Source organism: Chenopodium album, chromosome 22, assembly GCF_948465745.1.
Source record: "Chenopodium album chromosome 22, dcCheAlbu1.1, whole genome shotgun sequence".
Taxonomy (NCBI): Eukaryota; Viridiplantae; Streptophyta; class Magnoliopsida; order Caryophyllales; family Amaranthaceae; genus Chenopodium; species Chenopodium album.
Window position 1 is genome coordinate 5,856,087 of NC_137855.1, and position 104,987 is coordinate 5,961,073.

Genomic DNA, 104,987 nt, shown 5'->3' on the forward strand with positions numbered 1-104,987 from the left:
ACAGGGAGTGTCGAGGTTTTTCAGCGGCGCTAGGGTTTTCTGGGCTAAGGAGGTTTTTGGGGGAGGGACAACCTCCGCTGGGGGTCGACGAGGGACGGGGGAAGGTTGGCCAATGGCGGCAAATAATGGTGGGGAGGTGCGGTGAGTATTTTGGTGGCTGAAAAGGTGGAAAGCAATTTGACTTAGGTGGTTGTGTGGTGGTGGGACTAGTGGGATTGTTTCCCTTTGTGTTAAAACAAACAACATGACAAATTTTAGGTATTTTCATTCCATTCTTCTCCTTTCCCTTTGTTCATTCCATTTCGATTCCCTCGTGCGAACCAAACGGCCCCTAAGTACTTCCTCTATTTTTTTTTAATACTCGCAACAGTAGTTTGACTTTTACACTATTCATGTGTTTCATTTTGACAATTTCTATATAAATAAAATAGTCATGTGAGATGTTGTTAGATTCGTCTCGATTAATACAATTTTAATATCTAAAATTTATAATTTTTACATATTGGTATCAAATATATTAACGATTCAAAACATGCATAGGCAAGTGTGAAAAGAAAAGTGTTGCAACTATTAAAAAATAGCGGAAGTACGAAGTTTGTGAATTAGTTGATGTGTGAAGGGAAAGCGTTAAAGAATAGAGTCAAAGGGGATGAAGTTAGGTTAACTTAGTATCCTCACTACCCGTCCCTGGCCCCTTCAACAACTACAATGGCACAATGCTTTCCCGGTATTTAGTGTACACCACCAGGCCGGGCTGTGGAAGCCAATGTGTCACGTCAAGATTTAGGCCAAAATTCATCGTGTTGTATCAATTAGCTTGTAAACCTCAATGTTTGGGGCGAGCCACTAGTATTATGAAAAGATCCTTTTTTTTTTCTTATACTGTAATATTTAGAAAAATTTCACATTTGCTACCCCTTTAAAATTTTATTTTATTTTACTACCACCGAAACACACTAACTTTCATAATCACTACCACTTAACGGAATTTCCGTTAAGTTTATTTAAAAAAAATTAAAAAATTAAAAAAAAATTTAAATAATAAATAAATAAATAAATATAAAATGAAAAAACCACCCAAAAAACCCTAGCCCTCCCCGTCATCCACCCTCCCCCCTCCCCCTGCCGGCGGCCAGCGCCCAAACCTGCGGCCGGCGCCGGCGATTCGGGTCGGAATCGGACCCCTCCCCTTCCCCACCCAAAACCGACAATCCTAACCCTAATCCCCCTGCCCGAAACCACCCTAATCCCCCTGCCCGAAACCACCCTAATCCCCCTTCCCCACCGTCGCTTAGGGTGGTTTTTGTTGGCAGGGAAATCCTTCATCGCGGCCAGAAAAGGGAACGGGGGACGAGGAACGACTGGATTGGGTTTCGAGGGGAGATGGGCTGGGATCGACGGGGGTTTCGAGGGGAGAGGGGCTGAGATCGACGGTGGTTTCGAGGGGTGAGAGGGGCTGGGATCGACGAGGGTAGGGGAGAGAGGGGCCGGGATCGACGGAGGTTTTCGAGGGGAGAGGGGCTGAGATTGAGGTGGGTTTCGAGGGGAGAGAGGGGCTGATCGGGTTTTCGAGGGGCTGGGAATGCGACGCCGGCGCCGACAATCAGGGTGGTTGGAGTCGCGGGCAGCAGGTTATTGGGCTCAGGCGACTATGGCAGTGGCTTGGTGGCTGGGCTGGACGGTAAGTGGTGGTTGCGGCGGATTGGTAGCTGGTGGGTGGGAAGGAGTGGTGGCTGGACGGTGGTTGGGTGGTGGTAACGGAAATACTAACGGTGTAAGTCAAGTGGTAGTGATTATAACAGTTAGTGTGTTTGGGTGGTAGTAATATAAAATAAAAAATTAAAGGGGTAGCAAATGTGAAAAAGGATTTTTTTGCTGGTAGCAAATATGAAATTTTCCTAATATTTATTTGGTGTGTTTTATATCATCTCACATATTTTTTTCTCAATGTAGCTTTATAAAAACAAGAGTTTGACATAAACATGAATTTATACGCACAATTCATATGGTCCACTATCTATAAACTCATATCAATTCATATGCATCGATCCTTATTAATGAGTCATGCATTTTCATGCCACATTGCTTGCAAAAATTCATTTCTCTAATCTCTTTAACTTCTTTCACATGAAACGTCTTGATATGCATGTGATTCACAATTCCACTTTCATGCATGTATATACAATTATGTAGCACTTTAACTAATTATATTCCTTAATTCCTCACGTTCACTACCTAATCTTCACTGCATGCATAATTTAGATCTAGAAATTGAGCTTTTCAATCAATAAAAAAATTGCAATCATAAAACTAGAAATTTACCAACCAAGGGTTAAGCGGCTTAAGCCCAATAGTCCATAGTTCCATACAATAATGATACAAATGAAACGAACTATGAAAGGTTAATATCTTTTTTTTTATTGAAAATAATAACTTAATTAAGGACTACCTATGCTCAATTAGACAATTACGGCTAAATATAAATTTTAATTTAGTGAAATCAAATGAATAAAATACACCCTTAATCTACTATCCAAATGGGTAGGTACATCAATTATTCTTTTTTTGACATAAGGTACATCAATTATTCTTGAACTAACTTACGTAGTATGTGTTATAGAGTATGTGAATAGTATATAGTAGTTTAAGTCTTTAAAACACTATTTTGTTTATCTTTTTTTCATTCATTTCAGAATAAATAAGTTCAAACAAGACTTACTACCTCTGTCCTAATTTAATTTACACATCTTATAGAACCGTCCCTATTTAGTTCACATAGTTTGATGATTGACACGTAGTGTTAGATATATTCTTTTATTATGTTATGGGTCCCTTTCAACTTCTGTGAAAATAATTAAAAATTCAACGCCCTACTTTCACCAACAAAAGTAATTGTCCTCAGATCAAACCCCACTAACTACAATAAAAACTTAATCTACCCCCAACTTTTATATAAGTACTCCATAATACTCCTTCCGTCCCCCAATGATAGTCTCTTATGGGCAAATTTTAGTCCCAAAATGTTTATCCCATTTGCCTTTTCCAACAACCATTAATATTAATTTTTTTTACCAAAATTCCCTCCAATTTGCAACAATATTTGTACAAATTTACTTTCCCATGTACTATTATTACTTTTCTCTCTACTATTTTGCATACTCAATGTCAATTTACTTTTTCAATGTACTATTACTATTCTTATTTGTGTTTATTAATTCCCGTGAAAAATACCTATAAGAGATCATTAAAAGGGGACGGAGGGAGTAGAATACTTTGTATAATACAAAGTACTAAAGTTAATATAAATATCTTTCAAATTAGATAAATTCATAAGTTAATTAGTTGTGTAGATTCTCATCACAGTAACTGTAAGTACTAATAAGTAGGTAATTAAATCAAGGAAACGTAAGCATCTCGACTGTTGAGTATATTTCGTGGAAAAAGGCAAGGCATATTATGTACACATCCTTTTTCCATGAATTATGATCACAACCATTAACAATGCTTTCAAAGTATGTATATTGATCCATACTTAGCCTCTGGATTTGTCTGTCATGGCCCACAACTTTCATCCTTTTATTCATGATAATTATGCTTGAAGTTTACTTGCTAGGAGAATAACATGATTTTTCGTTACCAAACAAAACAAGTTGGTGTGATACCCTTAGCTTACATTTTGTTAATTTTGAGCATAGTCATGTGTTTGGAATTGAAAAAGTTAAGTTATGTGAGCTCCTAGTTGTATAGTCACAAGTAAAAAAATTTCTTACAATTTATGGAGTACAAGGTAACACAATATTAAAATTGAGACTATTTAAATTTAATACGAGTAAATTAATTCAATTCTATGTAAGCACATTAATTTAAATTTATGATTCAAATAGTACTCCGTATGTGTTTTCTTATATTAATCTCAACTTTGAATTGAGTAAAGTAATTCTCCAAAATAATCTAATGCTAATATTTCTATGAGAAGTATTAAGAATTTTTATTTACATTAACAATCATTTGTCACAAATAAAATAAAATACGAGATTATCTCAGTCGTACAGTTGTACTATGAAGATGAATTATTGCATAATTAAGTTTATTTCAACATAAATATGTTTTCTAAAAAAAATAGAAAAAAAAAAAAATTACGTAGGCTTTACCTCCATTACCCAAGCCTAGAAGTCATACTAAAAGGGAAATGAAAAGGAAAAACCATGCATAAAAATATGGCATCAAAGAGGAAATTTGGGAATAAAGGCCACAAGTTAACAAACTTTGCAAACAAATTGTGCATCTAAACTAAGTAACTAACGCGTATATGCTTTCTTACAACATTTTACGTAGGCTTTATATACTTCTTCGTAGATCGTATACCTTAACAAGTAACAAAAATAAAGAACCAAAAATATACCTTAACATTATATTATCATGAAGAATTTATGCTTGACGAGAATACTCAAGAGATTGAGAATTATTAATCTTATAGTTCTAATATATGCATTCTTACATGCTAGATTGGCATCAAGTGCTCAACAATTTACAGCAATGTACGTCTTTGGAGATTCACTTGTTGACAATGGAAACAACAACTACTTGAACGCCCAAGCTAAAGCAAACTTCTACCCTTACGGAGTTGATTTTTATCAAGGCCCTACCGGAAGATTTACCAACGGGAAAACCATAATCGACTTCCTCTGTAAATTCATTAATCTCTTTTCTATTTATGAATTTATTTTTTTTACTTTAATTTGTAATGCGTGAATGAGTTTGAATTAGATTTTTTTTAAGAAAAACAAGACATAAAATGAGTTATAACAAATGTAGATTGATTTGGTTTTTAAGGTAGCATGGCACAACGTGTGGCCTATTCCCTAGGATGGTTGGCACACAGCCATGCTAATATAGGGATTTTTTTTTTTTTTTTAAAGTAATTTTGAGATCGTTTCTCATCACTCATCCTTGCGGCTCTCTAAACACCATTTTTTTAATTTTTTTTTTATGATAGGGATTGGTTTGACCCTATTAATTTATATACACCCATCCATACTAGAAAATAATTTTTTTTTTCTTTTAATTTTTTTTAACATGTCATAAATTCATAATTTATGAACTAATTTGTGTATGCTGAAATTAATTTTTATTTTTTATTTTTTATTTTTTATTTATAACAAGAACTAATTTGTGTATGCAGCTGAATCGCTAGGACTTCCCTATTTACCACCCTTTGCAAATCCTTTCTCCACTGATAGAGATATCATGTATGGTGTAAATTACGCCTCAGCTGCTGGGGGAATTCTTGAAGAAAGTGGACAAGCCTTGGTAAATTTTCTCCTCTTAATCTTTAGAATCTCAAGCATAAGAATTTCAAATATCGTCCTTTAATAATTTTTTTTTTTTTTTTTTTTTTTTTTTTTTTTTTTTTTTTTTTTTTGAGGTATCTCGTCCTTTAATATATTGATTTAAGTTTAGGCCGCTCTGAAAAAACAAATTAAAGACGGTCATTATTAATAAAAAAAAAAAATACATTTTCTATTAAAATTATTTTAGACGCGTAATATCATTTGATCACTATCATTTTTGACATGTTTTCCCTCTAATTTGGTCTTATTTCCTTTGTAAAGTCTCATGATAAGTGTAAATTGTGACAGGGAGAAAGGTTTAGCTTCAGTCTACAGGCTCGGAATTTCGGAATAACCAAAACACAGTTGCAAAATCATATGAATGAGACGGAGTTGCAACAATACCTTACAAAGGCTTTGGCAGTGGTTATACTAGGAAGCAATGACTATGTAAACAATTACCTCAATCCAACTTACCCAAGTCAATCTAAATTCAAGCCTGAAAATTATGCTGATATTGTCATCAACCAATACACAAAGCAAATTCAGGTAAGACAAATTGTAAAATATCCGTTATACACTCGGGTACTATCATAATCATCCATGCCTTCTAAGGTTACACCAAAATTACCTATCAACACAAATTCCTAAAATATCACAAAGATATGAAATAGGGTGCTAATGGATCCTCGAGTGTGAACTATGAGTTACTCATTATAGTAGTTGAAGTATTAATGTGTTTGTTTTGCATAATGTAACTCAAACCTTTCTTAGACAGCAGGACTACTTGAGTTGCTTCACAATGTAATTCTAAGAAATAAGGGTACATGTGAACATTGCCATTAACACCGTCTCACCTTCTACACAGGCACTATACGATCAAGGTCTAAGGCTGTTCTTCTTAGCTGGAGTAGGGCCAATTGGCTGCACCCCTTCTCAGAAAACAGCGGCTCAACTGCCTGCTGATAAATGTGTTACCTTCAGCAATGATGTGGTTCAAATGTTCAATACAAGGCTAAGAACCTTGGTTGATCAATTTAATGTCACCCACCCAAATGCAACTTTTATTTTTGGGGATACTTTCCAGGCTCTGACGGATATACTTGATCATCCTGCCCAATTTGGTAAGAAATGTTAATTGGAAGCAAATCCTAGAATGCCTGCAAATCCCCTTTCTTTGAAACTGGTCTTAGATGGTTCCCAACGCTGACATTATAAGTTACGGAGAACAAAATTGGAGTAATATATCCTAAAAATAATCCGACCTCAGTTCACATTCGTCTCATGTATACTCAATTGTCTTAGGACTACTAATGGTGGTAATCGTATGTGGATTGCAGGGTTGACAGAATTGGAGAGAGCATGCTGTGGAGTGGGGCGAAATAATGCAGAAAAAATGTGTCTTCCTTTATTAATACCATGTTCAAACAGGAATCAATATGCTTTCTGGGATGCATTTCATCCAACAGAAGCTGTTCACAGGCTCCTAGCTTTAGCGGCTTTTAACGGCCCTAAATCTTATTCTCACCCCTTTAATCTCAAGGAGATAGTTGAGCTGACCAAAGTTCAGATCTGAATTCCCCTGTTCTGTAAACTAAAACTTGTGAACTTGTGTAAAAGTGCAGCTGTGATTGATATTTGATAATGAAAAAGTTAGTATGTATACTAATTCAATTTGTTGTGCTAATACAGTACATAAATGTAGCTTCTGCGTGTATTTCGCAGTAGTTGTGTTTAATATAGGCATCTATTGTTTTTAGTTTGGTTTACTATCCACTCCGTTTGATCACATTGTTTTTGTGGTACCCATTAGACTAAACAGAATAATACAGTATTATGTAATTTAGACTAAAGTTTCTTCAGCTAAATCATACTTCAATATACAGTAACAAGAGGATGTATAGGCTACAACAAACTTACTAAAATAACAGACCACAATACATACTAATATGGTGTATTTAATTTGAACAAAGTTACCCTAACAAATGATGAAGCAACTGAAGATTTCTTGTATTTGACATAAATCAGCCATGATATCTCAATAAAATTCGACTAAAATATGCAATTGCGATTTAACATTTTGCAATTTTAAGAAAGTAAATTGCATTTCTGGAAATTGTTATAATGCTATGACTAAAACCTTGTGGCCGGAAAAAATGGTGGAGTAGAGCAGCACATCTGTCGTCTGACGACCGACAACTGTCACACATCGTCCCATTAGAATCCAACCAAGTACTCCGTAAATCATCAACCTCAAATAGCTGTAGCAATTTCCACAACTTCCCTTAATAAAAAAAAAAATGAGAAAGTGTCTAAATCAACTCAAGTTATCATAAGAGAAACTTCTTAAGCAAGTCCTTGTTTGAGTCACTTAAGTTATCAGAAGACAAGAGGCCAACACACAATGAGAAAATGTGTGCATCAACTTCAAATCCTTTTCCAACCATAAGATCGCGATAGTGTAAAGCATTTGACAAGTCATTAGCGGATATATAACCTCTGATGACTGTATTATAGGTTAGATCATTAGGGGGGCAACCATCTTCCTCCATTATCCTCAACACTTGAGCAACTTCATTCATGAGCCCTTTCTTGCAGAAACCTTTGACCATTATATTGTATGTTTTAATATCAGGTTGCAGACCCTTTGATACGAGATCAGAGAAGAATTTTGCTGCATCTTCAAGCTGTCCAGTCTCACACAAGTTGTCTATTAGGATATTGTAGATAACAATATCTGGCATAACACCATTATTCTCCATATCTTCGAGTAATTTCACTGCCTCGTCAAGCCGTGCATTTTTGCAATGGCTGTCAAGCAAGGAGGCATAGGTGACAAGATCTGGAGTAACTCCGGCAGCAAACATTTCCTTGAACAGCTTGCGCGCATGTGGGAGTCTATTGGCTTTGCAGAGTCCATCGATAAGAGTGTTGTAGGTAACAACACTAGGGGTTATATCCTTCCGAGACATCTCTTGGAATATGTTTAGGGCCTTGCCAATGTTTTTAGCCTTGCAATATCCATTAATCATAGTATTTAGACTGACAATATCAGGATCCCAACCATTTTCGACCATGAGATTGAGTAGGTTCTCTGCATCTACCATCTGACCACGCAAACAATATCCATCCAGTAACGCATTATAAGTAATGATGTTAGGAGTCACACCTTTCTCAATCATGTGCCTTAGAATGGACTGAGCTTGATCAACACAACCATCTTTACAAAACATGTCAACCAGCATGTTGTAGGTCTTAACATCTGGTGCTATGTTGCTCTCTAACATCTCAGTCAACACACGATGAGCCTCATCCCCACAGCCAAAATTGTGGAGTCCTCGAATCAAAGTATTATAAGTGACAACATCGGGTTTAATGCCCTCAGATTTCATAGAGGAGAACAGATGTAGGGCCTGTTGTAACAACCTGTCCTTACAAAGACTATCAATAATAGTGTTGTATAAAACAATGTCAGGCTTAGAATGAGATCCAGATTGCATTTTCTTAAGCAAAGTGAGAGCAGATGCATTATCGCCAATCCTACAAAGCCCTTTGACAATAGTACTACACGTAATTACGTCGGGTTGGAAACCAAGGTTGACAATTTTATTCAAGAAAGAAGCAGCTTGGGGTAGCTTATCGCAGTGAATATAGCCATTAATCAAAGTGTTAAAAATGACACAATCAATAGGATACCCAAGCTTAAGCATTTTACCAAGGAGAGAAAACCCAAAATCAAGTCTGCCCAAATGACAGTAGCAATTAGCTAGAATACCAATAGAATGCTTATCGGGTTTAATACCATACAATTCAAGCTGCTTGAAGAGAGAGATAATGGTGGAATGAGGTTGAAGTCGTTTCAATTTGACAATAGCAGTAAATAATTGATTGAAATAGATAACAGAAGGAAGAGGGCGCAAATTAATCATTTGATTATATAAAAAAAGGGGGGATTTAAGATCCGAAAACCCTAATTCGGATTGTTCAGTAATTGAAGTTAAAAACAATTTACGATCTTGGGAAGAAGAGAAAAGTCGAAAATGGGAAAGAAAAGAAGGGAAAAGAGACTTACCGCCATTAAAGAAGAAGCTTTTGATACAGGACAATAGGAGAGCCACCCCAAAAGCTAGCTCAAAGCCTCAAAGGGAGGAGAGCCCATTGTCCTATATAAATCCTACATTAACCCCCCATATGACCGATGTGGGACTCAAGTCCCATACCTTGCAATGGATCATTAAATCCGCAGTCAAGAGCCACCTCTTATGGCCTCAACGAGAGGATCGTAACAGCTTTAGAGGAAATCATCATACTGAGGCCTGAGTTCTCGCAATCTTGGATCACTTTCTCCAGTTCTCAACTTTGGTGCTGATAGAGTACATATTCCTGGGCCTCAACCATCAGCTTAAGCTTTTGGTTGAGTTGGTCCACTAACATGGTATCAAGAGCCAGCGTGACACAAAGGTCACGGGTTCGAATCTCATCCACCCCTCCTTTAAAGTGGAATTAATTCGCAGCAGGTATTGGTGGGCCTGTGTTGCATCCACATTTCAAGCCCAAAGGGCCTTTCATGTGAGGGGCAGTGATAGAGTACATATTCCTGGGCCTCAACCATCAGCTTAAGCTTTTGGTTGAGTTGGTCCACTAACAGGTGCTGCTTTTAATTAAGTGTTGTAAAATAGGAAATGTGTTACCAGCCCTTTTTTCTTTTCTACGCTGTAATTTTAATTTTTTTTGGGCGAATTAAATAACTCGTAAATGATACGGGGCATAAACGAAAGATATAATGTAAATGTCATGTTAAGATGGTAGGCAATACAGTTCCTAGATGATTACATGGAAAATGCATTCATGCATGATACCACATTTCCCCAAAGTGTTACAAGTAACAATTTGTTCCAAACTCTAAGCAATTGAAAATCAGAGATAGCAGCTACCACAACTGGTTACAGAGAAGCGAAGGATTTTCGAAACTTGTACATGCACCTAACAAAGGGGATGAAAACACGTCATTGTCGCTGCCACTGCCACTGCCCACTGCTGCCTAACATTTCATGTTGATACTGCCGCTGCCACCATTACCAGCCAGGCAGCATCAACATTATACGTATTACTGTTGTTTTTTGTATATAAACACACGTGGCTCACACGAGAATCACTGTTTTTAGATTAGATTAGAGATAACATTAACCCAGAGTAATGTGGCCACGTTTCCCTCTAAGGCAGTACATCATTTCATTAACCAGAAAACACAGCCATTTCATATCATCATCAGAATAACAGAATTCAGAAATTTGATAACAAAATATGGATCAACATTCACTTGCACCACATGTACTAATCTTTCCATTTCCTGCACAAGGTCATGTAACCCCTATGCTAAATTTAGCTGAACTATTATGTCTTGCAAATATTAAGATAACCTTCCTAAATACAATCCATAACCAGCAATGCCTTACCAAGCACACTGACATCGAAGCTCGTTTTGCTCGCTATCCCGGGTTCAGGTTCAAGACAATATCCGATGGCCATCCCAATGACCATCCACGATTGGGTGGTGATTGGTTGAAAGAAATGCTACAAGCATTGCCATCATGTGCTAAACCCGAACTGAGGGAAATATTGGTTAATGCAACAGGAATAGATAAGGTTACTTGTTTTTTATTGGATGGGTGGATGGGCTTTGCTAGAGATTTAGCAAAGGAAGCAAAGGTACCAGTTATTGCAGTTAGGTTTGGAAGTGCATGCTTCACTTGGTCTATTAAATGTACTTCAGACCTCATTGAAGCAGGGGAAATACCCTTCAAAGGTAAGAAGCACTACCTTTTGCCATTCAGATTCACAAAAATCAGATCCAAAAAACTTGAATATGCTATTTTTAAAAAACTGGATATCTTGGATATTCGAAAATATTAAAAGGCTATCCGGAATTTTCTATATCCAATCCGGAACATAAAAAGCTAATCGGATATCCTAAATTTTGGATCGGATTTATGCCCATCCATAATTTGCATAACCCCACATCTATGTGGGTGCATAAATGTTAAGTATATTTGTGTTAATAGCAAATTAAGGAAATGGGATAACTCTATAAGTCTTACCTGTTTGAAATTAAATATGCTGAAACTAAATCTAATAAATAAAATTTGTCATTGGAAAAAGCAAAGGCCATATAAAAATTAAACACCTAAAACCTCTACCCTCACCCGTAATCCACCGAAGTAAGTTAACCACCAAATTAAAGATTGTTTAGATCTAATAAGAAAGTATTGTAGTTACATGTGAAATTGTGAATTGTTACAGAATTTTCAGCATTATATAAGTATTTTTACAATAGTCTAAAAATTCTAGTTCTTAGATGAACCCTCATTAGTCTCAATATTAGGCTAGGCTATGTAACATCCTCATTAGTTCTTCACCTTCACCTCATGTACTCATAATTTCACTGCCTATTAATAGGCCATATAAACCCAATGCTACACTACACTAAGCTGAACTTCTTTGTCTTGCAGACTATAAGATAACACTATTAAACACAACCCACATACACCAACCTCTATTACGATACACATATATCAAAGCCCATTTTGCCTGTACCGAGGACTCGGGTTCAGGACAATGCCAGACAGATTGCCCAATGAACACCCTAAGCTTGGAGAGATCAAAGACGGGCTGCTAATTAAAGGATTTGGTACTTTTTGAGAAAGATTTTGGTTGGATCAGCAGAAACAGCTAAATTCATTAAAGCAGGGGAAATACTCAAATACCCTTCAGTGGCACACACTGGATGCATCTCTATGCATAATTTTTCAGGGTCATTAAGTAATAGAGGCTCAATGACAGAGCTGATCACAGGCAGGATGGGATCGAGCGAGCAATAGACTACTATAATATAACATCTGTATTCATGAGGGTGAGTTTGAGATACACTACTTAGCAATGTGCAGAAAGCTAGTTTCTACAATTACTATCCTTACCTAGCTCTCTAGATATATTAACCAACAAGTAGTTGTTTGGTTGACGTAAATATATACACAGGAAGTGTAAAAAGTGAAGGATGTTGCAGTAATCATCCATTTTTATGTCTACTTAGGCAAATGTTGCAGCCACATAAACCTAGCTAGATAATTAAAATATGTTCTAGGAACATCACTCTAAGAACATCTAAAAAGCATTATCCTCATTTTTTATTATTTTGGTGGCATTTTGATTTTATCATGTAACTTTCTGATAATCTTTATTTTCATTCTATCAGATGATAAAATGGATCAGCTAGTAAAGAATGCACCTGGGATTGGCAGCTTCTTTCGCTATCGTGACCTTCCTAGTTACTGCCGAAATCTAGACACATCTTCTTTACAATATATCCGAGACATGTCCACTAGTGAGGTACAGGGAATTGAGGAAGCACAGTCCGTCGTAATTAACACATTTGAGGAATTGGAAGGCCCGTTTCTTTCTCTCATTCGGTCGCATTGCTCAAGGGTCTACACCATAGGACCACTTCATGCTCACCTAAATTACAGACTCAGTCCAAAAGAAACAACATTGTCCAAGAACTCCTCTAGTAGCCTGTGGGAAGTTGATCGAAGTTGCATATCGTGGTTAGACCAAAAGCCGGACAAATCTGTTGTCTATGTAAGTTTTGGTAGCTCAACTATGCTCACAAAGGATCAGCTGATAGAACTTCGGGCTGGGCTAGTCCAGAGTAAGAAGTATTTCCTTTGGGTTGTAAGTCCCAATCTCATAAAAAAATGTGACATAAATAGTCCAATTCAAGATGACCTCTTAGAGGGGATCAAGGAAAGAGGATACATGGTAGGTTGGGCACCACAGGAGGAAGTTTTAGCTCATCGAGCCATTGGTGGATTCATGACACATAGTGGATGGAACTCGACACTAGAGAGCATTGTAGCTGGTGTGCCAATGCTTTGTTGGCCTTACTTTGGTGATCAACAAGTGAACAGCAGATTTGTAAGTGAAGTCTCGAGGATTGGCCTAGATATGAAGGATACATGTGATAGAACTATAGTAAAGAACACGATTAATGATCTTATGGAAAGGAAGAAGGACGAGCTACAAGGGTCAATGAGTACAATATCAAACTTAGCAAAGAAGAGCATCAGTGAAGGCGGATCATCTTATTCAAATCTTAACCATTTAATAGAAGAAATAAAAGGGATGACCAATAAAGAGGCACATTAATTAGATTTCATTCTTCTAATGATGGTAGAGAGTTTACTAGCTGTCAATTGTAATTTGGTCAAGACTCAAAACAAACCGTTTTTAGGGCGGGTGGTGAGAATCGATCCCACGAGAAATATGAAATGTTACATTCTTATCTTATGCTTCCCTCATTTTTAGTGTGACATAACTTTATCTTATATTATTGTTAGCCGTATAAAATGTATGTAATTAAATCTAAATTAATACTAATACTTTTTTTTTTTTGAAACATAAATTAATACTAATACTAATACTAATACATATAAAGAAGCATCTCTAAACAAGTTTAGGTGCCACATGACACTATCCTTTTACATATTTTACCCTATAAGTCACTCACATAGTCACATACAATTACAAAAATAGAACATAATTTGAACAAAATTTGATCTTGTGTAATTTCTAGTGTCAAGACTTCATATAGCAAAACTCTTTAAAAGGATAGTTTGTTTATATATGAAAGAAGTATAATCTCTACTTCTCTACTACTTCCTCCGTCCCCTTATATTTGCCTCGTAAATATATGTTCACTTTATTAATTTTTGATCGTGTAAAGTTAATACTACCTCCGTTACATATTAGTTGCAACTTTGGAATATTAGTTGCCCAAAGTTACAACTAATATGTAACGGAGGTAGTAAGAGAGAATAATAGTTGGTCCAAAATATCTTTAATAGGATAAAAGCGTTATATGTTATGGTCGTACAGAGTATGGAGCATAACAAAAAAGACACTCTAAGAAGAAAAGAGGAGCAAAAATTTAGGGCAAAAGGGAACGAGGCAACGAGGAACGCGCGCCTAAAAGACCAAGTTTGTTTGAATAAAATGTAATAAGTTTTCCATGTCACATTCGAATTCACTCAGATTCAGTACGAAGCAATATATAGACAAAAGTAACAACAAAATTGCATGATGTTCTTGGGATGCCGCGTTTCTCTCGAGGGAACAATACTCTTCTATGATTCTATCCAACTATATCCCTACCTAATAAAAAGTAGAAGATTGCGCTTATGAATAGTGCATGGACCTATATGCCCTTCAAAATGTTTATTTATGTTCTTACCCTCATATGTTATTTCTTACATTTATGTCCTATTTCTTACATTTATGTCCTTCCACATGTACAAATGTAATAATGAGTGTTGAGCTTTCTATCTCCTTACATTTATGCACTTTTTATTTATTTATTTATTTATGCTATAGGTAAATTTTAAAGTTCATCTCTTATGATTGAAATAAAAAAGATGACTCTACAAGATAGATGAGCTTGAAAAATCTTTCTACTTAATTAATTAAATTAATTAAAAGGTTAATGAAATCATGAAATTTAAAATTTTGATATTTAATGGAGGTTATAGTTTAATTGCATGACAACTTTACCAACCGCACAAGCAAAAAGTTATTTCTTTTTTTGTGATCGAAGGTCAAAATTAACGACATACACATAATTGTATATAAATGACATTGAGACCAATGATTTGATGATTTTGTCGAAGTAGATGTACTAAGAAGAAAGGGAATCTAACTAACTACGATGAAAAGGGAAAAAAGCAAGAACGAAGTCAAGGGAATTATCAAGGGTTTAAGGCTATAATTGGGACTGCATAAAATTTTTTCTACCGCATAACCAAATTCACGTTTTTGGAAGAAAGTTGCAAATGCAAGCTGATACTATATTTTCCCTGATTGCCTAAATGTTAATGTTTATGCGAGTTGGGTGTAACTGTTTCTCTTTTTTTAGTTTCATATAGGTAATCCTATATAATTTATATAGAGTAATTACTAGGTTGGGTGAGAGTATATACTTGCAAATAGTAAATGCTCCGAAAAACTTTTCCATTATTATATGCATATGCAATGTTAAATTACTTCTATTTGTATGTAATATGTGCTCTATGATTTTTTAATTATATTTAATCTATTCTTAATTAAGTTTGTAGATGTTTTTGCATTATTGCATTGTTGAATAACTGTATACTTCCTCTGTTCTTTTTTACTTGACCTGTTTCTTTTATCACGCTTGCCAATACAAAACTTTAACGATCAATAACTTGAATTCCCCATAAGTAAAAATTATAAAAATTATATATTATGATAGTATTTTTTAAGACGAATTCAAAAAGATCCCACATGAATATGTTTTTTCTTATATATTATTCACAAAAGACGGTCAAAGGAGGGGTGATGAATAGTGTAAAAGTCAAAGCGGGTCAAGTAAAAAAGAACGGAGGAAGTAAATGTTTTTAAGGAGAAGTTGTAAACAAGTGGAAAAGTTCTGCCGGAAAAACAAAAAGTTTAAACACAATCCAATATACTCATTCCATTAATTTATCAAATTATTCTCTAAAACCCCAATGTCGTGGAGAGTTTAAACACAACCTAATATAAACATTAAGAAAGGACAAGCCACTCCGCGCGCATCGCGCGCGTTAGCTGCCTTAGTATTTATAATATTATGCACTAGATATAGCAAATACATCAATCTAAATTTCAAGAGCAAAATTATTGTTAGTAGTACCAAAAATGGAACACAAATCATATCCTGTACCTCATGTATTAATCTTTCCAGTCCCATTTCAAGGCCATTTAACCCCAATGCTAGACTTGGCAGAAATTTTATGCCTAGCAAATCTCAAGGTAACCTTCCTAAACACAACCTACAACCAAAAACGACTTACCCAGTACACTGACATCGAAGCTCGTTTTGGCCGCTATCCCGGGTTTACCTTTAAGACGGTACCTGATGGGCTTCCCGATGACCACCCACGATCTGGTGATAAAACCTGGTTGAGAGAAATGTTTATGGGGTTAGCAACAAGTGCTAAGCCCCTTCTGAAGGACATTTTTGTAGGAAACGATGAAGTTACATGTTTAATATTAGATGGATGGATGGGCTTTGTTAATGATATAGCTAATGAGGTAAAGTTACCGGTGATTACATTTATGATTCCTGGTGCAAACTTCATTTGGACTCTTCAATGTTTACCAAAGCTAATTGAAGCAGGGGAATTACCCTTCAAAGGTAAAAATAACCTCTACATGCTCTTTTTTAAAGCAGTTTAGAGTCGTAAAATGTTGCAATTACATAATAGAATCCAAAAACATAAAGTATTGAGCTAAATTGATATACATTTAACAAATAATGCATAAAACATTGATTAAAAAATACTATACAGTCGACATAATTATAACATGTTTGAATGTTTATCAAGGAGATATAAAGAAGTTAGTTTGTTTCCGAGAAAGAATACTACCTCCATTAATTTTTCGTTGCAATGAAAGGGTATTATTTGTAAGACATAAAAAATTCCTTTGCTGCAACTAAAAACATACGAAAGTACTATATATTACAAAGAAGCTCAAGTTTGATTAAAATTAATTCTACGTATTAATTTCAAAAACATTACAAAGAAATAAACTAACTAACAATCTGTTAATATGTGAATTCAACAAAGTAATAACAGTTTCCCTAATAATCAACTCCCCAAAAATGAAACTCTTAGGAATCACAACACTGGAAGTGATACTATGTCCAACCAAGCACCATGAGATATGATATTCATACTAAAGTAACGCAGCCAAATGAAACTATAACATTAATATACTACCTCCGTTTCATATCATTTGCAACGATTAGACATTTTTCCTCTTTACTTTTTTATGTCAATCGTTGCAAATAATATGAAACGGAGGTAGTATATTCAATGGTAACTGATCACAGATGCCTGGCATAGTAGAACATACTCTGAACAATATTTTAGAAAGCATAATCCTCATTAACTTTTTTTGGTAACTTTCTAATGGCTATAATTTTCTTGCTATGAATTACAATGAACAATAATAGATGAAGATATGGATCAGCTAGTAAAGAATGCACCTGGGATGGATAGCTTCCTCCGGTATCGTGACCTTCCCTGCTTCTGCCGAGACAAAGACATATCTGCCATCCGTAGACATCACGACCGATTCAACAGCGAGATGCAACGAATCAAGCAAGCCCACACCTTCATTCTCAACACATTTGAGGATCTGGAAGGTCCGATACTCTCCCTCATTCGTGAGCACTGTAGAGATGTTTACACCATAGGCCCACTACATGCTCACTTAAAATATTGACTCAACCGAAAAGAAACCACACTGTCCAACACCTCCTCTAGCAACTTGTGGGAAGTTGATCGAAGTTGCATATCATGGTTGGACCAAAAGCCTGACAAATCTGTTGTCTATGCAAGTTTTGGTACAATTACTACCTTCACAAAGGACCAGCTGATGGAATTTTGGGCAGGACTAGTGCAGAGTAACAAGTACTTCCTATGGGTCATAAAGTCCGATATCATTACAGGAAGTGGCTCAGAAAGTCCAGCCCATAATGACCTCATGCAAGGTACCAAGGAGAGAGGATACATAGTGAGCTGGGCACCACAGGAAGAAGTATTGGCTCACCCAGCTGTTGGTGGGTACTTCACCCATAGTGGAAGGGGATCGGTGTTGGAAAGCATAGTGGCTGGGGTGCCAATGCTTTGTTGGCCTTACTTTGCTGATCATCTGGTGGACAGCAGATTTGTCAGTGAAGTCTGGAAAATTGGCCTCGATATGAAGGATACCTGTGATAGAAAAATAGTGGAGAGCATGATCAAAGATCTTATGGAGAGAAAGAAGGACGAGCTGAGAACATCAGTGTCTAAACTCTCACATTTAGCAAAGAAGAGCATAAGTGAAGGGGGGTCTTCATATTCAAATCTTGACCAATTGATCGAGGAAATAAAAAGGATGACCAAGAAAGATGAGCATTAGATATCATCCCCCCAATGAAGAACAGGTGAATGAACTAGAAATTGTTATTGTAATGATGCTCCTAATGAAGCATTTGCATTTAGGTTTAAAATTTGGTCTATTTCATCAAATTGTTTTGTTCCTTTCAATTCAAAATTAGTATCCCTGGTTTGTAAAGTCTGTTTAACCTGAAATTATATTATGTAACTTGGCAAAAGTATCCAAATATCCTTAGCAAAGGACCATAATTAAATGTCATGGAATTGTTGGATACACTAAACTAAAGGACCATAACACAAGTAACCTGAATTTTTTTTTTTTTTTTTTTTTTTTTTTTTTTTTGAAAATTCACAACAAAGGACCATAATTAAATGTCATGGAATTATTGGATACACTAAACTAAAGGACCATAATACAGCTTAAGTTCAGAAATACTTACCAAACCAAGTAGTGAAGCATCTGGATAGAAACAAGATTTCATTAATTGTTCTTTGGTGATTTCTGCATTGAAGCTCACAAGAAACATGACAATTGGAACTAACAGCGGTTTGTTTTTCATAGATTGTCTCAGAGCATCAATAACCTGCTTTCCAACTTCATCTTAACTTTCTCTGCAACAAACAAACCAACCTCATATTATGAAGTGATCTTAAACTTAATACAAATCCTTCACCCAGAAGTCAATTCAAGAATGATCACAAAACACCAATAATCAAAACGGATTACAAAACAAATATTGAAACTAGTAAAGCTGCAGAAATTACATACCTTAAAATATCTTATGAAATAAGCTATCTTAAATAAGCCTATATGTAACGCAGTGTGTGCTCCATGCATAGTTCAATTAGTCTCTACTGTGAGAATTATTTTTTGGAACACATTTAGCGGATCACAGGACTGTGCCTCTAAAGTTCAATTAGCACAATTGTTTAAATAAAATGACAGCCTATTAGCTGTAACAAACTAAAGCATGGAAAAAACAAAAAGCTAAAGATGCCAATATTTAATAAGTTTCAATTTTTTAGTTCTCATCTTAGTCATAACAGAGCTAAAGAGAACTACACGTGCAGCTTAAAAATGACCATTTATAAAGTTACTATTATAAGTTAAACATAAAGATACATTGTGCACATGATTTTAGGCAGGATAAGAAGCATCAAGCCTTAGGACAACGCACTTCACAATAGCTTTTGACTTTATACCACAGATTACCTTCAGGGCCTTTGGGAGGACATAATTTGTTTGTCAAAAATACAAATCAGATAGATACAACAGTTAGAAAAACACTCTAATATCCAAAGTCCAAAATCTTTGCATTCAGCGGATAAACTTCAGTAGCAGGTCCTTGTTTGAGTCACTTAAGTTATCAGAAGACAAGGGGCCAACAAATAATGAGGAAATGTCTGCATCAGCTTTAAATCCCTTTCCAACCATAAAATCACGATAGTATAATGCATTTGATAAGTCATCATGATCATATTATAGAGGGGGGGGGGGGGGGGGGCAACCATCTTCCTCCATTTTCCTGAGTAGCTTCACTCATGAGCCCTTTCTTACAGAAGACTCTGATCAATATATTGTATGTTTTAATATCAGGTTGCAGACCCTTTGATACAAGATCAGAGAAGAGATTTGCTGCATCTTCAACTTGTCCAACCTTACACAAGTTTCTATAAGAATACTACATGACAATATTTGGCTAATCCTCCATATTTTCAAGTAATTTCACTGCCTCATCAAGCCATGCACTTTTGCAGAGGCAGTCAAGCAAAGAGGCATAGCTGCATAAGTGACAACATCTAAAGCAATCCCATATTCCATGAGCCTGCATTTCCTTAAACAGCTTATGTGCAAGTGGGAGTCTATTGGCTTTGCAGAGTCCATCAATGAGAGTGGTACAGGAAGCAACATCAGGGGTTATCCTTTTCTGAAACATTTGATGGAATATGTTTGTTTAGGGCCTTGCCAATGTTTTCAACCTTGCAATATCCATTGATTATAGTATTAACACTGACTAGATTAGGTTCAAAACCATTTTCGGCCATGAGATTAGCATTGCCCAACAAACATTTCCACCATTCTTAACTTTCTCACAAATCCGGCTGAAGGACAAGAAGAACAAGAAGAAGAAGCATCACAAGGGCAGAAGTCACAGAAGGTGAGAATCGAAGCTTACAATATAGAAGAAGAAGCAGCCTTCTTTTTTATTTTTATTTTTATTTTTTATTTTTTTTTTTGAGGAAGAAAAATGGATCCGGGGGAATGCGGTTGAATTGAATTGCAAAAAAAGTATTCACAATGAACGACGATGAACACTAACCCTGCCAGCAACCCACTCAATCTAAACAGCACCTTCTACACCTCCCTCACCTCACGCACAGAAGCAACAACACAATGCATTTCGAAGGGATGCGTGAGATGGGAAGGCCTCCCTTAAAGAGCAGCAGCGAACAAAGAACAGGGGGTTCAGTTTTTATTTTGTTTCTATTCTTCTTTATATTAGAATACTAATACAATGAACACTACCATCATTCCCTTTACAACTCGCCTTAATCACTTTATCTCATATCCACCACAAATTTTAGAGTATACACCCTTAAATTCAACCCAATTCAATTCCCACAACTTCAAAAATACTCCACAAAAACTAAAAAACTTCACAGAATTCACTAGGATCTTGCGACATAATTCCTTGAACAATAAATCAAACCACCAAATTTGAACATTAAAATTGAACAAAAACAAACAGATATACAGAATAGTTCCTTTTACTCTTTCTCCATAAGTATGACAGAGTGAAAACTCTAGACAAGTAAAATTTAAAAACCTTCTCACTTGTTTGATGGTCTTAAGTTGAAAATTATTGGAAATTAACTACTTAAGTAATTTATTGTTTCACTAGTCTAAAGAGAAAATTTAGAGAAACTAAAGTGATTTACACAAATTTCCAATGCTTGGCTTTAAAATATAATAAAGAGAAAGATATATGGAGTAACTAAAATTGCTATTTAATGAAGATTTCTGCCATTCTTCTATCACTTTTGAAACAAAATATCATGCTAGACCGGTAGACCCATGTTTTTTATAGGTAATTTTTTTTTTTTTAAAGGGTTTTCCATAGGTAATTAATATACACAGTTATGTACACTTTCACTCAGATTTAATCAATAAAACCCAACCTTTCTGCACACACTAATGCACTTCACAACATAATCCCAAACTAATTTACCCAAACTAATTTACTTCACAACATAATCCCAACACTAATTTACTGCACAACACAATCCCAAAACTAATTTACCCAAACTAATTTACTTCACAACATAATCCCAACACTAATTTACTGCACAACACAATCCCAAAACTAATTTACTTCACAACAGTATCCCAAAACTAATTTACTTCACAACATGATCCCAAAACTAATTTACTTCACAACATAATCCCAAAACTAATTTACTTCACAACATAATCCCAAAACTAATGTACTTCACAACATAATCCCAAAACTTGAATATGACTATTACTACATCTAAAAGCACTCAGTATTTGTTCTTCTAAACTCCCCAACATTAATTATTTGAAGTTCAAAAAGCAATATCACAACCTTCTCAATTAGGTCTAATTTCAATCAATATTTAAGCGCAAAATTCATGTTTATATAATTGATAAACAAAGTTTGCAAATATATTGGGGTGTTTTGGACATTTAAATCATTAAACTGGGGGCAGAATTGGCAAATCGATGGTAGTGACTAGGAAAAAATGCCAAGTGTGTTCAGGGAAGGCCACGTAGTACGAAACGGCTTTTAACGATTACTAATGAGTCAGACTTACAACGTTTGTGTGCATTTGACGGACCGACAAATGACGTAAGGGAATATTTTATTTATTATATATTTATCTTAAATTATTTTAAATATAATTTATAATTATACATTTCGGTAGGGTATGTTTTATGTTTGGCTGTATTCAGAATTCGCACCCGATGAGAAGTTTGGGAGCTGATCCAATTATCACAGTTCAGTAATTCGGTGTGTTAGTTGTACAAAATTTGAAGCGTATATTGTTAAATCATCAGAAGAATTGTTTTAGAGTTGATTGTCGAAGTCAATTGCAGCTACTGTGGTCGGTGATTACCAAGTCGCCGAAGTCGCCATCTAGGGTTTGAGACATTATATCTTCAGGTCATAATCTCCAGGTGTGTATAGTAATTAAATTTATGTATCAATTGCTGTGTGTGCGGCTTGCGCAGAGTATCAATTGGACAATTGGTGTGTGAATTCTTAAAAATATGAGTAATTACGTAATTTAATTAAAGGGTTTTGTTAGTTAATTAGTATGGTACGAAATCCGTTGTTGAATGATGTTGGTGGGAACATTGAACATTGAGTAAATGTGGTTAAAATGGGATTTATGTACAGGAGAAGAAAATATGGCGGACGCAGTGGTTGCCGTTGGCGTGAGAAATGACAACAATGAAGAGGTAATTTTAGTTAAAAATAAGGGGGTTCCTCGTGATTTGTATTATAGTCATTGCTGGAGTTTGTAATGATGGATGCCATGCCTTTGTATACAGATTTCGGATGCAGTGGAAGGGGTGACCAATTCCAGAAAGTTTGAGGTTAGTTAATTGTGAAATTAGTACCAATTTAGGAGGAATTTGGTATTATGAACCTTTATAATAATGTGAGTAACTGCAGGTGGGCAGGGGAGGGAATAGGCGGTCGCTGATAGCATTGCACCCTGGTTTGTTCAAGGTAAGTCATTATGCTTAAATGTTAATGGTGTATTGTAAGCTAGTGGGTTCGTTATGGGAATGTAACAATATGTGTAACTTAGACTTTTGATGATGACTCTTAGTATGAAATATTAGTTGGGTAATGTAGTATGAGTTGGGTGATGAGCAGGATTTTTATAAATTAGAGATATGGAACCAATGAGTAATTGTTAAACTATATTTTTAGGATGATAGTGATTCCGAGGGTGGTTTGGTGAAGGCAAGGGGTGAAGTCCTTAGACAGCAAGCTCTATTGTGTGGTCGGGTGAGTCCTTGTTTAATCAGTACTTTTACTTTGAATCAATGTTCTGAATTAGTAAATCTATGTTATAGCTTTTTGACAAGTGTAATTATTGCAGCCCCCCAATATGAGCTGTAGAGTAGAATCCTTTGGTCGTGTCTGCCAAAAATTTGATGAAAGACGGAAGAGGTGGGTGATGGAAATGGGATTTGGGGGGCTTCTCCATTTTGTGTCCGACATGCACCTACCTAGGCAACTAGCTTACTGGTTAATGACGAGGATCGATCCAATTAATAAAAGTTTTGTTTGTCGGGATGGTCGGGTGTTTTGGTTCTCAAAGAACCAAGTGAGGTGGATTTTAGGTATCCCAAATGGCAGTCGGCCTGTGCCTTGTAATAAAACCATGACCCCCGAGGTGAGGGGAAAAGTTGAAAAAATATTACTCAAATATGGTCGTACTTGGGTCACCAAATGTTGTAGAAGTTCTGGAAGGGTGTATACCTCAGTTGGGATTCCCGTAACTTCTGAAATGCTTGAGAGGCTGGAAGGTGAGTTTGAAGACGAGGATGAAGAAGAATTCAAGTCGTTGTTTCTTATAGTAGCCTTGCATATGGTTTTGTGTCCTACTCAGTCACCAAGACTAGCATCAGATTTGATTCCAGCGTTGAGCTGTGTGACTGACTGTGCGGGTTATGATTGGTGTACGTTAGTGCTTAACAAACTTATGGACAGTGTATCAAATTTTGCCCGAAGATTTTATGCTACTGGGTTTGCAAACGGATGTGGGGGTTGTGCCTTCTTTGCTGTGGTGAGAAGAATATATGGTATTTTGAACTTTGTAAATGATGGTTCCATGACTCCCCTGAATGTATGTTGTTGTGTATTGTGTTGCAGATTTACTATTTGGATCGGCTTGATAGGGAGCCCTTGCGTTGGGATGTGTTTCCAAGAGTAAAGGTTTGGAGCATGAAACTTATTTCTGAGGCGTCTAAGGATGACAGGTTTGGTTGTGGTGACTATGGCAAGTTGGGGGTAAGGCCTTGGGTCTGTTGTATGTATGCGAAATATGTGTGTGTAGAATTGTGCAGTATAATAACTTGTGTGGTGTGCTTTTATTAGGTTGTCGATGTTGCTTATGGAGAACGGCATTCGCGAGAGGCTAGGGACACAGAAGGGCCTCCAGCCAATGAAATAATTTTGGTAAAGTTGTTGTGTTTTGTATTTGTTGTAGTGGATTAATTACAATTGGGTCTGTTGTAGCTAATACGTCAAATACTAATGTTTGGGTCTGTTGTAGGAGGATGTGTCATGTTTGGAGCACACTTTCAGGGATAGGAGACGCACTGCAATAGGATCTGCACGTCGGAAGCGTAAGGCATTGGCGTGACGGGACTTTAACACTGGATGTCGAAAATGTAGCTGTGAAGTGAGAGCTGTATTAGGCTGGGGCAGACAGATAGGCCATTGGAGATTACTGAGAAGGTGATACATGTAATTTGGGTTAAGCATGGTTTCCTCAGAGATGTTGCACATTTGTTGTATACCATTGGGCCGTAATGGTGAGAGTTTTATACAGCGGCCCACATATAGTTCGGATCTAATGTAGGTGTTGTTGTTTAATGGAATGTTTGGGTGTATGGATAGATAGGGATGATTTGGGCCTTTGTAGGTGGCCTAAACTGAGGCATAGCAATTGTATTGTGAAATTGTAATTGTGCTGTACTTGTAGCAGGATTTTCTTTGAAAGTCGGTTCATAGTGTTTCGTATTTGTTTAGCTATATGCGTTTAACGGCCTGAACGAAGTTTATCGTAGTGACAATTTAGGTATACCGATTGGTACAGATGAACAAAGCTTAAAGTTGTTATAGGTAGGAATATGAAGATGTACGCGGATTTGTTTGAAAGATCTTGTAACATACAAACTTAACATGTTCGGGTTTTTTAAAAGCAATTGAGTTGATCTGTATGAAGTGTTGTAATTTAAACTGAAATGATAATGGTTTGGCGGGAAGTTAGCCAACTCATTCCGTGGAGTATGAAATAATTCAATCATATGCACCATATATAACTTACGGAGGTTGTGGAAAACAATGTATGCTAAAGCTTGCCTCGGCTGAGACACATGTTTGGTAGTGGTTGGGCCGTAGGCCTTGTAGGCCAAGGTAAATATGGCCATGAAATGTTATGGGGTCGTGTAAAGTGAGGCATGGTTTAAGAAAACCACCCAATCTTGATCCATATCGTTAAGTTTTAATATTTGTTGTTTAGTAAAATACCCGAACTATGATTAAGAAATTTGGTGTTTGAATCTGACATGTTACGGGTTTATGATACTTTTTGAATTACTATACTAATCTAATATATATATATAAAGGGGAGTTTTTTTCCGAGTTTTTAGAGAGGCACGTAGGATCTAATTTTCCCAGCGCGCCATGTAGGATTATAAATCTTAGTAGTAGCCAATTAAATAAGAGATTATTAATTTCTTTTAGAATTAAATAATTCAAATGCCACGTAAGCAAAATTGGCGAATGAGATTTTTAAGTTTAGGGATTTTATCTACATATGTAACAAATTTTATCTCATAAAACCAAAAAAAAAAAAAAAAAAAAAAAAAAAAAAAAAAAAACGTGCATCGCACGGGCTTCATCTAGTGATTTATAATTGGGTGTACGTCACGACATCCACGTCACAGGGCCCACCTAGATTATGTTAGGAAGCACCAAAAATATTAAGGTAATTACTGGGACCGATACTTACGTAATGTGTACATTAAAATAGTGATCTAGTAATAATAGGTGAAACTAAACCGTAAAATGGTTTAATTGTTCGATATCATGTATTGGACACCTATTGTCGAATGTTGGGTCAATGGCCACCGGGAAAACACAGACACCGACTTACACACATATTATATTGTTATTTAAAATTGCAACCTCCATTCACATTAGATAAACAAAAGTCTTTTATTTAGTTGTTATCAACACAGCATTGTAGCGTACTGGTTGTTGGGATTGAGACAAAGACCATCTACCAAGGGCCAACCCGCAAAGGTGTCGAGTTCGACCCTTATTAGAAGCAAATTTGGTAGTTGTTGATATATTAGTTGGTGGGTTTTTTTTTTTCGTTACTGTAGTGTTGTTGTGATTTACCGACTTATAAGTGATTATAAGTAATTGTTTCGTATTTAATTAATTGTTCCAACACTATTTATAAATCTAAGTAATTCATAATGATTTAACTTGGAAATAATTATCACCGTATGAGCATTTAAGATAGGTGTGATTAAAATGTTGTATTTTGGGCAATTATCGCATGTTTTGTGTTGGTACGAGGGTACGTTATTTGGTTTGTCTAATGTGTGTTGTGTTTATTATGTTTGTATATTCATATTTGGTACGGCCACTAAGGTGGGTATTATATTGTACAAACGAGTTGGGTATGAAGTGTAGTGGCAGAAAAATTTGAAATTGTCTATTTTTGCGAAATTGTCAATTTTTGCGAAATTTTCAATTTAGGTATTGAATTGACATTATTGTGACTTATATTTTATACATAACATATTGTATAGTAAGTTTCACAAGTCCCAAGGCTATGCGGCAGTGGATTCAAGATTTGTTGACGGGTGCCACTAACCACTACAAGAAAAACAAGAAATAAAACCGTTCTAACAAATGAAGTTAAAATTTTATATACAATAATGTGAGTTAAAATGTGTAATACATTAATGTGAGTTTGTGTAACAAAAAGTGATCATCATATTTTAAACATCTACCAATGATGCAATTAGTCATCCATGGGAGTTACTTTTAACAAATGTTTAAACAAAAAGTTTAACATTTGGAAAGTGGTCATATGTCCTCCTCCACAAAATAATTTGGAAAAGTGCTCATATGTCCACCTCTGGGTTGCGGATGATTAGTGGTGATCGATATCGGTGTTAGGGATTGTATAGTAAGTTGGAACTGAACCGAAGTCAATTGAACTGAACTTAAGTAACTCATCTGAAGTAAATTGAACTGAACTTATCTTAGATGAAGTACACTGAACTGAAATGAAATGATCTAAACTTAATTGAACTGAATTAAAATGAATATTTTATCAGAGAAGGAAAGTAGGAGGTGAACTTAACGTCGTCCTGAACTGAACAGAAATGAACTGAATTTAGGTGAACTTAACTGAAGTTAACTGAACTGAATTGAACTTCACCGAACTGAACTGAACGGAACTGCACGTAACTCAGCTGAACTGAATTGAAATGAACTGTAATGAACTAAACTGAACCAAATTTCAACGTAAGAGAACAACCCCTTACTCAACAACCACATTGAACGCCTTCATCGGGCATTGTATACAGGTGAATTTATTTATACAACGTATACGGTTCCATTTGGTTTAAGGTAAAGATTTATAGAAGATAAAATAGTGTACCAGGCGACGATACTTTTAGTAGCTTTATAAAAATATCTATTGTCCAAACCAAAATGTCTATGCACCATGTAATTAACCTTTATGGTTGTTTTATTTTCACTAAATTTTAAGTCCCCGGTATTTGGTACTCTTTCCCTAACATGTCCAATCCCATTTGGTCAACATGTTAAAGGACATCGTACACCTCTAGCGTTATTGTTTGTCATATAAATTATATGTAACACATATGATTAAAAATACGATTTGTCAATTACTATTATTGTCTATGTTTCATAGAATGAATAATGATGTATAGGCACTGTTTCGCAAAACCCTGCCCATCTTAAACAATACGGTTGAACATAGTGATTGACTTCATTGTTTGGAAACACAAAACTTGTTACTCCGAGTGTACGATAAATTGAGCTTCTTATTATTATGTTACTGATTACGGGGATGTGAAGTGTACAATTCAGGCTACAAATTATTAGACACAACAAATTAGGGTGGTTACATTGCATCTGCTTGGTGGAATTTTGTTTACCCCTAACACTAACCTAATAATTATGCTGCTACGTTTGGAGGTTGAAATGTCGACCTAGACTTATTTCCCCTTGTTTCCATGTTGACCACTACATGCGGTACCTTTTGAACCACGTCGGCTACATACATTTCTACCTCTTTTAACTATCTATAAATAGCCATGCATTGTTGATTACACTTCCTCACATTAGTATCATACAGACCATTCACAAAGCTCCCTTCCTTTCCTCTATGTCAAGTTCTTGCTCCCAAATCAAGATGCCTCGTCGTGCTAGAACCCAAGGCAATTGCCTTGCACTCATGTTTTTTTCCCCTCCTTCAGGACTCACACCGGAGATGGATTTCACCCGGTTTGAATACTTTTTCAAAGATCAAACCACCGGACTTCTTACCTCCTTAACTACAGAGAGCCTAGCATTTCTAATCTTAAACCCATCTAGTCCCACTCTTAGCCAACTTAACACCATTGTGATGAAAGAAGTAGACACCGTAGGAGAACCTAAACCTTCCCATCTTCCACATGTCTATGATATATATCCCTTTAAGTGTGAGTTCCACATCTTCTTGAGATGGTGCCTTGGGACTTATCCCGACTCCTTCCAACCAACTAGCCTTAGGCCCGCTTTGCATTTGCTTGACCCCAAGCCCATCATTGATGTAGATGAGCCCGTATGGGACCTAGACCATGTCCCCATTACACTTTGTATGGGAACTTACACTAATGCTTACCAAGCTGTGAAACTCCCCCTATACCCACACATCCTACACCTTGTTGTTTCCTTTGAAACTGATGCACAATTTGTCCCAGGCTATCACAAAGTTCATATCACCCCATATAAGGGTGACAGAGCTAAGTACCTTGTCACTCCTCCTTGTGTCCCTATACCCACAGACACACATGTAGTGTGTTGGAACGTTAGAGGTATTGCTAGGCCATCTCTTGTTGAGAACTTTGGCCGTATCTATGCAAAACATCGTCCAAGTATTGTTGTGCTACTGGAAACTAGGCACAATTTAGATACAACAACTCAAATCATTTCTGACCTACCTGGGGAGTATAAGTTTTTTTTTAACCAACCTGATGAAGGAATTTGCGGGGGGACTGTGGTCATGTGGCAAGAACAGTTAATCTCGATGGAGGAGCAGCGTCTGCACTCGTCATTTATCAAGTGTGACATGTTTCTTAAGGTATATTTTCAATAACAACCCTTTAACCACTTGAGGTAAAATTATTTGTCTTATAAGGATGATATTTATGGTTTTGATGTTGTTGTTCTTAGGGTCATCCACAGGCGAGGCGCAAGTTATTCGAGGTTTGATATTCAAGGAAGTGCGTGGTTGGAGGGTATTTTGGAGCTAGCTGTGCAAGTCATGGCTGTTGATGATGGTGTTTGTTTTCAATAAAAGCTGTTGTAGTTTTTTGCAATTTACATTTCCGAATTAGAGGGTTAATGTCTGTAGTTTAATTTTTGTATGTGTCAGTTGTTCATGTTTCCCTAATTTAGGTCCATCTTTATGCAAGCTTTGTTTATTTTCAAATCCTTTATTGTCGTTGGTATATGTATGAAAACCACTTGTTTTATCGCTGAAGCAGTTAAAGATCAAGTAACCTATATATATATTTTTGTGTGCTCAATTTTACTTGGACAATCATGCACCTTCCTAGCGGATATAGGCATATAGCACACCACTTTTGGCTCTTAATCCATAAAGGTTTGACAGCTGCTACATAATAGGAGACTAGTGCGCAAATTGCGGCAAATTGCGGTGCATGAACTAAAGGAAACAATAGTTTAAGTTTATCATTTTCAATTAATAACTTGGTAATCATAAACGTGCTTGGCTAGTACAAGTTTCAATACATTAAACCAACAATTAGAGACAGTATTAAGACATTTGCTATTAAAAGGAACTTGATCTCCAAGCATGTTGACTTCACTGCTGAGTTGACCAAAGACACATCCCATGCAAGAGATTCGATTTCGAGCTTCAACTTTCCTTGGACTTCCATGACCTCTAGTAAAAGTTCCACCTTTTTTTGCATGTCTTCAATTTTATCATTTACAAGTTCGTAGAAATGTGGCTGAGTTTCCGGTGTTCGGAATTCATCTGCAGCTGTCTCCCACTCAAAGAAGTCACAAGCCCTGGTTTTATCCTGCAAATTGTTGTTTCATCCAATCACATCTCACTTCCAACAACTAAGTAATTGATGAATATTACAACACTGCCAACACTAATATTGGATTCTTACCTGCCAGAAAGGACAGCTGAAGAAATACTTCCCGGCCGTTGATTTCTTGGTAGACATAGCCACCCTAGCTGGTATCCCATGGTGGCAAAGTTTAGGTGCAATTGGCTTAGCATGAGACTTAGAGGATACACTTGCTGAGCTCATTGTTCCACGTCTCAAACACTAACAATATGGCCAGGATACGTGAACTTTTTTCGTTTTTATAAGCAAATACGAAGTACTCTTGTACTGTTCAATGTTCAAATGCATTACAAGTTTGTCACCGACAACTAAATAAATTTTGACTCAAATATCTCTCACTATAGGCATAAGTGATAGCGTACGACATTATTTTATTAATCCAAACAGGTTGTGCAACAAACATTGTAAACCCAAAAAATTCTCAATCTCCTGATACGACTAACAATATAAGCAACGAATACAATTACAAAATGTTACACAATAAGTTGAAATAAAGAGTTCAACACTACCTCATTAATTACATTTTTCTTATTCTCCTTAATTAACCTTTTTAGGTAGTAAGATTGGTACAAACAGTTCAAAAATTATAAATTTCCTTAATCATTCAAGTTTCAATTACACGTTGTGGTGTTTGGTTTTGCTTGTATCCAATTATGGTACATTGTATCCAATTCCAACATAAAAATTTTAATTAACTTATTAAATCAATCAACACATATTTATATCATTCCGATTTTAAAATTAGGGAACACAATATAATGTTATCAATTGTGTACAAAGGTAATTGATTAAGAATATACACCCTTTAAATAGTTAGAGTTATTGTTTGTACATAACACACAACTCATTTTGGTTCCAAATGCACCTTTATGCTAATGTAATAGAGATACGGTTGTTTTTATATTTAGACTCGTCGATGAAAATGAGAGTAAACAATTATGCAGTACTGGTATCCAAGTTAAACTGCGTAAAGGGACTCCACCCTTGAAACCAAAAGGAAGCTTATACGGTACACGTCCCAGCTAGCATGAGTTAAAAATTGTTTGTGGGACCCACTACCCCACACATTCAGTCACAGTATCAGGGGATTGCAGATTTTGGATATGGGTCCACCGAATACACTTAGCTGGGGAACATATACCTCAGAATCAATAAATCGTTCGTACTTTAAATAACCTGACCACAACTACCAATTACTTTTTTTAAAATGCACTTGGTGATGAATTTTGAAGGACAATCGACGTGGTCAATTGTATGAATAGCTTTCCGAACAGCAATGGCATTACGCATTTCATTCTCATGAAGATGGATAAATAGTTCCCTAATTGAAATACTAATGTGCCACAAAAAATTAGTCAAGGTTAGGCACTTGTGTTTTGGATGATAAGATAATACTTTCAAAATGGTGGTGTCATTTTATATTTAACATTAATTACGGTTAAATTAATAAAATGGATTGGTAATAATGCAAAAGCAATATGTATGTCTAGATTAGGCTTATATTTATAAAAGCCGACCACATGTCCAACCAAATTCAGATATCCGCCCTTCATATTTTTTACGTATTAACGTGTACTATATCTAGTTTTAGGTATATTCCGGTCCTGTTTCACCAAGACATGGTTACATAAAAATGGTGAAATATGAAATTTTTATGTACAAATTCGGTACGCTGATACGTTACAAGGTCTATTACTTTAAAATTTGTTTTAATATGTCAGTTAATCTCGAATTTGTACCGTGTTAGTCATAAGTTTGCAAATTTAGATATTATTTTACTAGGATTATGCACTAGTAACCAAATTATCCCCAAATGTTTAGAAGCATATACCTTGTTACAAAGCGATTTCCAAGTTGTAGGGATATTTGGCAAAGCACAGCGTTCGTCACCTTAATGAAAGTGCTTAGTTATTCGATTACCAGGTGTACTCCCAATTAGCAGTTCATTGCATCTACTCAACTACATGTCATTTAATACTCTCTATATATATCTGCTACTCCAACTACTTTTCACTTATAGCTGTACCCAGAAGGGGTAATAGTAAATGTGGCTTGTTTGACAAGCTTGCGAGCTCCCCTTTTGTAACAAAATTCAGTATCCATTTGCTTCACTCAAAGTCAATTTGTTTACAGCTGTATGTATATGTAAGTAACCACTTCTTAACAAGGGAAGTGGCAAAGAAATTTGTATTAAAAGGTCTACGACACCTTTTTTACGTGTGATATTTGGTGCGAGTAGTAGCATCTCGCCAAGTTGTTTGGAGTCTAAAATGTGTTTAATTTAAAAATCAGTTAAACACATAATAAGTTGACATATCAAATGACCTGTTGTATTCTATGGGTGTCCAAGGAAGTCCCTGAATGCTATTAGTCGACGTAATGATTTGCTTTACTTAGTTACATGTTTGTGCCTTGATGGACGATTGTTAAACTCATTGTGTAGTGACCAACATTGCACATAACTGGAGTTCACAAAGAGTTTAAAAATTTTGTGGAATACTCTATCTAACTGTTTTTGGAAATTATTTCCACATATGTAATTAATAGGCGGCCTCTGTGAACTGTCATATTATATTCAGAGCAGTGCAGTGTTGTCTTTTCTTCGCCGTCATTTGGAGTTACTGACCCACCTACCAAACTAATGAATGTTTCATTTAATGGGAAAACTAGGAGTATAAAGAAAATCTTGCACAGGTAATCCGGATGCCATTATCCACGTGCATTGGTCATAAACTAAAGAATGTACTCTGGGCTTATGCAGCGAAAGGGACCATACTAAGATGTGTGAACTTTGAGTGCTACTGCTTATAATGTATTGCTAATCATCCTAGAAGTAAGGACACCACAATTATGTTGCTGCTAATTAAATTGTCAACATCAGATTAGTAATTCTTAACACGAGAACATCAAAAAATTAGGATACCAATTAATTATAAGGTGCACCTCATACACATGCTCCGTGTCATATAAGCAACCCACGACGCATTATTGTGTGTAGTGTGATTACTTAATTCTATTAACTCGAACAAACACTAAGGGGGACATGTGCGTGAGTGGGTTTTTTTTTATAATTTGCTTTTTTTTGGAATAAGCTTCACATTGGAATGAAGGGTGTCTTGGGCAGTGGCGATTCCAGGAATTTTTTGTTATGGGTTCGGAGTTGTCAAACGTAAAATAATATACTTCCTTCGTTGTTTATTATTTGACTTAATTGGACTTTTGTACTATTCACAGTAACATTTGACCGCCTTTTGTGATTTATACTTCGGTTAAAACATAGCCATGTTGATTTTAGTTCAAATTGCCTCAATAAATCTTAACTAAATATCGATTGATTATATTTTTTACTTAATTATGAGGAATTAGAAGTATTGATGATTAGATTTATGCATTGTCAAACATGATAATTTAGCTTGTCAAATAAAAAAGAACAAAAAATAAGTTACCAAGTACACAAATTTGGAACTATATAGTTATTAAATAAATCCAATGACCAATTAAACCAGGGAATAAGAAATAAATTACATGGCTTGGTTTAAAAAATATTTATACTTGTAGGAATGAGTAAATGGAGTTATATGCTGACTTACTGAATTTATGATTAAAGAGGGCTAAAAAGCCAAAAAATTTTGGGGGCAAGGAGTCGAACCGCGTCAGAGGTATAAGGTGATACTTCATGTTTTAGGCGGGACATCACCACTGATCCATCTCCTTGTTCACAAGCATTTATGGGACATAAATTGGTATTACATGCTTTGTTTTTCTCAGATTTTGCTGAAATTTCAGAAGTCCAGTATGGGTTCAGCTGAACCCACTGAACCCATATTTGGAAGCGCCACTGGTCTTGGGTTGAACGTCTGAATGTGTTCCAAATTACATGTGGTGTTTAAAGTACTCTAAAACCAAACAAAATTAATGAAGACCAACAATGGAGATTCAGCTATGTAGGAAGGAAATTTTGCTACAATTTTTCTACGCGAATCACGTAGGTGTAAGCATAACATATGTGACATATAAAATGTTACGACTAGGGAGTACATGTGTTTTATGAATTTCTGTATTTGGTTGAACGCGATAATGACAATGTTCAGTCGACGAATTTGAGTATATGTACTTATCATTTATTTATTGCCAATTAACCTAAATGAATGTTTTAATACCGACAGACGCAGCTTCTATGTGTTGTGATGATCAAAAGGCTTTGATCATGTAATGTTGAAGTAGTTACTGATTTCATTTTAAGTCTTCACCGATGACCGTGGAGTTTGTAGATTATCATTTAACATGATCTCAGCCGTTAATCTTTGACATTGGTGCCAAATTAGAGATTATTCAAGTAATTGTGCTGATCAAGAATGTTGCATGTTAGAAGGAATAAAACACGATTGTTTGCGTAATTTTACCGCTAAGAATTATTACCGCAAGAAAAAGAACAGTGTTCATCGAAACCACGTACCATATAGTCAATCCCATATTCAACCCTCACAAATGCTATATAAAGGCTTCCAGATAGTGTCGAAAGACCCACCACACCTCACTTATCACTTATGAAAAAAAAATTTAATCTTCAACCTTTAACCATGAGTTCTCCACCCCCAACCACCGTAACTGACTTCGTGGCTGGTGTTTCGTCTGCATTTGTCCCAGTTCGCCGTCGTCGCAACTCAACTGCAGCACAAGCGCCATACAACAGGCGTCGCAGGGGTGTGAACGAAGTGCTTGACCACTTGCGTCGAGTCCCACGAAACCCTCGCAGCAATTCACCACCTCTAAGGGAGGCTGTGACCCTTGAAGACGCTCCACCTCCAGCTGAGCAAGATGTAGTGGTCCCTGCTGTGGAGACCAACAATCAATCACCACCTCCGCCGACAGGCCAACAAACTGGATCACCTCAACCGCATTCCGGCCACCAGGTGCAACCAATGCCTGAGGGTGGATTTGACTTTCTCGGAGTGTCTCAACCTCCTAATGGGAATCAGGTAAGCCACGCTTCTGCTATGGTTATTGCTAACAGGAGGCAGGAGCCTCTCCGCCTTACTTACCCCCTGTGCTGTGCTGGAGAGAGTTCCTCCGTTGGGGCGCGTGGCTCCACACAGCAGAGTATGCAGGTACCTATGTGTCGCCTACCTTTCAGGGAGCAGCTTGCTAGGCCTTACTATGGATTTGAAACCCTTCCCCTTGCTCCTCCAAGAGCTGGAATTGCTGATCCCATGCAGGTGGCTGGTGTGTACCGTGTTCCGGTGTTCATTATACGAGTGCGTAGCTACAATCCCGATGATTCAGGCATCTTGTACAACATTAGGCAAGATGAGACCTTTGAGCACATGTACGATGACTACGCTGCACGGGTTGATCGTAAGCACGAGGAGATCATAATCGAGACTGATAGGGGTGTTGTTATACCAAGGATAAGCACTCCTGGTAATTTTGGCATCGGCGATGCTACTGTGTATGTCAGGCCAGTGGTAATATTCTAACCCTAATCTTATCCTTTTACTACTTTCCTTAATTTCATAAAATTGTTGTAATTATATGTACTTCCATTTATGTTGTGAGGCGGTGGTGGAATGCCATTTTCTGGTGTTCAGTGTGTTAGGGATTTATTGTGTAGTGTGAAGCATGAAATAATGTGACGATAATTGTGTAATGTGATGGATTAAATTAATCTAAAAGTTATTGCGTAATGTGAAACATGAATACATCTAACAGTCGTTGTTTATTGTGATGCATGACATAATGTAAAAATTATTGTGTAATGTGAAGGTTGAAATAATATAAAAATTATTGTTTAATGTGATGCATGAAAGAATGTATAAATTATTGTGTAATGTGAAGCATGAAATAATCTAATAATTGTCACATATTAGGTGATGTGGGTTGTGTTTCGATTGTAATTACGTGTGTTATCATAATCGTATTGTGGATATGTATTCAGGCTAATTACGGTACTTTGGTGAATGGGATACCTACATTAATGTAATTATGCTTTGTAAAAAAATAAAGATTTATTTGGTAAAGTAATTAGTGATACGTAATCAATAACACGTGACTGCGAAATTGCATCTTTATAACAAAAGTAGATAATTAATTAAAAAATATTTAGTCAGAAAGTGTGTATTTGAAAAGTCTTGTGTTAAAGAAATAAAGGATGTGTTACATTTAGGGAGTTTGTTAGGGAATTACTCCTTTACTCTTGTATTGAAGAATTCACAGTCACAACATTTGAAGGTGAACTTGTGGGACCAATGGTTATGTTACAAATGTGAAAGCTATGTCTAAAATTGACAATTATTTTGGTATAATACGTGTGCAAAATATATAAGGCACATGTGTATTTATAAATGAGGAGGTTTGACAAACGTGCGCATACCATAAAAATATTAACTACTTCAACTGTTAATTATTAGTAGTGGTGATTAGTGTTTCATAGTTACATATTTATTAGTGTTGCATACGTAGATCTTTATTAGTATTATTACAGGTCGTTAACATGAATTAGGTATGTAGAAGGTTATTTATTGTTATTTATTGTCACAAGTGCAACCATGATTAGCCTAATGTGTTATTGTCTAATAATAGTATGTTATTATCCATAGGCGGTTATTTGTTTATCAACAAATGACGTTGTACTAAATTTGATTATGTTGATGGATTTATGTTACAGAACCCGGAACATAACGTTGATGCTCGATTCAAGCAATTCTTCCTAAGGGACTGTGTCAGCTTTCCTGTGAAGGTTAGAGTCGAGGCAGGGCTAGAGCAGAGGCTATGGGATGTGTATGAGGGGTGGGCAACTGAGCGGAGCCTAACCCGCTTCCAGGTAGTTCCCATCTATGAGAACAAATGGGTCAGTTCATACGACACCGTTCGAGGGGCTATGATCTCAAACCACTACGAACTCCTGCTTATGCCAAACCGCCCTGGCTTTCAGTAGACAACACCTCTGTGCTTGGGTTTTGACTCTTTTGATGATGATATAAATAACTAGTGGCAATTATCTGGAGTTAACAACTTTGTGTTATAGTGTGACTATTTGCTACTTATGTCGGTTGTCGTTACCTAGGCTAGTCTTAAAACATTAGGTTTATATGTTATGCTGTTTAGTTGGTTAGTAGAAAGAGTATTGTGTGATGCTTTTGGGGTATGTTTTGGGTGGATTGCACAATTTAGAATTGTGTGTCCTTAATAGGGGAATGGCTGGTATCTAGTTAATGTCATCGACAAGACTTTATGTATGGAAGTTTTATTCGTAGAAGTTAATGCTTATATGAATGATGTTGCTTGAATATCTATATTTCCTTTTGCAGTATTTAATTTACTTATTAACTAATCAGTCAATTTGGTGTGCCTAAACTCAATTTAAACTGATAGTATTTGTACTATCCTATACATAACAGTAGTGTGCCCAAAACTAAGGCCATGTACCTTTGTGTATTGACCTCTCTGGGCAGCGCATCGAAGACTGGCCTAAATTAATTAAGTTTGCATATAGTTGAAGTGATGTTTAGCTAAATCATTTAACGTAAAAGTAAGGTGTGGGTTTACACTACTGACCTTCATACAAGTGATTAAGTGGGATGACCTTGTATATATATAGTATTGTAGAAGCAGCACAGAGTTCACAAGCTTATCTGTAGCTACCAAATACCATAAGTTTCACAACCAAAGCAACCTTCAAATGGATAGGCTACTTATGCCCAACTTGTTTAGGTACGACCCTCTCATTCCTAGTTGCCCTTTAGGTCCCGGGAGAGGCCCCAATCCACCTCTTTCTGCAATTCAAGAGCTTGAGTTTGACGCGGATGATGAGAGTGAGGATAGTGATCGCCTTATCACAGACTTTGCTGATGAATTTTGGTCTCCAACCTATTTCTTGCAAAATTTCTCCCCTGTTTTCAACTACAATCCTTTCAGAAACCCCCAAGACCCCCTGAGTCCTTGGTCATCAAGCGAAGGCAACACAAAGGCAAGGAAACTTCGTCGACTGTCAGTAGTAGGTGGCGTGCGCAAGTACATCAAGGTTTCAAAGCCAGCAAAGTGGGTGAGCAAGGTCCTTGGGTCATGTTTCAAGCCACACTCGGCTACTCCTTAACATGCCCTTGGAAAAGATGTTGGGGTAATGTGTATCTCGTAGGCCTTAGGAGTAGTAGTCCATGGTACATGTGTTGTCGTAATTAAACTTAGTATGTTGTGGTTGGTTATGTTGCAGTTGTTTATGGCAGTAACGTTTATCTCGTAGGCCGGAGTAGTAGTAGTGAAAGGTAGATGTGTTAAAGTAAGTAATCCTACTTAAACTAAGTCTAGCTGTAGTTGCGTATGTTGCCTTGTTAAGGTTGGTATATCTACTTATTTTCCTTCAGCCAAGGAACATGTAGTGTGTTGGTTTTGTTTCAATTTTCACGATGAATCAAAATCATTGTTGTAAAATTTTATGCCAAACACTTTTCATTATTTTAGATACGGTTTGATTTTCACGATCTAACAGGTGTAGATGAACAAGTAATGAAATGGCTCCCATCTACACAACAAGGGCGGTGCAGGATTAGGACTAACAAAATATGATAAGTTGATGGGCCTACAGCGGTGATAGCAGTGGGCTGGCCCAAAATAAAATAACAACAAATTGTTGTACAGTTTCATATTACCTATGCAGGTCAACAACCCTTTAAAACCGTCGCACACCAAAATGAGATCAGATTGAAAATGAAGGCCCATAAACTGTTAATACCATTTCCAAAAATCGGCCCAATATCTTGATGACCCCAACAACAACTCAAATTTAATAAAAAAAACGACCACAAACAGGTACATCACTAAGTGAAGAGTCACCACTTTGGTACGTAACAAAAATAAACTATGCTTAACTTAAACCACCTTACTACGTTCATCAATGAACGGACTGTTTAAGGTTTACTACAAGAAAGGGAGAAGACAATAAAAAATAAAAACTAGAGGCTTAGCCAGGTGTTCACCAGTGTCAGGCTATCGCATGAAGTTCATGACCGTCCATTTAGAATCAACAAATGTAACACAATAACATAGTTCGAATACAGATTGCCGATAAGCGATTAGAAGCTTTGTGAGAACATCGACTGAGAATCCCATGTACAATTAAGCAGAACGTCGTCCTCAGGAATATGGTCCAACCCGACAGGAGATGAAGCAGCAGCAGCTAATGATTTTTTCTTCTTCGAAGTCCTGCTACGGGTAACCTATAAAAACAAATACAGAATTAAGTGACGATGGTTCAGAACACTTGAGCAGCATTTACATAATGATGGATTTGATCAGGCTGGGATTACATATAACAACTTACTGGCAGTTTGTTACTAGCCTCAACCACTGACTCCGTTTGCGTGTCGGCTATATGGGTGGATCCCTTAAAGTCATTCAAAAGTAAACAACATTTAGCAAAGTAAATACCTACAGCATATAACTTCATCATACATCATGACAAAAGACAAAGTACTTACATAAACAAGTAACATACCTTTTTCTTTCCCTTTTTCTTAGAGGGGAGCTTAAAACCTATTTCTTGATAACTTTTATTGCGACTCCCTTTGGGTCTGCCACGACCCCTTTTTTTGGTAACCGGATCATCAACCTTTGCCTGCGGGGTTGTGTACGCTTCCCTGCCTTGGCTACCAAGCTGTTGTGAATTACGCTCCTGTACAGAGGCAGAAGTACCTCCACTGTCACTAACATTCTGAACAATCGGGTTAGCCTCTCCAGTGAAATTCATTGCAAATGTTTGGTCTAACTTCATCTGCCTCCGCTTCAATAATTTGCTATCCAAATCTAGTAAACCCTTAATTACCAACTCCACAGCTTCGTCATCAACCATGGCTGCCACATCACAAATGGGTTCAAAAACCGCCATAAGCTTCTTGTGTCTTTTCACCTCCACTGTCTCTGCGGGGTCATGGTATGCCACCTTAACTAGGGTGTGTTTACGAAGTATGTCCTTGCGCCACCTATTTAATATGTAGCGCGAGGGAATGTCATAAACATGGTTGAGGTCTAAAACCCTGATCATATGTTTACACATGATTCCATGGGTCTCAAATTTCCTACATTCGCACAACACATCAAAGGTTTCCTTGTTGAAAGTAGCACAATAGTACCTCCTGCGATCCGTGATGATTTCCTCATTGCTTCCCTCAACCACAATCCATACTCGATCCTCGAGAACATATTGAGTAACAGATTCAGATATCTTTGTTTCTTCACGAGGGCAACAATAGTTCATCCGAATGCATTCTGTCTGTACTTCTTGGAATTTTCGGTCTGTATACAGCTTCTGGAAGACCCTTTCAACCTTGTACCCAGTTGCAAGGCGACGAAGAAACTTGGAACAATTTGCATCAGCATCCGTCTCATCACTTACCCTTTTTTTCATGGCCTCCGAATACTTCTCAGGAAACTCAAAAAGCTTTGTATTACGGTACAAAAAACCGTCAAAAAAGCTGTTAATACTCTCCACCCTTTGTGTTGTCTTCATACCAGCCCAAAAGTATTCCCTCATGAATGCTGGTACCCACATGTGTCGCTCGGAGTACAAATCAGTAAGCCAGTCATTCGATTCTAGCTTATAATGTACGATGAAGGCTATCCAACGCTCCTCGAATTATGCAACATTAAGGCTTTCATACACTATTGCCTTCGGCTCCTTCTTTAAATCTGCATACCTGTGCAGCAACAAATCTTACCACTTTCACAACTACATATGCCAAGTAACTAAAATTCCATTGCAACCAACAAATGAACATAATTTCACAATTATTTAATGTTAGTCATTTAGCAAAAATAAATAAGACAAATATCACCAACAACAATCTCAAAAATGCATACCCTTCACATTTCCCTAGCTTCTCCGGTATTTTTTTCATAATATGCCAAATGCACCATCGATGACGAGTGTCGGGCATGGTTTCCTCCAAAGGCTTCCTCATCGCAGCCGCTTGATCAGTAAGAATTGCCAGTGGTGCACGGTTGTTCATGCAACACAACCATTGTTTGAATATCCAGGTGAACGTATCGCTATCCTCATGGGATACAAGGGCACACCCTAAAAGAATTGACTGCCCATGGTGGTTCACTCCTACAAAGTTAACAAATGGCAGATCATACTGATTAGTGAGGTAGGTTGCATCAAAACACACGACATCACCAAACTCCTCATAAGCCGCTCGACTACGTGCATCCACCCAAAACACATCCTTCAATCGCCCAAATTCATCCAGACGCTGTGCATGATAAAAATTTTGGTTTTCAGCCTGCATTTTCTCAAAGTAGGCCATCATTGCTGTAGAGTCACCCCCAACCATCCTAAGCTTCCTTGCCTTATACACTTCATGTTGAAGGTCTTTAACAGTGAGCTTCAACCCATTTTCTCCGTTGCTATCTAGCCCGAGACAACCTAGGATTTGAGAGACAGGTACCCCCTCATCAAAAAAATGCAACAGTTTTCTCCTTACATTTGTTGTTAATTTCTTCATTCGGTACTCCTTCACAAGTTGTGCATTCTCAGGTTTAGGGGAATGGTTCAAATGTTCTAATTCAACTTTCCTAATTACCCAATCACCTTGACTACAACGCCCTGCGTATATCATAGCCTTACACTCACACTTCTTAGACTTTCTCTTCCGCCTATTTAACTCATCATCACACATTGCATCCCTAACTTTCCCAACTGAACCACCAACTTCCATATCTTTAGCCCTTTTTTTCGCTTCCCTCAGTGCCCTCATATCCGGCCTACCCCAACACTCACACCTCCAAGTACTAGCTATCCTCTCTCTAACTACACCCTTACTATAAGCTCCTGCAACCCTACTTACCCCAAACCCTTGTTGTTCGGCATACTCTTTGTAATAGTTTTCGACCTCTAACCAAGTCTTGAACACCATTCCCACCCTAGGTGCCTCCACTATGACTGCTTCACCTACATGATTGCTTCCAACTACGGTGTTAACAGTTTCTACTACTCTTTCTGCAACCGGTGTGCAAAACACATCCTCATTCTCATGTTCCGCTCCATCCCATATATTTGGAATATTTCCATCACCCAAGCCATCCTCACCACTACTACGCCCAACAAACTTCACCCCACTCCCACTATCAAGATCCCCACAAAGCCCCTCACCAATTTCTACACACCCTCTATCCATTTCCTAACACCTCAATCAATAAACCTACAACACACAATCAAGATATATTATAACAATTTTGTGACCCTTCCCATGAAATCTTCAAAGTTCTAACAATTACAAACATCTCACTCCTATACCATAAAAAGGATACATGACCAACCATCAACATCGCAACCATGGTCAAGAGCAACAAAATTTTCAATTTCAATCACTAAATTAAACATTTAACAAACATAAAACCTTACAGTTTCCTTCTTGATTTAGTACAATCTCAACACAGTACAATTATACACCATACAACCATCCTCTAATCGACCGTATAGTGTCAGCAATTACCTACCAGTAACAGGATCATATGGCCTTCATAATGCATTTCACTACAAATTAACACACTGTAATCTCGTCATAGGGCATAATAATTCCCATAAACATATAATTCAATTTCAAATCCACCCAATTCATCAAGTTGCAATTAATTAAGCGTCATTTACTCTAAAATCAACTTCTCAATCAAAAATTAATTAAACATGCACTAAATTTATCAGAACATACTCGTAATTCAACATATAAACAACAGATTTAAGTTACATAATTTCTAAAGGACTGACATAATTGTTTCAATTTAAATTAGATACATTAACAAACAAATCACCAACCAAGCAGAATGATACTCACATACAGCAGATTACCAATTTGCAATTGCGCGACGAGGCAGAACAGAAGCACTCCCCTGAAGTTGCATTCCTTCACTTCGACTTGGAGACTCAGAGCAACAACTTCAAAAGGGTGCCGACAAATTAACCTAATACAACCAACGGCTTAATAAATGCCTACATTGTTTAAGTCAACGTTACATAACGATCTTCAACAGCCCCGTCAACATACCCCTATTGCCGTTTCTATGACGAGGATTCCACAACGGATTAAATCTGACGTAGCCGCCACTGTCAGACGCATGTCAGATGCCAAGTACACTATATAAACGTTCGTTGTTTATCAACTTTATAAACTGGGGCTGACTCATATTTAAGCAGACAAAAAAAAAATGAAACCAGATTAAATAAACTGGACTACACTAATAATTGAAACTATCATCAATATCCAAAGGAAATAATTTAATTTAGAGCATGAAGAATAAAAAGAGGAATTGCCAAGACAAACCTTATACCTTTTCGCCATCTCCATTGTTGATACCATCAAATTCACAGCAAAAAGAAATAATAATAATAATCCCAAATTCAGAACAGACATTTCCATCAGATTCGATAACTCAAAAATAATGATCAAAATTAAAAGTAATGTAAAATCGAAACACCGCATTCGTATGATTAAAAGTGCAATTACCAGCATACCAAATTGAAATACACGCAACAATTGATTCAAATTGATGAACGTAAAAAAAATTGTAAGAAATCGAAGAATTGAGAAGAGAGAAACAGAGTAACAGATAGAGGAAAAAACCTTCGAAATCGGCGATGGAAACGGCGGAAAGGTGAAACCAATCCTGTAAAAGTGATTTTTTCTACTCTATGCACTCTCCGTCCGTTAAAAGAGGTAAGACTGAAAAGGAATGAAGAATTGAGAAATTTCAAGTTGATAAAGTATACGGTATACCACCGTCAAACCGCAATTATTTCAAGTAAAGAGACATCATTGCCCTTACTAAAAAAACATTTTCTTTCTCTAACATTAATCCATCCACCACAACCAAGTCAACCACCACCAATCACGACACCGCTACGACCCACACCACCACAACCCACAACCACCACCATCTACATCGGACTGCTAACACGACTGCTAAAGTTGATGAGAAACGAATGGTGATGGAGGTGGCTCGTCACACAGGTATGACTTTTTTCCAGGGATTTAAAGTGGTTTGATTGGCCGAACAAACTGTCATTTGACCACGCTAACCGGAGGCCAAAACCGATTATCATCCACGGTAGCTGGTTTTAACCTCCGGTTATCGTGGTCAACCGAAGCTGAAAACCGGTTACGGTTGACCGGCAGTCAAAACCAACAATGACTGGTTTATCAGCTTCGATTACCAACCGTCGTTGCCTTCCGCCTCCGTCAACGGCTATCGGTAACCTCTTTTTATGCGGTTGTGTGGAGAAGAAAGGTTAGTAGTTGGGGTGTTTGATGAGACTGGAAAAAAAAGAGGAGAAAAATGGGTTAGGATTTAGTAAGGGCATTAATGACCCTTTGCTTGAAATGATGGCGGTTTTGATACATTTAGGTGGTGGTATTTAACACCCCCTTTAAAAAAAATAAAGGTTTCTTAAGAAAAAAAAAAGGAATTAAGGAGGTGATTTCATCCAATTATACTTCCTCCATTTTTTAAAAAATTTGTACTCCTTAGTATCATTTTTGTAATTACGGATTCTTAGTAAATTTTTGGAGTATGGAAAGATAGAGAAAAATAAAATAAACAAAGGACCATATGATTGGAGAGTTAGAGAAAATTTATTATTTAAAATGGAAAATGATGCATCTAAATTGAAACTTCTATTTTTGGAAAGTGATATCCCTACCTTATAAAAAGTAGAAAATAACTCTTAGGAATAGTGTGCTACCAATTATACCTCACTATTGTGTACAAAATTGTGTGCAAAATGTGTATTTACTTTTTTACCCTCAATAATATGTTTACTATCATTAATACATTTAATGTTTTTTTTTTCATTAAACATATATCATCAATTAATTCCGTTTTTTTATCAAAATGTATGTAATGCTTTTTTTTATTAATTAAAAAAAATAATGCTTTACACTTCATATGATATTATTATTATTATTATTATTATTATTTAAAATGAAAAAAAAAATTGTATGTACGAATAGATGATTTATTACCAACTACCAAGGGACTATTTTATCTAATTGTTGCCTGAATGTTAATGTTTATGCGAGTTGCAGGGTGTAATTGTTTCTCTTTTTTAGTTTCATATAGTTAATCTTATATAATTTATGTAGAGTAATTACTAGGTTGGGTAAGAATATAGACTTTCAAATAGTAAATGTTCCGAAAAATTGTTCTACTATTGCATATGTAATGTTAAATTACTTCTTAATGTTAAATTACTTCTTTTATTATATAATGTGTGCTCTATGATTTTTGAATTGTATTTAATCCATTTCTAATTAAGTTTGTAGATGTTTTTGCAATATTACACTGTTGAATAATTGCATAGATGTTTCTTGAAGAAAGGTTGTGCAGGAAAAAACGAAAACTTTAAATACACATTCCATTAATTTATCAAACTATTTTCCCTAAAATCCCAATGTTGCGAAAAGTTTAAACACAACCCAATATAGACATCAAGAAAGGGCAAATCACTTCGCGCGCATCGCGCGCGTCGACTGCCCTAGTGTCTAAAAAACGGAGAAATTAACAATTATTTATTTGGCACTTACAATTTTCCCTTAAGAGATCTAAATTTTTAATACAAGTATCAAACACCTCTAAACTAAGGGCATCACTTCTGAATTGCTACTGAATCATTTTAGATGTTTTTGCATCGTTCTTAATGAAGTTTCACTGATATAAGGGAAGTGATAAAACTTGATTAGTCATCAAGATCGACAAATTTACAAGATGAATCTTCTAAATATGCAACCCTATACCAATAGACACGCAATTGCAAAAATTTGCAAGACAAATCTTCTAAATTTGTATCGATTCACACACGAAAAACAAACCAACATACAACACTAAAAACTTCATTATAAGGGAACCGACTAAACCCTATATTGAGGGACTAACTATAATCACCATATTATTGGTGATCTTTTACCATCGATGGAAATCCCGAAGTTTAACTAGGTTAGGTTAGAAAAAAGAGAACATAGTTTTTTTTTTTGTAGGGTTTTGGAAAAGTATGCACTATCTTCTTTTTAAAAAAAAAAAATTTTTAAAAAAAATAAAAAATTTCATTTGGTATCATTGTACTTTGGGTTTTTCCATTTGATACTCAATTTTATTTTTATTCTACATGATACCATTGTTATTTTTGACTTATTATCTACCATAACAACCCGCTAAATAGAACATTAATCTAGGGCCCTTTTTTCCTCGAATTTCGACTTCGAAATTTGATCCGACAATAATGACCCCCTAAAAACGAACATCTTTTTTTTTGTGCGAAACAAATCGAAATATACAGATCGAGACATGTTCTTGCACGTAACTTGAGCATTTTTAAACTTTTTTTTGTTGCTAATTTTGACCTCAAATTTGAACTTTAAGGGCTTAAACGTCCCTTTAAAACTTTAACCAAACAATTTTTATAGCACCTAAATCGAAGAATACAAAACGAATTTGATGAAATGTTATAATAAAGAACTAGTATTTTGGTTCGGGCGCTGCCGAGGCATTACATGGGCTGATCATTAACATACATTTTAATTTATGACTTAATTTTTGTAATTAAATTTGTTATTCATATTGTCATTCGCTACTATACATATGTATTAATCTTTTGTATTCAAAAGATGATATAAAAGAACACATAGCTTGGTGGTCAGCCACTCAACTCTAGAATTAGAGGTTGCATATTCAAATCTTGTGGATTTTTAATTACATGCTATGAGTAACGAATGGAAGGGAGAGTCATGTGGCATTGGTGGTGTGGTGTAATGAGAAGTGAGCAGGTGACGTAGCGTTATGAAGGGGTTACGTGGCATATAGACTTTATAAAATGTCGATTAATCGAGTACCCAACCGACTCCAGTTCCAAAATTTTAAGAATTAAATTGGAATTGGTTTGACGGGTCCTTAATTTATTACCTGGAATGGGAATCATCGGGTCCAATTCTAAGGACGGTATTGCAAAGTTTGATCTTGTGCAATTTCTAATGTTATCCTTTTAAATTAAAATTTCACTCAATTTCTAATGTTATTCTTTTAAATTAAAATTTCACTAATAAGTGAAAATAAAATCTAATGACAGTTTTGCACCTAGGGGGAAATCCTACGAGGCACTAGCGTGCCAAAAAGCTACTAATTTATAGTTTCAAGAAATTCATAAAACGAAGCTTTTACATTATCTTTTTTGCCAAATTTGAGTTTAATTTGGATCCTCAAGAGACAAATTGAAGGCCTGTTCTGATTGATTAAATTGAGCTGAACTAAAATAAACTGAACTTATTAGAGTTGAACTGAACTGAATATGTTATGAGAGAAGGAAATTAAGAACTGAACTAAACTTATTGGAAGTAAAAATAATCTGAAGAGAACATACATGCCCTGACTCTAAAATCTTTAACAAAATATTTATTCAACACGCAAATTGAGAAAAATATCAAAAAGTTCAAAATGGGCCCCACTAACGATGACCGTTAACAATAATGTCACTATTGATACACAATTGTAGTTGAATGTTACCGTGTGTAACTTTCAAAAGGAGGGGCACAGCTTAGAAAAGTCGGTACTAAAGGGTGATAATGTAAAATTTCCCAAAAAAGTTAATAGTACTTTGTATTAATATTTGTTATTATAATCTATATCTATACTTTATTATATATTAAAAAACGTTCCTAAAACAGAATATGTTCCACGTGTCACCTTTTTTAAGTTCGACATGTCAGCAATATATGCCACATGTCACTATAAACATGACATGTCACCTTCACAACATGTATTAGTTTTGCATCTAAAAAATACTTATAACAAGACTTGAACTCAAGACCAACAAGTCCTAAGTTACAAGTCTTACCATCTTAGCCATTTATTAATTGTGTTGTTTTATCCAACAAGATTATAGTTAACTTAGATAAGTTAATTGGTGTTTTATTATATAATTTATTTCCATTATTTAATGATTGAGTTTGACAACTAAAAAATATTGACTTAAACTCGAAACCAACAAGTACAAACTAGCACCCGAGGCATCGCCCGAACCACACATTAGTTGAATATTAAATAACTTAAACCATTAGCATCAAGTGTCACCCCGGCACCCCCCCCCCCCCCTCTCTCTCTCTCTCTCTTGTTTAAATAATTTTATCGCTAATTTAGTTTACGTATTGAATGATGTTTCTTTCATATTCTCCATAATTTAATCATCTAAATGAATGTATGTCTGATTTTACTTTTTTTAAAAATCCGGACATTACACGGTCTAATAATATTCGTAGACATCTAAAGGCTAATTATCAACTTATCACAATAATATTCGTAGTATCAACCCGGACATAACACTGGTTAGTCTATTACTAAAATCTAAGGGGGTGTTTGGTATCAAATTAGTAAATGTAAGGGAATGGAAACAAATTAGGAGGGAAAAGGGTAATATATAGTGTTACCCTTACTACTTGTTTGGTATTACTAAGGAAACGTAAACAATGATAACCAATCCCTTTCTTCTTGGTGATTGGGGAAAATTTAAAGGGAAAATACAAAATAATCAGCAATTATAGCAATACATACTATCAATTTCAGCAAAAAAATCGAAATTATGGAAATTAAATAACAATCTGTATTTCGAGATATAAAATCATAATACAAACAATCAGAATGAAAAATATACAAATTCAACACATAATCAAAATCTAGGGTTTTTTTCGACAAAAAATTGAGAGATAACAAACCTGAGATTGTGGATTCTTGGTGATTTGAAATAGATAATTGAAAAAAAAAATTGAGCGAAATTTGGAGAATTGCTGTTTTCTTCAAAGAATTATCAGGAAAATTGTTGAAAAAATTTGAGAATTCTGATGAAAAATGTTGAAGGAGAGGGGAGAGGAGAGAGGAGAGAGGAGAGAGAAGAGTTTGGTTTTTTGTGTTAAAGCCAAGTAACGTTAATTGTTTCCCCAAGATTTTAAAAGGGTGGAAACGGTTACCACAAGGTAACGGGTTTTGTTTCTTTACTCGTGAACCAAACGCATTGTAAGGGTAACGGAAAGCTGATTCCGTTTCCACCTCTTTAAAATACTCATACCAAACACCCCCTAAGTGCCTAAGCCCAACGAGGGCCACGAGCCTAGGAGACCAACTATTCCTTTTGTCAAAGGTACAAAGCTTTCCATGTCAACTCAGATTCAGCAATGTGCCATCGTAAATAGACCAAAGTAACAACAAAATTGCATAATTCAGTTTTCAGAATTTGCGATGCCGCGTTTCTCTCGAGGAAACAATACTCTTCTAACCAAATATATACTGTAGTACAACTATATATTATACACCCAACATAGAAAATATATCAATCTAAATTCCAAGACCAAAAATATTGTTAGTAGTACCAAAAATGGAGACCAAATCACATCCTACACCTCATGTGTTGATCTTTCCAGTCCCATTACAAGGCCATTTAACCCCAATGCTAAACTTGGCAGAAAATTTATGCCTAGCAAATCTTAAGGTAACCTTCCTAAACACAACCTACAACCAAAAACGACTTACCAAGTACACTGACATTGAAGCTCGTTTTGCCCGCTATCCCGGGTTTACCTTTAAGACGGTACCTGATGGGCTTCCCGATGACCACCCACGATCTGGTGATAAAACCTGGTTGAGAGAAATGTTTATGGGGTTAGCAACAAGTGCTAAGCCCCTTCTGAAGGACATTTTTGTAGGAAACGATGAAGTTACATGTTTAATATTAGATGGATGGATGGGCTTTGTTAATGATATAGCTAATGAGGTAAAGTTACCGGTGATTACATTTATGATTCCTGGTGCAAACTTCATTTGGACACTTCAATGTTTACCAAAGCTAATTGAAGCAGGGGAATTACCCTTCTAAGTTATGATTAACCTCTACCTACATGTACATTTTTTAAGCAGTTTAGAGTCGTAAATTGTTGCAATTACATAATAGAATAAAAATATATGTAATATCGAACTAAATTGATACTGATACATTTAACAAACTTTTTATAAAAAGTTGATTAAAAAATATTTTACAGTCAAAATGATACAAGTATAATTTTGATATATTTGAATGTTTCTCAAGGAGATATATAGGTGTTAGTTTGCATGCTTATAGAGAAACTCAAGTTCAATTCTAGCTACCACCATTTTTTTTTCTAAACAATTCATTCATTATCATAAATCACTATTCTTGATTCCATTTATCTTAATTAGTACTCCGTAACTTTTTTTCCTTATCTTATAATTTGCATTATATTCATTTTACCATTTTATTACTAATATTGGTTGATATCATTTGGGATATTTTGTCTGAAACCAGCATACAAAATCCAAATTTTGTAAAAAAAAAACATTTTAACAATATTTCTTGCAATTTACTACTTGCTTCTGGAATATGGCCACAAGATGCTATAACCCTTTTGACGGTTAGATCAGCAAATTTAGCTGAGGTTTAATGAAATAGAGAGAGAGAGAGAGAACACAGAGGAGGAAGTTGGAATGATAGATAAAGTGGGGAATTTAAAGGTGCAAGTTTTTGGTAATTAAAAGTCTAGTCTATATTCCGACAAGTGGTAATTGCAAAAACATTTTGGGAAATTCTCTTTAGTGAACTCCAAGTTTTTAATTTTCTAAGTGGTAAACAAAGTAATTATTATATTACTTAGAAAAGTAAAAACTAGAAGTTCACCAAAGAGAATTTCCCAAATTTTTTTTTTTAAATGCGACATTTCACAACTTGGATTTTAAAATGTAGTTTCTAACAAATTTTCCCCTAACCTATTTGTGTAAACAACCTAGAAAGAACAAAAAAAAGTAGCATTAAAATTACTTTCAAAAACATTACAAAGAAATATACTAAATAAATTTCGTTAATATGTGAATCAAACAAAGTAATAACAATTTCCCTATAATCAACTCCCTAAAAATGAAACTCTTAGAAATCACAACACTGGATATGAAACTACAATGAAATCATCACTTTTTTTTTGGCAACTTTCTAATGGTTTTAGTTCTCTTGCTATGAAACTACGATGAACAATAATAGATGAAGATATGGATGAGCTAGTAAAGAATGCACCTGGGATGGATAGCTTCCTCCGGTACCGTGACCTTCCCTGCTTCTGCCGAGACAAAGACATATCTGCCATCCGTAGACATCACGACCGATTCAACAGCGAGATGCAACGAATCAAGCAAGCCCACACCTTCATTCTCAACACATTTGAGGATCTGGAAGGTCCGATACTCTCCCTCATTCGTGAGCACTGTAGAGGTGTTTACACCATAGGCCCACTACATGCTCACTTAAAATACAGACTCAACCGAAAAGAAACCACACTGTCCTACACCTCCTCTAGCAACTTGTGGGAAGTTGATCGAAGTTGCATATCATGGTTGGACCAAAAGCCTGACAAATCTGTTGTCTATGCAAGTTTTGGTACAATTACTACCTTCACAAAGGACCAGCTGATGGAATTTTGGGCAGGACTAGTGCAGAGTAACAAGTACTTCCTATGGGTCATAAAGTCCGATATCATTACAGGAAGTGGCTCAGAAAGTCCAGCCCATAATGACCTCATGCAAGGTACCAAGGAGAGAGGATACATAGTGAGCTGGGCACCACAGGAAGAAGTATTGGCTCACCCAGCTGTTGGTGGGTACTTCACCCATAGTGGAAGGGGATCGGTGTTGGAAAGCATAGTGGCTGGGGTGCCAATGCTTTGTTGGCCTTACTTTGCTGATCATCTGGTGGACAGCAGATTTGTCAGTGAAGTCTGGAAAATTGGCCTCGATATGAAGGATACCTGTGATAGAAAAATAGTGGTGAACATGATCAACGATCTTATGGAGAGAAAGAAGGACGAGCTGGGAATGTCAGTGTCTAAACTCTCACATTTAGCAAAGAAGAGCATAAGTGAAGGGGGGTCTTCATATTCAAATCTTGACCAGTTAATCGAGAAAATAAAAGGGATTACCAAGAAAGAGGAGCATTAGATTTCATCCCCCCATAAACAAGAAATTGTAATGATGTGGATTTGAGTATCTTTGGCCAAGTTACAAAGTAATCAATAATTCAAGCTATTAATATTTTGCTATTTCTAGCTAGTTATATTGGATGTACGGATATGTTGATGTGAAGGTAATAGGGTGATAAATCATGCTTGGTGTACTAGACAATTGTAAGGCCTATTCTTAATTCCTAGTATTTGGTAGTTCTACACGTTTTTGCTAATCCATTAAGGATTAGATTTTACGTGTAGAAAGAATAAGTAGTTTGTTATTGTTGCTTTGTTAGAATTCATGGTTTGTTATGATTTATGTTGCTTATATAAAGGGCTTTAAGATGCTATTTTATATAAACATTGTTGAGATTAACAAAAATAAAAAATTTGTGAAATAATTGAAGTAGATTAACGAATGGGAGAGAAACTTATTTTCCTAATGAAGCATTTGCAATTAGGTTTATAATTTGGTCTATTTCATCAAATTGTTTAGTTCCTTTCAATTAAAAAAATTATCCCTGTTTTGCAAAAGTATCCAGAAATCTTTAGCAAAACTTATACAAGTGTGAATTCATTCTTATAAAAATACACTTTTTTTTTTTTGTTTAGGAAAATTCACAACAAAGGACCATACTTAAATGTCATGGAATTATTGGATACACTAAAGTACTAAATCACCCGGGTGCAGTGATAAGTATGTAAGGGTTGCTAGGTCGTCGCCCAGAAGCGACGCGCCATATTGCCCAATTGTGGTGTCAAATAATCAAGGGCTTGGAGTTGGGATCAGGAGGGAGCGTGGGAGAAAAGAATTTAGTTTGCGGATTGGTTCTTGGAATGTGGGGTCTCTTACGGGAAAATCAGCAGAATTGGTAGAAGTAATGAAAAGACGACGCGTGAACATCATGTGCCTCCAAGAGACAAGATGGACAGGAGAAGGAGCTCGAGGCTTGGTTTTGGGGTATAAGGTATGGTATGTTGGGCAAGAAACGAGCCACAGAACAAGGAATGGTGGAGCTAGGAACGGAGTTGGTGTGGTTCTCGATGAGAGGTTGGCAAAAGAGGTGATCGAGGTCTATCGGAAGAACGATAGGTTGATAAGGCTGAAGTTGCTATGTGGCAAGGAGATTGTGAATGTTATCAGTGCTTATGCTCCCCAAGTGGGTTTAGATGCAGAAGAGAAACGACAATTTTGGGAGGACCTAGACGAGGTGGTGCAGGGTGTCCACCACTCAGAGAAGTTATATATTGGAGGGGATCTAAATGGGCACGTTGGGGCGAGCCGAGATGGCTATGAGAGTGTCCATGGAGGCTTTGGGTATGGGCAGAGGGACGCCGGTGGTGAAGCTATTATGGATTTTGCCCAATCATATGATTTAATTTTGGCTAATACTTGGTTTAAGAAGAGGGATTCACACTTGATAACTTTTCGGAATGGAGCAAATGCAACTCAAATAGACTTCCTGCTCACAAGGAGCATAGATAGACAAAGTTGCATAAACTGTAAGGTTATCCCAGGGGAGAGTGTGGTCACCCAACACCGGCTATTGGTAATGACTATTCGTCTGAAAGAGAAGGCGAAGAAAAAAGTTAGACAAGAAGAACCAAGGATAAGATGGTGGACCCTAAGGGATGCAAAAGCTAAGGTTTTTACAGAAAAGGTAATTGAAGAAGCGGATTGGGATGGAGAGGTGGATCCGGACATGACTTGGTTACGAATGAAGAACTGTTTCCTAAGAGTGGCCAAAGAGGTCTTAGGGGAAGTAAGGGGAAGAACTTCGGTACAGAGAGATACTTCGTGGTGGAATGAAGAGGTGAAAACAGTAATTAAGCAAAAAAGGGAATGCTATCAAGCCTTAGGAAAATGTAGGAGTGATGAAACCTTTGCAGCGTATAAGGAGGCTAAGAGTAAGGCAAAGGCAGCTGTTCGCCAAGCAAAAGAAAAGGCATATCAGGAGGTTTATGAAAAGCTTGATTCCAAGGAGGGAGAAAGGATCATTTATAAGATGGCAAAGAGAAGACAAGAGGCAAGGAAGGATATTGACATGGTGAAGTGTGTCAAAGATAAGAACCAAATGGTCCTAGTGCAAGAGGAGGGCATCAAGGACAGGTGGAAGGGGTACTTCGATGAATTATTTAATGGAAGTAATGGAGTTGTGATAGGAGATACCTCTATGAGTGATGAAGAAATCAACATGGAGTATGTGCGAAGGATTAGGAGAGTAGAGGTGGAGATTGCACTGAGGAAGATGAAACCTAAGAAGGCGGTTGGCCCTGATGGGGTACCGATAGAGGTGTGGAGGTGTTTGGGTAAGATTGGTATTGATTGGTTAACAAACCTTTTCAACAAGATATGGACGGCTACAAGGATCCCACAAGATTGGAGGAAGAGCACCTTGGTCCCGGTTTATAAAAACAAAGGAGACGCTCAAGATTGTTCTAACTATCGAGGAATTAAGCTTATGAGCCATACTATGAAGTTGTGGGAAAGGGTGATTGAACAAAGGTTGAGGGCATGCACAAGCATTTCAGATAACCAATTTGGTTTTATGCCTGGGAGATCTACTATGGAGGCAATCCATTTGATAAGACAAATGATGGAGTTTTATAGGGTAAAGAAGAAAGATCTTCATATGGTCTTTATTGATTTAGAGAAGGCATATGACAAGGTGCCAAGAGAGATACTTTGGTGGGCAATGTTGAAGAAAGGTATCCCACGAAGGTATGTAGACCTAGTTAAGGATATGTATCGGGATGTGTCAACAAATGTGAGGACATGCGGAGGGTTGACAAAAGATTTCCCTATTACAATCGGATTGCATCAAGGGTCTGCATTAAGCCCTTTTCTTTTTGCAACGGTTCTAGATGAATTAACTAGACCAATTCAAGATGAGGTTCCATGGTGTATGCTGTTCGCAGATGATATCGTTTTGGTGGATGAGACTAAGGATGGGGTTAATGTCAAGTTGGAGCAATGGAGGCAAAGGTTGGAATCTAGAGGGTTTAAGCTAAGTCGGAGTAAGACTGAATATTTGGTATGTCGTTTTGGCACTCAGAGGGGGACAAGCAATGAAGTGGTGAGTTTGGATGGAAAGGATTTGACCATGAGTGAATGTTTTAAGTACCTAGGGTCGATCATCCAGAAGAATGGTGACATTGATCAAGACGTGACCCACGGGATTAAGTCAGGGTGGCTTAAATGGAGAGCGGCCACGGGAGTGTTATGCGACCGCAGCATTCCCTTAAAGTTGAAGGGAAAATTCTACAGGACTGCCATAAGACCAGTGTTGCTCTATGGTACAGAATGTTGGGCTTCTAAGAAAGAGCATATTAAAAAGATGGAGGTTACGGAAATGCGCATGTTAAGGTGGATGTGTGGAAACACTTTAAGAGATAGAATCAGAAATGAGGTTATTCGCAAGAAAGTAGGTGTGGCGGGCATTGTAGATAAATTAAGGGAAAATCGTCTGCGTTGGTTTGGACATGTAAGACGGAGACCCGAGGGTGCACCGGTGCGAAGAGTGGAAGAGTGGGACCATGGAGGGATTAAACGAGGAAGAGGGAGACCAAAGATGACTTGGTTGGAAGGAGTGAGGAAGGATATGAAGTGCATGGATTTACGTGAGGATGAAGTTTTGGATCGTAAGGGATGGAGGAGAAAGATTTATGTTGATGACTACACGGAATAATCAAATTTGGTTCATGTTAGCCGACCCCACTTTTGGGATTAAGGCTTTGATTGATTGATTGATTGATTGACTAAAGTACTAAACTAAAGGACCATAATACAAATTAAGTTCAGAAACACTTACCAAACCAAATAGTGAAGCATCTGGATACAATCAAGATTTCATTAATTGTTGTTTGGTGATCTCTGCATTGAAGCTCACAAGACAACTGGAACTAAGAGCGATTTGTTTTCCAACTTCATTTCAACTTTGCCTGCAACAAGCAAACCAACCTCATATTTTAAAATGATAATAAAATTACACAAATCCTTCACCCAGAAGTCAATTCAAGAATGATCACAAAACACCAATTATCAAAACGGATTTTGAAACAAATATTGACACTAATTAAGCTGCAGAAATCAGTCAATCACATACCTTTAAATATCTTATGCAATAAGCAATCTTCAATAAGCCTATATGTTGGCTATGCAATTATAACTCAACGCAGTGTGTGCTTCATGGGTATAATATCTACAATGAGTATGATTTTTTGAAACATATTTAGTGGATCAGTTGACTGTGCCGCTTCAGTCCAATTAGCACATGGGTTTAAATATAATGAAAGCCCATTAGCTGTAATAAACTAAAGCATGGAAAAGAAAGCAAAAAATGCTGATCTCCGTTTTTAAAAAAGTTTCAATTTTATAGTTCTCATCTTAGTCATAACAGAGCTAGAAAGAACTGCATGTGCTACTTAAAAATGACCATTATACAGCATGCACATGATTTTAGACAGGATAAGAAGCATTAAACCTTAGGATAATGCACAGCACAACAGCTTCTGACTTTATGCCACATATTACCTTCAGGACCGTATGGAGGACACAGAAAAATTCTTGAGGTACACTACCATAATCTGTTTGTCAAAAATACAATCAGATAGGTTGATAGATACAATACTTAGAATAACACTCTAATATCCAAAGTCCACAATCTTTGCATACATTTTAACTGAAATTCAGCTGATAAACTTCGATAGCAGGTCCTTGTTTGAGTCACTTAATTTATCAGAAGACAAGAGGCCAACAAACAATGACAAAGTGTCTGCATCAGCTTCAAATCTTTTTCCAACCATAAGATCACAATAGTATAATGCATTTGACAAGTCATTATTGAGTATATAACCTCTGATTATCGTATTATAGGTAACATCATTAGGGGGGCAACCATCTTCCTCCATTATCCTCAACACTCGAGCAGCTTCACTCATGAGCCCTTTCTTGCAGAAGCCTTTGAGCAGTATAGTGTATGTTTTAACATTAGGTTGCAGACCTTTTGTTACAAGATCTGAAAAGAACTTTGCTGCATCTTCAAGTTGTCCAGCCTCACACAAGTTGTCTATTAGGATATTGCAGATGACAACATCTGGCTTAACACCATTATCCTCCATATCTTCGAGTAATTTCACTGCCTCGTTAAGCCGTGCATGTTTGCAAAGGCTATCAAGCAAAGAAGCATAGGTGACAACATCTGGAGGAATTCCATGAGCCTGCATTTCTTTTAACAGCTTATTTGCGAGTGGGAATCTATTGGCTTTGCACAATCCATCAATAAGAGTGGTATAGGAAACAACATCAGGGGTTATCCCTTTCTGAAACATCTCATGGAATATGATTAGGGCCTTGTCAACATTTTTAGCCTAGCAATACCCATTAATTATAGTGTTAAAACTTACGAGGTCAGGCTGCCAACCATTTTCGGCCATGAGATCGAGTAGGTTCTCAGCATCTTCCATTTGACCGCGCAAGCAATAACCATCAAGTAATGAACTATAAGTAAGGATGTCAGGAGGCACACCTTTCTCAATCATGTGCTTAAGAATGGACTGAGCTTGATCAACACAACCATCTTTACATAACATGTCAACCAGCATGTTGTAGGTCTGAACATTAGGTGCTATGTTGCTCTCTAACATCTCAGTGAACACACGCTGAGCCTCATCCCCAGAGCCGGAATTATAGAGGCCTCGAATCAAGGAAGTATAAGTGACAACATTGGGTTTAATGCCCTCAGATTTAATAGAGGAGAACAGGTCTAGGGCCTGTTGTAACAACCTGTCCTTACAAAGACTATCGATAATAGTGTTGTATAAAACAATGTCAGGCTTAAAATGAGATCGAGATTGCATTTTGTTAAGCAAAGTGAGAGCAGACGTATTGTCGCCAATCCTACAAAGGCCTTTGACAATAGTACTATACATAATTAAGTCGGGTTGGAAACCAAGATTGACAATTTGATTAAACAAATGAGCAGCTTGGGGGAGCATATCAGAGTGAATATAGCCATTAATTAAGGTGTTAAAAATGACACAATCAAGGGGATAACCAAGCTTAATGAATTTACCAAGAAGAGAAAAGCCGAAATCAACTCTGCCCAGATGACAGTAGCAATTAGAAAGAACACCTAAAGAATGCATATCATGTGAAATTCCAAGTAATTCAACCTAAAGAATTCATATCATATGATTGAAGAGTGAAAGGGGGGGTTTTAAGATCGGAAAACCCTAAATTGCAATGATCTCTAACAGAATCGAGAAACAAGTGAGAATGACGAAATCTGATATCTGAAAAAGATCGAGAATGAAAAGGAAAGGAAGAAAAAAAAAGAGGAAAGAGTAATACCGCCATTAATGAAGGAAGCTGAAGCTGAAGCTGAAGCTGAAGCTTTAGGAATCATCTTCTTCAATTCTGCCATTTCTGTATCTTCTCCTTCAACTTCGGTCTCTGGCTTCTCATCAGAAAGTAGCTTGTGACTCGTACAAAAATAACAAGTTTTATACACTTACTTTGTATTTACTATTCCCATTTTACTGTAAAATTAGGCTCCATCTAATTTGAGCCCTTGCCGGGTTGACCCGTGACTTCCGTAAGGGGTTCCAACCTAGTAAGGCTCTTTATCTTACCTACAAACAAACAATTAAAAAAAAAAATTGATATACGAAGTACTATGTAAACTGTTTTCAAAAGAATTTTTTTTTCACATGTTATGAAATATATAGAAATTAGAGGATTAAGAGAAGAAGGTAATAAGAGAAGTATTACTACTTTTATGTATTACTCTTGGTAATATTTTTGTGCATCATACAAGTGAAATTACATGGCTATTTATAGTAGTAAGAACCACTATTACATTGTGGGCTATAACCTTAGAGGGTGGCAATTAGGGTTGGCTACTACATTAAATGCAATGAAGAAATTGGAGTGTGGACATTCACACCTTGACTAAATTAATTAACTCTTAACACTCCCCCTTGAATGTCCATACAGAATAGGGTATATGTTGCCTCGTTAAAACCTTGCTAGGTAAAACCCTTTAGGATAAAGGCCATAGCTCAGGGAAAAGAGTACAACAATATATTACTATATGCTTTAGTGTACTGCCTCATTAAAAACCTTGTCAGGAAAAACCCATTGGGATAAAAACCTGATCGAAGGGAAAAAGAGTGCAGTGCATATAATGCTCCCCCTGATTTTAACATAGTTTATGAAGACGACGCATCCCAATCTTGTGGACCAACCGCTCAACACTCTTCGAAGGTAGGGACTTTGTAAACAAGTCTGCAAGATTATCAGATGATTGGATCTGTTGGACATTTATCTTCCCTTCCTTCTGCAAATCGTGTGTAAAGAACAGTTTTGGGGATATATGTTTAGTCCTATCACCTTTAATATATCCTTCAGTTACTTGTGCGATACATGCAGTATTATCTTCGTAAATGATGATTGGACTTTCAGTTACTTCTTTCATCCCACATTCTTCTTGGATATTGTCGATCATTGACCTTAGCCATACACACTCACGTCCTGCTTCATAAAGGGCAATCAACTCAGCATGATTTGATGATGTCGCAGTTAAGGTTTGCTTTGTTGATTTCCAAGAAATTGCAGTTCCACCATAGGTGAACAGATATCCAGTTTGTGACTTGGCGTTTTGTGGGTCTGATAGATATCCAGCATCTGCATATCCGATGAGGGTGGCATCTTGCCTTGATTGATAAAACAAACCAAGATCTTTTGTTCCTCGTAGATATCGTAGTAAGTGTCTTACTCCTTTCCAGTGTCTCTTCGTTGGTGCGTTGCTAAACCTGGCTAACAAATTCACAGAAAAAGCTATGTCTGGTCTAGTATTGTTAGCTAGATACATTAGAGCCCCAATTGCACTTAGATATGGTACTTCAGGACCAAGGACATCCTCGTTTTCCTCTGGAGGTCTAAATGGATCATATTTCATAGTCAAAGACCGAACAATCATCGGGGTGTTTGTTGGGGTCGCTTTGTCCATGAAAAAACGTTTTAACACTCTTTCGGTGTAGTTAGACTGATGGACGAAAATACCATTATTTAAGTGCTCAATTTGCAATCCAAGGCAAAATTTAGTTTGTCCAAGGTCTTTCATCTCAAATTCTTTCATCAAGTATTTTGCAGTTCTTTCAAGTTCATTTGGGGTTCCAATGATATTCAAGTCATCAACATAAACTGCAACAATTGCAAACCCTGATTGTGATATCTTAATGAAAACACAAGGACTGATTTGATTATTCTTGAACCCTTCTTTCATAAGGTATTCACTAAGACGATTATACCACATCCTCCCAGACTGTTTCAATCCATAAAGTGACCTTTTTAATTTTATGGAAAGAATGTCTAGGCTTGTGGTTTTCTGGTAATTTTAGTCCATCTGGGACTTTCATATAAATATCTGTATCGAGTGACCCATATAAATATGCGGTTACTACATCCATTAATCGCATCTTTAGTCCTTCTGAGACTGTCAAGCTTACTAGAAATCTTAACGTAGTTGCATCAACTACGGGAGAATATGTCTCCTCATAATCAATCCCTGGAATTTGAGAAAAACCTTGGGCTACAAGTCTTGCCTTGTATCTAACAATTTCATTTTTCTCATTTCGTTTTCTCACAAATACCCACTTGTATCCAACTGGCTTTACACCTTCTGGTGTAAGGGTTATTTTTCCAAACACTTCTCGTTTTTCGAGTGACTTTAACTTTGTCTGCATTGCCTCTTTCCATTTTGGCCAATCATGCCTGCAACGACATTCTTCCACTGTTCTTGGTTCACTATCATTTTCGTCAGATGCCATTTCAATTGCAATGGAATATGCAAATATTTCATTTACGATAACATCATTTCTATTCCAATAATTCCTGGTAGAAACAAAATTTATTGAAGTTTCATTGTTATCGATGTCATGGTCATCTTGTTCATCCCCTTTCGGATTATCATCTTTTTCGATCTCTATTCTCATCTGTACTTTGTCTTTCTTGACCTTCCGTAAGGGGAATGTTGTTGATCTCATCAGGTCCTTTTAATTTTCTTGGTTTAGAGTCTTTTGAACCAAGTGGTCTTCCACGCTTTCGGCGTGCTAGAGATTCATTTTCAATGATCTTATCACCAAATGGAATTTTAATTCGTGCAGGGGCATTTTCAGCTGGTATATGTGATTTTGTCACTTTCTTTGCATCTATAAATGCATCAGGCAGCTGATTTGCAATGCTTTGTAAATGAACAATTTTCTGAACTTCTTGTTCACACATATTTGTTCGTGGATCAAACATTGACAATTGTGTTGCATTCCAAATGATTTCTATTTCTTTCTTTCGTGGGTCCACTTTCTCTCCCCCCTAAGGCTGGGAATACTGTCTCATTGAAATGACAGTCGGCAAATCTGGCCGTAAATAAATCACCGGTCATTGGTTCAAGATATTTAATTATGGAGGGTGATTCAAACCCAACATAAATTCCCAGCCTTCTTTGTGGACCCATCTTTGTTCGTTGGGGTGGAGCAATAGGAACATACACCGCACAACCAAAAATTTTTAGATGTGAGACATTAGGTTCTCGACCAAAAACTAATTGTAGTGGTGAGAACTTATGATAAGCAGTTGGTCTTAATCTAATTAGAGTTGCCGCATGTATTATGGCATGACCCCAAGCAGATGAAGGCAATTTTGATCTCATCAATAATGGTCTTGCAATCAATTGTAGTCTCTTAATTAATGACTCAGCGAGTCCATTTTGTGTATGAACATGAGCTACTGGATGTTCTACAACAATTCCAATCGACATACAATAATCACTAAATGTTTGGGATGTAAATTCCCCAGCATTGTCAAGCCTTATTCTTTTTATTGTATGGTCTGAAAATTGTGCTCTTAGTTTAATAATTTGAGCAAGGAGTTTTGCAAAAGCAACATTTCTACTGGATAAGAGACTTACATGTGACCATCGAGTTGAGGCATCAATTAATACCATAAAATATCGGAATGGTCCACATGAAGGATTAATTGGTCCACAAATGTCTCCTTGAATCCTCTCTAAAAATGTTGGAGATTCAGTAGCAATTTTGTTCATAGATGGCCTTATTATTAATTTGCCAAGTGAACATGCAGAGCATGTTAATTCATCTGATCGAGGGATTTTAACATTCCTAATTGAATGTCCTACTGAATTTGCTATAATCTTGTGCATCATTCCTGTACCAGGATGACCCAAAAGATCATGCCATAAATTTAGCAGATTCTTATTATCTAACTTCTGGTTAGATATCGAATTTATTTCAACTGGTCGTATATCTATATGATATAACCCTGAAGAATATGCTGGCAATTTCTCATACACATGTTTCTTGCCATGTTTTTCTGCCGTGAGGCATAAATATTCCTTTTGATCCACTATCATTGTTTCTAAATGAAAACCATTTTGACGCACATCTTTAAAACTTATAAGATTTCTTCGAGATTTACTCGAATATAAAGCGTCATTAATGATTAATTTTGTTCCATTTGGGAGTATTATGCAAGCTTTTCCAGAACCTTCTATTAGCTTGGCTGACCCAGAAATGGTATTAACATTTGCTTGAAATAATTTTAACTTTAAAAAATATTTTCTATCCTTCAGAATAGTGTGTGTTGTTCCACTGTCCAAAAGGCATTGAAATTTGGAACCAACTTCGGGCAGATCCATATCTTCATAAAATAATAAGTATAAGATTAGTTTAAGATAATTAAACTGGACTTACTTTATTAATGATGAAAAATTAAGAGTACATAACTTGAACATGAAAAAAAAAAAACATACAAGAAAAGTACATAATGAAAACATAATACATATCATAGTAATTGATGAATTATCTAAACATGATTATTCTTTCCAAAGATAAATTCACCACCAGCTTCACCATTGTCTATGTGGAAATCAGACACATCAAGGCTAATTCCAGGGACATTTTCTTCATTAACATAATTTGTTTCGGCATGTTTTTCTTTCCCTTTAATGGAAGCCTGGTATAGTTCTACCAGATGTTTGGCCGTACGACAAGTACGTCCCCAATGTCCAGTCATGCCACATCTATAACATGTGTCTTTTCCTTTTGTGGTGGCTTGATTTTTGTTTCCTTGTTGATGCCCCCTTTGAGTGTTGTTTCTAGGGGGAAATTGGCCTCTACCACGGCCATAACCACGTCCACGGCCACGTCCGCGGAAATTTCCACGACCTCTGCCACGGTTATTATATTTTCCACGTCCACCTCTATGAGCAACATTTGTCTCAGGTGGATTTGAGCTTTCTACAGCATTTGTTTCATTGAATGCTTGAGACCCAGTTGGTCTTAGGTTGTGATTCTTCAACAGAAGATCATTATTCTTTTCAGCAACCAATAATGTAGAAATAAGCTCAGAATATTTTGCAAAGCCTCTTTCACGGTATTGCTGTTGCAATACAATGTTGTTAGCATGGAATGTAGAGAGTGTTTTCTTTATCATTTGCACGTCAGTGACTGGTTGATCACAATATCTCAATATTGATACGATTTTATATAGTGATGAATTATAATCACTGACAGATTTAAAGTCCTGAAATCTCAGGTTTGTCCACTCAAATTGTGCTGAAGGAAGGAGTACCCTTTTATGGTGGTCATATCTTCCTTTCAGGCTATCCCATAGTTCTTTGGGATTTTCCACCATTAAATACTCAGTTTTTTAAACTGTTATGTAAATGGTGCCTTAAGAGAACTATAACTTTTGCTTTCTCTTGATCAGTAGGAACTTTAATTTGAGCAGGGGCATCTTTTTCGCTTCCTGGGATGGTAATTTCTTTGATTGTATGTTCCAATCCCTGAGCCTTCAAATTCATTTGGGCATCAACTGTCCATTCAAGATAATTATGTCCGGACAAGTCTAATACGTCAAATTGTCTTTTCATCAAGTCTCCCAGTTTAACTACAATCAAATAGGTAATTATTATTAAGCCAATTAAGCAAGTGATAATTAAAGTAATCAAATTGTAATCATAATAATAATCCATTTAAAACATATTTGCTTCTCCCCCTTGGGTTATTATTATGATTTACATAAAGTTAAGCTAAAATTAAACATGATAATTACGTTAATTAAACAACGACAACAACAATAATAACAATAACAATGATAATAATAACAATAACAATAAATACTACTACTATCACTACATCACTGACAACAACAACAACAACAATAATAATAATAATAATAATAATAATATTAATGACATACATTAATGATAAAACAAAAGGAACATTTATTATAACAAAATGCACTTATAATCTACCTAGAAGACAAAAAAAACTTGAAGTACTACGGAGATTACATGCATGAATTCCCTTTGTCGAAAAACCGAGCGTTACTTATGTAAAATGATGAAAATCATCATTGCCATTAATAAAACTACTAGGGCCATAATTAAAACTAAATATAGTTTTAATTTCCTTAAATCTTCTTCAAAGGTAAAGGGGTGTGGTGGTTGTCGGTTGTCGACGGGGAACATGGTGTGTGACCGGTGTAAATGGAGGAAGAAGAACAGGAGATAATTTGGGTAAAGTTTAAGGAGGGGATAAGGTTTGTATGGTGAAATAAGGGGGTGTAATCCGCCTTTTATAGGGGGGTAAATTATCCGTTTCAGCTTTACACTACTATAAAAATATCATACAATGTTCTAGTAGACTGGTAAAATAATCGTAATCAAACTATTAATATTTACAAACGTAAATAAGTATCACATTGGGATGCAAGCCGTAGTGGTCCGAGAACCCTAATCTATTCATGAGGTCAAGGGTTCGAAAATTGAAAGAAACATAAAAGTGTGTAATCTAAAAATTAAATAAATATAAAGGCTGCATCATTTTTTTTTTCATTTTAGTAATTATGCACAAGTAAGTAAGTATAAACATGATTTGTGTGACCATGAAATTTACTTTATTAACATGCATACAACAAATATTTCCACATGCAAAAGTAATTATATATTACTTTCTATAACCATGCATGAGAGTTACCAAACTAAGTATCATAAATAAGGTATGTATTGATATCCTCATTTTTAATCAACATGGCTAATTATGTAGAGTAATTTTGTGGAGAAATATATTGTGAGTTTCTGGTATAGAGGATCCCATATGGGCAACTATAGAGCATACTCCTCAAAATATATTTTGTGAAAGAAATTGAATCTTTGTAAAAATTGGATAATCGGTATAAGTATACCTGATTGAAGATGGTGCTGATAACGTGTTATGAAATATATAGAAATTAGAGGATTAAGAGAAGAAGGTAATAAGAGAAGTATTACTACTTTTATGTATTACTCTTGGTAATATTTTTGTGCATCATACAAGTGAAATTACATGGCTATTTATAGTAGTAAGAACCACTATTACATTGTGGGCTATAACCTTAGAGGGTGGCAATTAGGGTTGGCTACTACATTAAATGCAATGAAGAAATTGGAGTGTGGACATTCACACCTTGACTAAATTAATTAACTCTTAACATCACAAACTTTATTGTCCTATTCTTTTGCACTTTTTATTTTTACTTTGTAAAAGGTTTTAGAAAATATAAACTAGCTTATCCTTTACTGAGGTTCTGGTTTGGTTGGAGGAATGCCCTCCTGCTGTTAGTTCGTCTGCCTTTGCAGACCAAGCTTTAATACTACGAGTAGTATAATTACTATAATTCCCATCTTTGGTGCTTTGTCAAAAAAAAAAAAAAAAATAAAAAATTTAAATCCTAACAAGTTGAGATACTACCTAAGCTAAATATTTATTGCAATTTTGTAATATTTTATATCTCACACATAATACCTTAAGTTGCAACTAATATATAACGGAGATAGTATATGTAACACGGGTTAGATATAAAATTTAACTAGTTTGAGGCCCGGGCGATGCCCCGGGTCATTTTTTTTATGTAAAAACTATAGTAAATTGTTTTAAAAAAAATCTTGAATAAATTAAAGGGAAATCTATTGATGGTTTTATAATTAAAAAAAAAAATCATTTTTTTATACATTTTATTGAACATTAACAAAATTCATTATGAAATATGCAGTAACCTAACTTTTATACGAGTACTTTATATTAGTTTGTTTTATATGTTAAATGAATTTTTATCTACCATTATAAATTTTTCAAAGTATAGATGAGCAAACAAAAGAATGAGGATTCAAAAATTAGCATTTATGAACATTAATTTTTTATGAGGGAAAATTGATGATTAGTTTTAATATGACATGAATCATATGACCCCACATCATTTATCAATTTATGAAGACACGTGGCAAAAATGATGACACGTGGCATGATTACAATTCTTGCTTTGGGTTTTAATATAGATATATAGATAAGATAAGTATGTATTACTTTGTATATATTAGTCCCGATAAGGCAATAAGCTCACATAAACCAATTTCAAGTGAAATTAGCAAGTTCACAATTGGTGGATTCAAATCTTTACATACAGTGTAATAACTATCTCACTTTACATAAAAGCTATTCAGGGGCGAAATCAAGGGGGATAGGCCACTAGGGTAAGCCACGGGCACCCCCCTTGATTCTGTTATAAAATCGAATTCTCATCGCATATTAAATGATACTCCACATCAAATTTATCTTAATGTATACTGCGTATTTGCAAGCAAATGTACAACTACATGTATGTCATGTAACTCATGAATAAAGATTACTATGTATTACGGAGAACGAAATACAAGTATCTTATACACTGTACTAATGTAGTCTGTAGTACTCCACTATACTACACGTTTGTACCTATCTTTTTTGAGTGATGCACAACAAGACCACAAAAACTTGTCATTATTAGATTATCGTACATCAACATTTACAACACCTGCATCAACCTAATCAGTACCAAAGCAGCATAGCTATACCTCAGAATTCCAACCCCAAAATCTCAAGCAAAAATGGAGCAACAATCTTCTCCTACACCTCATGTGCTCATCTTTCCATTACCATTACAAGGCCATGTAACCCCTATGCTACAATTAGCCGAACTTCTTTGTCTTGCTGATCTTCAGGTGACTTTCCTGAATACAAACCACAATCACCAACTTCTGACCCAAAACAACAACATTCAAGCTCGTTTTTCCCGCTACTCGGGTTTCACATTTAAGACTATATCAGGTTGGCCGCCCCAAAACCAATCTCGGCCACCGGCTGGTAACACTAATGTTATGGACCTCTTGAATGCAGTGAATGAGGGGGTGGCACCAAGTGCTAAACCCCTTTTGAGAGAGCTTCTGTTTGGATCAACAGAAACAGCTAAGGTTACATGTTTCATCATAGATGGGTGGTTAAGCTTTGCTCATGATCTAGCAAATGAAGCTGAGGTACCAATTATTGCATTCAGGTGTTCCAGTGCATGTTGTAATTGGACTTATTTCTGTATTCCACAGCTCATTGAAGCAGGAGAAGTACCTTTCAAAGGTAAGCATATCTATATTCTCGACTTTTAAGAGCTTTCAGTGTTAATAATATATGATCTTATTTTTCATACCAACTATAATGATGAACAAAATGTACATGATTTTGTATGATAATGGTAAGGGTGAAGGGGGCGGCGAGGGCAGGGAAGGGATGAAAGGAGTGAGAAAAAGATTTCCTTCTAACAATTTAAAGAATGCTGCTAAGCATAACAAATGAAAAGAAAATCATATTCTCCCATTTGCTTCCCTTCACTTTCACCAGTCTTGAATTCAATTAATGAAACATGGATCCTTCACTCTCCCTTTCCCCCTCCAAATTCTCTTCTAAACGCGTCTCATCAGTTTGTTTTTAAGTTCAATAGTACAGGAAAAAGAGGTTTCATAAAGGAATTTGATGATTGCTTTTTTTGTCTTAACAATACTTTAACTTAGGGGGGTAAACCTGTAACTAAATAGAAGAGCTCACAAGATAAGTATACTACCGAAGGCAAGAGCCGTAAAAGACAAAGCTAGGTAAGCTCATGGTACGAAATCTTTGACTTGGGCAAGAAAGCATTGCCCAAAAAAAAAAAAAAAAAAAAAAAAATCAATTTCATAAAGTACCATAAACAAGACTGACAAGAGTGTTCAATAAAGACAGAATAAACATAAGTAAATCATATATGGATTCAATTCAGTGTAATTTAGGCTGCAGCAACTAATATTGTAAAAGCATAGATTTATGCATAGACACAATTCACACAAACATGAAATAAATTATGTTTATCTGCAAAAATTATCATTACTCGTGTACAGGTTGATTACCCTCGTTTTAATAACTAAAACTTCAGGAAGTACAATACAGTAAGGTCCAACTAGAAGCTATCTGGCTAGATGGGAAACTAAAGAACTTCCTCAAACAAAATACAGCAAAAAACTGTAATTATGAAATGGTATTCAAATCCAATAATGTCTAGTCGCCTATTAAGTGCTAAGCAGAACACAGAAAAGAGAAGTCTTGATCCCACAACTCAATTAAAATTATCTAATTGGTCTGGGGCTTTGATGGTGAGGCTGAACATAACTTACGCCAACTACTAAGAATTTGTATTCAGGTGACATTATTCAGTCTAACAAAGCCATAAAAGGGTCTCCCTTCTAAAATAACAAAAACATTAGATACCATCATACCAACCATACATTACTGTACTCCTGAATTCGGTTAGATTATCTGCTAGTAAATCTGGTCTTTGTTTTTTCTTTTCCATGTATTGCATAGAGAATGAAGAAATGGATCAGCTAGTAAGTAAGGTACCAGGGATGGAAAGCTTTCTTCGCTGCCGTGACCTGCCCAGCTTCTGCCAAGGCCAAGACATGTCCTCATGTAGTGACCTCAAACAATATTTCATCAATGAGATGCAGAGAAACAAGGAGGCCCACTCACTCATTCTCAATACATTTGAGGAATTGGAGGGTCCAGTTTTATCTCAAATCCGATCACAATGCTCCCGGGTTTACCCCATTGGACCACTACATGCACACCTAAAATACAGACTCGGCAAAGAGGAAAAACCATTGTACAACAATTTATCTAGTAGCTTGTGGGAAGTGGATACTAGTTGTATATCATGGTTGGACCAAAAGCCCGACAAATCTGTCATCTATGTAAGCTTTGGCAGCACAACTACCTTCACATCTGACCAACTCATGGAACTTTGGGCCGGTCTAGTGCAGAGTAAGAAGTACTTCCTGTGGGTAGTAAGGCCTGACGTCATCACAAGTGGCCTAGAGGGTCCAATTCCAGATGACCTCTTGGAGGGAACCAGGAAGAGAGGATGCAAGGTGAAATGGGCCCCTCAAGATGAGGTCTTAGCTCACCGATCCATTGGTGGGTTCTTGACCCACAGTGGGTGGAACTCTACTCTAGAGAGCATAATAGCAGGGGTGCCAATGCTTTGTTGGCCTTACTTTGGTGATCAACAAGTGAACAGCAGGTTTGTCAGTCAAGTTTGGGGAATTGGCTTAGATATGAAGGACACATATGATAGAGCAATAGTGGAGAAGATGATCAACGAGGTAATGGATGAGAAGAAGGAAGAACTGTGCAGATCAATGGATAATATATCACAACAAGCTAAGAGAAGTATCGCTGAAGGAGGGTCCTCCTATTCTAATCTTAACCACTTAGTTGATGAAATACAAGCAATGTCCAAGAAAGGAGGACTTTAGAGTTCATCCTTGCACAAATGAAGGTAAAAAGGTGATCAATTATAAAATGTATCCCAAAAAAGACACTTTTTCTTTAGTCTAAATAGTAGCAATTAAATTAAGAAGACAAAGGACATGACTATGTTAATAATAAGCCTGGTCATTCAGTAGTACATATTAATGTGCTGGGTAAACATATAAGCTACATACCTAAAGCATTTTCACAAGAATTGAATTAAGTATTGGACATATAGACCATACCAAAAGATGAAGCGGCATCTATGATTTCCACATCTCAGAGTTCAAGAAAAGTGTCTAAATTGGTGTCGAAAGTGATCTATTATTCCACAAAATACATTTAGTTATAGATATACTTACCATACCAATAGACGGAGACATTAAGCGTCTGGATGCAGACAAGGTATAATATTTGTTCTAAGATTTCTGCATCAGAGTTCATTGGAAGCATCTGAATCTGAGTCAAGAGTGGTCTGTTTTTCCACAAAACATCTCAAAGAAGCAGCAAATTGCTTCTCCAATTATTCTTCTTCTCCATGCCTTTTCTTCATCTGAAGTTTCTGTTCATGGATTTTCATCAACGTCACACATGAATCAACCTTAGGCTTCAAAGTGATGTGGAAATTAATGAGCTTTGCAAGTTGCAACTTCCTTCACCCTACGTTCAAAACAAGCAAAATCAAAGATCAACGTATTCCACTTTAGTTTGGGCATATCCACAATTGGCACTAATTCTATTTTATTTAATTACTTTCATTTCACTAAAAAAGTAAAAAAGAATAAGGATTCACTATAATCTATCACATCTACATTTATATGTTTTTTTATTTTTTTATTTTTTTTTGTATTGCATGTGTACTTTTTTCTTATAAGCTAAAAAATCCAATGCAAATGAACCTCACAGGGCATTACATTGTTAACAATAAAGTAAAGGAGCATAATATATACATTAAAGTACAGAAATATTTACAAAACCAAGTAGTGAAGCATCTGGATACAAACAAGATATCATTGTTCTTTGGTGATCTCTGCACCAAAGCTCACAAGAAACATGCCAATTGGAGCTAACAGCGGTCTGTTATTCATATATCATCTAGGAGCATTTTTACTCCATCTCAATTTTCTCTGCAGAAAACATATTTAAGGTCCAAAATCTTTGCATACATTTTAACTGAAATTCAGCTGAAAAACTTCGATAGCAGGTTCTTGTTTGAGTCACTTAATTTATCAGAAGACAAGAGGCCAACAAACAATGACAAAGTGTCTGCATCAGCTTCAAATCTTTTCCCAACCATAAGATCACAATAGTATTGTTTCTGTCTGATCCCAACTCTTCCAGGAACTCGGACCTGAGATTCTGATACCCCTATCGGCAAGCTGAGAACCTACACAATGAGAAGAAGTTGGTTATCCCCGGATCACCCAGGGGTTAACCACTCCGATGATAAAGTCAGAAAGTGTTTGAGAAGAGAAGATAAGTAAGAGAGATAAAGTAGAGAGAGATTAGAGAGTGAGTGGAATTAATGTCCTCATTAATGAGGTCTTACCTACTTATTTATAGTAATCTACCTTGACAGGTGGCTTTCACCCATGCACAACCTTTTGTGCCAAGTGTCGAGTTTCTGTTGCCACGTGTTAAATTGCGGCAGGCCGACATGTCCTCTTTCTGCAATATATCAGCATCTCCTTGCGATCTGGTCATGCCCAGATATCATCCCATACAATTAGCCCCCCAAGTGAGGACGTATGATCATCCATCATCGTGCTCAATTAATCATGGGAGACAAGCTGATCCTAACAAAACAAACTTTGGGTTCCACATCTCATTCTTCCGACTCTTCCCTAAATTGGAAATTTTATTGTAACAACGTTTCTTGTACGTTGTCAAGTACTGCTTACTAACAAAGTGTCATTACCAATGTTGTCGTTTTCATAATCCATCTTAATCGCTTGGCCTGTATCCAGGCAAATTAAGTTCTACATATTCATATATTTTTAAGCTCTATGTCCTTTTGCTGAGAAGTGTTATGCTAATTTGCTACTTGTAGTACTTTTATTATTACTATTTGCTGAGAAGTTATGTTTTCCTCCCCAAGTGACCTTGTATGCCGATAGCTTACAAGGTCAATTCATTACAAAAAACCTGGGAGCGAAAAACTCCGTTTTCCTCCCCAAGTGACCTTGTATGCCGATAGCTTACAAGGTCAATTCATTACAAAAAACCTGGGAGCGAAAAACTCCGTTTCCTCCCCAAGTGACCTTGTATGCCGATAGCTTACAAGGTCAATTCATTACAAAAAACCTGGGAGCGAAAAACTCCGTTTTCCTCCCCAAGTGACCTTGTATGCCGATAGCTTACAAGGTCAATTCATTACAAAAAACCTGGGAGCGAAAAACTCCCCAAGTGACCTTGTATGCCGATAGCTTACAAGGTCAATTCATTACAAAGGGTACGTTATGGTAGTGTAACCGTTTTTCTTCTTTTCCCTTTTTTTTTTTTTTTTTTTTGCTTGGGCGGGAAAATTTTTACACGTGTCACAAATCCTGCCGCTGCTTTTTGAAAAGGTTTGTCAATTAACAGCCGTCGGATCTCTGAACCGCCTTTCACTTCAATTGGCCATTCAGCTTCCCCTTTTTTAGATCAAAATTCCGCCATTTTCTTACTACTTTGCATTCCCTCCCAGTTTTCTCTCGAAAAAGTTTAAGTGGCTGACCACAGTTCTGTCCTTTCTTATCTTCCTCGCGTTCGGTTTGTGCATTCCGTCTCCTCGGGCGTACCTTCTCTTTCTTCGTCGTTTCTTTATCAGTTAGAGGTGTTAAATCCGCGATTTTCATTGAAGGTATTTTCGTACCCTAACCCCTGATTTTTCATGCTGTTTTTATTTCCTTATATTCAATTAAATGTCTGAAGATAGTGTCGAAGAGAATTTTCCTAACCTTAGTACTGCTAGGCGCCGTTTAATTAGACAATCTTTAGGCAAAGAAATCGGTAGTAATCAAGGTAATTCGTCTTCCCTTTCTGATAACATTGACTATCCTTTTGAGACGTTAACTTCTGAAGAAGAAAAACGTGCTTTTATGATACATAGGACCATTGCCCACCGTGAAAGCGCCCTTCACCCTACTAACCCTGATATCCCTGCCGATACTGAAATTCTTGACGTTGAACCTGTTAATGTCCGTTATCACTTACGCAGCTTTACTGGGAGACGATATTTTAATCAATACGGCACTAACGTTGGCAATATAGGTATAAACACTATGCCAAGGGTAAAGAGTACAAGTTATCAACCCCGAGCTGCCGCCCGTGAAGCCGCTGAGGCCGCCAAAGCAGCTAAAGCAGCTGAGGCCGCCAAGGCAGCGGAATCTAGTAAAAGACCTGGACAAGGTCAGGTTGTAAGTTCTTCTGAAGAAGAACTTGAGGATGACATCCCTTTGACCCCTGAAGAAGGTCCGTCATCTCCTGTTCATGATTCTGCCGTCAACTCAGTTTTAAGAGATGACGACGCTCAGGAAGACAGTGTAAATAATGAGAGTAGGGACGACATTGTTGACTTAACGGCCGAGGTTATCCAGGAAGAGAATTTGGACGAGGGGTATAATTCTGAAACTGATAGGGCTGAGTTCCGACAACCTATAGCTCTTGCCAACGACGGAAAAGTTGCAAAGGAAAAGATAAGTGAAGCTTTTAGGAAAACGGCAATTACAAAGGACTATTGCCGTCGTGCAAAAAAGTTCTTTAACTTACCTGATGGGTACGAGTTGTCTCTCCCTCCATCTGGAGCTTCAGTGTTGGATTGTCCAGCTGGTTCCGTGGCTGTTTACATGAAGCACTTAGATTTTGGCCTCCGTTTTCCTCTGCATTCCTTTGTTGCTAAAATCTTGAAGGCCTGGAACGTTTGCCTGGTTCAGTTAACCCCTCAAACTATTCGTGTCGTTATTGCTACAGTTTGGGTTATGCTATATCGGAACTTCCCTCTAACCCTTAATGTATTCAGACGGCTTATTACCCTAAAGAGAGATGGTCAATCAGATGGGTGGTGGTCTTTATATACCCAACCCCACAAATACACCGTCCATCCTAAACTATCTAGCTGCAAAGGTTGGAAGGATAAGTTTTTCTTTATTTCAGTCCCAGAGGATTTTCCTTTGAGGAGAACTTTTTTCAAGCCTCATCCCCATTTTGATTCAATCCCCGAGAGAGATCTCGGGAAGCATGAAGAAAGGGATGTCAATCACTTTGACATCTCTGAGCATGATGAAGGCGACGGCAAGGTCCGTCTAATTCCTGCGGTGTGGGTGCCGAATGTGAGTTACATTCTGGGCAACGCGCCGCTATCTCGTGTCGGTCTTTGTTGGACTGACCAGCATGGTATAGCTTATCCTTCTTGGTTTTATTACTCTTATTCATGTTCTTATTTTCATAATGAAAGCGGCGTAGTTTACTTGTTTAGTGTTACCTTCCTTACCCTTTTATTATTATTATTATTATTTTTTTTTTTTTAACTTATTGAATTTACATTCCTTTTTACCAGGTATTGATAAGTTGGATAATAGACAACTCGGCCTATCTTCTGACGGGACAAGGGTTATCAGGCGCTGCCCCAAAGCTTCCGACCCCTACGATACTCTTGCTTCCGTCTGTGGGCGTGCTCCAGCCATTAGTGCCAAGAGAAGAGCTGAGATCATGGCCGATGATAATGCCAAGAAGAGAAAACTAACACCTCTAGCCAATCGGCGAGGTGGCATTGTGATCTCCAGCCCCAGGCAACCTGAAGGGCGTGCCGAAAAGAAAAAAGATCAATCGGCGCCCGAGAAGAAGAAGGACCAGTCGGTGCCTGAAAAGACCCCGACTGTCAACAAAGCTAAAAGCCCTGAGGCCGTTGTGAAGAAGGTTATTCAGGGTATTGAGATCGAAGATCTCACTTCTGCTGAATCCCCCCGTCAACCTCAGGCAACCACCGCAATTGCTCCTACAACGGCTGGGTCGGATTCCAGCATCCCAGCCTTGACTTATCGGTCCAATCAATGGATTGAGCGTGTTTCTGGAAGGTTTCCAGATGAGGTTCTGAAGGGGTTTGCTGTCCCTCCCGGCCATTCCGGCGACCGTTGGCAGCCTGCTATGGATGTCGGCCGGAGCGAATCTATGATAACCGATGACCCAATGCAAGGTGGAAATCTCGGTTACCGGCTGTTGAGCAATTTGACACTGCCAATGGACAGACCTGCTGGTCCAATCGGCCCCCTTGCTGCTACCCACATGCACAACATGATGAAGGTACGTATACATATTATTATTTCACATCTTTTTATATATATATTTTTATGTAGCATTCTCGGCTTCCCTACTTCTACTTAAATACACATTTATGTAGGCCGTCATGTCTGGCACAGAGCTGGTTGAGATGTATCGTTACTACCAGGAGAAACATCATCAAGCGTCTGCCAGCGAAAGTGCCATGCAGGAGGTCATCAAAAATGCTGAAAAGGCCCTCGATGATTTGAGGAAAATAAAAGAAAAAGATGACAGGGAGATGTCGGAGCTGAAGGTCAAGGCTGAGAGGGTTGCCAACCTCGAGCTAGAGGTGCAAAGTTTGAAGACTCAGATCACTGAGAAAAACAAGGTCGTTGAGCGGCTTCCCTCAGTTCAAAAAGATCTCCGGGATGCCAGGATTAAAATTAAGAGCCTTGAAGAAAAGGTTCAAAAAATGGAAGCCGACAAACCTGGTATCCGTCGGAGAGCGGTCGGCCGTTATTTAGCCTCTGATGAGTTCTGCTCCAAACTCCAAGATCGTTTTGATGGAGGTTGGACCGCTGCTCAGAGATGTATTGCTCACGCCGCCGGTTGGAAGAAGGATGATTGGGCAAAAATTGAAAAGGCTTTCGGCGAGGAAGCCTACAAGATCCCTTCTGGCTTTGAGGCGCAGCAATTTTCTGATGAGGACTTGTATAACCTGGCGCCAACTGTTGATGACGGCCCCAGCAATCCCAGCATTTTGGATTCCCCAGTGCCTGAGAATGCTCAATCTTGAAGGGGCGGGCAGTCATCACCGACATCCTCTTGTGGGTCTTGTATCATTGGGCCTTACCAGCCGTAACTCTTTTATTGTTTTTGTATGTATGAACATGTTTTGGCAGTGCTGTTTTATCGGCATATACCCCTCTTTTGTGGTGATGCCTGTCGGCTGTTAATTTTATCTGTTGTGTAAACTTATTTTTATTTTTACCGGCTGCCGTTTGCCTTCAAAATTCTATACTTTTATCATAACTGTGTTGTTCTTTACTTATCATTTTCTAGTTTGCCTGTTTTTAAACAAGGTTATGATAATCATGTTGCCTCGCCTTGCTAGTTTTCAACGCATAAAAAATTGCAAAAAATAGTTACTTACCTAATGCTTTGTCTAAAATCCGAAAACTTCCAGTTAAAAACCTTTTTAAAGACGCCAGCTTCCGAAGATACCAGACCTAAAACCTGGCTCGAGAAATTGCATATAAAAAGTACCAGCATACTTTAAAAACTTATCAGCATACTATGGATATCACAACGCATATGAACTTATCAGCATACTATGGATATCATTCCTTGTCCCCCCCAGTGTACATAGTTCATGCTAGAGCTATGCACACTGAGCTGCGAACATAAAAGCGAACGGTTGTTGCTGGTTCAGATTATAACACTGGTCACCTACTGCTGTGTTGTTTTAGCCAGTTAGGTACCCTCTCGGCGATCATTTTCTGAGCTACGCCTCATGTCGGCGTATACTCGAATTGATTTGGCCGGTATTTATATTTTGAACCAGCAACCTCATGAGTTAACATATACAACTGATCAGATTGTATAACTGTTATCTTCATGGAAGCGGTTTTTAGCTGTCCATCCCACTTAACGATGTTCTGTTAAATGGAGGATGCCTATTTCAATGCGTATTGTCTGAATACTTCTTCATTCATTACCGATATCTTTTTTTGATATCAGTTTCAAAAAATAAGGATTTGTTCATTACACATAGTATTTTTTCAATACAGCGGAGTTCCATACATTTTTTAGAGGTGTCCCATCCGGGGTTTCTAGATAAAATGACCCTTGGACGACGACATCTCTTATTCGATAAGGCCCTTCCCAGTTTGCAGTCAGCTTCCCGTCTTCATTTCCCTTACCGGTTGCTGCGGTTCTTCGTAAGACTAGATCTCCTTTACTTAACGGCCTATATGATACTTTTCTGTTGTAGGCCCGTGACATTCTTTCTTTAAAGACAGCTGACTTAACTGCTGCTTTTTCTCTTAGCTCTGGCAAGAAATCTAACTGTTGCCGTAGGAGTAAATCATTTTGATCTGTACAGTAATGCTGAATCCGGAATGTCGGCAAACCGACTTCCGCTGGTATGACTGCCTCTGTTCCAAAAACCAGAGTATAAGGGGATTCACCTGTGGCTTCTCTCATCGTTGTCCTGTTGGCCCATAATATTTCTGGTATCAAATCTGCCCATAAACCTTTTGCGTCTTCGATCTTTTTCTTAATTGCCGTTATTATCTGCTTATTTGCTGCTTCTGCCTGGCCGTTAGACTGTGGGTGGCATACTGCTGCATAAGCAAATTTTACTTTATACATCATTAAGAGATCTTTGACTGGTTTACAGTCAAATTGAGTTCCATGATAAAAAACCATCGCCATTGGCAACCCGAATCTCGTGAAGATGTTTTTCCATACAAACTTTTTCACCTCCGATGCCGTTATCTTCGTTACTGGTTCTGCCTCTATCCACTTGGTGAAGTAATCAATTCCCACTATCAGATATTTTCTTCCACCTGTGGCTGATGGGAATGGGCCTGCTATATCCATTCCCCACTGGGCAAAAGGGATTGGGTTCAGCATCGGAGTTAGATCGTTCGGGGGCAAGTTGGTAATTGGGGCAAACCTTTGGCACTTTTCACATTTTTTAACATAAGCCTTTGCATCTGCGTTCATTGTCGGCCAGTAATATCCCCTTCTCATTGCCTCTCTGGACAAAGCTCTTGCTCCAAGGTGATTACCACAACTTCCCTCATGCAATTCTTCTATTAATCTTGCGGATTCAAGATCCGTTATGCACCTTTGCAACGGCAGTGAGAACCCCCTTTTGTATAACTGGCCTTGGTACATAACGAACCACACACTGTCCTTCTGTAACCTTCTCAGCTCCCCTTTATCTGTTGGCCCTACACCATGAACGATGTATGCCAGTATTTTATCGTACCACTGATCCTCCACTTCAACACAATTGACATCCGCCGGTATCTCATCTATGCTTCTCTGCTTTAAAATCTCAACCATAACTGTTCTTTCCAAGTCATTGAAGCTTGAACTTGCCAATCTTGCCAATGCATCTGCTTGAGCATTTTTCAATCTCGGAACCAGTTTAATCTCAAAGTATTGCAACTGAGCTGCTAACTGTTTCATTTTCTCCAAATACTTCACCATTGCTGGCTCTCGAGTTTCGTATTCCCCACTAAACTGGCTTGACACCAGCTGAGAGTCAGTTGTCAAAACTAGCCGTTTTGCGTCTGCCGCTATTGACAGCTGCATTCCGGCTACTGCAGCTTCATACTCGACCTCATTATTTGTTGCCTTGAACTTAAATTTCATGGCGTATTCAAATCTTTTTCCATCTGGAGCCGTTATCACAACTCCGGCCCCTGCCCCCGTTGCTGCGGCTGATCCATCAACTGATACCTGCCATGTTCCCAACTCCTCTTCTTCATCTGTGTATGTGGTTTCAACAATAAAATCTGATAACGCTTGAGCCTTAATTGACGTCCTAGGCTTGTAACTTATTTCATACTCCGATAACTCTACTGCCCATGTCAGTAGTCTACCAGACGTATCCATTTTTCGCAGTGACTTCTCTAGGGGATGATTGGTGAGCACTTTTATCGGATGTGCATCAAAGTAAGGTCTTAACTTCCTAGCTGCTACCAGTACAGCTAAAGCCATCTTCTCTATAACTGGGTATCTGCGTTCTGCCGCATTCAGGACATGGCTGACAAAGTAAATCGGTTGTTGTTGTCTCTTCCTTTCTACCAACAAAACGGCCGCTATTGTTTTTGGTGATGCTGATATGTATAATTGTAACACTTCTCCCTTCTCAGGCCTGGCAATTGTGGGAAGAGATTTAAGATGATTCCTCACTACTTCTAAGGCATCACTTTGTTCTTTTCCCCACTCAAATGCCTTATTCTTTCTCAGTACCATAAAAAACGGGAGTGCTTTATCAGCTGATTTGCTGATAAATCTTGTTAGCCCTGCCATCCTGCCCGTTAACCTCTGTATATCACGGATGGTTTTTGGTTGTTTCATTTGAAGTACCGCATTTACCTTATCAGGATTTGCATCTATCCCCCGTTCACTAACCATAAAACCTAAAAACTTCCCTGATCTCACCCCAAAAACACACTTCTCTGGATTCAACTTCATTTGATATTTTCTCAAGGTTTCGAATGTCTCCCTTAGATCGGCTATATGGTCTTCTTTGTTCTTACTCTTTACTATCGTATCATCCACATACACCTCAACATTCCGCCCTTTCTGTTTCTCAAAAATCTTATCCACCAACTTCTGATAGGTTGCCCCTGCATTTTTCAACCCAAATGGCATTGCCTTATAACAATACACACCTACATCTGTTATAAAGGCCGTTTTATTTCTGTCGGCCTTATGCATGCTGACCTGGTGATATCCTGAGAATGCATCCAGAAAACTAAGCATGGCATGACCAGAGGTCGAATCTACCAGCCTATCTATTCGAGGTAATGGGTAGCAATCCTTAGGGCAAGCTTTATTCAAATCTGTAAAATCCACACACATTCGCCATTTCCCTGTCGGCTTCCTCACCATTACTACATTTGCCAACCATTCGGGATATGTACAGGGTTCTATAAACCCTGCTGCCAAGAGCTTGTTCACCTCGGCCTGGATCGCTTCTATCTTCTCAGTCGAGAAATTACGCTTCTTCTGCCTTATCGGTCTAAACTTTCTATCAACATTCAGCTTATGTTCCATTACCTCAGGATGTATGCCTGGCATGTCACTGGCCGAGAACGCAAAGACATCGGCGTTCTCGCGCAATAAACTTATCAGGTTACACCTGGTCTCCACATCCATGTCTGCCCCAACTTTCACTGTTCTACTGGGGTCGCCTGGCTGCAATTCAACTTGGACGGTTTCTCCGCCCGGCAACGGCCTTGGTGTTTCTTCAGGTCTTGCATCAAAGTTTTTCATTGTCAAATCTTGCACTGTCGGTTCACCTTCCCTTGTTGGGTTGCATGGAACTGCGGCATCACCAACTGGGTTCTTCAAAGCTGTTACATAACAGGCTTTCGACATAACCTGACCCCCATACACCTTTTCCACAGCTCCCAAATTCGATACATAGGCTATTGCCAAATGGTATGTTGATACAACAGCCTGCATGTCATGAATTATCGGTCTGCCGATAATTGCGTTATAAGCCGACTTGACACCTACCACCAAAAACTCTGCCATCACATCCCTCGCTTGTGGTCCATCACCAACCCTTACAGGCAACACAATGCTCCCCTCTGGCCTCACTGTCGACCCATTAAAACCGATCACAGGGTATGATACCGGCTTCAAATATTGCCTTCCTATATTCATTTCGGTAAAAGCTTGCATAAACAACACGTTCGCTGAACTACCTCCATCCACCAGCACCCTTTTGATGTCAGCCCCATTGATCTTAGTTATCAGGACTAACGGATCATCATGTGGGAACACTACACCTCGTGCATCTTCTTCCGTAAATACAACTTGTGGTATTGATGCTGGCCGAGGACGATTATCTACATCTAAAGCATAAACTAGATGACGGTGCTCCGCTAAATGCTTTTTCGCTCCACTAATCGTCCCTCCGTGAATCGGCCCTCCCGTTATCACATCCACTCTCCCTGTAGATAACGGCGGTATTCCTGCATCCCCTTGTCGGACTATCCTCCCCTGTGTCCTTTCGGGCCTCGCTTCTATCTGCTGCCTCTCAACTGTTTGTGTTGGCTGTAAACTCCTGTCGGTATTCAACCGGTATTGTGTTAGGTGCCCTTTCCTGATCAACTCCTCAATGTTGTCCTTCAATTGGGTACATTCTTCTGTATAATGCCCCACATCCCTATGGAACATACAGTACTTCTTCACGTCCCTCGACCTTGCTTTCATGGGAATCGGCCTTGACCAATCTTCTCTGTTCTGATTCACTGAGAAGATTGCAGCCCTTGGCGTATTCAGGGGGGTGTAAGTGCTGTATCTCATTGGCAGTCTTGTCGGTCTGGTATCTTGCCGACTTCCTCCTCCCCTTCCTGGGGCAGGAGCTCTCGGCCTGCTCCCTCCAGACAAGGTCCCCTCATTTTGACTTTGCCCCTTTCCAGCCACCATATGCCTACTACTCGTCTTCAACAGCTCCTCGCTCTTTATGTAATCGTGAGCTTTGCTGAACGCTGCCGCCAATGTCGGCAGACTCTTCCTTGTAAGATACCTTTTGAAATCCGAATCAACTAACCCATTCATCAAAGCCATCACGGCTATCTCCTGTTGTAACTTCGGAATAGTGTTTGCTTCATTGTTGAATCTCCTGATGTAATCCCTCAAAGATTCATCTGGTTTCTGCTCCACGGCCATCAATTCTCCAGAAGTTCTCTGCCTCACGCTATTACTGACATATTGCCCTACAAACATCTCAGTCAGTCTTTCAAAGCTATCTACTGACCCAACTTCAAGGTTGTTAAACCAATCGGCTGCAGCCCCAATCAAAGTTGTCGGAAAGACCTTACACCAAACTGCATCTGAGTTTGTGTACAGCATCATGTGTCCCTCATAAGACGTTATGAATCTTGCCGGATCCCCTCTTCCATCATATCTACAAGTCGGCATTTTCACCTTCTCCATTGGTTGATCTAAGATGTGTTGGGCAAATGGAGATGCCCTTAACTGCACTACCGTGCGTACTGCTTGACCTACTATTTGCGAGCTTCTTTGCTGCTGAGTTCTGGTACTCACAACACGACTCGAGGATTGCTCATCCTGCTGTGATGTTGTATGCGTCCTTACTGACGACTCATATCGGGGTCTCCTTGACGAGTTCTCCAGCTGATTGTGTTGTTCCTCCTGGTGACGGTGCGATGTTCCTCTATCGGCCTGGGCAGCTTCTCTTTCAGCCCGTGCCGCCTCAGCCTCCTTTCTCTTCTTACTCATTGCACTCATCACCCTTGCGGCTGTTTCCAATTCATCTGGAGTAAATGCCGCCATAGGATCCTCTGCCTCCCCTCCTCCTGCAGGGGGGGTTATCGGCATATGAAACTGATTACCCTCTAGGGTATGGGTTTCGTCTACTATCTCCACCTGGGGTTGTCCTACTGGTATTCCATTGTTAAAATTGTTTCCGGCCATGATTATTGTTGTTGTATATATATATTTTGTGTGAGGTTCTTAGGCGATAGAAGTGATCAATTGTCCCCTCCTTCTAGCGCCAAATTGTTTCTGTCTGATCCCAAATCTTCCAGGAACTCGGACCTGAGATTCTGATACCCCTATCGGCAAGCTGAGAACCTACACAATGAGAAGAAGTTGGTTATCCCCGGATCACCCCGGGGTTAACCACTCCGATGATAAAGTCAGAAAGTGTTTGAGAAGAGAAGATAAGTAAGAGAGATAAAGTAGAGAGAGATTAGAGAGTGAGTGGAATTAATGTCCTCATTAATGAGGTCTTACCTACTTATTTATAGTAATCTACCTTGACAGGTGGCTTTCACCCATGCACAACCTTTTGTGCCAAGTGTCGAGTTTCTGTTGCCACGTGTTAAATTGCGGCAGGCCGACATGTCCTCTTTCTGCAACATATCAGCATCTCCTTGCGATCTGGTCATGCCCAGATATCATCCCATACAAGTATAATGCATTTGACAAATCATTATTGAGTATATAACCTCTAATGATCGTATTATAGGTTCGATCATCAGGGGGGCAACTATCTTCCTCCATTATCCTCAACACTCGAGCAGCTTCACTCATGAGCCCCTTCTTGCAGAAGCCTTTGATCAATATATTGTATGTTTTAACATCAGGTTGCAGACCCTTTGATACGAGATGGGAGAAGAACTTTGCTGCATCTTCAAGTTGTCCAGCCTCACACAAGTTGTCTATTAGGATACTGTAGATGACAACATCTGGCTCAACACCATTATCCTCCATATCTTCGAGTAATTTCACTGCCTCGTTAAGCCGTGCATGTTTGCAAAGGCTCTAAAGCAAAGAAGCATAGGTGACAACATCTGGAGTAATTCCATGAGCCCGCATTTCTTTGAACAGCTTATTTGCGAGTGGGAATCTATTAGCTTTGCACAATCCATCAATAAGAGTGGTATAGGAAACAACATCAGGGGTTATCCCTTTCTGAAACATCTCATGGAATATGTTTAGAGCCTTGTCAATGTTATTAGCCTTGCAATATCCATTAATCATAGTATTAAAACTGACAAGATTAGGCTCCCAACCATTTTTGGCCATGAGATCGAGTAGGTTCTCTGCATCTACCATCTGACTGCGCAAGCAATATCCATCCAGTAACGCATTATAAGTAAAGATGTTTGGAGGCACACCTCTCTCAATCATGTGCTTTAGAATGAACTGAGCTTGATCAACACAACCATCTTTACAAAACATGTCAACCAGCATGCTGTAGGTCTGAACATTAGGTGCAATGTTGCTCTCTAACATCTCAGTGAACACACGCTGAGCCTCATCCCCAGAGCCGGAATTATAGAGGCCTCGAATCAAGGAAGTATAAGTGACAACATTGGGTTTAATGCCCTCAGATTTCATAGAGGAGAACAGGTCTAGGGCCTGTTGTAACAACCTGTCCTTGCAAAGACTATCGATGATAGTGCTGTATAAAACAATGTCAGGCTTAAAATGACATCCGGATTGCATTTTGTTAAGCAAAGTGAGAGCAGACGCATTGTCGCCAATCCTACAAAGCCCTTTGATAATAGTGTTAGACATAATTAAGTCGGGTTGGAAACCAAGATTGACAATTTGATTAAACAAATGAGCAGCTTGGGGGAGCTTATCAGAGTGAATATAGCCATTAATTCAGGTGTTAAAAATGACACAATCAAGGGGATACCCAAGCTTAATGAATTTACCAAGAAGAGAAAAGCCGAAATCAACTCTGCCCAGATGACAGTAGCAATTAGAAAGAACACTTAAAGAATGCATATCATGTGAAATATCAATTAAGTAATTCAATCTTCCGGAAGAGAGAGATAACGGTGGAATGAGGTTGAAGGCGTTTCAATTTGGAAATGGCATTAATAATCTGAGTAAATTGAATAAGAGAAGGGAGAGGACGCAAATTAATCATTTGATTGAAGAGTGAAAGGGGGCTTTTAAGATCGGAAAACCCTAATTTGGATTGTTCAGAAACTGATTGAAGAAACAATTGACGGTCATCAACAACTTTATGAATTCGATTATGCCGAGAATAAAATCGAAATTGAAATTGAAAGGGGGAAAAGAAGAGAAAAGAAGAAGGAATACCAGAATGAAAGATGGCGGAAGCACTAGCTCTGCAACTCATCATCTTTATGATCATGTGTGTTCGTTGAGCTCACACTGCCACTGTTTGTTTTTCAACAACACAACGAATGTGCTTTCTACTTGTTGTATTTACGGAACTCTTGAAAACTGATTTTGGCACACCCTAAACTGATTTTGGCACACCCTAAATTGTGCTCTCACATAGGGGGTGTGCCAAAATCAATTTAGGGTGTGCCAAAATTATTTCCCGGAACTCTTGTCTTTCTTTTTTAACTGTAACACAAAAACTCATAAAGTTGGCCTAAATTTGGTTTAACACAACTACACAACGGGAAATGATTTTGGCACACCCCTATGTGAGAGCACAGTTTTCTATGCTCTTCTCACATAAGGGTGTGCCTAAATCAATTTAGGGTGTGCCAAAATCAATTCCCCTACACAACCCATATGATATGGCCCAAATGAATTGATGGGATCAAATATAATTTTTGATATTTTTCTTTTTTTTTGGTGTGTACTGAAAATTTCATAAATGTGTCATGTGTTTTCCTTCAGATTGTGCGCTTTCCTCAGTCCTCACTCTGTAACAAACCAACTTTTTTAACTTTCAACTTAAAATACTCAAATACTCTGATCACAACATTGGCCCAAATTTGGTTTGACACAACCCATTGATCTACGCTAATTATATACTCATAAACGAGATTATACTCGTTCGAAGATTTCAATCTCATTTAAAAGTATTTGTTGATCAAAGCGAAATCTTTATACAGAATACAGTACATGCATAATGTAGTGATACAATATAAATTAACTCCTGCCCTGCATTGGCTTTTTATATGATGTCTGTATAAGTTGAAGAGTAAAGCAAAAGTGAGATAAGATACATGAAAATAGGTCAGGTAAGCTACATAATTTCAGTAATTCAAACATCTATAAATTTACAAACGAGTTATATCGGTTGACATATTGAACCTGTTATACCCATAAAGACATAAGATATGAAAAAAGGAAAAAAGAAACATGAACAAATTCACATAAACGTCTCTACTCTCAAGCTGTTTGGATCCTTACTGTTTAATATCCTTGATGTAAAGGGAGTAATTGCTCAAGTCCAGAATATGGCATTTTAAGGCCATATATTGACTTCTGTAAAATGCTAACACAGACTACATTCTTACCTTTGCACTTCAAATCACCTTGCACAACAAAAGTTATCGAATCAACATAAAAACTAGGAGAAGAAACTTGTAAAACCCAAGCAATTTGACATTGTTGAAAATAGGAATAATCCGAATGTCGCAGTGAGCAAGGGAAGTAGATGGTTTCCCCTTGTATCACCTAGCACCAAAGTCGGTCCTAAACAACTGTTCATTAAACATGGATTTCGAAACTACTTTGCCCATCCCAGGCTATTTACATCGTCACTATTTGTCATCTCTTCTTTAGGTCAGTTCATCATTCCATACGCAAAACTCAAGAGTCTCAGACATCACATCAACCACGACTACTTTGTTAAGTCTTAAACTGAAATGTTTTTCTTCCATCCTATGTGACTGTTTTTTAATAATTCCCAAGTACACCAGAGTTATGCAATAGCACCAGCACCAACAGCATCTTCGGTGGGCCGAGGAGCATACTTGTTCATTAGCTCTGTCAAGGCAGCATCAAACTCCCTCTCCAGCTCCACCTCCTCCTCCCAATACCTCTTCTTCATCTCAATCTTCTTCCCACTGTAAATCTTTGCCAGTTGCTCTCTCTCAGCCAAATACTTATCAATTTCTTGCTTCTGCATCTCCTTAAACTTTGTTGCCTCCTCAGCCCTGAATGGAAGGGAAAAGAAAGCTTACAAGTGTATGCTACTACATAATTGCAATATGCATGTCGATACGATTGTAAAAAGGCAAACTCACAATAAAGATAAACAGGCTCCAAATTACATCATAGCCAGGACAGATGATTGAGGAAAGAACAAAATAATCATATCAATTGCACATGTACTATCTTGATAATCATCTGTGTGACACAAAGCAAGATTGCAAATGATACTCAGAATTAACCTAGAGTGAGATCATTACCTGCGCCTACCATCCTCTGTGTTTGAGGCTACTGTCTTGAAATCTTCAATCTTCTTCCGCTCCTCCTGCTGAAGCTTTTCAAATTGGTCCTCCTTCACAGTAGTTGCTTCATGGATTTTCTGGATCTGATCATTAAAGAACTGCTCTTGAAAATCCATCTGCAAGAAGGAAAAAAAAATTATAGTGCTTACTAGATGAAAAATTTAAATTGTGTCCATATGACCATGATAACACATTTATATACTCATTGTTATATGTTATATTTGAGTGTTTCTATCATATTTTCTCTATATATTTAACCTTTTAGAGCTATATTTCTTTATATTTCGATGTTGCTCTCCTCGTGCTCTCTTTCTTTATTTTGTAGGATTTACGCATAAAAGAGCACCTTTGCAAGCTAAGTGAGCTAGGAGCGTGTAGGAGATTACGGGCCCAACATCATATGGTCATATTCCAAGCTTGAAGGTGTTTTCGAAGGAGTATTGTGTAGAAATTGCCTAGCCTTGGCCTGGTCGTGGCTTGTTGCATTAAGCTTTGGCCTGGTCGTGGCTCCTCCTTTTATGCCCAAGAGAAGCCTACCAAGATCAGTAGACTCCACGGGTTGGCCGTGGCAAAGTCCTAGCAGCTTTGGGTAACCCGTGGCTATCACCTGACGAAGCATCGAAGCCAAGTTTGAGGCGGTTTGGAAGACCTATTTTAGGAAACTTCTTAACTTATTCCTAGGGATATAAATAGGCTTTGGTTAGGCATATTAGATCACTTTTTGGGCTCGTTAAATTGAGTTGAAGAATTCTACAATTCCTTTCAATTTTAGATTTACTTTGTTCAAGATTTCATCTTCAATTCTATTAATTCAAGTATTTCTTCTTTCCTATATTATTATGTCTTTTGATTATTTCGTTAATTTAATTATGAGTGAGTAGATTTATATTCTAGGGTTAGGTTGAACCCTAGTTATGAGTAATGCATGATTTCCCCCAATTCCTTATTTAATAAGATTAATTGCTTTGCTTATTGAATTGTGCTAATTTATCAATGTTAGGTTAGACGTAATTTGATATTGATTGAACCAAGTATCTTATTTATCAATGGAAGTTGAGATTAGATGGTTTGATTAAATTCAATAAGGGCATGAAATTCTCCATGGAAATAGGTAGGATGAATTGCTAGGATTGTATGGATGTTGAGTTTAATGTCTCTAAATTGCATGATACCATGGAAATAGGTTTGATTGGATTTTAGAGAAGCCATAAATACTCGGAAGGGATTTATTGGTATTTTTAAGGGCACGTCCTTCCTTTGAGTATTATTATTTTGATTAATTGGGGTAGGGACTTATCTTTGCATTATTCATACTAGTGGTGATACTTAACTCTGGATGTTTTTATTAATTGATTAATTTCATCTTGATTCTTCTTGTTTATTTTGTTTAGAATTAGATTAGTTGAATATCACTATTAATTGGTTACTTGCTTAGTAGTTACTTGAGTCTAATTAATTAGTTGAACCATAGTCTCTTGGGATCCGACCCTTACTTGCCTATCTACATAGTAGTGGTCTTGTTAGGTTATTTTTGTTAGGTACGTGACATGCCTATCAGACCATTTAAATGAAAGTGCCAGACATATTAGAGCATAAGGACTAAGGAGACGCCATCATGAAACATGCTCACAAAATATCAGTAAACCTTCAACACTTACTGTTAAAAAATAAATAAATAAAAAATAAAAAAACTGTTGTGCCAAAACTATTAATTAAATAAAAAAAAAAATGAGGTACCTCTTCTTTGTTCTCCACATGCTGTTCTTTGGTTCTCTGTCTCACAATCCGATTTTCCTCCATTATATTCCTGAGCTTCTCAGAGAGAATGTTATTAAGTTCCTCATTCGCCTTCTTTTGCCGTTGATAGAGGGCAGATTTATTCTTAAACCAAGTGAGTTGCTGATTATCCTCACTCATCTGCTTTAAGGGAACAACTACCATCTCCTGGTATGACCTAATCTCATACTTCAGTCTTGTTTTTCCTAATCTCGACAGAAAAAGAACATATCAAATACATAATTAAGGTTGTGTTTGGGAAACAATTATTCATTCCAAATGCTTCATTTCAGCTATTTAAATTAAAATTCGAAACGATTCCTAGACATCTGTTAGAAAAAACAAGAACATTAATTATTATTTCCCTTTAGAGGACAGAAAAAATGGAGAAAGAGATTAGCAAAGTTGGATGGCCAACAGCCATTGCTATTTGATAAGTAGAGAAAATTAGCTTGAGGAAAATGAGAAAGCTGCAAAATTGGTGATGATGGTGGAATGGCCAAAGCACAGAGAAGGGAAAAAAATCCATCATTGGTGCATTATGAAAAATTATAAAAAAAATAAAAAATAAAAAATAAAAAAAAAAGAGAGTAGAAAAGACTAAGAGAGAAATCAATGACAGAAATTGATGAAGTCATGACTAACGAGCAATTGAGGGAAAGAGAAAGAAGTCCAACATTTATAGGCTAATGGCCATCAATGGGAGGGTTTTGAGGAAAAAGGAAATGGTGAAAGCATGATGATAGAGGAATTTGAAATGACTACTATTTGGAAAGAAAACAGGAAAGTCAGAGAGATGGTCTTCTTTAATAAGTAAATAAGATTCACTAAATCCAATTCCAAATGATATAAATTCCCAAACAGGACATTTGCCCTGGATCCAGATTTGCAAGGAAATGACAATATCCAAACATAATACCATATACCAAGTAGACTTGAATTTCAACAGTCCCTTTAATTTTGTTATTACTCACAGTCCCAAACATAGTATAACAATACACCAAGCAGATTCTGCCACTGATTAGGCTAAACAAAAAGGTTTCACAGGAACTCATGTCAAGACTACAATACATGGCATGGGTAACTTGCAAGTGTGGATGTACAACATACATAGATTAACAAAATATCATATTAAAGGAGATAGAAAGAAACCTTGAGAATGCTTATTAAATTCTTCAAGGTCATCCTTCCTGGCAAAAAAGCCATATAATTGGCGCTTTCCTCCGGCATAAAACAAAGCCCTTCTACTATTATCCCATGCACTTCTCCCAGTCCCCTGTTGTTGAAAGTGCCTGTGAAGTCGCTCTGCTTCCACAAAGCCCATAGCTGAGCTCTCAAATATCAGGACGCTGATACCACGATGTCCCTTAGGGCCGTAAGAGTGTTTGGCTCTTACAGCTGCATATCCCTTGAAGTAGTCTATGAGCTCTTGATTTCCCATACCAATCCACTAAACAAAGTAAACAATAATATCAAGAAATTGAAAACATGCAGCCTTTAGATCCACAAGGGATGGCAGTACATATTATGGTAAATATATGTGACGACTCAGAACTTCAGATATACAGATTAACTAATGTATAAATAAAAAATTAAATAAACATAAATGCATACCTTATCATTGTCATCAGTGTCCAACAAAGTGTTCATGATCATAACCATAGGAGGCCAGACAATGTCGTGATCTTTCACCTCTTGCTTCAAACCCTCCCACTGAGCATATGATTCTCCAGCAGGCACCACAGAAGTTCCTTTTCTCCGAAGCTCCTCATCCAATATATCAGCAAATGTTCGATGGAGCTTGACTCTTTGAGAGCCCTTTGTCCTAGCATGTGCCATTAAGGGCTGGAGACCCTTATACCAATCGATGGCACCAGGGCCACCATGGCATGCAGGACAATGCCATTGCCGCTCAGGATGATTTATTTCCTCAATTGTCAGAGCATCAATGTTTTCAAAAAACTTCTTCAACATTTTATGGTTCTTCATCGATTCGTGAGTTTGCGGTCCTTCATCATCATCAGAACCGTCACTGAGAAGGTAATCATCATCATCAGAGTACACTTCATCATCCTCTGAATCATTAGGTGCCTTCTCTTTTTCATCAACAACCTTAACCTCCTCCTCTCTTGGTTGAGAGGATTCGCTTTTCATAGACCAATCCCTGTTTGAGGCATTACAGCTACGCATGCCTAGTCTATGAGCTGTATCAGGCTGGCCCCATGCTTTTGGTGGGAGGTTTGGTTGGACCCATGGTTTTCCCTTTCCAAATTTCTTTGGCTTCCGGATGACATCTTCCCAGGCCCCATCCTCAGAAGATTCGAGGGTGATATCATTAACAGCCTTGCTCAAGTTATCAACACCCTTTCTTGAACTCATATCTTCAGTTTACTGTCCAATAATTCTCAATCAGCGACTTCTATACAAGTGAATAAACACAATGTAGGACACAATGTAGGCCTCAACAATCATAAAGCAATCAATAAGGAATCCACCAGTTCAACATTACAAACTCATCAGACTATCAGAGGATCTCTAACCCTACAAAGAGGACAACACTATACTTTTCAAAGAAAAGGGAGCCAGATAATTTTGACATGAACAACGCATATCAGTTAATAACCAAGTTTCACCAAAGAAAGAAAAGAGTTCACAAAGATAAATTTGAGTGTCAAACAGGATTACAGGAGTGGAGGAACTTTAAAGTCCAAAAACGATAATAACTTGTATTCTTATTGCTTTCATAGAAAGCACTTTGATGAGCTAAAATAGTTGCCACAGTTGAACATACTAGCCAATAGTTGAAAAAAGTATCTTCATTTAATAATCTAAAGTATACCGGGTGGTCAGCAAGTAGTCTATGACAATGTTGAGCATTAAAAGTAATCGACAAAAAACATATGATAGTTAGAATAGAGGTAAATAACATGTTTTCCCACACTCATCCATATGCCTCATTATAAAACAAGCATATTGACACTTGACAGATAATAACAGTAATTGGGATTAAACTTATTAACAAATAGCTCCATTACACAGTTCCATATGAAAAATGCTTAAGCAAAATGAAAATCGTTTTTCCCAAAAACCTCGTTGCCAAAAAAACCAGCATTAAGAATATGTATTTTATCTAGATAAATGGAAGCCAAAAATAGGGTAACAAATTGCATTTGCGTAGTCCTAACATAACAGAACACCAAAGAAATGCCCACAATTTTAATATTTAATCATGAAAAGGAAAGGTGCAAAACAAATAATTGCCTACAATCACACATTTACACCACTTCTAAATGAAAAGTAGAAAAGAAAAAATCAAAACACAGAAGCAGTAAGAACTTCTATTCCACTACTAATTCCTACTGGCTGCTAAGAATTACACCACAAAACTATAAGATCTGGTATTCATTCGCTGCAAAAGAAATGACCTTAGGATTCATTCTAGTATTCTACACAGCCAAAAATGCCCACTCCTCGAACTTAGACATTAACAAGACGACACTGCTCCCACTAGGGCAATTTAGAACACACAAACTTCAAAAAAATTGTAACATAGATCGACCCAAAAACATTCTACAATTTCAAAAAAAAATCTACAATTTCAAAAACAATGTGACCAAATTTGTCAGGTCAAAACGAACGTGGGAGGCAGCATAAGGGCATAAAATTTTTATATGCTTAATCGAAACATTCCTATCTGGCTATCTATATATACATTTCCTTGCTAATAAAATCAAGGATACTCCTACAACTGCACATAATCCCTCATATTCATCCATCAAACAACCCTTCCAAAAATACAGCTTTCCAAAGTCACATGCATCACATTAGCATGATTCAGGCATTTGAGACATACAGCCCTATTAAAATTTCTAGCATCTATATGACCAAAATTACATAAATCAAACAAAAAAAATAAATTACACACAAAATCAAACAAAAAAAACATACAAACATCATTTCAAAAAATATATATAAATAAACAAAAAAAAAAACAAGAAAATAGAAAGAAACTCGCCACAAGCAAAAACCCCAGCATACAATTTACAACAGAAAACCAGCAATTTACTCCAATTTATAGCACAACTTTCATGAACATGCAAAACCAGGAATTTACTCCAATTTTATAGCACAACTTTCATGAACATGCGTAGATACGTAGAAATTTCAAGAAAAATCACTTAAAAAAACCACAAATATAGGAGAAATTAATCAATCAAAAACAAACACAAAAATTCAGCAAAATAATTCAAAAACAAAATCATCAACAATCAAAACAAAGGAAGAAAGACAAAAAGAGGAAGAAAGAGAGAAAGAAAGGACAGAATCTTGCGTCACCTTCGAGTTTTCCGACAATCGGAGCAAAATGCGGTAGCGAAGAAAGTTCGCCGGAGAAAATCGCCGATGATGCGCCGGCGAGAGGAGAGAAAAAGTGTTTGGAGTGAGTGAGAGTGAAAGACTGGAAAGTATGGAGAAGTGAGGTGAGAGAAAATGAATAAAAAGCAGAAACCCTATTTTTTAAGGAGAAAATTGTGGGCCCGGATTCCAAAATTTTATTCAATTTAATGGATTTTTTTGAAATTAATTTTATTTATGAAAAGTAAAATTAATTTTTGGAGTAATCACAATCTTGAATTATTGGAGATGTATTTCTGAATTTGGGGATTTCTTCCCAAATTGGTTGATAGAGTTATTAGAGTGGGATTAGGTGAGTTGTTAGAAGGGTGGTACAATAAACGTTCCTTCTTTTGGTGAATGATACATCGATAATTTAATATCTATCCGGTATATCTAGTTTTGGTTAATAAGAGACGAGTAAGGTTTTTTTATCCCATGATATTTATGTTTGAGAGTAACTAAGTAGGTGAGTACCTTAGTTTCTTCCTTTGCTCTTAAATATATTAACATTATAGTTGGGTTACTAGTTCGTGTTATATCATTTTAGCCTTTTATTTTAAGTAAGTGTATTGATGAGAAGGTGTAAATATACTTGTGTAAAAGTTAATTGGAATACTAGAGCTTGATTTTATAAACTCATGACTCTGACCTCTATAAACAAATGTGTATATCTAGTCATATTGTAGTTTTAAGTATTACTGGACTTATTTTTGGACTAATACCATCCACCCCATTCCATAAATATATTTTGATCAACTAGCCCACCAACAAAATTAATTGTAACAAGTAGCACCTTGCTAAATTGTAACATAAATATGTTGATTTATTTAGCTAACATTGAACTTAGTAAATTGATATAGTTGAATAATCGAAAAATGAGACATTTCGTGAATATACATTACATGCTGAGATTACACATTTTATCAAATTTCATTTCGAAGGAATTACATGCTGAGATTACACATTTTATCAAATTTCATTTCGAAGGAACTACTTCGTAAGGATTGGGAAAGAAATTGCTGCAACTCTTCTTGAATAGCATTAGAAATCCATACCTATACTATTCGAAGAATATGGATAAATCATCTGAAGCACTCGAAAATGCAAAACATAATTACTCCGTAACAGGTAAAGGCATCAGTGCCCTTCTTATGCAACCAAAATTCTCATTAGTGTAAAAAGCAATTGATTAAAGTCACTAGAATTACAATAGCTCATCTCCTAAGGAAGAGAACAATCTATCCTTGTGCTATTTCTAGCTATGAAAACTGACTATAATTAGTGAAATAACATTAGCAGTAAAATAAAGCAAAATTGTTGAAAAAAAATTAAATGAAGTGACAATAATTCTTACTAATTGGCACTTTACAGCTGAAAAAAAAAAGATATAAAGGAGGTGTGATACACAGGTTCCCAAAACTAAAAACAGTGATCAGTTGGTTTTCTTATCAGCCTCGCTTGTTGCTTCAATGGCCTCTGAAGACTGCCCCTCATCCTTTTTAGTTAATTCAATGGCCTCGGTAGACTGGCTATCATCCTCACCACCAAAACCGAATTCATTCACCCTCTTTTTGTCAACAGGGTAAACCCATCTTTGATAAACATATATCAAAAATATGATATCTGCAGATACAAATCAAAGTTAAAATCAACCCTAATAGCAAAATAGTAAAATGAAATCAACCACAAGTCCACAACCAAACATATTGTTTTACAAATTCCCCCAAGAAGTGGCAGATATGATCAAGAACTACCCTAAATTTGTTTCAAGGGAAAATTAGTATCAAGCGCAATGAAGGTGTTCAGGAGTTTTTAATTAATCTTACCATCACGGAAAACTGAAAGTCGATGAAGTGTGGGCATCTTGATGACAAAGGCAAAGAGATCGTCAATAATGGTGTTCAAGAACTTGTATGTCATTTGGCGCCAGGGCATATGAGCCACAGATTTCAACTTGTAGTTTATAAACAACTGGGGACACATCATTATGAAGCCTACAAAGAAGGGAGCATATTAAATAGTGTGTCCAATAAGAGAGACATAATAAACAAGTACCCAAACTGAAAAAGAACATAACACAGTCAAATATGCATTACGAAGAAAAAAGATTGTTTCGTTTATGACCCAAAACCACTTCTTTTCCAAAAGAAACATCCTTCCTACAAAATCGGCCTATATGTTAAAGACTAAATACTCATATAAACTATATCCAGCTGCTTATGAAGCACAAACAACACCCAGCAATAAAATGCTAATAACACACCTGTGAACACTCAGATATTTATAGAAACTATTAGGGTAATTGCTTAATTAATTAGCAACCTCCAAAATCAAAAGAACAATCCTATGGAACACATATCATATTCTCATCCACACTTTTAAACCAGTTTTATCAACCAAAAATTTCTAAACTAATATGTTGCTCAGATATTAAAGGGCAAAGTCATGCCTTGGAAACCATGAATGTCCAAAGTTGCGATTAAAAGATGACGCAAGAAAGTATAAAAGAACGATAAAAGCTTCGATCTACAATTGTCAAATCAGAATTTCAAATTCAGGATACGTACTAGAAACCAAAAACGAGCGAACACTTACCAAACATATATACACATTGTGTCATTGAAGAAAGAATCCATGAGTACCAACTTTTGTGGCGTTCATACTTCAAAGAGTAAATGGAGGAGCACACAACAAGGAAGAACAAGAGATATGAGAGATATTTCATCGCAATGTCGTCATACTCCTTTGTCTTGTTCATTTTATAGGAATCCCGATCTTTAAACCTTAGTAAAGGAATCCTGCCAGATCTATCCAACTGAAAAAAGGACATAAAGATATTGTGAGCCAAATCAATTGATATGAGTCTGAACTTCTACTCACCAAAACTTCACTAAAAAAGAAATGCAGATTTATCCTACTAGATATTAATCAAGGCATTCCAAAATAAAGCTCCTCTATTCAAGATAAATTTAAAGAAATTTGGCTTCAAAGTTTATAACTTCATACTCAACATGATTTTAGAATCTTCTAATAAAAAATTAGTCAAAAGTCTAATTTTAACAGGTAAAGTGGCACGTATTTGCAGGGCCATATGAAGAATAGACAAGTAAAGGATGTAACATGAATATTAGCTCTCCAATAAACAAAAAGAGGCTACCCAAGAATTACAACCAGATATCATACCTCTATGTGCATCGCTTTCCCTATTTTCCAAAACTCAATGCAGCAGCCGATTCCAGAGCTCACAAGAATCATCCATGAAGTATCATTATCCAGGAGATAAAGGAAAACAATCAACTGAGAGATAAAGCTGACAACAACTGACTTAGCAGATAACCCCTCCATTGACTTGTTCTTGTTCCAGAATTGAATATCTGATGTGTGTCAACACAAAGATAGAGTTAGATAAAATAAGAACAGGAAACAATATTCCACCAAAGCAACTTAAAAATGTAACTCACCATTCTTGAAGGCGAGAAAGTCAAACAAAGAATGAAAAAGTGAAACTGTCATTGTGATTGCAAGAAGGTAAGGATTCCCTTCCAAGAATACCCTCTGCAAAGAAAATTAAAAAAAATACACTGTGACGAGGAACAACACCAAGATGCAATCAAAGAAAACAGCGATCTTATAAACTGATAAATGAAAAAGACCCTTTAAGAAGATTTTCTAGCAAATAAACTGTAATGTGGTAAAAGGTAGAACACAAGGCAATCAACGCAATTGGGAAATAAAATCAACAAAGCAGAGAAGAAAACAAATCCAGGACCCCTCTGTTCTGGACTCACCATCAGAAGAGCAAATAGACAGACTGGAAAACATGGGACTAGGGTTACAAAAAAACATAATTGCAGAAATGGAGACATGGCACAAGTTTAAATTATTTATTTTAAACACACTTACAAAACTGTTACGAAAAAAAAGAATTAAAAATATTATGATACTCATATAAACATTTTGCAATCTATACATATATGCTTAAAAAAAATAATACATAAATAAAATGAAAGTGTCATCTGGTTGAGCTATAAAACTTCCAAGCATGAAGCTAGGTTGTCAAAACTCATTGTAAACTCTTAAAATTCATGACCATAGTTTATACAGAGCTCATTTACCAAATCGGTAGCTCCAGCATCTGCTTCACATAAAAAACACATCAACAAGTTGGAAAAGATTATCTACTAATTTCACTTGGCAGGTCAACACCACAGATTAGCTACCTAATAGCCTACTAAAATATTTCCTAAAACATGGCAACACTGTTAGAAATAACCAAACTATTTGTGAATATTCTGAAATCATAAACCATCATATGATAATAATTTCATACAACTAAATGATTCATAGAGACTCCCAAAATTTATATACCATGTTTGCCTAGTGGCATCTCAACATTCCCCAACAAATACCTCAGAGAAGCATATTAATAGGGCTTCACAATAAACACACCTTAAGCTCATCAGCCTCGCCTTCAAGCATACTTCCATAAGAGCGATGAATCTGAAATGACTCGTCAATCTGCAGGAATAGCTGCCACTTGGTCATGCTCATAGGAGCCACCTCCAAATGTAATGGAAGTTCAGTCACTGTCTCATTGATCGGTATCAACTTATCTTTGAGTAGCCAAAACTCATTGAAGAATATGGTTGGGAAATAGTTCCCTGTTTTGGGCTCAATATTCAGATCTGTGCCACAAGGTCAAGGAAACTCAAATAGTAAACCGCAAATCACAACTCTCCAGATGGCTTAGAGTTACACTTTATACTGGTTTAAATCATATGCAAATCATTGTAAGTATAACAAAACTCATACTGAGTTTTGCAATATCAGAGGGCAGATCAGTTTCTGCGACAAAAGAGGAGCTTATAAAAAAATAATAATAATCAATGTACAAGAATTGGTTAGAGTGAAAATTAACACTCTCTACAGGTAAACCTACACATACTATCCAAGTGAGGAAAATCTCATATTAAGTTAAACGCAAATGCCACCATAGTAACACACAAGTACAAACAAGAGTCTAAGAGGTAATTCAGTGATCAATGCTACACATAAGGGGTTCCTCCCAACAAAATCATCAACAGCACATTAGCCAAAGGAATAATGCTTGCTTCTGAGTTAATACACTTACACATTTACACATTCTGTACAATACTAAAGACCAAAAGGCCCAGCAGTCAAAACCATGCAAATTAATATCAAAGAAACTTATAATGCAAGGAAATAAAGATCAAAGGATACGAGGCACGATGTTTGGAGGAACAGAATTTGCAGAATACCTGTCAAAACAAGAGAAAGAGAATTGAATTTTAAAAAAAAAAAAACACAAACTTTGAAGAAATAACAAAAATAAATTCACAGGTTATTGGCTGGTTTCAAATTTTTAACATTTTTTTTTTAAAGAAGAGTATTTCAAATTATTTTAGTATTTTTGAGCATAAATACTGTAACTCAAATATATAGTCTAGCACAAGACTTGAATATATAGGACCTACCAAATATAACAGCAGCAGAAACAATAAATTTTAAATTACCACCAACAGCAAAACTCAAGAGTCATAACAGCCTGAAAATAGAGCTAAAAACAACAGTACACAAACACATCTTCTCTCAGCAACCATTAAGGCATTAAGAAGCTGAACTGCTGAAGACCCCTTGAACCTTTATGAAATTATGAGAATCAGTATTGAACTTCACCGCTTGGAGACAAATCAATCAATCAATCAATCAAAGCCTTAATCCCATAAGTGGGGTCGGCTAACTCTGCTTGGAGACAAAGTCCACCAAAAATTATACTTCGTAGATATTAAGGCATTCAATGCCAAAAAAGGAGCATAGACAGTACACGAAAAAGAGACTTCAACAATAGTGCCCTATAATGCTACAGGTGAACTTAACACACCTAGTGAAATCATCAACCAAATTGATTGTCATGTTAGGTTTCCAATAAGAAATCCATTCAGGGGGACCTTCATCTTTAGGATCTGCCTGCAAATCTTCTTCAACCTGATAGCACCAACAAAAATCTCATAAGCTTTTTATCTTTTACTTGGGAGAGCAAAAATCTCATAAGATTGTTAATCAGGCGGCTATCTGAAACTAACAGCATGAAATTTTTAGGGTGTGTCCAACATTCCTCGGATGAATAGAAGTATAGAACTTGAATTGTTAAGACTACCATACAGCCATACCATTATCATTACCCTGATCCCTCTTGCAAGCCGTATCAGACAGGATGGGAACTGGGAAATCAGATTTATGCAGCCTTGCCCGTACAATTGCAAAGTGGCCCTTTCTGTTAGACATCTAATTTTAGAGTTTAAGGTAGCCAACTTGCTCACCATTTCAAAGAGAATAAATAAAGGACGTTTTAAGAGACATGATTTAGATGTAACTTATTTCTATGCAGGATACTCCGTAATAGACTTCCAAGAAAGGGATCAGCTACATACTTGCCATATTTTTTTCCATCAAGCAACATTCCAACTTTCTATATTCTAGAAGTTGTAAGTTCTCTTCTTGACAACCAAATAATCACTTAAGGCCTATTGTGTTCACCTTATTTTCACTTATTTGAGGTATGATAAGTTCAGATAAATTTAGTTAAGTTCGTATAAGGAAAAATAAGTTCTGATAATAGTAACCCAAGTTCAAATTACTACTGAAATAAGTGTAAATAAGATCTAGTAAGTTCAATTAAGTGAAGATACTGAAAATCAAATAAATAGAACACACCCTTAGTCTTTACAATTTCAAGTTATAGGCTTATAGCAGTATAGCACACTAGAGGTACTTATAATTATGTCAAAAATGAACAAGAATTTTATACAATAATCATACAACAATCACAACCTTATGTCAAAAATGAACATAAATTTATACAAAGAATTTTATACAATAATCATACAACACTCACAACCTGATTACTTCAGTATGTGGATAAGTTATGCACTTACGCCATGCATACAGCAAAGTAACAAAACTTCTCTAACAACTTTCTTGATCTTTAGTTTACATGGGTAAAGATTTCATAAAGTGGACCCTAAGATCATTTTAACTTATTCTATCAATGCTAGTTCTAGCTTAAAGGTAGCTGCATAACAAAAATTCAACAGAGTACCAATAGGAGACCAATGAAGGATATCTTATTCTCGGGAAACATAAATTCTAGACCATGTTAAAGGTATCTCTAATACAATCAACAATATATGAACTGCCATTTATGCATAACATATACAGATAACACAATGCACCTTGGGACATAGATCGGAAAAAAAAATAAATGGCCATAAATATAAGGCTCATACCCACCTTTGACGTTGTTTTGTCCTCAGAAGAACTTTTGGTGTCTCCCAATAGGGATTTCCTTTTGTCAACTTTAGACTTGGGCAAGAATGTCACAACAGCTGTAGTTCAAAAAATAGATATTGTTAATAGAAACACAATTTGTTAAAACATTTTATCTTGAGTAAGCTTATATGTACACAAAATCATAAGGACAAGTGAGCATACGCTTGCTTCTACCAAAGGTAGCCAAAGGTTGGTACTCTGGCTCACTTGGATCAGGAGAATATCCAGAACGAGCAAAGAACACATGTGCATACAAAGTCCCATTATGCTTTAAATCCTGGAGATAAAATGTAACACGGAGCAACAGTTAAAATAGGAGTATTCAACAGAAGAAAATTCCAGCTAAAAAGCATGAAATGCATTCACAAAAGTTCTAAAAATTAAACAAGGTGCTATAGGATAGTATAACGATTCGTATTTGAACAAATAAGATCACCTCAGAAGGCTGATAGTTTAAGGACAAGGTCCTGGTACTCTCAGGTTTCCAGACTGCATAAGGGATGTTAGTCTCATGCCAGATGAGAGCTTGTTCATTCCCAAAATCTCTGAATTTTTCATGTTCCGAAAGATAAAACCACATATCCTACAAAAACAAAGATCTATATGTCATGCTCAGAAAGATATAACCATATATCCCAAAAACACAAATATCAATTAGAAGAAAAATAAAACAATCAGAAAATCAATGTTCTACCATTGCGTAACTGACTACACTGGTCATGAACGATAAATAAATATGCTTGATGCTCAATAACATAACCAGAAAACACATACACTCTTGTCATATGCTTAAAATCTTCATCAATGATACATTGATATATTTCCTATAAGGATGAGCACACTTACAACTATGCATCCATGCTGCACAAAGCTATAAAATCACAATTTAGGGATGTCAGTGGGGCAGGTCAAGTAGGAGACCCGTCCCCGCCCTAGTGGGGTGGGGATAGGTCTCGGTCTGGCGGGTGGTAGGGCGGGGATGGGGATGAATTTTAGACCCGCCGCGGGGATGGGGATGGGGATGAAAATGTTAGGTAGGGATGGGGATGGGAATACCAACATCTGTCCCGCCCCGCCCCGCCCCATTGACATCCCTAAATTCCCTAACAACCAGTTCTAAAAGAACATTAATTTCTCTGCCTAAAAAAAAACTCACTCCATCAAATGTACGCACTCAATTACCTAAGACAAACGAGTACTCAGCCTCGAGAAGCCGGATCAATTATATAAGAGGTTGTCAACAAAATTAAATATCAATGAAACCAAAAGGAACCAACTTTCCATATAAAAGAGTTTTTGGGAAAAAGCTAAAACCCACAAACAGAACAATAGCATGTCCATAAATTCAAATTAGAAACCACTCATATTCTTCAATCGCACATAGACAAAACAACTCAACAAAAGAGAATTAGTCACCTGGCCTTAAAACCCCAATTAAACCCCTTCACCCAAAGAAAATCATTCTTTTTTCTATAAACTTCAATTCCAAAATTAAAAACCCAGATGCAATATCATACAACATACAAAATCATATTAAATAAACAAACAAGACACAATTAATTCAAATCCAATACTACAAAATCAATAACCAAATAGATCAACGGAGCTAAAACACAGTTCAATTGATCAAAAAAATAGAAAACCCAGATCAAAAAACACGCAAAAATCAATCAAATTAACAACAAAAACACTAAATCACCATCCTAAATCGAAAAACACATAAATCAGATCGAAACATAAAGAGTAACAACATCATATATAAAAAACCAATGAAATTCATACCAAAGGTTCGCCCTTTTGGAAGAGATTGTTCATAAGAAGAGCAGGGTCAGCGGGTTTTTTAGGGGAAAAGAAGAATTTGGATGCAAAATACCAAAAAACCGCCATTCTTATAACTCCAGAGATCGATTGTCCAAAACCTTGACGTTGTTGCGGTGGCTGCGCACCTCCTCCGCCGCCTTCTGCGATTGCCGGCGGCGCCATAACTAAGTTTTCTCCGTCAATCGAATTGTCGATGAAGAAGGAAGTATTGATTCTCTCACGCTCTCGCCACGTCTAAGAGAGAGAGTTGTGAGAGTGAAGCCGTGGGAGATATTGTACGGGGTGTTTGGAATGTGGGAATGGAAATGGGATCGGGAATTGATTGTTGGGACTTGGGAATATTTTGTTTGGATAGTAGATGGAAAATTGGAAATAGATGGGAAATTAATTACAAAACTAGCCTTACTAATCTTTCTTTCCATTTTTTTTTGTTTTTTTGACGGGAATCTTTCTTTTCATTAATGACAAAATAAAGAATAAATTCTTACCCACATGGGAAGTTCAAAGAATTGAATATCAGACGGTTTGACTACCTCATCGACCTCTCCCAGTAAAAGAGCATGGCGATTGAAATGCCAAGGCTGCTCGTTCAAAACTCTTTGCTTATATCTCCAATGGAGAATTTGGAACATGAATAAACTCTTTCAATTCCAATGGTAATTATTTCAACTTCGTGCTTCAGTTGCCAAACCCCCCCCCCCCCCTCATAGTGATGTTAACGAAGGCGTTTGCATCGATATGTCTATTAGTCCATAATCTTCCAATCAACCCTAGTTCCAATCGTCCTCCTCTCCTTCGTCTTCCCAAACAATTACCTTATCCTCCCCTTTCTATAGGTTGCTCTTTTTCACAAACCCCACCCCCTTCTCTACTTCTTATAGTATTTATTAATTGATTTTCCACCAAATTAAAGGGAATTATAGAAGAAAACACTCAAAATCGAAGGAAATCGAGTAAGAGACCTTCAAAGGAATAGAAACCCTAGAAAAACCTTCTCAAGGAGAAACTTGGGTCTCATTTAGTTCACCTAACTTGGTTAGGTCCCGTACCACGCACGATAATTTTCAATAACTATTTTTTAAATTAACACTATTAAAAAAGTTTACTTTCGTATGTTACATTCATATCAACGGAATGGAACAACAAAATTGGGTAGGAAAAGAATCACAATAAAAATAAGCAAGCATCGTTCTTGGCAAGTTTTATTCAAGTATACATGCATAATTAAGTATTGAGTATAATTGATCAAAATTCTAATCATAAAGTATTTTAGGAAATATAAAAGTTTCATTAGTTTTTCAAAAAAAAAATATAAAAAAAAAATTCATTGGTTGATATGTGCATTTCATTATTCATTGAAACTTATAATTACATAATTTTATTTTTTTTTTTTTGAAAAAAAAAAAAAAATTCCATATGTCACAAACATGATAAGAATATTTTTGTTATTATTAATTTTTTTGCTTAAATTTATAGTTGTCAATATTTATTATTATTTTTTTTTTGAAAGATGCATCAAATTTACTACTACGTATTACTGTACACTGTATATTATATATGTATATGATTTGTTTTTTTCTAAAATAATTTTTTTTCCCAAAAAAACCAAGGACACACCAGGAGATGACACGTGTCATTGCTGGTGAGTCTTTATCTTGAAACACCTTTAGATTCCTCTCCCCCCCATAGGCACCAAGCAAGAAAGTAAGCTAGATGTTTAAGCTTTAAGTCCACCTTCTCCCAACTCACAATCAGCTCAAGAATATCCTCCACCCTATTCTTAACAAGGCTGCACAACCACTATCTTCCCAGACCTCCTTCACACGAATGCAATCAAAAATTGTGTGTGAGCTGGTCTCTGCCTCTGTCCCACACCATGGACACCCAACAGACTCAATCAAATGGCGTCTCGCAAGTAAAGCTTTAGTGGGTAACGTACCAGTGCATAAGCGCCATAAGAAGTTTCTCGCTTTAGGAGAAAGCTCCAAGCCCCAAATAATTCTCCAAACCTGATGAAAATCCTTAAAGTTGCAACCTTTACCCGACACATAAGCTGTCTTCGTGGAGTACAAACCGTCATTCAAGAAAGCCTAAGTTAACACGTCTTTCGGCTCCCTCTAACTCACGGGTAAAGGAAGGATACATTTCTGATCCCTTTCATTAAAATGAGCAGCAATTAACTCCTCATTCCACTCCATCATACTAAAATCGATAAGGTCACTTACTTGATTCAAGTCATCACATGCTTCGGTTGTGACAAATCGTCCAAGCTCATCAGTAAGCCAAGGATCCCTCCAAAAAATATTCACTGACATACCAATCCTGATCCGCCGAATAGTGCCTTCCTTCACAAGCGATTTTGCACTCCATACACTTTGCCAAGAATAGCTACCCGCAAAACCCAAAGAGGCATCAAGAAAATTACAGTTCGGGTACTATTTCGCTTTCATCACTTAAATAAGAAGAGAGTCCTCATTAGTCCTCAATAGTTTGTCTACCTTATATACTACTCCGTACATATTAATTCCAAACTTTAATTTATACACCTCTCGAACCATTTTCATTGACTTCATTGACTTGACTTCACTATGTTGCTAAATTTGACTTTGAATGGCGAAGACCACCACGTACTACCGGTTAGGACTCTCCCTTCCTTCCACGTATTACCTACTGCATCTTTATAAACGTATAATCAA

General features: G+C 37.0%; 9 protein-coding genes and 4 pseudogenes across 11 annotated transcripts; 7 read left to right on the forward strand and 6 right to left on the reverse strand.

Annotated features, from left to right (window-relative positions):
• The first annotated feature begins 4,419 nt into the window (after positions 1-4,419).
• On the forward strand, positions 4,420-7,070 carry LOC145606033 (GDSL esterase/lipase At5g08460-like). Its single transcript, XM_081662097.1, has 5 exons — positions 4,420-4,687; positions 5,183-5,310; positions 5,640-5,879; positions 6,199-6,454; positions 6,671-7,070. Exons 1-5 carry the CDS (start codon positions 4,420-4,422, stop codon positions 6,904-6,906), a joined length of 1,128 nt encoding a protein of 375 aa, XP_081518223.1. The 3' UTR covers positions 6,907-7,070.
• Positions 7,071-7,470: 400 nt separating this feature from the next.
• Positions 7,471-9,407, reverse strand: LOC145605817 (uncharacterized). The gene has a single exon (XM_081661880.1). It carries the CDS (start codon positions 9,257-9,259, stop codon positions 7,661-7,663), a length of 1,599 nt encoding a protein of 532 aa, XP_081518006.1. The 5' UTR covers positions 9,260-9,407; the 3' UTR covers positions 7,471-7,660.
• A 1,220-nt stretch (positions 9,408-10,627) lies between these two features.
• On the forward strand, positions 10,628-13,671 carry LOC145604889 (7-deoxyloganetic acid glucosyltransferase-like). The gene is made up of 2 exons (XM_081660874.1): positions 10,628-11,136; positions 12,583-13,671. Exons 1-2 carry the CDS (start codon positions 10,635-10,637, stop codon positions 13,530-13,532), a joined length of 1,452 nt encoding a protein of 483 aa, XP_081517000.1. The 5' UTR covers positions 10,628-10,634; the 3' UTR covers positions 13,533-13,671.
• A 2,405-nt stretch (positions 13,672-16,076) lies between these two features.
• Positions 16,077-16,616, forward strand: LOC145606296 (7-deoxyloganetic acid glucosyltransferase pseudogene; annotated as a pseudogene).
• Positions 16,617-16,877: 261 nt separating this feature from the next.
• LOC145605393 (7-deoxyloganetic acid glucosyltransferase pseudogene) lies at positions 16,878-18,347 on the forward strand (annotated as a pseudogene).
• Positions 18,348-19,833: 1,486 nt separating this feature from the next.
• Positions 19,834-25,233, forward strand: LOC145605399 (uncharacterized). Of its 2 annotated transcripts, XM_081661440.1 has the most exons (10): positions 19,834-22,197; positions 22,302-22,526; positions 22,750-22,811; positions 22,905-22,949; positions 23,029-23,085; positions 23,293-23,370; positions 23,465-24,154; positions 24,241-24,378; positions 24,466-24,546; positions 24,644-25,233. In XM_081661440.1, the coding sequence occupies exons 3-10, from the start codon at positions 22,761-22,763 to the stop codon at positions 24,731-24,733; spliced, it is 1,230 nt and encodes a 409-aa protein (XP_081517566.1). In that variant the 5' UTR covers positions 19,834-22,197; positions 22,302-22,526; positions 22,750-22,760; the 3' UTR covers positions 24,734-25,233. The 2 variants fall into 2 exon arrangements, with proteins under 2 accessions (XP_081517566.1, XP_081517567.1); XM_081661441.1 differs by lacking the exon at positions 19,834-22,197 and having other exon boundaries at positions 22,221-22,512.
• Positions 25,234-41,139: 15,906 nt separating this feature from the next.
• LOC145606298 (protein FAR-RED IMPAIRED RESPONSE 1-like) lies at positions 41,140-42,682 on the reverse strand. Its single transcript, XM_081662314.1, has 2 exons — positions 41,364-42,682; positions 41,140-41,200 (listed from the first exon to the last, which is right to left on the reverse strand). Exons 1-2 carry the CDS (start codon positions 42,680-42,682, stop codon positions 41,140-41,142), a joined length of 1,380 nt encoding a protein of 459 aa, XP_081518440.1.
• A 7,229-nt stretch (positions 42,683-49,911) lies between these two features.
• On the forward strand, positions 49,912-52,706 carry LOC145603656 (7-deoxyloganetic acid glucosyltransferase-like). Its single transcript, XM_081659604.1, has 2 exons — positions 49,912-50,404; positions 51,577-52,706. The coding sequence occupies exons 1-2, from the start codon at positions 49,915-49,917 to the stop codon at positions 52,533-52,535; spliced, it is 1,449 nt and encodes a 482-aa protein (XP_081515730.1). The 5' UTR covers positions 49,912-49,914; the 3' UTR covers positions 52,536-52,706.
• On the reverse strand, positions 51,317-58,999 carry LOC145603655 (uncharacterized; annotated as a pseudogene). The gene is made up of 2 exons (XR_014104888.1): positions 56,353-58,999; positions 51,317-52,345 (listed from the first exon to the last, which is right to left on the reverse strand). The product of XR_014104888.1 is annotated as an uncharacterized LOC145603655 (transcript).
• An 8,470-nt stretch (positions 59,000-67,469) lies between these two features.
• LOC145603654 (7-deoxyloganetic acid glucosyltransferase-like) lies at positions 67,470-70,376 on the forward strand. Its single transcript, XM_081659602.1, has 2 exons — positions 67,470-68,047; positions 69,305-70,376. Exons 1-2 carry the CDS (start codon positions 67,525-67,527, stop codon positions 70,252-70,254), a joined length of 1,473 nt encoding a protein of 490 aa, XP_081515728.1. The 5' UTR covers positions 67,470-67,524; the 3' UTR covers positions 70,255-70,376.
• Positions 70,377-71,429: 1,053 nt separating this feature from the next.
• Positions 71,430-84,897, reverse strand: LOC145603809 (uncharacterized; annotated as a pseudogene).
• Positions 84,898-85,731: 834 nt separating this feature from the next.
• Positions 85,732-93,193, reverse strand: LOC145604733 (protein SUPPRESSOR OF GENE SILENCING 3-like). Its single transcript, XM_081660661.1, has 6 exons — positions 93,061-93,193; positions 90,340-91,116; positions 89,878-90,175; positions 88,687-88,931; positions 86,908-87,065; positions 85,732-86,652 (listed from the first exon to the last, which is right to left on the reverse strand). Exons 2-6 carry the CDS (start codon positions 91,102-91,104, stop codon positions 86,418-86,420), a joined length of 1,701 nt encoding a protein of 566 aa, XP_081516787.1. The 5' UTR covers positions 91,105-91,116; positions 93,061-93,193; the 3' UTR covers positions 85,732-86,417.
• A 1,049-nt stretch (positions 93,194-94,242) lies between these two features.
• LOC145605058 (uncharacterized) lies at positions 94,243-102,621 on the reverse strand. Its single transcript, XM_081661073.1, has 12 exons — positions 102,253-102,621; positions 100,907-101,053; positions 100,633-100,747; positions 100,432-100,526; positions 99,023-99,126; positions 98,362-98,399; positions 97,570-97,805; positions 96,582-96,675; positions 96,304-96,494; positions 95,716-95,935; positions 94,947-95,114; positions 94,243-94,743 (listed from the first exon to the last, which is right to left on the reverse strand). The coding sequence occupies exons 1-12, from the start codon at positions 102,451-102,453 to the stop codon at positions 94,553-94,555; spliced, it is 1,800 nt and encodes a 599-aa protein (XP_081517199.1). The 5' UTR covers positions 102,454-102,621; the 3' UTR covers positions 94,243-94,552.
• Between the last annotated feature and the right edge of the window lie 2,366 nt (positions 102,622-104,987).

Coding starts and splice junctions, on each gene's coding strand:
- LOC145606033 (XM_081662097.1), top strand. CDS start 4,420: ATGAAGAATTTATGCTTGACGAGAATACTCAAGAGATTGAGAATTATT. Junction 5,311..5,639: donor AAGAAAGTGGACAAGCCTTG/GTAAATTTTCTC, acceptor AAATTGTGACAG/GGAGAAAGGTTTAGCTTCAG. Junction 6,455..6,670: donor TGATCATCCTGCCCAATTTG/GTAAGAAATGTT, acceptor TGTGGATTGCAG/GGTTGACAGAATTGGAGAGA.
- LOC145605817 (XM_081661880.1), bottom strand. CDS start 9,259: ATGATTAATTTGCGCCCTCTTCCTTCTGTTATCTATTTCAATCAATTA.
- LOC145604889 (XM_081660874.1), top strand. CDS start 10,635: ATGGATCAACATTCACTTGCACCACATGTACTAATCTTTCCATTTCCT. Junction 11,137..12,582: donor AGGGGAAATACCCTTCAAAG/GTAAGAAGCACT, acceptor TCATTCTATCAG/ATGATAAAATGGATCAGCTA.
- LOC145605399 (XM_081661440.1), top strand. CDS start 22,761: ATGGCGGACGCAGTGGTTGCCGTTGGCGTGAGAAATGACAACAATGAA. Junction 22,812..22,904: donor GAAATGACAACAATGAAGAG/GTAATTTTAGTT, acceptor CTTTGTATACAG/ATTTCGGATGCAGTGGAAGG. Junction 23,371..23,464: donor AAGCTCTATTGTGTGGTCGG/GTGAGTCCTTGT, acceptor TAATTATTGCAG/CCCCCCAATATGAGCTGTAG.
- LOC145606298 (XM_081662314.1), bottom strand. CDS start 42,682: ATGGATAGAGGGTGTGTAGAAATTGGTGAGGGGCTTTGTGGGGATCTT. Junction 41,201..41,363: donor AAGCTAGGGAAATGTGAAGG/GTATGCATTTTT, acceptor GTTGCTGCACAG/GTATGCAGATTTAAAGAAGG.
- LOC145603656 (XM_081659604.1), top strand. CDS start 49,915: ATGGAGACCAAATCACATCCTACACCTCATGTGTTGATCTTTCCAGTC. Junction 50,405..51,576: donor AATTGAAGCAGGGGAATTAC/CCTTCTAAGTTA, acceptor AACTACGATGAA/CAATAATAGATGAAGATATG.
- LOC145603654 (XM_081659602.1), top strand. CDS start 67,525: ATGGAGCAACAATCTTCTCCTACACCTCATGTGCTCATCTTTCCATTA. Junction 68,048..69,304: donor AGGAGAAGTACCTTTCAAAG/GTAAGCATATCT, acceptor TGTATTGCATAG/AGAATGAAGAAATGGATCAG.
- LOC145604733 (XM_081660661.1), bottom strand. CDS start 91,104: ATGAGTTCAAGAAAGGGTGTTGATAACTTGAGCAAGGCTGTTAATGAT. Junction 90,176..90,339: donor ACACTGATGACAATGATAAG/GTATGCATTTAT, acceptor TACTTTGTTTAG/TGGATTGGTATGGGAAATCA. Junction 87,066..88,686: donor ATGTGGAGAACAAAGAAGAG/GTACCTCATTTT, acceptor TCCTTCTTGCAG/ATGGATTTTCAAGAGCAGTT.
- LOC145605058 (XM_081661073.1), bottom strand. CDS start 102,453: ATGGCGCCGCCGGCAATCGCAGAAGGCGGCGGAGGAGGTGCGCAGCCA. Junction 101,054..102,252: donor TCCAAAAGGGCGAACCTTTG/GTATGAATTTCA, acceptor TTGTTTTTGTAG/GATATGTGGTTTTATCTTTC. Junction 96,676..97,569: donor GCGAGGCTGATGAGCTTAAG/GTGTGTTTATTG, acceptor TTTTCTTTGCAG/AGGGTATTCTTGGAAGGGAA.